Source organism: Platichthys flesus, chromosome 23, assembly GCF_949316205.1.
Source record: "Platichthys flesus chromosome 23, fPlaFle2.1, whole genome shotgun sequence".
Taxonomy (NCBI): Eukaryota; Metazoa; Chordata; class Actinopteri; order Pleuronectiformes; family Pleuronectidae; genus Platichthys; species Platichthys flesus.
The window spans coordinates 10,176,438-10,295,274 of record NC_084967.1 but is presented as its reverse complement, the minus strand read 5'-3'; the positions used below and the strand labels follow the sequence as shown (position 1 = coordinate 10,295,274).

Sequence of the window (118,837 nt, the reverse complement as noted above, 5' to 3'; positions counted from 1 at the left end):
GCCCAAGGACACTTCGGCATGCAGATGGGGAAGACTGGGGATCGAACTGCCGACCTTCAGGTTGGAGGACGACCGCTCTACCCCTCAGCCACAGCCTTTAAAGAAGTTGCAGTGCCTCTGCTCTAAACCTGCCTGTTTGGATCAGCAAGTGTTCTGATGCTCTGGAGCTTATTCAGAATAATTCCTTGTTATGAATGAGTCCTCCTCAAACACTTCTCCAATATACTGTCACCTTTTAATTGTTTGTGTGCTGGAGGTTGTGTGCAGAGCTCTCTACCAAATTTGACTCTGCACTTTCCTGGACCATTAACGATAAGATGAAAGTTTTGTGTGATATGTGTGCAAGACATTTGTTCTAACTCTGACCCAAGATTTAGATGTATATCTAAAGTGGTGATGTCTACAGGCAATGCAAAGATATGGCTTCTCACATTTCTCTAATTCCATCATCTATACAATTTTGAAGAAAAGTATTTGAAACACTGCATATCTGCATCCTTGCAAATAATTTAAAGACCCATAGTTACATTGAGTTTTGTATTCCAAGACCATGTTTTTTTTTAATGGCTGCACCAAGCCCAGGAAATATGAATATTCTGGATGTTCTTGGTCCATCATTCCAGGAACATCTTCCCCCAGAATACAGTCTGACTTAATTGGTATCTTTGGAAACATTGCGATCTCCACTAGAATTAAATATAAACATCTGTGGGATGTTTCACTGCACAACATAAGCAGGAAGGAAACAGTGAGGTTTTTGGGGTCTGAGATTTAAGAACATCTCACTCAAGTTAGAACGTTTATATTCTCGTTTCTGAGTTATATCAGTGTCCAACCTCGCTTTTTACAAACTCATTTACCGGTTCTGGTAATTTAGTTGAGAAAAAACAGGTTGTGAGATTGTGTGAGTGCGTTTAACCACATTAAAATAAAGTCAAGACTGATGTCGTCATGTCTCACAGCATTAATCAGGACAGCTGCCTGTTGTGCTGATCGTGCAGAAACAATTTCTTCAGTAAAACGTAATTTCACTGCAACTCAAATACATAATCTGCTCAAACAGAAAAAGAAAACATTTTTTGTGCTCAGCTTTTGACAAATTAATTTATATGACTCATTAATTAAATAAAATCCATTATGTGAGTCTTATATTTCTTGCCAGCTTTAATTTTGATAGCAGTCACTGGTTCCAGAGCTGTAGGTCCAGGCCCACGCGTCAGTTTACAATGCAGAAACTAATCCTCAGCATATGGTGGAGCTGTTGTAACAATCAAGCCATGAGTGATTGATGTTTTCTTTCAAGCAGTGGTGACAAGTGCTGACAGATTAAAGGATTCAAGACCCATCTTCAGACTTAATGCACACAGTACTCCCCCTGCTGCTGTCAGTGGCACGTCTGTGACACAGTAAAATCATGAGGCAGCCCCGTCACTCACAGGGATTTCTAATGATTTAATGCTTTGTATAGATAAATTATTCAAATTGGATCGTAGGGAGGAACATTTTGAGCTAAAACAGCCAATTTCCAACACCAGCGGCCAAATGGTTAAGGTGCTGACACGTGTTTTCACTTTGCCTCATTGGACTTCTTCTCGGGACAGTTGGTGTGAACACACTGTGCCTGAGGGAGATTGTTCTCACTCTCTCCAGGTTTCTTTGCACCTGTCGGACTCAACTTTAACCTTCAACATCCCTCTGCTTCTGAAAATTAAGTTGGCAAGCAGCGCGGCGGTTTAATCAGACAGCAGGCCTCCACTACCTCCCTCTAACCAGCAATTAAGATAAAGATACCCCCGGACACGAATGCAGCGATCTTACACATTCATAGTCTGAGCAGCACCGATCAGGATGTCACCGGAAAATAAACAAACAAGCCAAAATGTATATGTATTTGGATTTTTTTTTAGCCATCTCCCATCCATTAACATGGAGGAGACGGAGTTTATGATCACCAAGAGTCTCTTTGGCTTCTCTTTTGTGGAGCAGTCATTGTCGGCCATCTTTATGCACAATCAAGTGAAGAACATGTGTAGATTGTGGTATATACATATAGTTTACCAGTATTTAAAAATCCTGGACCTTCACAAATATGATGCTATGTTATGTTTTGACGGTCAAAATATCCGTCTGAATCTTACGATTGAAAGAGAGTCTAGCAGAACTCTTTATCGAGCCTTGAACATCTCCATCAAATCAATTATTTAATGCCTTTGGGGCACAGTTTGTAAAAGATTGAGGATGAGTTAGTCTCCACGTCTCTTATATTTCTCTCATTATCTCCTTGGTAAATTCTTAAAACGTGTGTGCTTGACCTCCTGCCTCCTGTTAAACCCGTGTGTCAGCACACTGTCCGCCCACAATTCAAGACGGCGACTCTTGCCCCGTCCGTTGTCAGGACCTGCAGACGTGAGCCGCTCTTTTAATCCCTTTCTCAAACTCTTCAACATGCTTTCTCCGACCAGCTCTCTCTGTACCAGACACAACACGACCTCCTTGACCCCCAGCCAGTCACGAGTCAGGCCAGCAGACACCCCAACTACTCAGAGTTTCAAAAGCACTCCACTCTCCTCATGCCGCCTCCTTACTCCTGGTCCTCATCATTCTTGACCTGTCTGCGGTGCTTGGCACAATCGGCCATTCGTTTCTGCCTGGCACTACTGCAGACCATGTGATTTGAGAATTTAACTGTATAGGGTCTCTGTCTTTCTACCTGGCTGCGTCTATAAAGGTTTCATTGCTGGAATCCCTCGAGTGTTAAATCCCTCTGTGCTCTCTATGCTCTCCTTGCTTTCCAAGTAGTGAACTGATCTTCCCTGCTCAGGTGGAACTTTGGAATCAGTTTTCTGGGTTAGAATGAAAACTTTCAGGCTGAACAGATTTTTCCTTCTTCTCCTGACCCCACAGGTTCACGTCAAATTGGGGTCCTCACCTCTGAACCAGTCTCCCTCTGAATAGAGTACTTGTAAGTTGTGTCATCCTGAGGACACACTGAAACTAAAGGACTCTTGTGTGGTCTATAACCAATGAATTAATGACCACTGAGAGATTCTCCTGTCCCTATAATACCAGCAGTGTCACTGTTTGGTTCTCAGTAGAGTGCATACCTCCACCCATGGCCCTGTATCACAATGCTGCAGAAAACATTCCTGGATCCATCCCTTTGTGCGGATCTACACGCAGATTTATTGCCGCACAGCAGCTGAAAAAAGCCTTCACCCTTGTGAGATCTAATTTACATGTAAATGCTCTGTATTTATATAGAGCTTTTCTTGTCTTGATGACCACTCAAAGCGCTTTACAGTACAGCATTTGCCCTTCACCCATTCAGACACATATGAGCAGCGCTTTCTATTTGAGAAGGGACAATTTGGGGCTTAGTTTCTGGCCCAAGGACATTTTGGCCACGTAGACTGGGAAAGACTGGGACTCAAACCTTCAGGTTAGAGGACGACCGCTGTAACCCCTGAGCCACAGCCAGTCCTGCCTCAAACACCAGTCTAAATAAATATGCCAAATTATTTTCATCAAGATCCATGAATTATCCGGATATCTGTAGGAAAATGTTTCCTTTAAATCTGTTGAGAAGATTTTGCATAATCCTGTTGACAAAAAAATTAACAGTGGTAAAACTCTGTTTAATAAAGGTAACAGCTGAAGATCTAGAAGCAGTTATCTGGGTCTTTTCCTGTCAATCACCAGATCTGAAGAGATGATAAGAGATTTCTTTTTCTTTTTCCTCAAAGCTGCCTGTAGAAGCTCTGTACTCTAAATAGCAGACCAGTGGTTCTCAGCACTTTAGGCTCATGAGTCTTTAAAATGAAAAAAATGCCCTCATGACTCTGTGCCAGCAGCGGCATGTGTCTGGACGTGACCAGTTCAACTGAGGTGATTTTCTTAAAATAACTGCACAAAATGTTCCAGCGTTTCTCAGGAGACAAAGGCTGCAGGAAATTTATGGATTAAATTAAGGTAGCGAATAGTTTTGGCTTGTTCATCTCTCCACTTTCTGGAGTCATCGTTTTCGACCAATGAAATATTGCCCAGTACTTTTGGCAAAATCAAATAAACGATAACCACATTCTGAACAGTTTGAAGTGAAATACACGCTCAAGCAGGTGTTACAACCCAATCACAATATTGGATGAGATTTCACAAATTACAATCCTATAAGAATTACGTAAAATCCTCTGGTTCAGGTTTTCTGTTCTCACCCGGGGTGTTTTAATTTCTAGCTTCGCACAGGTTGCTTGTATTTGCAAGCAAGTAGATATTAAACTTTAATAAACTCCTCTTTGTTTAATGAGGGAGAAAAACCTTTGTCCCACTTCCATAAGATCCCTGTTCTACCTCCTCTCTCTATGTGAAATCTCTCCACCGTTGCTTCCTGGCTGTCTTGTGGCCAAAGCTTAATATCACACTGCCTGTTATCTGGCAAACCTGAGTGTTTTTAATTAGCTGACCAAGAAAGGGATTAACTCAAACCTGGCTCAAACAAAGGGCGAGAAATTCACTGGGCTCAAAGGGAACAAGGGTCCTTTGAAACCAAGACCAAGGTGTGGTGCCCTGTGGGAGGCGCTCTATTTGAAATGACCCCAAAACAAATGTGTGTAAAAGCTGGAAGTCGAAAAGAGCTGGAGGCACACAAGAGAAAGTGAGCACAATCAGACTGAGCAATGTGAAGCTCTTCATCTATAATGAAACAAGTTCCTTTTATTTTATAAAAGTCAGATTTTAAAGCAACATGGCAGCGGAAAACAGGATCTTTTGTCGTTTTGATTATTTGTTTCCTCCGCAGGCTGGAATCACTAAATAAGCTCCTGCTTCTTCATGTTTCTCAGGCAGTTCTGTCAAGAAGCATCAACCAAATTTTGTTCTACGTGTAAGTCGTTTAACTGTAGTTTAAATAAGAGGTTTGTTTTTTCAATGTTTTGTCTATCGAACATTTTCCTCACATGTCTGATTTTGTGAAAATCACCGGGTGGTTCTTCATCCCAGATGTTCTCAGAAGATGAAGAGGAGTAAGGGACACACGTCATCCCTGGAAATCAATGGACCGAGTTGAAACTTCATTTTACATCTGAAATGTTCTTGAGTGATTATGTCAGTGAGAAGCAATTTGCTCAGAGTGCTGACGCCCTTCACAATGGCCTCAGTGTTAAGGAGAAAAAAGTCAAGCTGGCTTCTTTTCAGCCTGTTCTCCACTGCTCCTGCTCCTCTGTGGAAGAATCCTCTCTTTCTTCCTCTGTCTCAAACATGTTCTTTCATTACGTGACAACCTCCCCTTCACATCTACCTGCTCCACTCACAGACATTTTTGGACATATTCTTATTTCTGAGTTAGGCTATGAATCTCTTTTCTTTAGGCTTCTGAGAACTTTAACACTCTCTCCTTTGGGCTCTTTTGAGACAAAATTACAAATGGGAACATTTAATTATTCTTAGGATCTAAAAAAAAGACGATTGTCCCCTTGAGAAATAATAAATCGGACCAGTTCTCGGCCATTTGAGAGACAAAAAGGCTGCTGTTGAAAGGATTTCACTTCTTCTGCAAACCAGAGGCTTGGAAATCATGCACTTTGTCGCCAGAATAGCTCAGAAAGTGGGAGAATTAGAGATTATTAGTAGGGAAAGAGGGAAAAAGTGCAGATTTTAGTTCCTCAAATAGAAAAGCTCAGGGTTTTAATCTCAGAGTTAAACCCCTTAAAATATGTCTGTTGGATTAGGAGTTAGTGAATAAGAAAAGTAAATGTTGTTTGAGGGCAAAGAACAACTGGGGGACGATTTTACACTGAATCTGTTCTGCTCATCATCGGGGACACTCACTGAGGATGAGATGATGCTACACCACTGCCCCCTGCAGGATATATCAAGATAAACCCTCTGCTTTTCTTCGTTTATTTGCTCGGAAAAATGGTTCCTAAATTTTTCCATATATTTTGAGAATCATCCTGCATTTTCTGCCTAGGGTTAGGTTTAGGGTTAAACGTATAAAATGCACTTCACACACATAAACACAAGCCACAGCCGCTCAGAATTAAGCCAGAAAAGAGGAGGAACATCAATTTGATATCATGTCACGCTACATTATGTCCCAGGTACCTGCAGATGGAGACTAAGCTTCTTCTAAGAGCTCACGTCCACGCTCCCGTGCAGGCTGGATATGCAGATATATGAAGACAATCACCGACACAAAGCCGTAATTACTTTAGTGGGATGCTGTTAATTTGGTTGAGGGAAATTCAACCACCGCCTGGAGTCGAGCGAGGCCTTTGTAGATTTCCCAGACGGGAGCGGCTTCATTAGACCAAGTGGATCTCTGGGGGAATTTGTCTGTTTTAAACGCAAAGTGTCAGAACACGACCACCGAGGCTCTGAGGGGGAGAGGGACCGGACTCAGGACTCAAACGCAGGTACTGAAGCTTAAGCTGGTGAAGGTGAACTTCAATGAGAAGAAAATGAAACACAAACAGGCTTATGGTCGCCTGTGGCAGGCAAACAGCACAGGAACATGGGGTAAATACCTGGAAACTGAACTGAGACACGAGGGAAAGGACAGGAGTTAACAGATGGAGGGACAAAGACAAAGGGAAACACAAGGGAGGAAGGGATCAGTGAACACAGGAGAAGCACATTAGGACAGGTGCATCACAAAGACAAGTAGAGAAGCAGTTTCAAAAATCTTTGTAAAGAGAAGATACTGTAAGATAAAGTGTATTTACAACCGTTTATTCATTTGAGAAACACTCAATCAGGCAGAAAGCAGGAGAGCAGCTTGTTTTACAGGAGGAAGTCTTAAAATACATTTATATACATGACATATATACAGGTTGATCATCAATCATTTGTTTTTGGTTTAAACATTTAGTTTGTGTTTCATTGTGGTTCTATCATATAATAACCTGAAGTGCAAAAAAATAAAACACACAGCAAAACCATAAACTGACCAACAAGCTGCCACTATTAAATAAACTGGAAAAAAGTAAATGAATATTAATTCATTGCTGTTATTATTGTATGAGAGATTCAACCGTCAGTTGGTCTGAACATGAGGCACAAAGACAGCGGCTGCAAATACAAAATATTTTGTTTAAATTGACTCTATTCCCTATTTCCACATTTACAAACATTCTAAAAACCATGTTTGTTCTTTCCCTACATAAACACTGACGTCTGCTCTCTACATTCAATAACACAAAGAAGGGTTTTGACCCATTTCATGAGACATCAACCGGAAATACAGATAAAATGTTTGAGAAAAGCATCTTCTATTAACTGTGACACAAATAAAGGGAAACAGTGCAATGAGTGACTTGTGAGTACAAGCTCTGATACTGTGAACAAGTGCAGCTTGGAGTATGATGTACTGTGCACGAGCATCTCGGGTTCAGGTCCGTCCAGAGCTCACAGCCTTTGTTGTTCTCGGATTGATGAAATCAGTTTTCCTGTAGCCACACTGCAGAGGGAGAAGAAAGAGGAAATACTGGAAGTTAAATCAGCTGAACAACAGATGATTAGTTGTCTTTAAGGAGAGTCAAACTAGTATCTGTAGGATTTGTAATACACTGTACACATTTTAATATTATACACGTTTCTATAAATGTTCTTTTATTTTTAATATATTCAATTTACAGCCTTTTCACGTATTGCTCTTGTGAGTTTGGTTTCCGGTTGCTATCTTTCTCCTTGAACGACCTAATGCTTCTTCACTTGCTTTATCTTTCAGGTCATGTATTCAAATCCCCTCACAATTTCAGTTTCTGGTGCAAAATGTTTGTGCATTTGTCAAGCAAAAAGGGTACAAATCTGAGAGGCTGCGTGAATCCACACAAACGTAAAAAATAACACATATACACACAAAAAGATGCCACTGACTCTGCTGACTCTGTGCAGACAGCAGGGACACTGTGTTAGACCGAGGAAACCCACACAACATCTAACACACTCACCTTCTTGTAGGCTCCATGGAGATCAGTGTATTTCCACATGGTGTGCAGCAGGGTACACGCAGCCTGAGCGGCTCTGTTGGGTCCATAACTACGACACAGAGAGGTGAAATAATTCAATCCTGAACATATAATAACATAGGTACGTATGACTGTATATGAGTGGGTAGAGGTATTTTGCTCGTAGATTAGTTCTTTTTTAAGTATATCTATATGAAATTGAGGTAAATAAACTCCATGTTTACTAATTTCTTTACTTTTCTGCTCGTCTTATCTTTCAACTTGTGTTTTGTATTCATATTGTATTGTCCTTCATTTGTGCTGGGTGAGCGGTGACAGGGTGATCGCTGACTAACCCGCTGTCCCTGCTGCTGACGTTGATGATCTTGGGCAGCGCCCCCTGGTGGACGATGGCTCTGACGTGCTGCAGGTTGCTCTGACACAGGTTGATCAGGATGTGACACAGAGACGCCGTCACCTCAGTGGGCAGGTCGGTGCCCGTGTCGTCGTTGGGCAGCATCGCCACCACCTCCGGCAACACCTGCTTCACTTCGGGTGGGAAACGATAAAACACGTAGAAACAAAATCAAAAAGGTCGCAGTCCAAGTGAAAACAACATGGTTATTATTAAAAGTAGCCCCCTGTTGGTTGTTTTAGAGAATACAGGTTTACGTCGCCTCGGCATTGGCTTCACTTTCCAGTCCCAGTGTGGAGCTTACCGATGTCAGGATGCAGTTCATGGTGCTGAGAGAGGTTTTTAATCAGGGACACGGTCGTCCTCTTCACATCGCTCTCCTTCTCCTGCAGCATGTTCTTCACGTGATGAAGACCGTTCTCCCGCTGGACAACAGTGAACGCGATGGCTTCAGACACCTGCGATGAAGATGTGTGTGAAATATGTTTATTTTATTTCAGAAGAACAAGAAAGTACCATATGTAAATCGGTAATAATCTACATCCATGTGCACAATATTTGAAATCAGGCACATGAATTTAACCAGAATTTAATAATTTCTCTATAATCAATACATTTCTCTACAGTTACTACATTCTGTATAATCAATAAAGTTCTCTGTAATTGATACATACCTTTATATGTAATTTATTTATTTGTAATAATTACATTTCTCTATAATAAATAAATGTATCTACGACAAAAAAAATCTAAAATCAAGGAATGTCATTTAATTTCCCTATGTTTAAAACATTTCTCTATAAGACATATATTTCACTACAGCTTAAACATGTTTCTATAATCAATCAAACTCCTCCATGGCCCTACCGCTCCGCTCCCGGCCGTGATGTTCTGCAGGGCTCCCACAGCAGCCTCCTGGGTGGCCGGGCGGACGCTGCGGGCGATCAGCGACAGGTACATGCGCACAGTGATGGCGCTCCAGAGCCACTCCATGCCACGTGGGTTGGCCTTCTCCTCCAGCAGGGGGCACTGACGCTCCAGATTCTGGGGGTGGGGTGGTGGGGTGGGGGGGAGACAGGCGATGAGCCACGGACATGAGTGGGGTTCACCGGGTTCACGCGGTCGCAGCAGGGCGATGACTGATGATGACGGACGTGTGCAGATATTTTAACGTTGACTCGAGCAGAGAAGAGGGACCGGACTGTAAATTCACATCATCATGAAGACTGTGCTGCAGCGGCCGAGGAGCTGCAATGCAGATATACTGTTCAAAGGGTCTAATGGATGTGAAAGGATTCAAATGCATTTACCAAACTCTAATCCTTTTATTTGAAATGTCATGCTCTCATGATTCTCTTCACGTCAATAACAGGAGGATAAATAAAAGGCGTGTTAGGGGTGATTAAACCAGGGGCTGTGCGTAAAGAGGATTAAACCTGCAGAAATCCAGCAGAATTAACAGACTTGCTGTCAGATATTGTCGAACACGTATTCTGCATTGTCACAGTGGATTTGTGTCGGGGGGGGGGGGGGGGGGGGATTACCTCTGTGATCTTGGCGCTGCGTTGAGGGAAGCAGCTGACGCTCTTCGGCTCGGGAGCCAGGTTCCGTCGAGACCCGCTGAGGTCCGGGGGGAACTCTTTAGGAAGCTCCGCCTCCATCTGGTAAGAAAGGTTGTGCAGGATGCAGACGCAGTTCTCTGTGGACTTCAGAGCAGACATAAACGTGGGTAAATATTCAAGGATTTACATTATGCCATTTTGTATAGCTGTAATCGAGGTACTTTTTCATTTGCAATTGAGACTCAAGTGTGTTAGCGTGGCCCCTTAATGGCCCCTGATTTAGAAAAATCCTAGATCCGCCACTGCCCCACATGCACTGGCTCTATGTCCCCCAGGGTGCCCGCCCCCCAGTTTGAGAACCACTGCACCTCTGAGTAAAACATGTGAGTTTAAACACAGAATGCATCACATCTAAAACATCGGATTAAGCAGACGTAGAAACTCGAGCGCCTGTAAAACTCCTCTTCAGCTCAAACCGCCAACGGCCATTGTGTGAAGCCGACTGTGTGAAGATGAATGTTTTTCCTCTAGGTCGCTTCATCATTTCCATTTCACCTTGTCATCCGTCTTGTAGTCAGCGATGGTTCCCCGGATGTAGTAGACCAGAGAGTCGATAAGATTCTCGCAGTGCCTCATCGCCTTCCTGCCGTCCGGACCCGCAGAGCTCAGATTCCTTTAAACATACATCAAGGAAGATTGTGGGACATGTGTATTGTTTTAATTCTACTGGCAGAAATAAATCCAATTCATGATTAAGATTAAGATTAATTTATTCATCCCCAACACATGCACAGACATCCACAGGCACACTCATGCAGGTAGGGAAATTGAACCTCTGCTTTTGACCCATCTGGTGCAGGACACACAGAGCAGTGAGCGACCATGTACGGCGCCCGGGGAGCAGATGTTCGGGGCGTAAGGTGCCTTGCTCAGGGGCACTAGACAGGGTAGGGAGAATCCTCTTGGATATTTGGACAGATCAATCCAGGTTCGTCTTTTTGTTGTTTCTCCGTGGAGTCGAACCAGAGACGAACCAGAGACCTTTGCTGCCCATAGTCCAAGTTTCTGCCACTAGTACACACGTTAATGGTTTTTGGATTTCAGGCTGTTCCTAAACCAGCTCCAATTATGAAAAACATCACCAGCTAGGTAACCCAGCTTCCCTCGGAAAAAAACAAATTCCTGGTTTAACATTCTAACTGCGCCTGACAGCTCCTTCGATAAAATATAACGAAGGGCACTCGTCATTTTTCTCCTCCCGCGGGGGGGGGGGCTCCGAGGGGTTGAGAACACGATAAGGAGAACTTGATAACGCCCGGGCCGCCGAGGACTGAGTGATTTCAGTTCAGCAGAGGGGAGAGAAGAGAGAGGGCTCCATGAATTATTCAGCCTCCCGACTCTTTTCATCTGGCTGCAGTTGCCGGGGGAGCGGCCGCGTCGGATTCTCTTCTGCTTTGTAAACAGGGAGATGATCTACGACCAGAATAACCGACTGGAAACCAACACAACGCACATAATCTGAGGCCGCGGCAGATAAGCTGTCATCAACCGAGAGTTATGACGAGAGCAGGGAAAACGACAGGTGTATTAAATTCTCTGGCGTTTTGGAGTCGCTGCGATCACCAAACCGAAACAGGAGAAAGTGACATTTCTTTAATCCATCATCGAGCAGCTTTCTCACGATTTCTTTTGTTATTGTTTTTCTTCTTGTTGGCAGAAACCCAATAAAGTTTTTCATCAGGAATCAGAAAAGAGGTTTCGGCTCCTTCAACAGAAATGCAGTCAGCACTTCACGTTCCTTGTTACTCCAGAATTCAAACGGTTGAGATCAGTTTACTCATAACTCGGCTTAGCAGAGACAGTATATCACTAACGTCTCTTCACTGTATGACTACTTTCTCTGAGACCAGGCTCCTCTTTGGGTTTGAGTGCAAGAAGAAGAGCTGAAGCGCAGATACAAAATATCTGAGTGCAAGCAGTTTGAGCACAATGCAGAGCAAATGCTGAGCTGATGCCAACTACATTACATCTTTAAAGTCCACTTTGCACATTATCACACAACTTTGACAGTTAATTACTCATTACTTATTATTTATGAATGACGTATATGATACCTTAAAGTTGACCAAGGCTTATTTGAGTCCCACTGTGTGTTTAATTCATAAACTGTATAAACTGTGTGGTGTCACAAAAAAATGTGTATTATATTATCAGGTGAAAGTTGCAATGGACAACTTTTATTATTAAATAAAGAAAAATAGAGTAGGTGCTTTTTGTTTATTTCTAAATGGGCCACAAAGCTGTCTAAATGTAGTTAAATCTAATAAATCAATAGCTGATGCTTTTAGATCAGAGAAATTAGTGTATATATACATTGTTTTTCCCTTTAACAGTCACCGTTTTGATGTATATTAAGTTTTAATCTATTATGATAAGTGATTATTTAGTCAGCTGCTGCTTCAGACTGATTTTCTGTTACTTTATTACAAGTGGAGCGTCACAAGATCCTCCTGCTCTGAAACGCTCTTGAAAAAAATGAACTGCTTCTCCATATACACAGGGCATTTTTATTCCTAGTTGTATTAAAAGTTATTCTGTGTCTCGTTCCCCCTCAAAGTCTCTATTTATTTTGGTATGAGCCGTCTGTCTGACACCAGTAGTCGGTGTCTGTTTACTGCGACCTATAATCAGCGCTGCAGAGAAGAACCCGGAGCATCCGGTTTCAAGGCCCACAGAGGAAGAGGAGGAGGAGGAGGAATCGTACCGCAGGCAGCCTGTGGCCAAGTGGAAAACCTCAGAGTCGGCGAGGAGCTCGTCTTTTGGGTTCTCGCCCTCGGAGATGCCCGAGCTGGGCACGAGGACGGACTGGGTGAGGACAGATAAGGCCTGTCTGGAGAGGCGCTCCTTCAGCAGGTCGTGAGAGGAGAGGTTCCACAGGAGCCCTGAAGACAGGAATAGATTTGATCATCTCCAAGAGACACTAAAAAAAAATCTATTTACAAAGTCAAAGACCGACCTGCGAGTTGTCGTCTGGTCTCAAGGTCACGGCTGCTCTTCAGCGCGCCCAGTATGGTGGCTATGCCGTCGCTCTCCTTCACCTCCATCTTGTTCTCGCTGCTCTGGTACACCACGTTGCGCAGCGAGCCGGCGGCGACGCGCTGCACCTCCTCACTGTCGCTGTGGAGGAGCTGCAGCAGCTTTCCGATTCCGCGGAGAAAGTACACCTGGAAATATACGTTAAGATGGGGTCTTCAATGGTTCAGAGTGTAAGATTCAGGTGAAAGAATTCTATAGGCCGAAATTGAATGTAAAATAATCATATTGAGGTTTTCACAAGTGTTATATCTAAATTAAATGGGCCCCTTATATATAAATACTTTTATTTACATCTGGAGCAGGTCCTTTCTACGGATGCTGATTTGATGCTATGAGGTTTTTTACAGTAGCCCAGACTGGACAAACCAAACACCTTTTGAGTTTTTATAACAACTGAAGGATCCAAAAGGTTCTCTCTCATGTTTGGAGGGGGAGGGGGAGGTGAGGGGGATTCAGCTGCTACATGCAACTTCACCACTAGATGTCACTAAATTCTACACACTGAACCTTTAAGCCCTGAGAGATACCAGGACTATAAGATCCAAAAACTAAGGTATGAATATTTGAGAATTATAAACTAAACTCTTAACGCCATCATGTGGACACACTGCATGTGGGTAAACACACCATCTTCTTGGCCTCTGCGCTCTTGAAACATTGATTCTGAATGTGGCTGGCTGCGTAGATCAGCGTTTCCTCGTTCTCCTGCGTCAACAGGCCCACGGCCTTATCCAACGTCATCTCCGGAGGCTTGTTCTCCGACTTCCTGTGTGAAGCAGACACAGCCCTGAATTAGAAGATGCACAACCAAGAATATTTGTATGGAACCAGAAGAGGAACCAACGTGTTCTCACAGTGCCATGACATTCTGCGTCTGTATCTGCTGAACGGGGACGTCTACTTCCTGTTTCCTGCCCATGTCCACCTCCACGCTGGTGACCGTGGGCGGGTACGAGTTGAGCCTGCGGAGGGGCTGAGCGTTCCTCCCGCCCTGAGCCAACCACGACAGCCCCTCATCGCCACCTCTCTCCTGCACGTTGTGTCTCTCAGTTCGGTTTTGACTCCAGCGAGGGCCGTATCCAGCGCTCTGCTGAAACGCTGCGTTTGCAAACCCGGGCTGAGGCCCTGACATCTGCCTCTGTAAACCCTGGCGGAAGCTCCTGCTTGCAGTTGTGGACGTGTGCGGCCGCGTTCCATGAGGCGCCTCTGAGAAGGCGTAGCGCCAGGGTGAGTCGTTCCCGTACGAGCGGTGGTGGGGCGTGCCCGTCCTCTGAGGCTGACCGGGTCCGGGGAACGTGTACGTGCCGAACCGCAGGGTGCTGTAGCTGAAGGGGGCGCGAGGTAATCGTGGGGTCTGCGGAGGAGACACCTCCACCCTCCTGGTCGGTCTCCGCACGTGGTTGCTATACAGAGAGCAGCTGGTGGAGGTCAATCCATTCATCTGTGGATACAAAACACAAACTACTCGTTAATACAGTGAGGTCTGGGAGGACTTTGAATTAACACAATGCAGTTCAATATTAGATGAGTGCATGAAACACATAGTAAAAGGTATGTATAATTTAGAACCTGAACTGAGAAAATACTCTTTATCTACGTGGTGTCACAAAAATAAGTGTTATATAATAAGATTAAAGTTGCCTTGGACAACTTTTAGGAGGTTTTAAAGAAAAATAGACAGGAAGTGCTTTTGTCAATAGTTTATGAGTCATGAAGCCGACAAAACGTAGGAAGGGACGAGTACAAATGTCAATAATTAATGCTGTAAGTTAAATAATTGAAACTAGTGTCAAATTATATATTAACTTCAATCAACAAAAGAAAATTTGAAAAAAGATCATTTTACCAGTCACAATTTGATCAAGAACATTCAGTTTTAATGTATCTTATTACTTTATCGTTTTATCTAATTCCTTGCGATTTTTTATTTATTTATAGCAAATCAGTAGATTGAATGGAAAAATTTAAAGATTTAAAATTGTATTTGACCATTTGTTAATAAAGTACAAAGCTAATTTATTTTGTCACTGTCGGGGCTCCATAGAGCTGAAGTCAACACTGTAAAAATAACATATAAATCCCAATGTCGGATTTGCATGATCAGGTGCAGTCATTTGAATGCATTCAAATGACACAATATGTAAAGTGCAGCGTGATAAGCATATATGACCCGTGTGTGTGTGTGTGTGTGTGTGTGTGTGTGTGTGTGTGTGTGTGTGTGCGTGCGTGCATGAGTCAGGAGGTAAAAAGAGCCCCTCACCTTATTGTTTGGTAAATGTCCATCTGCAGCATCAAAGCTCTGTGCTGCGCTCCTCTGTAAGTGGACACCACCTTGAACAAGTGGAAGAGGTTTAGTCAGAGCGTCCAGTTTCACACTGTAATTACATAAACACATGATGGCGACACCAACACCTCCTCGGGTCGGGGGCGTGACTCCCACCTGAAACACTCGGAGCGCTGTCATCAGTTCATTGCTCTCCTGTAAATCATTTTATGCTGATGACTGACTGATGTCCGTGGCTGACTCACCCACACCGACCAAATAAAGCAATACAAGAGCACAGATCCCTTAGAAAGCCAGGAAGTGAGTTGAGGTTCAGGCTGGAGGAAACGGCAGAAACCTGTTGGACCAGGAAACTACTGCAGCAAGAATTCTCCTCACAAAATAAAAGTCTGGATTAAGTGGAAATGATTGATAAATAGTTAATCAGAAATGGACTGCACATGCTTCACACAGAGAAGATCCCCTGGATGGGAGAAGGCTCCTATCATGATAAAACAATTACAGCAAATATTATCATCAAAGGCTTGTAACTAATCTTCATCAACATGTTAAACATTAAACAATATGAATGTTTATTGTCATTCAACTTTTACCGATAGCTAAATAACAAAACTCAGATAAATATCTGTATTGCAGTAAAAGAGTAAAAGGAAATATCGCAAAAATAATTCTCATTAGTAGCAATGTTGATATTAATATATATATTAATATCAACATATTGAGATAAAACTATAACAATAATAATGCAATGTAATTGTTATCAAAACCAATCTAACCGAACTTCATGTTCCGCGTATTGTGATAAAACAATAACAACACTTCAATAATTAACAACAACAGTGATGTCACAACATTTTCATTGATCACAATGTAACAAAATGTCAACATATAGATATATTTCTATAAAGTGCGATAATATTTACCATTAAATGCAATATAATTTCACGGATAGCACTTATCAATACTTCCATATATATGATGTATTCCACCTCAGATTTGTCAAATGTTTTATGGTGTTTTATCATCATTCATCGTGTTGATTATCGATATCGACTGATATTAATTAGTTTCATCTTGGTGACATTTAGGCCAACAGGCCCATGAATAATTTAAGGTGGATGGTTATTCTAGTGGGGACAGGAGGAGGAGGAGCAGAGTGTGGCTCCTCTTCATCACCTCCACTCACCACCTGCTGTGTTCTTCATCTTCACCCTCACAAACAACACAGTGATCATAGTAATGTGGATTGTTACCGTTGCTCTGGCTCCTCCTCGCCCTCCTCGCCAGTGTGAGCTGGACCTGCTGCTGGACGCGCAGGCTCCGCTCGGCAGCGGGCCCGGCCGGCAAAGCCAGGCTGGTGTCGTCCAGCCCGGAGCGGCCCGGCCCGTGGGGAGCTGACCTCAAAAACACCTCGTCCATAGTGACCGGGTCCGGGGGAGAGGAGCGTCACGGCCGTGGATCCATTCAGACCGGTGGGTCCGGTTCCGCAGACATGTCGAGTTCCTGCTTTGTTCCTGCGATCAGCCAGGTACACACGGAGGAGGGCGGGGCATACAGCAGATACACCTGAGGGTCACACGTCACTGCTGCCAGGGACCGAGGCTAAGGCCCGCCCCTGCCCGCCTCTGATTGGTCCACACTGATGTCACACTGGTTCCGGAGCTGATAGGTGGGTTTTAAAAACAGGTCTCCACATTTTGAGTTAAAATGATAGAGATTCAGGTTATACAAAGGTTTTTGGTATAGATTAAATAAAGACATGTTTATTTGTAAAGCAAAGCTCAACAACAATTTATAGATTTTTATATATCTAATATAAAATCAGATTTAAAACATCCATCATAAAACACTACAGGGGCCATCAGTGGGTCGGTGTCTGCTATCAGAGGCAAAATGTGTCTTTTCACGGCTCCTGTCATCTGAGATCAGTCTCCACGGAGCTGAGTCAGCGCCGAGAGGAGTAAAATTGTGCAAACCCCAAAAGATCAGCTAATATAGGTGTAGCATTACAGATGCTAATCTCTGCTGAGAATGGAGGGTGGGGCTGGGAAGCTGCTCACGTTTACAATGGGGCCTTTTCATCTACTAAAACATCAAATGTATTTGTATGTGATCAAATGTAATGTCTCGTCATCTGCAGATGCACTCATTATCTTTTAACGCAGCAGTCTATTGCTGCTACTAGAAAAAAAAGGAAAAACATAATAAATATATAGAATAAATAAAGGCTCAACAGGTGCATTCGTTGTTGTTTTTTTTCCCTTTAATGCATTTTGTTTTCTCAAAAACAATCTTTCCAGTCCAGCTCCTGAAATCACTTTTCACATTAATCGTCTCTGTGCATAATATTCACAAAAACAAACAGTGACGTGTCTGTAACTCACTTTGATTCACATTGTCGTGACATCACAACGTGTTTCGGAAAACATTCAAGGAGTCTGAATCCACAACAGAACAGTCCTGTCATGAACCAGCTGTTTAACATTTTCGTTTTCAAACACATGTACACTGAGGGACTCTCCTCCATATTGTCATGTTTAACCCATCACGAGATCAACACAGCGTCACACAGCATTTCCACAGGAGGAGAAAGAAAGTGTTTCTTATTTGTAAAGCAGCAAAACATCAAGATTAAAGGGTGTGAGTTCAATTTAAGTTGATTTAAATCACATGAAAATGGTGAATGGGGTAAAGAATACTCTTAATACTTTAATTTCAATCATATCATATCAAATGATGTTGAAGATCTTATTTCACAGACGGGTTGATGTACAGGTCTGAAAAATGCAACTTTCCCCCATCTGTCCATTTATATTGTTTTCATTTGGCACATCATATTTCACATTCATCTTTCCACAATTCATACATCACACACACACAAACACACATTGAGGTTTAAGGTGTTTTTTTTTAACCGTTGATAAACCCTAACATTGATTTTAACTGAATTGGCAAATCCGAGCTGCGGATAAGATGATAGAGCGGTGAATTCTGTGGAGGGCAAAGAGCGACGAGACAAGTTTGTGCAGCTCGGAAGGTGTCGGGTCTCTGCTCCAATCAAAGAGTCTGGATAAACGTTTGTGAAAAAGTGAAAACTGTTTTTTTCATTTTCTCACCAAAACCTTCACAATATTAGAGTTATTTCCATGCTCATTAATGCTAAGATTTGTTTACTTGCTTGGCCACAACAAAGAAAAAACGTAATCATCCTGATGCTTATTTAAAAAAAACATTTCCTCACCTAAAGGGTACATTTTCACCCAAATTTACTGCTGTGTTCATTCCGAATTAACCTCTTGATTCATTACGGACGACCACATGAAAAACACCAAATCACGTTTTAACAATGCATCAATTCCAACATCTCCATTTCACAATAACACAACAAGTGACCAAATTTCCGTATATCCTAAACCTGTGGCACGTTGTTGCAGATACAAACATCCTTGTTCTGTAAATAATCAGTGAGCTTTTTCTGCACGTCTTCCCGTCATCCTTTGTACATCGTTTAAAAAATATAGAAAATGTTAAGAGAACATTTTTCATTCAGGTTAAAAACACGAGGTTTCTCTGCAAAGCTATTTACAAATCTCTGTGTGGTCAGTCGTCATTCAGCAGAATATTTCAGAGGGAGGATCTGTGACTGTGAAGAGGCAGCAGGAAACATGATGCAGTCGTTTATGCGGGACGTGGACATCATGGAACTGTTTGTTTACACAGAAACAGAAAAGATTTAAGTGAAAGCTGCGTTACCTTTTTATTTATGAACCAATAAAAACTGAGGTGATGGTTTGAGAACTGGGATGCAGATATGGTGATGAACATTCTTCACCCTTTTCCACTAATAGATAAAAAAACTATCAGATGAGTTAACTGCAGCTGTAGACTTAAATTATCATAGACAGAAACAATCATACTGTACATCGTGTTATCTGGTGGTCGCTCTGACCAAATTGCATTCCAGCACTGTGAAACAATAAAACTGATAAACATAGTTTTTTTTTTGAAAGACACAAAAGTGAATCTGCATTATTTTGCATTCAAGGTTTAAAAGAAATGCTCTTTTTGTACAAACGCAGTTGAAGGGAACTCGTTTGTCATCAAGGCAGCACAGACAGCAACAGCCGAGGCAAAGATCTTCTCCGCATTGTGAAATCCTTTCACTCTGACGACGTGGGAAACGCCGATGTAAAGGTATGCGCCCTGAGGCAGACACCGGGGTTTGTTGGATCAGTCAAGGTCAGCTGACGTGAGATTCAGAGGCCTCGGGTAAAGCTGAACTACAAACACACAACATGTGAGAACTTTCACTCTATTTTATCGCTATCACTTGGGGCTTTGAAAAGCAATGTTTGGACACGGGATAATAATTTTTCGAGGCCAGGTAACTTAACAACAAATGCATTTAATGAATGATCTAATGGAGAGAAGAAATCCCACTTGGCATAAAAGATTCAAAAGAGGAGATTCTCGAATCACATCAGTGCTCAGGGTGTTTTTTGTAAAGTTATATCTGTGTAGTAAAATCTGATATTTGGTTGTTATCATCACTGGTAGATGATGAAGACATTATTCAGTCTCCCCCCCTCCCCACATGGACATGCTCTGGGGTCATCCCCCTCCTTTTCTCATTCACTAGAGAGCAAATCTACTAAAGAAAATAAAAAACGAGCGTTAGTGAAATAAGAACAACATTCATACAAAGTTTCAGTAAGGCATTCCTTCACCAGCTCAGTCATGCCAGCAGAGTCTGCAGCTTCCTCCACAGCGACGGCTCATCAAAGGTTTCTTCCATTCGCCGTTTTACTGTCCCGGCTTCTCCGCCTGCTTCTGCTCAGTTACACGAGTCTTGAACACAAGCCTTTTAACACAGCTCTGGCGAATGGCTTTGGTCTGTCCTGCAGCTAAGACTAGAATTTATACATACAAGAGAGCCGTGACTCTGAAAAGTCATTAGATTCATGCAAGACTGTACAGACTTTCAGTAAACTGTCCAAGCTGGACAGGAAAACGGAAAATAAAAGAGGTGGAGGTGCAGTCCTATCTGCAGGAGGAGCCCAGCACGCTGCCCGTCGAGGGCGTGTTGGCGGTGGCGCTGTAATGGGGGAAGTTGTCGTTGGGCTGCGGGCTGGGAAGGATGGAGTTCCCGTTGGTCGGGGAGCAGCTGAGTTGGAGCCTCCGCAGGTAATCTGCGTGGACGGGTTTGTGGCTCTGCAGCACTTTGATGGCCTCCTCCACGGTGAACCACTCCCGCTTACGGCCTGTGGAGGGCGACAGAGATTCACGCATGAGTCAGAGGAAGCGTTTAGCTCAGATCTTCCATGTATACCCACTGATAAATTATACATTTAATGTTGTGCATTAATAACTGCACAGATTATCTATAAAACAATTTATAGAAATAAGTGAAGTTCAGAGCTTTGTGTGCTTTGTGTGGCGATGGGCTGAAATATTTTGCAGTAAAATGCCACAAGAGGCAGCTTATTGGTTGGTTTGTCAGATTCAAAAGGTTAATTAAAGAAAATTGAAAGTGGAGAAGACAAACACACACACGCACATACAAAAATGCATGTGTGTACATATATAAACCTACAAATGTTGCGTGCATGAACAAAAATAGATGGCACACGTGTTATTACATTTCAAAACAAGACACCAGCAGATACAGCAGACTACGGGTCAGATTTAAGCTGCTTCCCACTGAGCTCATGACAAACTGAGGCTGGATTTTGCCTGCCGGGCCGCCAACGGCTCCGATACACTGCAGCCCGAGAAATGTTTCAGCGAAGATCAGTGGCCTAGATGTATATGCACCTGTTGTCACTGCATACCCCAGTGCCCTTAGTTGACTGCATGGGGCAAAGCAGCTTCTCCATACTTATAAAAAGATAAGCACCTAAGCAGAGCAAGTGTACACACACACACAAAAACACACACAAAACAGTAAGAACAACTGCATCTGCAACAGTGATGAGGAGGGGAACTGCACCTATGTTGACAGAGTCCTCCCAGGCCTCCAGGGTTTCTGTCACAGTCAACACGTACACATACGTCCGATGTTTCCGATCCTGGTTTTGCTTTAGAGACGAAAAATAAAGGAAACTATATTAAGCAACGATGATACAAAACACGTGAGGTTTGACAGGAGAGTCTTCACGCCTGCGTTGTTTTTATCTTTTGTGCATTTCTCAGAGAATAACTCAAGGATCTTGATTACTTTTTAAATCCGGCAGGTTTAGTGGACAGATATTTGTGAGTGTGTGGAATTTGATGCAGATCCAAATAAAAATGGGTATCGTGAAACATATTTAAACATGGTTTCATAAGGGGGCTTCCGGGACTTATGTTCGTATTTAATGTATTGTAAGGTGCCCATGGGTGTTTAGAAAGGTATCAAAATGATCAATACTAATATCCCAATAGTGCATATAAACTTTAAATTGAAAAGGTACCCATTTTATATGCTAATTTGTGCACTTAAATACACACATGGGAAATGCTTACCTCGAATACACCGAGCAGACGTCCGAGCTTTCCTTTCACACCAGCCTGAAAAAAGAAAAGATAAAACATGAAAATAATGCAATGTTGGTTCTCTTCTGTTGAGGACACTTCACGTTGAGGACACTTCATTGTGGACTCACAACAACAACAAAACGATGAATAGAGTATGAAAACAATAGAAAAACAGCACTCAAACCACAGGCTATAATCAGAGTTCACACAATGGGCATTGTGTTGTATTGCATTTCAATGTTTTAAAGAACGCCGAGTCCACCTCCTGTGAACTGAGCTCAAGTGTAAACTCCCAGGCTTTGTTTTGATACGAAAAAATACTGGACTTGCCTGACAAACAATCACTGGAGCATGAGAATGTTCAGAAGTAAACCGTGGAATAAATCCAAGTGTTTGAGAAATTGTTAGATTTCATTTTTTGTCCGATGTGGCCTCCTCACAGCTGCTTTGGTTTCGTAGAAACTGCCGGTCAAGCTACAAATGTTGTTCCTCTTAAAGTTGTCACAGTGTCTCTACGGAGCCATATGTGTTTCAGACTTTTCATCCCATATAAAAATGGACGATGCACTTCGACTACCTCCCACTATCCAGAAATGAAGCCTAAATATCCCGGAGTCAGAGTCTGCGCAGTGCCTATTAGGAGATGTAGTGTCGGTAGCCATGCTCAACCAATCGTGAGACTGTCTCAGCTGTCAACTATGATGTTTCACCTCCTTTTTATACAAAATAACCAATTAAAACCAACGGGAAAATGAGCACTTGAACAAACCATCCATCAGGGGGCGATAGAGACCCTTTGGCTTCACTTTTGGGGAACAGTGACGTCACTCTTTATATGCATTCTATAGCTTTGTCTCAAATCAGGGGCTGCGTCTTTCAGAGGCTGTCTCATTTTGGTTCGGACTTCGCAGTCTAAGAAGGAGACAGTCCTCGTGGGCCTGGTAGACCAGAGTCCTCCGAAGGATGCAGCCCCTGAATTGAGACACAGCTTGTGTTCCAGACTGGTTTGATGAGATAACGTCGTTAAGAAGAGCTTAAGGACATCGTATAATAATAGCTGTCATTAGCAATCATCTGAATTTTTTTCCCTGGATAATAACCCTGGCATGACTCCTGAAAGAGCATCATCATGGAAATGCAATAATGTCTCTAAGATTTGTTTTATGAAGTCAGATGCACTTCACAGGATTCAAATTACTGTCACGACACATGACATCTGTCCTTTCCCCCTCTCAGCATACTTCACAAGTGTCACTCTGTGCCACCGATGTGTCCGGTGGACTTGAGTGCAGCCTGTGTGACTGCACAGGAATCCAGCGAGGAGCCAAGTTTAGATCGCTGACGTGGCTGAGAACACAAGGTCCTCCACCGGCTGGACCTCTGGAATACCAGCGAGCTGCTCATTCCCCCGGCCACTGACACCCTGACACCCTGGCCCTTCAAAAAATCTCACCCTTAGCATGCGCTCTGCTGTAACGCTACACACAGGTCTATCTCTGGTAATTTCAGCCGGTTTTATATGACTGGAAATCTGTAGCAAAGGGCAAGAGGGAGTCACGTGGGGACGGTTGATATCGGATCAAAATTAGCACAAATATCTTTCCTTGTCCAAAACGTTGCATGTTAAATGTCCTCAGCCGCCGTGTGCTGTCTCAAATGATTTGATGATAAACACATGACCCACGATAACGATATTATCAGGATAAAGTGACTCTATTCACCTCCTCGAACACCTCTCGCACAGCGGCACCACACGGCTCCTCCTCCGGCTCCATCCCTCCTCCGGGGACGATCCACTGCTCCGGGTGTCGACTGCTGCTGACCAACAGAACCTGTTGAAGAAAGAAAACAAACAACATCAGCAGCCATAGAGCCTGGTTTTAATCGTTCTCTTAGCCGAGAATGTGCGCCTCACATGAAATCCCAACCTTTAGAAAAGAGGAATCTGTTCTCACACCCAAGTGTTGATTCCGATTTGCTTCAGTGACTTCACTGCCTTGACGTTTTGTATCATATTGAAACTGATCACTTTGAAATGGGACTGAACCCTTTGACTATCCGGAGTCAGGTCTCATGGAGAGATGATTGATGACTGCTGCTGCCTCTGCTGTCTATTCTGTGCTGTCTCTTAACTCTACCACAGCATCCACATCGTCCCATTGAACATTTGATTCTGACGACTATCGCACACCAACAGTGATCACAGTAACAGATGTTCAATTCCAAATGTTCTGAGGCCACAGCGTATGTTCACTATACTTATTTGGGTCTGTTGATGCAGCTCAATCAAAGCCAGTAGCGAAGCAGCTCCAACTTTACCCCCCCCCCTCCCGTAAACCCGATACGCGTGGATCAGATGTGCCTGTGTCGGCAGGTTCCGGCCGTATCCGTACAGCGAAGCAATCACAACAGACACAAGTGCACCAGCTGTAAACATTATCACATTGGCACAGAGCGAATCAATCATCATTAAGGCTCAGCCCGTGACAGCACGCAGGTCATAACGACATCAACACCGACACGGGGAGAAACAATGGAGCGGTTCGTTTGCATTGAGTTGCACTCTCTCAACCCTGCAGCATTTAATTTGCCACATTTGGTGCTTTTTTTGCTTTTCAATCTGACACAGACACACAAAGAATGGGCCACCACATAGGGCAAAGAATAGAGACATTGTAAGCACCGCAGGAGCAGCCGCGTCTCGCTCGAGGACACGTGTTTCTCTCGTCTTTCTCTCATGATCACATCAATGTCTCTCGTGAATCTTAGTCATCCCAGAAATCCTCCTCCACGACAGGCAGAAAATGTAAATATACGTCATTAAAAAGGAGAAAGGTGCGTTAAGCAGATTGCGCGACAGATGGTGACATCATCTTCTGCCAACCCTCCGATCACAATATCTAGTAATCTGCCAGAGGAGTTAACCTGTCACTTGATCCTGACTCTGTTTTGCCTTCTTCAGGTTCTCTAATGGGATTGTGGGACCAGAGGCCTTCTGGGGCTTCTCTCTAAAGGGCTGTGTGCCAAACCGGTTGGCATGCTTGGAGGGGGGCCCCTTGAGAGCGGGCGCTGTCGACTGCTGCCTTTCTCCCGTGCCCGACTCAGCCCTCTGCGTGTTCCCAGATGATATAGGTGAGGAAGAAGGGCGGGAGGGGGACAGGCTGGAAGTCCAAGTATGACGATGTGGATTAAGTGTGAGCACCTGCAAACATTTTAACACACACAAACAAAATCGGTGTCAATCCTACACAACAGGTGCAGGTCATAAAAGGGGCCCTCTGGTTTAAAGGAGTGTAATTTACGGTAACTGTAAAAGCGGTTCTAGTGCGGTATAGGACGTCTTCTCAGCAGAGTGTTAACTGGGAGTAAGGTGCAAAGTTAAACCTGCTGGAGAATCAGCCCTTTGAGAAGAGCTAACTGAACTTCACTCCTTTAATCACAATCTGAGAATTTAATATAAAAGTACAGAAAAATGTGACTCTTATCCAGGAATTTGTGTGCCACATCTGACAAGGGTTTATTTGTCCCCCCGTCCCCTGCCAAACGTCTGTTTTCATATTGGGCTATTTATTGTGTGAAGTACTTCCACGCAGGATGAGCTATTTCAGTGCCATTGCATAATGAAAGATTCATTCATTCTTTGTGCTCGGGTCTTGTTGGGGCAGATTTCACAGCACACACACACACAGCGGCCCCGGCTGTCTGATTGTGTGTTGTCTGTTTGCTGAGCAGCGGCCAACGAGGCTTAAAGGAGGGATCGCTGGTGTCGACGTGGTCAGAGCCGACAGAGAGGGTTGTGTACAATACAAAAGCTGAAGAGCTTCCAGGGCAGGGGGGACAAAGTGGATTTCTGCTCTGCTTGTTCCATTTTTATCTATTGGTTGTCGTCTGTCCTCAGAACACAGTGCAGGCCACATTAAGATTTTGTTTTATTGCATTTAGGAATGTAGACCAGTGAATCAACATACTACAAACTGTATATAATTAAGATTTTGTTGCCTCATGTGCTACTTGGCTGGGAGGGAGAAGCCGGAGTTTGGTGCTGCCCTTGAGCACTGAGTCATATAAAACAATTCCCTGATATTTAAAAAGAAAGTAATAACAATAACTCAGTTGTATTAAATTCTGTTAAATTTGGTAATCTACCTTAAAATCCTTCCAAGCCCGACCTGGCAACTGTCAAACTACCCTGGGGGAAGGACCCCTTGTTGGCGATCACTGGCGCATAATGATCAACACCCCGGATTTAACTCTGGTTTGAAAGCGTGATGAAAAACCAAAACAAAATAACTCACACAGTCATGACAGCTTGGTCAACAGTCAGCTGACAGATGACCTTTGAGTGCAGGTAAAAAAATAAAAAAGCTATATTTAGGCAGAGGACCCCCAGAGGGAATGCTGCAGAGTTTCCTGGCTAGTTTGCAACTCACACCACTTCCGAGGGGCCCCCATTGTAAATAGAGGAGGGCCAATTCTGGGGCAACCTGCAGTAAATCTGTGCAGTGACAAACGCTATAGAGACACACAGGACACATCAAGCACTGGCTGGGCTCTCTGGGATCTGAAACTTAAACACAAAGCCACACACGAACTGATTTAAAATGAGAAAAATCAGTCACTTTAACCCAGTTTCTTAGTTTGAGACATCAGACCTGCCACTGGTAGTAAATCACCACCAGCAGTTATGACAGCAGGTCCTCTGGCAAGGCCTCAATCATAGACAGCAGGCAGAAATATTCTGGAGGACATTAACACCTCCCTTCCCCGCAGAGGAACGCTTGTAGCTGTCAAATAAGGAAGGCTCCAAATGCCAAGCCAGGGCCCGCTGCTGGGAGGAGGGAGCGAGGGACACAATCTACAGTCGTTCACTCGCTGCTGCGCTATCAACAGATAAGACGAGTGCTAAAGAGTGAGAGAGACCGAATGCCTCAATTTCTGATGTTACAGTGAAGCATCCACTCAATCTGATAACCCCCCCCCCCCCGTTTCCAGTTTGACATTATTAACAATCTGCTGCAGCGACCTTCAAAACTGAGCCCCCCTCATAAACATGGAGGTCGTTGCTAGAAATGCCGTCTCCGTCAGAGGTATCCGTTCATCGCTCTCATTTGATGCACAAGCTCAATTCATTTGAAAACAAAAAAGATATGTAACTTCAGCCACGAGGGGTTTCTTCAATCGAAACAACAAAGCAACCTGTAGTTGAATGAAGCAGCGTGGGATCATGGGAGTTGCTGTCTTCACCACCAGTGCCAGTGAAAATATACATGATGTAAATGATGTTCAGGGATGAGGATATGTAATTAAGTTGTATTAAAGTTATATGAAAAACAACTGTGTGATTGTCCTTCTTAATGCGCATATGGGAAAAATGTCAAACCAATATGTAAAATAGGTCTAGTTGTCTTTAGACACATTTTACAAAAAAAAAAAAAAAAAAACTAACCTTACTTTTTCAAATTGTTGCTATAAAAATATTGACTCTAAATTCATACAGGCAACTTTGGGTTGTAATCTGAGTTTGTGATGAAATCATTGACACGCCCACCAGTTTGTGGCACAACGTATTTAATTACCGACTACTACAACCTATCACAACCTCTATCCTGATGGAAAATAATTAAAGAAGCACTCTTGGCCCACAGGCCCCACATGCTGTTTAACTCAGGTGGCCCCTGCTCAGTTACCACTGTTGTCCCTGTGCACTGTCAGGTTGCTGTCTTCCCTTGTTAGGAGTTTAATTGCTGTCAGGGCAGCTCGCCCCCAGGGCTCAGCTTTCACCTTTCCTCTCCAAAACAAAACACTCCGGCAGCACGTCCGACTCTCCTTCACCGCAGATGTGTCTCCGGTGTCTGTGGAACTGATTGTATGTACGGTATGTGTTTAACGTATGAATTAAATCACACAAAGCTGAACATCTCAGGCTTTTGTAAGTTTAAGCTGATCCCGTATCACTGACGATCACAATCAGAGCAGCAGATTGCTTCTTCGAACAGTCATCTCTGGGAATGCGTGAGCAAACATGCTCGTCAGAGCCGGAAAATCCTGAGGTTGATGGTCACACCTACACACGTCTGTTGTCACAATACTCTCTGACTGTCCTTTCCTTTAATTATAATTTTTGGAATTGTACCAACAAGTTCTGAGTTAAGGGTGCAGAGACGCATGTGCACAGTTTTTATAACAACGGAAATGAAATCAAGAGACAAATCTCTACTGTTATAGCATTTCATGGCCAGACATAACGATGACATAACATGCTGTGCACATGTAGGCAAGCACTGAACAGACATGCTTGTGTGTCTATATCTTCATATCAGTGTGTTGTCCAGGAAAACACAGAAGGGCAGAGACGGAGCTCGTTGTGCCTTTCTAGTGACACTCAGACTGCCTCTACAATATATTGTGTAACAGTTTGTATACTCCACACTCAAACATGAGGCTAAATTTAGACTGGCAAGTGTTTGCCACAATAAAAGAGATATGCTAGGGACTTGTTTTGACATAAACATGACACTTACTGCAGAAAGGTAACCAAAGTCATAGTTCAAAGTCGTTAACAGGCTCTAGATAGACCATCTTATGTGTGGCTCGCTTCACCTTTTGCATTTTCAGCAAAAGCATGTTAATATTTTCAGATTTTATCATTTGAGTTTATGGATTCTGTCATTTAAGAAAGTTCTTTTCCGAGTGCTATTTTTTCCAGTAAGCTCTGTTTCTATTTGATGCTATAAGAAAACGGAAGGAAAGCGTCATGATTGACAGCTGGGACTGGATCATGATTGGTCCAACACATCGGCCGGACCTCACAACCATAACACCAATGCACAAGATGTTGGCGTTCACATCCAGGATACTTTGGCTTCATTTCTGGACTGTGGGAGGAAGTGGAGACGCTTATACAGGTATACAGTCTATGCAGTGAATGTTGATTATTACGTTATGTGACATGTAACAATATCTCATATCACATCTGATGTATTCCTTATTATGTCCTGGGCTGGAAAACCAGACTGAAGGCAAAGGAGATTATTTTTCATTTGTACAAATTCTGATACCAGACATTTATTGACATGGTGCTGGTCCCTTTAAATCCGCCAACATGATTCAGCGCCACTGCCGCATCCCGGCGGTGGAGCTGAATGGACGAAGCTTGTTTCTGGACGTAAACAAAGTCGTGATGATCAAATGCATTAATGTGACTCGACCTCTGACATTTATCTTTCATATCTGTCGATGATGCAGCAGCTGTTAGAAGGAAACGTACATCACAGCGCCTCGCCCCCCTCCCTGCTCTCCACCTCAAGCTCGCCTCATGCTAACAGGAAGTGCAGCGAGCACACATCTTCAAAATAAGAGCGTTAGACCGAAGTTGAGTGAGATAATTACACAACTTGCTGGAATGACATCACGCACTCATAACACACTATTTGTCCGCAAACAGACAGCGTGGCTTGGCAGAAACCTAAGAAAAGACCCTGAAGAAGTCAGGAAATGGAGAAGACACAGACACAAGCAGTAGAACACACTGTGCTGCTTAAGTAGTGTATGTAAACACCTTGTTAAAATATAAACACCTTGTTCAAATATAAAAACACATTTGGAAGGAATTAAAAAATAAATAGGACACTGCCCCATATTCCAAAGGATGACACAGAAGGACCCTTCATTCAGTTTGAAGTGTGTGGTTTTAGTTGCCAAACAGACACACAAATCTGTAAATACATATTGCGTCATCATTATCTTGGTGCCACCGTCTGAATTTTTTTTTCTGGCTGGACAATAAAATGATATCAGCAATGATCACAGTCTTGTATTCATTAATTGCAATATAGAAAAAAGTTAAATAAGTATTGACATAATGCTTGTGCACAATGAGGAGGTGCAACTCATAATTGATCTACTTCAGATTTGTTGTAACGTGTTCTTCATACTCTGCTAAAAAAGAAGAGTTTAAAACCACAACCTTGTCTTGGAAGAAACAACTCTTTAATTCCATTATGTATCTTCATAGTTGTTTCGTTTAGGTTTTTTTTACATTATTACTGTTAAACAGATTGCTTTTGATTTGGCAAGACGTGTAAATGCCACACGAATAAAGCTTATCGTATTGATCAGGTCGAGAAAAGGGTTGGACAATGTTGCCGAGAAACACATCCTAACAAAAACAATTATGTCAGGCAATGTCACCTTGTTATTTCTTTGTATTTCAAAGAGTACTTTTAACTCTTGGGGGAGGGTTGTGGGTTTTAAACTCTTCTTTATGGTCAAACACTGGACAAAATGTTCGAATACAAGGACTGGAACACTTTGAATCTTTACTATACTGCAAATGATGCATATTATATTGTGATGATTACTGATAATGCTTATTTCCTCAGTTTCAGAGAGGGGGCCCTCAGTCAGAGAGAGAGAGGGGGGGGGGGGGGGCTTTCATTTTGAAAGTCAGGACCTCCACTCCTGCGTTGCTAAGCGAAGCTGCCTTGACAACGGTCGTTTTCCTCTTTTTTTCTCGACGTGCTCCTGAAACTAGCCTGAACTGGATGGCCCGAGGCGCATCACCGACACGACCAGCGGCAGCACGGACACACAACACACACACACACACTCAAATACACAGAGCAGCACAATGACCCACACAAATCACAACTCCCATGTTTCATTAAAGAATGTGGTCTTTTGGGATTTATCCACACCCTCCTGCTGTGTGAATGACTGGAGTTGGAGGGGGGGTTCTACAGGCCACACTCACACGCACACACACACGGGGGGGGGGGGGGGGTCTCTCCTACCTCCTCCTCACGATCATTCTTGAAGCACAGACACGCCGCCCGCCTCTTGAAGCCCTCGCCGTCGTACGTCCTGGTCTGGTTCGGCTTGAGCTTCATCCTGGGCCCGCTGCACCCGGCGGCCTCCTCCGACTGGAACCGGCGACAACAAGCGAGGAAGAGGAGGCAGAAGGACGCGAGGAAGAAGCGAGGAAGAAGAAGACGAAGGGAGGAGGAGGAGGAAGGTTCCGACGACTTAACAGCGGAGCCGCCGCATCGCCGCCGCCGCTTCTTCTTCTTCTTCTCCTCCTCTCTGCATCCGCGGTCCGGGTTGCTCGGTCCTAAGAGGAGGGGGAATGGTGGATGTGTCTCAGCCGGAGAGGTTAATCCAAGGTGCGGGTCTGGGGGTCCTGGGTGTGCGGGAGTCTGAGCAGGGGGGTGTGAGCGCGCAGGTCCCGCACACAGGCGTCTTATGTCGGCTCCGGGCTCCGCCGCGGCTTCGGTACAATGAAGCGGCTCCACACACGCAGCACTCCTCTCAACCAGGAGCCCGCTCATTGGCTGCGGCCAACTCGGGGGGGCGGGCCCACGGCTGCTGGCCAAAACACCGAGAATAAACAAACGCGTAATTTAGCGCAGGGACAGAAAAAGAAGTTCTACAACGATCTTTACTGAACTAACTGAACTCATGTACTTATACAAGTGTAGCCCTGCTCTTATACGTTTAATCATGGGTTTGTTTTATTTCATTACACACATACCTGTACTTCTAAGCATTAACACACAAACACTCTGTTTTGTGTTTTTATATATGTTCGTGTACCAATCTTTATATGTGCTGTCAACATTATCTCTTTTTCATTTCACATCTTCTACATTACTAGTCTTGTATTTTAAGTTAGACTCTTTCACTGTTTTTCAAATAATCTGTACCATAGTTTTACAAGCTATGTTAGTCTTTAATGCACAACTTTGCATAGCTTCAGTTATTATTTATATTTGTCTTCAATACTGTGCTCGGGTACTTGTGTCTTTCAATCACCTTATACTTAAAATATCGTATTGTCAATATCTCCATAAGCACATGCTTCTTTACAGTGACAGCTTTCTAGTAGTTCTGGTAGCTATATATGTTCATCTCACTACAGCTAACTTATTCTTGACTCATTTTATTATTCTGATGCTCGTGTGTTTGATGGTTTTATTTGCTACTGGACGCCTACATTTCCCCCGGGATCAATAAAGTATCTACCTGGGTTTTATTGATTAAAAAAAGTAATTTGTGTTGGTTTCCAGCAGCAGACGGACATGACACCTATACCTGTTTTATTGCAACATCATTAGATGATTAAGAGCGAAGGGTCAGTGTGTACTCAGTGTCAGCAGCATGAGGATCTATAGGTAGAGCCACACTTAGATAAATCGGGTTGTGAGATGAGTAATGAGACAAGAGGGAAGAAAAAAGCTAAGTTCTTCACAATTACAGAATTTATTTTGTAGTTTTTTGGCTGGAAAATATTAGATGACGCTATTGAGTTTGAATATGTTTAATCTGACTATAATTCAAATTTTCAAAGTGAGTAAGTGGGACACATCAAGGAAGATACAGAAAGTAACATAAGTACATTTTTCAGATATAACATCCTTTATGCAATTTTAGGTTGTTTAAGTTGAGATTCAATACTTTTTCCACAGCTGACATTTGGACACATCACAGTGAGAAAAGCACAGGTGTGAATGATAAAATAAAACATGGCTGGAGTCTCCTTAGATGCGTTACAGTAAAGCGTCCTGGTATTGTTAGTGCTGCTCTTCTGCGCTTACAGTCAAAACATAAATAGAACAGAGCTATTGTTCATGTCATTGGCAACACCAGGGCTTTTCCTACTCTAACGGCTCAAAATATCTGCTTTGAAAAAGATCTGCATGGAAACGGACGATCGTGGGTTCGATTCCTTCACATGTAGCCCCCACCTTGATCTGCCTTGATGTCTCAGTGATGTAGGAATCCCCCAATTCTGAAATGAAACCTCTAAAAACCATCAAAAATCTTTAAAATGCCCTCTTATATCATAATCCACCAGACTGAAAAGTTAAGTCTGGGGCTCAGCTCGACAAACAAAACAAACCCTGCCGTAATCTCATGTATTCAGTCAGTTGTGGCATTTTTATTGCACTTTTACAGCAGTTTTTTAATAAGAGAGATTAATGATTCAAGTTCCACCTTAAATATAAACACATGTAACACACGTCTGTGTCATGGTGTTTGCTAAAGGTATGTGGTGTGTCATGTTTTTAGGAGCCAAGCATGTTGAAAGAGTCCAGCGGTTCTTTCAATCGAGCACCTTGAAAATTCGATTTTATTGCGTTTTGAGGGGAGTTCAACTGGGAGGACTTTGGCAAAAAATGATAAACATCACGTACTACATGTCCAGCAGTCAATGGGCCAATTACATTGATTCCAGTGTGTTGAGAAATCAACCCGCAACTCCCATCTTCCAGTGAATACGCATCACATTTGAGATTATTTTTGAAAAGTGGGTTACATCCAGTCAATGTGGAAACAAAAGGGAACCAGTTTTTTACACAAAAACATATTCTGACTGAAATAATTAAGGTTTATGAAAGTCCAGGTCAAAGGTCACTGTGTTGTAATACAGTGGGGAGGTGTCTCTGTGAATAAGCACCACTCCTGTCTGAACACATAATGCAAAATCTGTCTCATGTCACATCTGAAGGCGGTTCCCACTCATGTTAAACCCTATATGATGTAAGGTGAATGGATAATGCCATCCCTTCCCTTTGTAACTATACTCGGAAGTGGGGTTATTTTCGGGGCAGTTGGTGTAATTCATTAACAGATTCAGTTGTTTCAATGATCTAATTCCTAAAAGGCATGGGATAGATGATTCAATTAGTTTTATGGCGACATAGTAAAGATGTACTTTGTCTAAGGGGGGGGGGGGGGGGGACGACACTCAGTTCACCTGTGACCTGCAGGTTAAACGGATGATCCACATGCTGATAACATCACAAACAAAGTGTCCTCAAGCAGACAAGGACGTGTCAAAGAGTATGTTTGATCAAAGTGTTTTCAAGTGTTGTTGCCACTGATTCCTGACTGAGGCCATAGTGGATAATATAGGCAAAATGTGGAATATAATATTTTTGGAAAAGTTATTTTAGTTATGTTTGCAGCATGGATGGTAATGTCAGTTGTTTTTGCTGAAATAATCATGAAAATTTGTCCAGACATTCATTCATTCAGTAAATAACCCGACTGACTTTGATGATCCCGGACTTTCTCCTTAGCGCCACCTGCAGGTTGACATTAGTGATTTTGAGTGATGGGTTTTAAGAATTTCTAAAACGTCAGAAACCATGTTTGAGAAAAATGTATTTCACCTTTACATTGACTCTGCTCTCTGTCCCATCCACTAACATGGAGGAGACAGGATTTTTACTCATACTGCAGCAGGCCACCAGGGGGCACTCGAATCGCATTGGCTTCACTTTCTTTCATTCATTTAAAACAAAACAAGCTCTAGGAAATTGAGGCTTTGACGTGGCTGAACTGATGAGGTCATTTTCCCTCATTGCTCCCTGGTCTCACACATACAGCATCCGACACAAGTCATGCTATCATTTTAGATCCAGTGGTCATCACTCACATCTGTCAGGAGACAAAATGATCTCTCATTCAGGTCATCATGTTATTAAAGGTCATGAACTCCAGCATCATCATCTCGTTCTGATGATGATCTGATTACTAGACAGATATTCGCGGCACATTACAAATGTAGAATCTTTGCAATTGTGTATGTACAAATAGATAACACATGTATTGAGTTCATTATGAAGATGTACATTCAAACAGACTCATAATAAATATTCAAAATGATAAGAAACAATGAACAACATGAATTCCTATTTATAGCTCAGGTCACTGTACGGTTAAGGGAGTGAGAGGTAATTAAGTCCCAAATATGATTGATTGTATAAATGAGTCAGCAATTTTAAAGGATTGCAGTTTACTTTCAGTGTTGGGGAGGAATCTTGTGAAATCTACATTTTAATGGTATTCACATCTGATATATAACAGGTGATTAATAAAGTTGTATTGCTGCCAAGCAGGACAACAGATGCTCGGTCATGTTGTCACCTTAGTGGCATCAGTCACCTCACAGGAAAATGTATCTTTATGTCATCAATGTACTTGAAGTGGTTTATCATCATCTTCTCGCATAGCAGAGGAAGGAAATTAAAAGGGTCCCCCTTTTAGCCAAGGTGTGTGGGGAATAGAGGATCCAGTTTCTCCTGGCTCACATCGAGACAGATGGAGGGGACAGACAACGTAGACATGAACGTCTGCCTGTCACTGGCTTTATCAGGAGAGGCAGAGAACACCTGCTCTCTCACGGACATTTTGAACATATGGAAACTATCACACAAATACATATTTTCCAACCAGTTGACAGAGGGTTCCCCACACTCATCCACGGAGCCTTACCTGCCTCTTCATTTGCCTGTGAGTGGATCAGGGTGCAAACTCTTTATGCGTATAAAATCCTGAGCTGAGTCTCTTCTTTGACCTCGGCGCCGAGCTTTCAGACATGAGGCATGTGAGGGAAAGGCTACCTGCCAGAAAGGCAAAATTAGAGCCACAAAAAACTGAATTGCCTTTGGACACAAAAGATATGAATGTTCGAGAGAGCGACAATAAGGCTTTGTATCCTCCTAAATTTAGTCCATGAGTGTCATGCTGTAGCCATCAGGGTAATTTTAGACAGGGCCATCTGTTATTCTCGAAAGTCTCCATTATTAGACACTTGGGTTTAAAATTAAGCCTCAGAAAACTCCTGTGTATATTCACTGTGACACAGGACAATTGTTAGCAGGTATTAAGGGGTGAGTTGAGTGTCTTCACGGGATGGAGCTCGTCCATGACAGCCGGCGAAGGCTGCTAAGATGGATGTGAGCTGCTGTCACTGTTCCTCATGGAGCCAGTGACGTCTCTGCAAATGGTTGTATGCCCTCTGTCAAGTTTTTTTTATCCACTCAAGGCAGCAACAGAGGATTTAGAGAATCTGTGCCTCTCTGCCTTGTCCTGAGGATCTCGCTACTTTGATCAAAACCTTATATTTCAATATATCATCTGCTAAAATATAAATACTAACGTGTACAGCTTTAATTTATACACACAGTGAAGTTCAACAGTAGCACAGCAGCTATAAAGTCCTTCCTCAGCAGTGTAAGAGGCCTCTTTCCAGGCTGGGCCCTGTGAGATCACAGTGGAAAACAAGTCCCATCAACATCTCTCTTAACAGTTTATACAACAGAATAAATACAGGTCTCAAGGCTGCAGATGCAAGAATGACAATCACTTGGTTGTGAGAGCTGAAGGACACAGTGAGGGCTTGTTGGTGCATATATCAAAAACCTGTCATTACGATGGTCGAACATGAAATAGAGTCAGCAGGCGTAAACATCACTTAGGCATGAATTGTCTGGTGCAATCAGCGAGACAGGGTGAGGTAGGGTGGTGCCAATATTAGGTTTTGTTGTCTGCAGATTCATATAAAAAGAGAATAAAACACATACAACAAGAATATGTGTGTGGCTTTTATGCTTTTTATGCTATGAAAAATTCAAATTGAGCATGCAAGGCTCATGATGAATGAACAACTTTTTCTATGTGATGCCACCTTTAACTACTGCTGGTGAGACTGCTGAGGCTACCTGCGGGCAAAGGGTTCCTCTCACAATGATGCATCTGTCTCCTTGAGGTACAACAAAAAACACAGACACTCTATAATCATGTGAAGATTAGCTTAAAAGGGGCATAAACACAGCCAGACAGTGAGAGTGGGATTGCCAGAATGTGGGAAAGTAGTCTGAAAGAAAAAAGGCCTCACAGTGATGATGAGACACACACGAGGTCTGAAAAAGGTGTTGCTCACGCGCTTATTTCTAAGGTTTAGAAATGTGTTGACCGAAGAGCTGCCCTAGGGAACAAAGTGAAAAGATTACTCTTGTATGCAAAAAGACTGGAATAAACAGAGACATTTGAGAGCTCAAATATTTGCAGAATATTTGCATTCCTTTTCAATTTCATGATCCGCTATCAAACGTACAATATGTATCTTTCGCCACTAGGGGTCTCTCAATCAAAACCTAAACCGAATTACCTGGTTTGAAAAAAAATGCCCCCTTGCTAACAGGCTAGCACTGTGCTTCTCTTTCATCTTACGTTGTTTTTCCGAGACACTTTAGCAGAGGAATAAAAAAGCGACCAAAATGTAAAACGTCCAAGTACCATCACAAATTTGGTTCGAACATTGTTGGAAACATTTTGAATAATGTAAGTACACAATTCAACACAATATATAACATGTGTCCTCTTTTTCAGACCTTTTCTTCTTTTAAGTCCAAAGACATAGCTCGGGTGCACATGATTCAAAAAACCATAACAGGAAAAATCCTGTATGCTACAGAGCTTCACAAAGAGGCCGATTGTACCAAAACATTGTTTCAAGTAGGTGTCAAAAAAAAGGAAAACGGGCATGAACAGAAAATGCTCAGTTTGAGAGACCGTCATCAGTTGTTGGCACGAAAGCAAAGCCTGGAATAACCTGGGCCCAGGAAACAATCTGCCATTATGGTGTTCAGCGATATGTGATCTGACTTGCAGGAAATTATGTTGGATTAATTATATGAAAATCAATCTTTGAGTAAGTGTGGTTATTTTCCACTGATCAGCTTAGTGTGATCAGAAGGCCTATTTCCTTGCTGTAGTCATTTGCCCAAAGTAACTCAGAGGCCCTGCATAGATACTCAAGCAGAAATCATCCTAAAGGCCCTTTAAAGTATTGAGCACCGAGTCACTGACGTCATGAAGCATTTTTTCTTGAACACGATTTCTTAAGAATACTTAAAGGGAATTTCTTGAAATTTGGTGTTAAAATTGAATTGAAGGTAAGGATGACCTGATCCGACTTTGGTGGTCTGCGGTCAAAGGTTTTGACATTGTCACAAATCACCTTTACTTGTCTTCAACAGACGTCTGTTTAGAAGAGCAGTAAAAGAGCTCCACTGGCCCACCTCTACACATTCTACAACAGGACACTTGCTAAACTGAGCAGGTTCAGGTTTTCCATCGGACGGCTCCAGCGTGTACACTGCACCACGACTTGATGTGACCTAACGCAACCACAGTATTCACACTGCAGTAAAAAAATCCTCCCTGCGAAGACGTTTTCTGTACATCTCAGCAGCTGTCTACAGTCCCCCCCCCCCCCCCCCCATCCCTCCCCCGAGGTGTGGTGCTGGTTTATGAATGAGCTGTTATGCAAGGAAAAGTGACCTGAATACAGACACACACATGGGGGGGGGGGGGGGGGGGCAATTCAAAATGTAGTTGAGCAGTCCCAGATCGGACGGCGGTGAATGCATCGGGTCACATCAGGTCGTGTTATTATTATCACATTGCCGGTGTGATCGCGTCAAAGCCGGGGTTTTATCAAGATATTCGAGCTGTGGTCACCGTAAGCACCTGATAATAACCGGCACGGATTCCGTGGTCACACGTCTCGTCCCAGCCACACAGCACGGGACAGTAGATCCACTTCAGCTCACATCCCACAGAACAAATCTGTCCTCGCCGAGGGTGACTCGAGCGAGAGAGGGGAAATAAAACATGACACATTTTGTTCTGTTATGTATCTGTAGAGGTTCAAATCCGGGCTCGGCTGGGGCCTGTGCGTGTGGAGTTCTCTCTGGTTTCTTCCCCCAGTCCAAAGACGTGCAGAGGGACCCACCTGCACCACCTCAGCTCTGGATACCTGGTCATCTCCCTTCAACTGCCCAATCAGAAGCCTTCATGAGACGTCCCAACTTCTCGCTGCTTCCATGGCGTTCTACTTCCTGCTGGGGTCTAGGCACCAAAGCTTATTCCTCTGTTCATAAAAACTTCATTCCAATTCATATTTACTCATTTTCATTTGTTTCTCCTGAATCAGGTCATGGGTTTGCACCTCAGCAACACCTCATCATGACAAATGTCTGATTTAATCTTCAATCCTCTGTTTCAGAGTGGCTTATAAGGCTCCAAGAAATAATCCGATTTGGTTAATACAGATCCTGAAAAAGTGTAAATGTGTTAGAAACATTGGAGGTTTCGACCTGGTGAGCCAATGAGCTGTCACTCTAGTAGGTGTCAATGTTATCTCCACGCGCAAACCCACTCGAGCGTGACTCAGTTAAACAGAGAAGACATGTCAGACACTGAGTGGTACAACCTTGCTATCAGCTCACTGTGTGACAGGTTATTGATCAGCACTGTCTGCAGCAGCATGACTTACGTCGGTGTGACTCCCTCGGACGCCGTGATTTGTCAGCGGGGAGTCGAGTTTGTTTTGACGCTTGTACCTCCTCAGGCCCAACGCAGAAATCCAATGAATGCAGGTGAGGAGTTAATTATTTACTTTTTAACAGTGCTGGGAGAGACGACACAGTCAGTGTGTGTGTGTGTGTGTTCAACATCTGACGAGATCACTGCTCAGACGTACTTATTTCCAGTATCTGATCAAGGATCTAAACTAAACAACATGGGGATGTCAGGCTTTGTTTGCCTCATCGACCTCAACAACATCCACGGGGAATCCTCCATGTTTAATTTGTTGCGTGTTGATCAATCTCAGGCAATCCCAACAATCACCGGCAAGTGAATGGAAGGAGGAGATGAAAAGATGAACCACTTAAATGAGTACATGTGGAAGTGTTTGTGTCGGCATGAAGTTTAGTACAGAAAAATTGCCAGGAATTTTTTTTGGGACACTTGGGAAACCACCTTTCCCTTACATTCAGGGGCCTCCGCAAACATATAAAGCGCGCGCGCGCGCACGCGCACACACACACACACACACACACACACACACACACACACACACACACACACACACACACACACACACACACACACACACACACACACACACACACACACACACACACACACACACACACACACACACACACACACACACACACACACACACACACACACACACACACACACACACAAAGATGCCCTGCCATCCATCTAGTTGATGTTACTGTTAGGGGCCTCGACTGCTTTAAAGATGTTCTCTTATGACAGTTACATATATAAATAGAGAGAGCAGGGACGTAGACGGATGGTCCAGGACAGCATGTTCCCACATAGATGAAAAAACTCTCAGGAGGAATTCCTCCAACACACACACACACACCTCCATGTCATCAGAGGACATTACATTGATTTTCTGGCCTTATCCAGTAACACTCACCTTAAACGAAATCTTCGGTGATGATTTCAATGAATTTAGAGTAATACCTGGATCACGCATCCGCACAAACAAGGAAACAAAGAAACAAACCACAATCACACACACACACACACACACACACACACACACACACACAAACAAAAACAAAATGTACGTGTAGTAACAGGGCTGAGCTATATGTGAGGGGAGTGCAGCACAGCTGCCTGAAGAAGTTAAACACAAACAAACTATGAGCTGCCACCACACAGGAATAGCACAGATATGTAGTATATTATTTGCTTGGAAATAAAACTACATCAGTGTTCCACTGCAGATGTCCTGTGATGCTTCAGACAGAAGGCAAGGATTCCTTCTTTTTTTTGGGCTGCCTGACTTGACTTGTTCTCATGCATGAGAGATTAGTAAGGAGGGTTATGTAACATCTGGAGGGTGCAGAGGAGAGGGTATGACCGCAGTACTCCCCCCCCCCCACAAACTTCCTCTGCAGTGGGTCAGAGAGGAGAAGAGGAGAGAAAAGAGAAAAGGTGAGCAGATAAGAGAAGAGAAGAGAAGAAACGAGAATAGAAGGAGAGAAAAGAGAAGAGGTGCGCAGATTAGAGAAGAGAAGAGAAGAGAAGAGAAGAGAAGAGAAGAGAAGAGAAGAGAAGAGGTTGAAGGACAAGGGAGGAAAGGAGATAAGAAGGAATGGATAGACTTCGGAAAAATAATTAAAAACAAGAGGAGGGTTGGGGAAACAATGAAGATGGAAACATAAACAGAATAAAACACAAACAAAGGGACACCCACAGACACACAACCTGCTCCCATGGCAACTGTTAGCCATCGATCCACAGATCCGCCCCACACTCCATCGCTGCTGGTCAACACAGGTGTCAGGTTTCAGGTGAACGCTGACACCGATGACACACACGGCCTATAAAGAGGAAGTCAAGTCGTCACCTGTCACCTCGACACCGGCGGCATGTGACGAGACCGTTTTCACCTGCGAGTCGGCAGAGAAAGAGAAGATCTGACCCGTCAGAGGAGCTATGTTTAGAATGCTGGAGCCCTGGATTGTTATTATGTGCACGTTATTATGTATAAATGACCCTGTGTTCAAATGACATGTGTGAAGTTAGAGATGTTTGTCCCCCATCCAGGCCACAAACCACTGAATGATGGCACTTGGGCTGCTGGTTGCCAGATTTGTTTTTTGCTATTTGGTCCATAATCACCATTTACCACATGGGCCACTTTTATTACACCTTGCTGAGAGCACCGCGTGTTTACCAGAAAAGGTCACACATTTGTTTTGGGACATTTGGGCCACGAGACGACCAGAAGGGCTGCATCATTGCCCGAAGTGGCCCACACCTGTGTTATCTGGGCTAAACAGAGTGAGGAAGCTATCCTTTTAGGACTTTGCCTTGACCTCTATTCATTGTGTACAGCCTAACCTTAACCCTTACCAAAATCATGTTACCGCTAACATTAACCAGGAGCTTTTGCCTCACTGGGACCGAGCTTTGGTCCAGAGGAGGTCAACTGTTTTTGTGGACACATACCCTAACCGGCACCTTGACGACTAAATGCCTAACTTAAATACTTAGCCCAACCTAAACCTATTTCGAACCCTAACCCTAAATGCAAGTCTCTCACACACACACACAGACACACACACACACACACACACTCTAGCAAATTATTTATTCTTAGACAATGAGACTGTGTTGTTGCCTTCAGCTCTGAGTTGGCTGCTAATAAAGATGATTTCAAGTTAAACACAAATTTATTAGCTTATTTTTTTAGTAACTTCCCAGGGAATAATGACTGGACTTTGATTGAACAAAAATCTGGCATATTTGGGGGACTGTCTAAATGTGTTTGGGATCTGATGCAGCTTATTAAAATGTAAAGGGAGTGCCGGGACTTGGCGGAGGTATGCGCTCTACTCTGCATCATTCTGAGTTTGACATGGAAACTGTTGTTCACCAGCACCTCAGGAGCTATTATACAAGACACGTTATGCCTTGTTTGTTTAATCTGTGCATCAAGTGTTCAGCGTGAAACGTGCTGATGCATGTTTGTCTGGTTTAAATGTGCACAGAGCCAGCGGGGATGACAGCTCAATTCACGTGCTCTGTGTTTCGGCTTCGAATCCTGACTCCTCAGCAAACTGGAGGTAGAGTTTTATTGAGACTGGCCGGCTTAATGCATAACACCTGATTCTATCCTGAATGCATCTCAGTGCAAGCATACAGTACAGAATAAGAGTTAATGTAAAGTCTCCAATTAAACTTAGCCCGATCTGCACGTGTTTGGACTGTGGGAGGAAGCTGCAGAAAACCCAGCAGACACTGGGAGAACATGCGAGCTTCATACAGCAAAGGATTCATCCAGGAACCTCCTTGCTGTAAGGAAACAGTGCCAACCATTTTCCACCGTGTCAACCATTTGGATACAGTACTCTTTGTCTGTTTGTAGTGTTAAAATAAGAAAATTTAGATTTTGGAGTTGACTGAACAGATAAAACATGGAGGCAATTATTTAAAATCATCTTATGGAGGTTGTCAGGACCTCTCTACTTCTCTGTGCGGAAATGCAACGTATTAATGGGCTTTTATTTTGAAAAAGAACATATGTTCCATAATGTCTTGTAATCACACTGTAATCACCCACAAATAAATCTTACTTTAAAGTAACTGTCTCGAGCTTCTGCCTCATATATTCTACTCTCCCACGTTACACAATAAAGTCTGGGTGGAGGCAGAGCCCATGTTTCTCTGTGTGAACAACCATAATAACAGAGAATGTGCAGATGCTTGCGAGTTCCCAGAAAAACAATTATTACAATAACCAACCTCAGCTACCAACTTCCACTCAGGAGCAGTGTGTCACGCGTGAGCTCACATTTCTACATAAAAAAGGCCCAGAAGGAAGCGTGTGAGGTTATATTCTCCCCGACCCGAGGCTATAAATACCACCTGCACCACAGATCGTCTGAGGATGGACGGAGCAATAACAAAACCCATTCCAGAGATAACCGCCCACCCCCCCTGGGGACAGGTTAATATTTGTCAGATATCTCAGATAGCGAGTGGGGAATCGTTTCCTGCAATTCCACTCGCAGAATGACCAGCATACCAGCCCGAGTGACTCACTGTTGCCATATAAACTCCAGTTGGGATCGTAAAACATTGTGAAAGCTTTTTGGTTTCTGGTGAAGGGGACAGAGTGAAAACACGGACAGGTGGCTGCTGAGCTGCTGAGCAAGGATACAACTGGGAAGAGCCGTTTGTAGAGATGGAACAGGAGCCGATCCAGAGGTGGAAGATTAAACGACAGGAATTAAAACGCTGTCAGAGAAGCACCATTAGGTTTTATGAGGTGAGATATGAAGGCTGAAGTATGAAGATGTGTGGTCCAGCTACATTGAGTGTAGCGCCATCTTGTGACAGTATGTGGACTAGCAGGTGAAAGGAGAACAGGGACTTAGCACAAGTGGAATCAAACATAAAACATTAATAACAGCTCTGTTTCTGTAGCTGAATACTAATTCATATAGTTGCATATTTTTATTTTGATTGATGTAACCAGTTATGGCCATAGGACTTTTTCATGGCATCTGAATTTCAGCGATGTAAAATAGGCAACATTATTTCTGGATATGAAAACAATAAAAAATCTATATAGGCCAGGACTGAAAGCTGCAAAGTGAAATTTGTAACATGAATTTGATATCTAACACATTAAGTTTTCGAAATTGCTCTTCTTGAAAATGGCAGCTCGGAATTTATAGATGGATCTCAAATTAAAACGTGTCTATATTACCGGCGACCTCTATTCATGGTGATTGACTTTCAGACTCAAATCCTGCAGCTTATCTTTGCTTCTGTACTTTCACAAGTGAAAATGTTTACCGTGAAATCAGGATCTTTAATATAACAATTCACTTTGACGTCAGTAGCTGTCAGCCCGGAGCCATCGAGCGTCAGAGACGCAGGTTTCCATTCCAGTGAATCTCTGCAGCAGCTCATTTCACTCATGAAATCACTTTCTCTCTGGCTGAAAGCATGAATCAGTGCAGGGAATCACTTTAAAACCAGGATTCTATGTTTTTCCATTCTTTCCATTTTTTGGAGAGGCGGTGGTCTAGTGGCAGAAACTTGGACTATGGGCAGAGAAGGTCTCTGGTTCAACAACAAAAAGACGAACCTGGATTGATCTGTCCAAAAATCCAAGAGTCTCCCTACCCTGTCAAGTGCCCCTGAGCAAGGCACCTTACTCCCCCATCTGCTCCCCGAGCACCCTACATGGTCGCTCACTGCTCTGTTTGTCCTGCACCAGATGGGTCAAAAGCAGAAATTAAATTTCCCTACCTGCATGAGTGTGCCTTTGCTTGTCTGTGCATGTGTTTGGGACTAATAAATGCATCTTAAATTTAATATGATGAAAACATGAATTACATAAAATGAACAGCAGCCTTCAATATCCTGTGCATGACTCACTGCTGTGGAAGTGTTGATGCTTCCCTCAGCCGGAGAAGAATGATCCAACTTCCTGCTAAAAACATGTGATGCAGGTTTTTCCCAGTGTCTCGAGGACATTTCACAACTTCCTTCCACCTGTGGTGAGTTTTAACGATCATGCTTTTTACTGAACTCTTTCTTAAACAGATGATATGGGCTGTAATGTTAAACGTACTGAATGACTGTGCATTTAAAAAGCGGTCAAAGCAAACTCCATTCCTCAGAGACACATGTATGAAATGTGTGAGCTGCACAAATCAAACCTTAGCTGCACATTGTTTCACCTTTATGGGAACACACACTGAACACAACACAAACACGACGAGTCTCTTATGTACTTACTCAACTCAGTTTATTTACAGAGTATTTGAAGAGCCATGTATGCAAATGTACTGAAATTACCGACAGAACTCTTCTTCTTCTTCTTTACACATGGGGAGCTGATTCACAAGAGTTGGATCTCTCGATACCTTTGATCTAGATGCTTCAAAAATCCAGTGAGTGACTTGTTTTCTTTTTCTTTCTTTCAGATTGCTGTCAAGTTCCTCAGTGAAAAACAATAAGTTAACTCGGTTGTGGTCGTTTTTTCTTTTAAGCCGTGCTCCATCTTACAGACGTGAGTAAATGCAGCGGTTAGAAACAGTTATTTAATACTTCGGGGTCGGGACAGGACACAAACAAATCTAAGCCACACCAAAGCCTGCGATATAGTCCGAGAAAGAGCGAGAAAAAGAAAAAAACGAAATTAAGTTTTACTACAAAGTAACGTTACGGTCCTCCCTCAGATGAGCCATACAGAAGCAAGATGAGCGTGAAGGGTCTTAAGTTACTGGACGACGAGTCACACCGATCCCTCTAACGCACTAGCACAGTGACCTTTAAAAAGGAAAGCTCCAGCGTTTTTCGGAAAGCTGTTAAGTTCGACAATAAATCAACGCAGAATTTGATGCAGGATTTTTACATTTTCAGGGACTGCGGATTTCTAGCCAATAGGAGTTCTGTAACAGAGGACATTTAATGAGGAATATTTGAATATTGTATTTGTGTTATCACTTGTTCTACCACAAAAGTGCCTCCGGAATCGATGGAACTCACTTGCATAATCATCACAGATCGATATAGAAAGAGAAGAAGCCGGTTGAGAGCCGGTCCGGAAAGTCACGGTGAGAAGAAACGATAAAAAGCTTCAACTATCCCTTTAAAGAAAAGCACCTCAACTCTCGACAAAAAAAAAATGCCTGATGTGACTCTGATTCTGGTACATGCTTTCTGTTTCATTAACTCTGGAAAGGAAATAGAGAACAGGCAACATAGATAGCATGGACAGACAATTCAAAAAAAAGAAAAGAAAATCAGCTCTGATTCCTCCACTCTTAAAAACAAAAGAAAATTCGTTCTCAACACATCAGGTCTGCTACCTTTCTGGATGGGTCGGGAAAGGCTTCTGTTTAATTTTAAGGTGTGTGGAAGCGATTCGCTCACCCTCCCCAAACCGTCTGACCGGGGCTGTAAAGACTGATCATTGAAAGATGCAAAACAATACTTTGAATGAAGGAAATATCCACACGTTGATATTTCATTCAGGCGGCTGAACGTGACCGAAATAACAAAATCTCACATTTGAAACAGGTCGGTTTGGGATTCTTTTGGGCACAATCCTCATCTCATTGGGCTCATGCATCGAATCTCACAATAATCTGTCTTTACTTTCACTTTACGAACTGTGTTTAGATGTGAAAAGTGAAGAATCACATCTGTCCGGGCCATAAATTGACACGAGCCATCGCATAAATGGTTTTAAATGTTTTTCGCCCTCAGTTGATTAAGTCTTTAATTACAAATCTTACATTTCAGATGAAGTGACGGATTAAATAGGACTGTATTTTTTAAGTGGAACCCCTTTAAATTGACTGATTTCACATTTACTGTGTGTATGTGTAGTTAGTTTCACGTGTGTTAAGTGCCCCCATGAGATGACCTACAGTAGCTGCACCACCCATTTAATACGCAAGTGTTGTTATTGTCCGTATGCACAGACATAAAGGTGTGGAAGCTCAACTAACCTTTTTAGAGTTGAACGTTCTACCTAAAAAACTCATTGTGTTCCCTAATAAAAAAATTAAATAAAAGAGTACAGGGAAACGTCATTGTTCTTATTTGACTCACAAGTGGTGGCGTGTGTTGCAGCCGTGCTCCTGTGCGTTTGTCGTCATCTCTCGCAAAAAGACGGACAGATGTGTCGACAAATCAGGTGTGTTAAAAGAAGGGCAGCTTTAATTTATATTTTGCAAACGTACCAGTATGTACCCTACTTCAGGACGACATGTTGCATGGTGATTTTAAGACTGTAGTGGGGAGGGTGCCATCCTCTGCCCATGCATTTTAAATAGCAACACAGAAATAAAATAAAATAATAGTAGACGTCCACACATTAAACGCGTCTTCGAGGGGAGAATGAGTCACCCATTCTTTTGAGATAGATTTGGACTTATGATCTTGTTTTTTTTTTCTTCTTTTCTCGTTTTTTTTTTTTGTTGTTGTGTGTGTGTGTGTGTCTGTTCTATTCAAATGATGACATATTAGGAGTACATTTTGTGGATCACATTCAGTCGCCTCGTCTCTCTTCTTCTATACTTCGCTGGGGCCCGCGTAGAGCCTGGTCCATGTTCGGGCTGCGGGGAGGAGACACAGAGATAAAAATGCTTGTAGTGGGTGTGAGGGGGGGGGGGGGGGGGGGTGATGACGCAGGACTGGAGGAAAAGTGAGTGTTGCAGAGTGATCACAGACGTGCACAATCAAACAGCATCCTGACTGAAATGACCCTGGACTGTTAGCCTATCACAGATACACCTGTATATTGTCCAACACATGCTGACATGTAACCGATAAATATTTACAGAACATATTGCAGAAAACAGTGTCAACACACTACTATGCTGGTGTTTACAATACTCTCTGTAGCACGTATAGCCCGGCACATGTCGCAGCTGAGCAGCCAGTGGTTGTGTGGAATTAAGATAAGCAAACTACCGCAGTTTAAATGCAAGTGCGTAAAATAACAGAGAAAGAAAACAACCTCAAGCTTCATGAACAATTAACCTAGAAGAAGTTACATCACGTTTGTTATCTCAGACGGGAAAGTGGTTTCAATCTGTGTATGTCTGTCTATTAGAAGGATTACTCAAAAACTACTGAACCAATTTCCATGAAATGTTGTGGCAGGGTGATGCATGACCATGAGAACGACTTAATAAACTGTCCATAAAATCCTGATGGATCCAGGAATGTTTTTCCGCTTTCTTTGACATGGTCGAAGATATGGCATTAGCCTCGCAGGATGGATTTCTAATGTAAAATAATAACCAATGTCTAAGAGTCGTCTACATAACTGAAGTCTATTTTACGGTTACCACTATATCGCTATCCTGTTAACTGGACAAACTCTGAATCCTTCAAACCCCTTTCCTCTCGTTTTAAAATGCATCTTTCAATTGAAGACATTGTTGTGAAGAACTGTGCTGCTCAAGAATATGAGCCATTGTTTCCTGACTTATTATGACAGGCAGATGGAGAAATGCATCCAGTTACTCAAGCTTCCTGCCACATTTGTCAGATTAGATCACCAACACGGACACTGACAGGGTGTTGTTCTCCGCTCAAATCAGAAGAACTGTTATTCAACAAAGGAACACCTAAACTTAAACTGATCTCATGGTTGCATCCATCTGTCAACGTTTTTCTCAAACTGAAAATCTGCATTGGAGACAATTGCGGCGGATCCTGGGTGATTTAAGGGAGTGCTCCTCACCTGTCTCAATGGCATGGCTTTCGTTTTTCTTCCACTGCTCTGCGACGTCGTTTGCCAGGGGATCATCTGGATTGGGAGCACTTAATAACGCCTGGATAGATAGCAACACTGTACGGATCTGCAGGGCTGGAGACCACTTGTCTGTAGGGAGGAGGAAAGAAATACAAGAGAGACATAAATAACGGGTTATGGGTCAAATTTGGATAAACGAGGGAAACTTCAGGGGGACACAGCACTGGTAACAGTGGGGAAGGACGCTTATGCAACCACACGATGCCAGTCACGCACAGACAGAACCCACCAGGACTGCAATTGCTCAGAGATCCTCGTTTTCTAAAAGCTTAATAATAATGGAAACCAACTCAGGCTCCGTTAAATCTAATGAATCAAAATCGAGACAGTAAGAAACCTTAAGTGCAGATTAGTCTGCACCAATGGTCAGTATCTTAAAGAGAGTCTGGCAACCTCTCCGTGGTTGTTTGCTGCTGCTGCTGCTGCTCTCACCAAACAAATATATTATCTTGAGTTTGTAATTTAATGGTTGTAATCACATCTGCTCCCAGTTTGCTTTTCAATCATCCCCCAGTATGACATGGATCTGATTCCATACGCTGGCTGCCACATTTACAATCTGCTTTTCTACAATTCGAACCGCTGGTGTGTACTAGTGGGCTAATTTGGAGTTTACTATTAACAAGCTTTGAAGAGTGGTGTTCAACGCCCAAAAGAAAAAGACATAATAACAAACATACGAGAGGACAACCAGGATGATCTGGGTTGGTAGTTGTTTGCTAACCCATTGGGAATAAAAGCTTGACAGCCTTTGCATGTTGTACAGCGTTTTGCTTACCTTTCAAAATGTCTAAACATATTCTTCCCAGTTTGTCGACGTTGGGGTGGTAGATTTTGGTCATGAATCGCACTTTGGGAGCCGCCATGGGATACTCTTCTGGAAGAAATAGTTCAAGTTTAAATGTGCCCCCTTCAAACGGAGAGTCTTGAGGCCCCGCGATGACCACGTGGAAGTAGCGGGCGTTCCCTTCGTCGGGCGTGGCCGTGATCCCTGGAACGGGCTCCGCCATCAACCGCTGCGTCTCCTGGGGTCAGAGCGGGAAACACACAATGTTCAACATGTTTGGTCGCTCACACACCAAGGAAGGGAATATGTATGTTACTTGTAGGGAAGTGTACTATTTGTAGAAAAGTGACACAGGTTGATTGCTTAACGATGAATACTATATTTGTACATTAGTATAAGGAGATATTGACAAAAGAAGATACAAAATAACTTCCCACTACATTGAACCGATCATTTCTTAAATAAGATATATAATTAAGTTGTGTTTATCACAACTCGTGTGTATATTTACCTGCCAACTATACCTACAACACACAACTAGACATGAAACGAGTGATTTAAGTTGTATTGATTAAAGTTACTAAATTTATTATTAAATCATCATAACAGTTGTCCAAAAATGTACAACTATTGTCTGATCGATTGATCAATGAACAGTTTTAGCTGCAAATCAGCATTTAATCCATTTTTAATACAATATTTGGGTTTAAAGAGGATTAGAGTCGAGGTATTTCCTCATAAAACCCTGAGTGAGGCAAGCAGGGGACGAGAGAAGTGAAAATAAGGAAGTGAGACATCTTTTCATATGTTGTTTAGCAATTTCATAAAGCAGGTGCATCTGCAGTAAACATAAAGGGAACTGGTTGGAACTCGTTGTTAATACGATTGCCCTCTGTCTTGTGGCCGGGACACAAACCGCGGGTTTCCACAGTGTCAGCGTTAATTCTCAAGCTGTTTATCGGAGGAAGGAAATAACCTGAGGGGAAATTGCTGCTGGATGTGGCGGAAAAAAAGGATCGTGCCCACCGCCGGGGCCTGGTCCTGCGAGGGGGAGGCTCGGGGATGTGGAGGGAGGAGACCGCACCTCCACCGGCCCCAGCTTCACACCCCCCTAAGTCCGGTTAAACACAGTGAACGCTAGCAGGAGCTTGTTAGCTCGGTCCCGGGGCGGTTGGATGACCGGAACCTGCGAAGGGCAGCGCTCCACCTCAGCGCCGGACATGTGTACAAGTCAGCTCGGCTACAGCTGCTAGCCTAGCTTACCGAGCCAGTCCATTCATATGGCAATTTGACATCATGTGTTGATTCCCGCTGCAGATTAGCAGCCCGGTGCTAATGCTGCCACGACACAAACACCGAGCTACCGGAGCCATTAAACCCCCGCGACGAGCAGAAGGGAGCGAACGGAAGTGACAAACAAAACAATTGCAGCCGCGGATCACCAATGCTAGCTCGACACCTAGCAAGAGACGAGCTAACGGTGCTAGCCGCGTTAACGTCAGGCTGGAGACGCGGGGACACAGCGTCCGCGATCGGGACTAAAATGATCTTCACGACACAAACACGCAGGCTCGTTAACCTGTGAACACAACGTCGGGGGGAACATGTACCTTTATAATCCTACGAGGCAAACCGGCCATCTTGTGTTAGCTATTGTATTTTTAGCCGTGGACTCTCCTTCTCTTCGGGTCGTACTGACTGAGCTGCCGGGGCGGGGACAGATCACTCGCTCTTCCGGTGCTGCTCATAGCGAGAGGATGCTGCTGCTTGTGTATTAAATATGAACTGTATGTGTCAAAGCCATGTGTTGTGCACGTTCACACCTCTCATGAACTAGTTCAAAGTTCAGTTCATACAAATAAACATGAATAGTTCACGTTCATAGTTCACCATTTAATATCTGAACAAGTTCATAGTTCATTTCATTTCATAGTTTTAAGGTGGAGAGTTAAATATAAAATTATATGTAAAAAAATTGAATTAAATTAAATTAAATTAAATTTAAAAAAATGCGCAAGCACATCCTGCGCAGAAGCCTACTGCACACATCCTGCGCAGAAGCCCACTGCGCAGGAATTGCACGCATAGTTTTTTTTTCTTCCTGTTTTTATATTTAATTATTTAAATTGACATAGTGTAGGAAAATTTGCATTTAATAGAAGACATTCTGACAATTTTAAGGGTTCAGCTTGAAAATGGCAAAGAGTGGGAATTGAACCTGGGACCTTCTCACTGAAGGACAGCTACTCTACCAACTAGGCCAAACCACCTGATGATTATAATAGGAACTAAGCACTATAAAACGATTGACAAATTATCGTGTGTGTGTCCCTTTGTGCAGCGCGGCACATCGCAACAGATGTGCACCATTCAAAGGTTTATAGGAGGAACTTGTTTCTGCGGCACGGCGCCTGGCTTCGGCGTCCACTGTAAACCCGCCGTTAGACAGCGTCCCTCCTCAGGAGAAGGAAAGGTTCAGATAATATGAACTTGTTCACCGTTCAAATTCATTATTTGTCATTGAGGTGCGATCAGTTCATTGTTCTCATAAAAACGAACGTGTTCATGCACAACACTGTACCAGTACTACTTCTATATATAAGGTATAAAAACCATATATATAAATAGATGTATTATATATATATTAAAATATATATATATATATATAAGAACATTGATTACATTTTTTTTTTTTTATTAAATGAAATTAAATCCCCAAACAATGTTTTCAATAGAAGTAGCTAAAATAAAATTAACAAACTTTGACCAAATCTGTTGAGGCCTAAAACTGAAACAAGCAATGGACTAAATGTTGTAGCTGTGGTTTTAAAAAAGTCTTGTGTATTCTCCACAGGCTAATTTGGTGAATATCAACCTTCAGGACTTTGGTGGAAAGACCTTGTTTTAGTAATTTTTTAATTCTTAAATCTATCTATACCCGTCTGCATCATGTTATGTACATGACTTTGAAAACACACATCAACCGTTCTCCATTTGTTCCTGCCGTAGCTGGAAGTATCTTGGTTGTTGTTGCATTGCAGAAATGCAGTAGCATCAGAGGCTATTTTCCTCTCAGTCTATCTCTTAAGAGTAAATCAACAAGTAGGATGCATTTACTTTAAATGCATGATCAATTATTAATGGTGCATTTAATTCAAGTCCACTGCTGGTGTTTAATAGTTTAACTGCTCTGCCATTCCTGTTGCAGGTTTAATTTCTGCTGCAGGGACAGTAAAGATAAAAAAAATAAAAAATAGCAGCAATGTAATGGGGTCAGAGCAGATGGTTGGAATACAATTATTATGGTCCCACTCCATTAGATTTAGAATTAAAATTACAGGAGACAATATAGAGGACTCTAAAATCTAGAGCAGCAAAGTGATCAAACCAAACTAAAGAGAATAAAGTATAACTTTAAACTCATATACAGTAACTGTTTCATTTACAGCAGCACTGACTCACAGACCTGTGACACCCAAGTCAATATTTAACAGTTTATTATACATCAACGTGACAACAACTCAAACAAACATTTGTTCTATCTGTCCTTTGGAGGATTCTTCTTCATGCGTCTCGTGTGGTACCTGCAAACAAGGAAACAGAGGGAAATGAGTTTGGACCCGTATCCACAGAGGGAACTCTGACAGGGTGACACTTTTCTGCCAGCTCTCCCACTCTGACTCATAACTACAATAAAAAGGACAAAGGTCATTGCACACGTAAATAATGGAGCTGATAAGCAAACTGCGCAAGTCAATAAGTAGAAATGAGGATGAGTGACTCACTCCTATTTAAGTTTAGATTTGAGAAAATGTATCCTGACCTCTCATTTACTGGTCATGTGTCAGTTATTCCAACATTTAAAGCCAGGTAGGTTCATTTTCTTCCTCATTCTTTTATCGGTCATGCTGATTGGATCATATAAGAAACCCATGGATCTGAAAATGTAAGCGTCTCAGATCCTAATTTAGGTGGTCTGACCAAGTGGGAACTTTTTTGGGGGGGCTCTGTGACTTAGCCTGATCATAGCTCCCTTCATATTCAGTAGGTCACCTTTCCAGCTCCATATTCGTCTATGTATGCCAGCTATTTATATTCAATTTCTACTAATAGATCCATCTTAAGTAAAACTTACACACGTTTCCCACTGTAAATGCAAGATACATAAATGAATATGAAAAAGGGTCCAGAAGAATCCCTGTACTAGAGAGGACCCATACAACAACAGCGGTGTCACAGGGCCCTGAGTAATTTGTGTACTTACTGTCCTACTGGATACCACCGGTGTTTAGTGGTGAAGAACATCTTGCTCAGCTCCTCGATAGTCGGCCCCTTCTTGTTATTCAGCACCTCCTTGCTGAGTCGAGCCTTCAGGACCTGGTCGTGGGTCTCAACCGGGTTGGTTATAGGGTCGGGTCGTTCCACAGGCTGCAAAGATTTAGCATCGTCAGCTAGTTTTCCTTTTAAATATCTTAAATCTATGTTCCTTTCCAACAATCGTGTAACATTTTCCATCAAATTCTCTTGTACTGGCTATTTACATTGATCAATTTCTACTTGAGATACATCTGTGACAGCGGAGCGCAGACACGTGGACAGTGTTTCAGATACGTGTTGCTGTTGTGGTGTTTTTTTTATATTTAACTGCATTTTGAGAAGTGAGTCAATGTTTCGTGGAAGCTCCGGTGTGAGTGTGGGTAGCTGACGTCATTGTGGTCTCACGGTTCCACCTTGTGGACAATTTAGACAACCCAGGCCTCCTGCTGGTCATTTAACCTTTATAATTAGTAGGTTTATCTCCCTCTTTTTAGAGACCTAACAAAAACTCATGCACAAATGTAATCTTGATATTCAGATATTTGCCTGCACACCCTGTAACTTGAATTTCTGGATGATTTGAACGAGAACTTTGGAAGCAAAGTAGAAAAGAGAAACCAACGTGAGCTGACCTCTAGCTTTTTCAGAGGAAGAGTTTTAGGAATCTCAAAAAAAGATTCATTAGTTATCAGACAGAACATTGAAATATTAGATAGAAAACACGCTTACTAGTGTAAATTCATAAGGAATGTCGACGGTGGGGTGGTAGCACACAAAGGTTTTCCCATCTGAAGTCACGCCGATGTCCACATTACTAAAGCCAAGAGATTGGAGAGTTATTACTCAGATCACAGTTATACCTTTATCAATTAGTAACACATTGCACACTTGGATTTTAAAACAACAGCAATATAAAAAATCGTCTTAATAATATGTAGCCTCGAAAGAGCTCTGAAAAAATTATAAAATAAATTCTTGATTTCTGTTTGTTTAGCAGGTTAACAAGTGTTAAATAATGTTCTTCATTACAACTGTCCCATTTAACTTATATTTAAATTAGAAAGATTCAAGTACCAGTTTGGGCCTTGAGCTGAAGGATCACTGGTACTGGAATTGTGTCGAACTGGGACCAAACATCCTGCAACACAGATTTAACAAATAAATCGGAATACATTAGGGAAATTGACAAATTTCAACAACTTCGAAAGAAATTCAGCAGAATTTTTGAAAGAACAATTCACGTAGCCACTTTTATGTTTATGTTTATTTATGTTATTATAGATAAGGAACTGACACGTAAAGCCAAAAGGTTCTGACGCCTGCTAACAAGGCAACAACGTTAAAATACTATCTAATACGACATACTGTACTACAATACTTTATATATCAAATATACTGAACATGTTTTTAAACGTGTTGTCCTACTGATGATAATCTCAAGGTTAGCTCCTGTTAGCTTGTGCTGCCTTCACGGTCACAAACATTAAACTCAGTCAAAACAACAGGACGTGCTATTTAATTAACTTCTCAAATCCACATTGATAAAACTCACTCTGCACATGTCGCAGTGTTGTTCCTGAAGTGAACCGCGTTAAGAGGTTCAGTTTACACATAGGAGCCGCCATGCTCAAATCATAACGTGTCCGTCCCTGAAATGGGTCCGTGTTTGTGATACGATTCAATCACAATAGTTCCACTTTACGCGAGACCATCACGGAGAAAATTTGAAAGACACCATTAATTCGACTTTTCCATAAAATAAACGAATGTACTGCTTTAGATTTATACATATAATACACCAATATACCTATAATCTACTATTATACTGATGGTATAATGGGAAAGTACTATTATACTGATAATATAATGAGATCCAGATGCGGTATATTCTATAGGGAAACTTATGTGCTTGGTTTTACGATTTTCATTAAGCTAAAATATGTCTGTAAATCTAGTTCTATGCTGCTCAAAAACACAAAAAACATTGTGAGCTTCAAACACCAAACTGGATGAAATCAGATTAAAGACACTGTACTGTTCAGATTAAGTTGCAGGTTATGAACTGTATATTGTTAAAATCTTTATAAATCAAGACTCCAAGACAACAAACTAAAACAAATATGCACCAGCTGCAAATCAGGTTAATCCATGTGACCCCATGACAGGATTATGTTCCTGTTACTCCGCAAGTAGGTGGATAATACCTGGTGAAGACAGTACTGGAGTACCATGAGGTTTATACATTTAAAACTGTATTTATTGATGACACAGTTTTTTGAACAGTCCTTGTTTGTGCACAGATTTTTGTACACTAGCTTCTATTCATATTTCATTTTCATATGTATTATGATGAACATACATGTGAGATAATAAAAGTTATAACCCAGTTTCTTGTATACTTTGTGAAAACTTATAATATTATTTGTACATCCGTACAAGTCAAGGCAAACTGTCGGGAAATCAAATAAACAATTCAAAGAGAAATAAAAATATCTGAATCCTTGCTCGCACATTTTGCTGGAAACATTCACCTGTATGAATACAAGAACATTTCAACTGAACAAATTTCCAAGTCTTTTGACAGTTTTGGCCCCAGTTTCACTCTGGCCACGTGTTTCAGCTTCAGTTGATCCTTTTCCTGCAGCACTACGAGGAACACAGCGACAAGCGGAGCAGCTTCGTGACTTTCATGTTTATTCCTGTTTGCAGGCAGCAGCCTAGGAGACGTCCATCTCTGCTGCGGCTGCGCTAGTGGAGGCCTGACTTCCTGTGTTCAGCACCAAGCGCTCTCGACTACCAAACACCTCAGCCACTAGAGGAAAAAGTGAAAAAGTATAAATTGAGCAACAAAGTTTTTATCATAGTTCAATGCACAGAATAAATTAAAAAAAAAGAAATGTTAAGAGACAACAGTACCTGCTGCAACATCACTGATATTCCAAACCCTCAAGCCATCCCTCTGTCCTCCAAATGCATAAACGAAAGGCTCATCAGGGCAACACGATGCACAGAACAGCACTCCCTGTTCACAGGTTAGGAAGATCAGCATTAGGACACCTTTAACTAACATTATCATACCTCCAAACAGAGAGATAGAGAGACAGATCTTCACGCTGTATAAGGTTTTACCATTTTCATGTCCCGTGTATGCACCAGATTGGGTTTGTTTCCCAAAATGTCCCAAACTTTAACGTGTTTGTCAGCCGACGATGTGACCAGACATCCTTTAATCTGGCTGCTGAGGTCCAACCCTGCAGAAATGTTGAGATGCTTTGATCATATTTTCATTGTACAGTCAATGTAGGTTCACCATCAATAAACCTGTTAGACTGTCCAATCAGCACTGCTGAACTTAAACTTAAGCCACTGTGGTGACTCAGCACTGTGCAAAAGCATTTGTGATATTACATTTACGAAACACTGCATTGATGCAAGAACGGGAAATTCAGAAACAAGGTTTTGATAATAAACACATTTGGCACTTTGATCACCTACCTGACACCTCTTCATCATGAGCCTTCAGTGTGAACACAGGTTTATCTGAGCGTGCGTCCAGACAGTAGACGAAGCCGTCTTCTGTGCTCGCCTGAAACACAAACACAAGCAAAGTTAACATTTGACCTCTGAGCTTCTCAGAGACCAAACAGAGAGAAGTAGAAACAGGTTGTGTGGACAAAGGACCAGTGATGCACCAGCTTGATTTATAAATGCAATTTGTGGCATAACTACTATTTACAACCAATAGTTGGGTCCAACCTGAAGCGTGTTGTTACTGTGGTTTTGCTTTTGAATGATTATTACTATTAATCAGACCTGCTTTCAAAATGTATGAATGAATATAAGGTTTCAACAATTGATTTATTATATTCAAGTGGGAGAGGAAACTTGAGAATCCTCAATGTCTTAAAAGGTTTTCTTTCTTTCTTATCCAGCAGGAGGATTTGAGCCCCTACCAGGAAGTTGCAGGGTGAGAAGTGGTTCCAGACCACACGCTCCACTTGACCACTGAACCTCCAGGATCGATAGCTGGTGTCTGGACTGCGGCAGTCGTACAGGACCACAGTCCTGGAAAGGGGAAATATTTTAGTCTTGATCTTGAAACAACCGTGGATGTAAAACTTTGTGTACAATATTTATTCCATTCAATAAACTACCGATGAAACAAGATGACACTTACTTGTCATATGATCCTGCTATCAGAGTCTGGGGCTCGAACGGGTGGAACGATATCGTTTGAACCTGGAGGACGAAACATTTTGTTTTGTAGAAGCTGCAGATTCTGAGGCTGCAGGACCCAATAACCACAGTGCATCACATTATCAGTGTTCCTTTTGAAAATGAAATACCTTATCCGTCTGTTTGCGCAGAGTTGTGGCTGGTTTGCCCTGAGACAGATCCCACAGGATTACAGTGTTGTCTGCTGATCCACTGGCCAACACAGTCCTGAGTAAGAGAAGGTGTTTTTGTTTGAAGGATGACAATGAATTTGAGTGTGCAGAGGACTTTACATTTTCCAGGATGGAAAGAAAACACATCAGTGAATGTTCCCAGGCCTCGGAGAACTGACCTGGTCAGCTTGTTCCAGGATAAATCCAGCACTGCGTCTGTGTGTCCCTCCGTGGGCTCTGCTGCGCCCTGTTTTCACCAAGAACAGCAGCACATAGAAACATTTAGAACAACAATCAACTCTTTTGGTTTGGAAGACATATCCTGAAAACAAGTTCATTTTGAGAATCACTTTTAACTTAAAGAAAATATATTAAAAGTCCTAAAAAAAAAATCAAAATCAAGAGATATCCTTGGATTGTTTCTTGACAATTTTGAATATTCAGACTACACCCAGGTCCCTCTATCGTGATGGAGATGCTGATGTATCATTCAGAGACACTGAACAGGTTCGTACCTTCTTGCTCTTCTTTTTCTTCTTTGAAGCTTTCTTGCTCCCCAGAGAGAAAACTGGCTCCAAACAATCCACAACATCCAGGTCCCACACGTCTATCTGAGAGGTCATGTTGCCCACAGCGGCGTAGTTTCCTACAGGGAGGACACACAGCACAGAGTTCTTCTTAAATGTTGATTTAATCAGGAAATCTCTTGAGGTACATTCAATCTTTTGAGAGAGAAATCCATCCATAAGATTAAAAACTGTCTAGGCTGTGCTTACCTGTTCCTTCTCCAGGGGTTGGGTCAAAGTTGAGCCACTCCACACACAGTGGATAAGCTGGCAGCAGGATATCATGATGCACATACAGAGATTCCTCCTCCGAGTTATAAACTGTAAAATAAGACACCAACTGTTAAACGCATGTGTCGATAAATTCGATATTTTCTTGCGACACTCTGTCATATCCCAGATGAAGATATTTACTGTGGATCTCCAGGTTGCAGCAGTCCTTCTCCGCTCTGCCCGACAGGATGAGATTGTCGTTGGGCTTGATTTGGAAATCTTCTCGCTCGTACTGGTCCTAGAGGGAAGAAGGAGAAACACCAATAAGCAAGATAAATCCAAACCACTCCTACAGTGTAACAACTGGTTTTCTTTAAGACCCCTTTTCACAAGTTTACTGAATCGTTATGGATGGAAGCACTGCGGGAACTCACTGTATCTTTAATGGTGATGTAAGGATCCTCGTCATTACAGCTGAACACCGTGAGTCCAGCCAGACTGTCGCCAAGATTAGCCGTCGCTAAATAAAAGAGGGACAAACAGGAGATGCCAGGTCAGACACAAATTAAGTGGTGAAAGACAATAAGAAGAAATTAGTTAGGGCAGCAAAAAGCAGTAATACATATACATGTGGTCCACAAACACCCGACTCACCTGAATCTTCTTCATCGTATCTATCCAGGCCGTACTCCGCCAGATCATCATCTTCCTCTCTTCCATCTTCCTTCTCGTGCTTTGGAACTTCAGCAGCTTCGGCCGCGATCTCATCAGCACTCGGCTCTAGAGGCAAGCCTTCATCATCATCATCCTCCTCTTCCTCCGCTGCTAGATCCCTGATTAGCAGGAGTAGAACAAAAACAACTACACATCAGTTTCTGTTGTACGGACTCATTTAATGTCATTGTTTAAACTCTACTTTCATTGCCAGCGTTTCAGCTCCTGACATTTAGATCCATATTCACAAACTGAGGTGATGAGTGTTTTCCAACGTACCCCAAGTCCTGTTTGGCTTCATTGATGATGCGCTCCAGCTCCTCTTTACTCAACTCAACCTGAGGAGGAGTCAAATGAAAGTTGCTCAAACATGAAGAAGTTTTCATTGCATTATTTATTTTTTTAGATAAATCGTGTTGTACACATTTATAACTGAGTATTAGACAAGGGAGCAGAGGAAAGGTTTAATTTTGACTTCATTGGAAAGACCTCAGTCTACTATGGAACCTGTTGCTGGAACATTATCTGTATCATTAACTTGTGACCTTTCTTCACTAACTGAAACCAATAGTATTAATATAAATGGTATTTAAATGTCCAGTTTGATTTAAAATAATTCAGTTTAACAGGTCTGAATACAGTCATTTAAAACATGTCACCCCCAAAACCAACGGAAGTTACTTATAAGGAATTAAATATAACCACTGTCAGAAAAATACACGTTGCACTTATTGTTAATAACTTTATAGAATGACTCCAGTATCTTAACTACAAGACGTTTATAATTCGTCTGAACAACATGTCTCTTGTCATTTGTGTCACATTCACAGTTTTACCTCTCTTTCTGTGTATCTGACATTAAAACTACACTTGATCTAGAGTTCAAAACGAAGCGGAAGTCATTTAAGTTTGGGGTTTTGTTTTTTCAAATGACTAAAACAACACTGAGGCTGCCATGTTGACACATTAGCCTGTAGCTACCGTTAGCTCGTCGCTAGCTACTCACTTTGTCCGGGGTTTCCTTGGACACGCCTCTCTTCACCCAGCCGACACACGTGATCTGAGAACTCATCGTGAACAAACTCCGATTTATTATCACACAAACACAAGAAAGTGTCCGAAGCGGATCCTTCGAACTGCTAAAGCTCAGACACGCACACAGTGGGCGGACATGTGAGTGTGAACGGACCCCGTGTCGTGTTTCTATGACGTACTGAGGGCATCCAAACATCTGCCTGATCGAAAGTAAACAAGCAACATACAGAAAAATGTACGTTGTATGAAAAACACAGCTTTTTATAATATGTAACTTTTTAATTTAAACAGCTTTAGCAAGAGACTAACATATTAAACCATTTAAGAATTATTAAGAAGTATTCTTAAAATATTGATTAGGAACATCCATTATAAAAGTGTGAGGTTACAGTACAATGCTTAAAAAAATAAATAATAAATCAAAAAACTTTACATAAACATGCATCTATTGGTGAATGAAGAAACTCAAGGTATGACATTAATTAACTATAAAATAAAACAGGAAGTGTTGTCAGGCTTGTCCAGGTGAGATATAGGATCAGGAGCATGAAGATGAAGAAGTCCTCCTCACCAACATGTGACAAGTTGGCAAACTGAACATCTGGGCTCACACACAGGACAGAATGAACCTGGTAAAGTAAACTATAATGTTATAAAAGATGCAGAACTTGTTTCCTTTTTTTGAATTTTCAAATACATATTGTGCCAAAGACCGGATTTTCTATTTATATCCATGTTTACAATTATATTAACAAATTCCATCATTAGATAACATCAGGTTGACCTCACTGTAATGTCACCAGCATGTAGAACAACTATTTCTCTGAGCATAGTTTAAATCTGATTACTTCTCTTAATCTCCTTTATCTTGAAATCAGGAGTTCATGACCTGCGAACAAGATACTTATACAGTTGCCTTGACAAACACCAGGGTATGTAAAGATGAAGATATATCGGGTATTTTAGTAAGAAAACACATTTTGTGGTCTTCCTGAAAAGTATGTCTTTAATTAAGAAAAGAAACATTAATATGCTCTTGTTGTTGTTCTCATATGAGGTGAGACTTGAAGTAAAAGAAAAACTTGGCCGGCAATTAGAAACGTTGTTTTTGCTGCCCTCCAGTGGAGACTGATGTCACCGTTTGGCTGTAACGAGCACTTTAGAAACACAAGGGAAAGTTTTTATAAAACAATTTATTGGCACAGTATAAAACACAAACAACAGTTATATGGATCGTCAGATACTGTATATCAGGTATATGATAATGTTCACATACATGGTATTTATAGTGGCATTGTTCAAATCTAAAGGCCAGAATGTAGCACAGCAGTGGTAACGGTCTGAAGAAATCAGCAATGACACAGGAGAAGGTTTAATTACTGCAGTGGCGTACTTTCAGATTTAAAGCAGAGTTCAACCAGTGAAAGATACAAATAGACCGTCCAGCAGATTGTCAAGGTTTAGATTGATACAGGTGCGAAATCTCGACATGCTTCTCAGAACGTTTTGTCCAATAAAGGATACAAAACGAACCGTTTCCATAATCTTGTAATGTACCGCCCCTTTGTGGCCGCAGCAGGTATTGTCTCTGTATGCTAGCTTGACTTATTGCCGTATATCACTTCTCACATTTGAATGTTTTTTCAAAGGCTGGGACTTTTTCATCATGGCTATGGGTTAGTGTGGCTCGGGATGCAATTTTCTCCCAGAGCCCAACTCGGATTTTGATTCTGAACCCAACCCGGGCCTCGTGTTTCCCAAGTTTGAATGCGTGTGCAGGTAAAAAGATTAAGACGCCCAAGTGCTAAACAGACCAGTACAAGTGAGCCTGTGGCTAAAGAGTCCAACTTCACTCACAGCACTTTAACCCACTTGATAGTGAGCCCTTAAAATTACAGAGAAAAACTGCACCACTGACTTCAGACCAGGTTTTAATGGAAAGCGTAATCATTTTCCACTGCTTCAATGCACCAACGCTGCTCCTGAAACCACTCAGATGGGTGGAAATGGACTTTCCATGAAGCAGCATGAGCACTGGATGGGAAAGTGACAACTGCATTGGACAAACAAAAAAAAATGGGGATGGCAGTTTGGGCCCTTGGACTTTTCCGGACAGATCACTACAATAATTTTGATCTATCTACAGGGATGCCAGTGAGAAACGAGGTCATTTTCAACATGGTTTTTAAAGGTTTAACATGTTTTGTGTACATTAATACTGATATTTTAGAAGAGCGTTGCAGTGGGTCGACCGACAAGCTTTCAACCACATCGTTTAAAACTTGAACACGTTTCAGAAGAAGGTGCCCGTGGATGAAACTGGAGTCCGAAATGTGAGACAGTGGTTTAGAGATGAGCAGACAATCCCAGTGGTTTCACCTCTTTGTCCAACAGCCCCTTTAAAAAAAAACAACATCCTCTGTCCTACTGGCTGCGGCAGATCTTTCGTGACAAAAGTACGTTCCTTATTTAAAGGTCCTGCCGAGCAGTCACATCAAAAATCCAGTTCGATCCCCTCCTTCTCCCCTTTGGTGCCCGTTGGCTGGATGCCGTCGCCGCTGTGCGGCTTCAGACGCTTGGTCACCAGCTTCAGGTTGGTCTCGTGCAGGATGACCTGGGTCAGGTACTTCTCTCGCTTCATCTGCTCCTTGACAGCGTACGGGATGTCCGGGATCACGTAGGACAGGACGAACTTGGTGAGGTAAACGATGTGCTGCGAGGGACAAAAGAAGACATCTCCATTGAGATTACACTACTACTAATAATTAAACTTTTAATTCTATGGACCTCATCTAAAGAAGGTTACAATGATCTTTAATTAAATACACAGTATGACTGATTCTTTGATGAACCACATGAACGCTGCTTTTGATATCAAATTTATAAAAATAAATAAAGACAAATATAAACATTTAGGGGTTGAAATTGTTTTGATTTCCTGTTGTGTTTAAACTCACCTCTAGAACAATTATAAAAGCCATTTTGGCTGCGATCACATGCCAGTACTGGATGTTGTACTCGTACTGTCTGTTGTGACCCGGAGGATAACGGAAATCACGATACCTAAAAAAGAAAAACACAAAGCATGACTCATCTATTGGAATGAGCGTCTTATTTTTATGCTGCATTTTGTCCATATATTTCACTCTATTTACATCAATATAAGTGTGTTATGTTATATATGTACTAAGGAAATAATTCATGATATCAACAATATTAATAATATCTTTGAAATTAAGTGGAATATTGGACAGAATTAGAAAATGTAAGACTTTTATAACTAGATCTCAATGTAAAAAAATTGTAATAGTTCAAGTCATAATTTTCGACATTTATTTAAATAGATGATATTTCAAGTTAAACCGCAGACATGTAGGTTTCTCTTAATAATTTGAGGATTGAGTGGACAGTCTTGGTACCTGCAGGTGGTGATGGTGGAGTTGTTCTCTGCGAGGGGTCTGCTGGAGTCGGAGAAATCGCTGGTGTTGAATATGGACAGCGAGCTGTTGATGTAGCCCTCCATGGTGTGGTTATAGTGATCTCCGTACGGGTACACAGAGAAGGACCAGTAGTAGACCAGGCGAGGAATCATGTCGGACGTGAAGGCGATGATCATGGCCTGCAGAGACACCAGGACGCAGAGCACAAGAGGTGAGAGGAGTAATTATTTAGATCCTACTTTTTTCCTTTTAGAACTGCATCTAATAAACAAATAACTTGGTATACACGGTGACTCACGTTCGTTGCGACAGCCAAGATGGCGATACCCTGAAGAATGGGCTGCCAGGCGCCTATATCCTGGGCCTTCTCCGGCATGATGCGGCGAAACTGCGTGGTGATTTTCCAGGCGTCGACCCGGATCTCAAACACGTTGTTGGCCAGAGCCAGGACCGGAGCCAGAGGGAAGGAGGCCACGAACAAGGTCACGAAGCCAAACTGGATGACTGTGAGAGAAAAAGTATATACTTTTGAATACACAGGATTTGTGTATTGATTAAATACTCTCAATGAATCAATAGTGTATATAAATTCCCTTGTATGTTCTTTCGAACTAAATTACTACGTAGGGTGTAATCCATTTATGTGCATGAGCAAGTACATGTTGCAGAAACAACAGCATCATATAATAACTAGCTGTGTGTGTTTACACGCACACTTGAATCCTGGTTATCGTTTGTGCAACAGCTAATCCCAGTTTGAGGATCCTGGGTAGGATCCAGGTTTTGTGAATACTGGATCAACTACACCCAGATCACTGTGGCATTACAAACACCTTCTGCTGGTTTCTCAACCATCTCACAGTGGCGGATATGCTGGGAGATTAAGGCACAGACATACTGGTACGGTCATGTAAACAGAGATATAAATAACTAGGTTCTAATGCTCAAGTTGTTTTCAATGAGACGGTGAGGTGAAGTTTGAGTTTGAGAGTGTTAATGGTTCAAATGAAGGATGTGAAGGAGTCTGCTCACCCATTTCAAGATATTCATGGAAGAGTCCGAGCTTCGAGACTGCCTGGAGCTGGTAGTCCTGCTCCCAGCGAGGAACCACCTTCTCCGAGGCCACACGGGTGCAGTACCGGGAAATCAAATTCTTCACCCACCTGTTGGTTGGACGAGATCATAGAACAGTGACTGAGACAGAAGAAGGAGCGGCGATGTACCATTAGCCCTGTTAACCAGTGACCTTAATGTTACACAAATAAAGTCCTAAAATCAAAATCAAATCTAAATATTAATATCTTATTCTCAAAATCTCCAAATTTATTTTCTTCACTACAGGTTTAATACTCTGCCATAGCAATCAGGAAATTAACTTATGCTTTCCTGCATAGCTACGTGCTTCATCTGTAAGCTGTCCCTGTGTTTTGTATTTTTTATATTCAAGTAGAAAGATTGTGGCGACGTACGGCATCAGCACTTCCTGGATGTTGTTCCAGATGGCTTTCCCGGTCATGATGATGGAGAGCTGAGTCGTCAGCTCGATCAAACACCCGCCCGGGTCACACTGCAGGGACCAGGGCTCAGGTTAAGAGTCAGAAACAACAAGCGTCTGAGTCAAACGTGAAAACACCCAGACGGACAAACAGCACCTCCTCGTTCCTGTACTTTCCCAGAAGATAAACCGGCTCCCCGGGATAGCTGACGGCTTTCCCTTTGGCGAAGGCGATGTAGAAACACGAGGAGTAGTAGTTGACAAACTGAAAGAGGAACATCTTCAGGGTCAGGCTGTTCTCGTAATCCGTCTTGGTCCGGGGGAGTTCTGTTTGTCGGGTGGGAGACGCAGAGATTAGGATCGAACCGCAGACGAGTACAAACGGAGCAGAGGCACATGTCAGACTGACCGAAGTTGGTGATCCAGATGGCGACGCGCTCGTAGAGAATGTTGAGGATCATGATGACTACAAAGCTGATGAGGGAGGCTGTGACCGACGTGGCCATCTGAGGCGTCACGTACTCCTTCAGCGGCTCCAGCGTCTTCATGTCCTCGTTTCGGAATTGGCTGGAGAAGGAGAAGAAGACGGCCAGGCGGTACACGATGATGGCCGCAATGGACGCCAGGATCAACATAATCTAAAGGACAAGGACACAATTACACAGATTAGGGTCTGAATTGAAATATATTGCGATATGGATCAATGTTTGAATAGTTTCCAGAATTACTTTCAATACATTTCCAGGAAAGAGCAATGGCATTGGTTCTAATCATAGGTCAAATATTTAACAAATGAAATTGAATAAGAATATAAAAAGTCTTTTTTGTCTTAAACATAAGCATTTAATTCAATATATTAAAATTGTCTTGAATCTTAACCTAAATCATCTAAAAGCACTTTACATACAAAAGGGAGAGACATTATATTGACCATATGTACTAGAATTTATATGGAGAGTTATGTTTCAAGTAACAAATTAGTAACATTTATATTCAAGCTGATTTAAAGTGGACCTATAATTTCAAAGGAATTACAATTTTTCCTATGATTACAAACAAATTATATTTCTAATCAATGAAACGTCATGGTGAATGTTGGTAAATGACATTACCCAGAATAGAACTGTCCCGATTCCTATCGACACCCGAAAACATCGGCCACACGTCGTAAAGGGAACTTTTTCTTTCACCTAAATCACAAACAAACATTATGAAATAATGAGTTTTAACAAGAACACAACACAACACAACTTTAGCTCATAATAGTAAAATAGTTTCTGAAAAAAGCAGTTTGAATCCATATTTTCACACAAAACAATATCTGACAATGAGATTATTGTGTGTGTGTGTGTGTGTGTGTGTGTGTGTGTGTTTGTGTCTGTGTGTGTGTGTTTTACCCCTGTCACAGGATTTTTCCTCTCATAGATGCACTTGGCCTCGTACTCGGGGCGAGCCGGCTCCTCCTGCTCCAGGAACTCCACAGTGTCCCACTGGTATTCCAGCTCCGCCTGGTAACGCTTCCAGAACTCCAGGAATAACGTCACTGCGCCCGGAACAAGTAGAGGAGCAGAGGAAAGAAAAAAACAGCAGGGAAACAAAGACACACATGATGAAAGTATATTCACAGTATTTTCTCGACCTTCGACCTTTAGTTCAAATTAAAAGCCATAGTAACAGTTTGGGTTTAAACCAGGAATCTGATCCGCAGGATTTTTTTAAAAGATTAAAATAAATATCTTGTAATTACTAAATAAAACTCACCCCAGATCGACATGAAAACTGCAAACACCATGGTCCCAAAGTTATCAAATATACACAGTTTCTGAAAAGATAGAAAATAAACAGTTCCATCAGGCTGACATGCAAATCAGCTCTGAACCAGGCTGTTGTCTCTGGAGGATGAACAGCAGCCGCACACATTTGAATATGTAAAGAACCATGTAACTGTATCGTGCAGGAACAGGTGAGGAGTTTGAATTGAAAACTGATCCTCACAAGCAAACAACATCCACGTTTTTGTGTTTTTGTTTTATAGACTTTTCTCCACATGAACTCCAATGAAATAGACTCCCGCTCACTTTCGAAGCTTCACATGTGGAGTTCAACCTCCAGTAGTTGCAGAACTTGTCGCACTGGGGACACATCACTATGTTTCCTCCGATCTCAGGGTCGCACACCTCTTTACTGCAGAGCAACAGAAAGACGACAACACATAGCGTTTCTACAGAAATAACATGATTGTGCGGCACATAGAGAAACAGGTTGAATACGTGGGGAGTTGTATTTTACTAAAAAAATTAATCGTCCTTACATAAACAATAGGAAATAAAAAAATTAAGGGCCAATCTCTGAGTCACATGACTTTGAGACGCTAGTCACATGATCACAGATGAGCCATCTCTATGATAACCGAGAAATCTCGGACAAAGTGCTGAAAGGATGTTGACCCTTTCTACTGACTGTGATAATAATGTATGATGAGGTTAAAATATATGATGAGTGCTGGCAAATAATCTTTAATACGTTAATGAAGCAGAGGAAACAAACCTCCAGGTGCTGGATTCTTGAGTCTTGTATCCAAAGATGAAACAGCCCAGTCCCACCACAGCAGCCAGGGCGAGCATGACCGTGTAGAAACCCAACCAGGCAAAGTAGATACCAATCTTCTCTCCGTAGTACTTCCTGTGGGGAAATATAAAAAAAACAGTTTTTAAATGACACCTACTGGAATTCAAACACTGTCATGAAAGTGTTTCTCTGGGAGGGGAAGACAAAAGAACCTGGCGTCCACCTGATCAGGTCGAGCGGCTGCATCTTGTAGAAGCTCTTGGGATGAGCCCACTCTTCGTAGAGCAGGTATCTCTCGTTGGGGCAGCCCTGCTCCGTGGACTTGACGTTGAACCTGCACTGTAACAACCCACAAGAAGAAATAACTCAACTGCATTTTAAAATATATAAACTATTGAATTGAATTAAGCTACGGAAGAAGAAGAAGAAGAAAAAAATGGTGCCACTTGCGTCGTGGAGGGGATACGCAGCTTTGTACACGCCGCCATCCAACAGTTTGCTGATGCCGAACTTCTTTATACTTCCTCGTATTTCATAGGGAGCTCGACTCAGGATGTAATACGCCTGAAAAAAGAAATACAATTTAAATATAATAACTGCATAGATACAAATACTGGATGGACGCACCAGAGAACCAAAGACCAATGACATTCCCAAATATAAAAAAACTAATGAAAAGCATTATTGGTTCATCTAATTAATCTGTAGATCGAGATTGTGTCTCTCGTCCGATTGGTTGCAGACGTTATAACTTCATTAAGACAGCAGCAACACGGGACAACTTGCCACTCGGCTCCTCATGGACGGAGTGAAGAAGACGTCTTGGTCCTTTATGAAGAAATACTCCAGGCGGTCTTTCTCGAAGGGGGCCGTGAAGTACTCCGTCTCCGCCCTGATCAGCTTCTCGTTGGGGTAGAAGTGCTTGGTGATGAAGGAGAAGAAGCGCCACGGCGAGGTGTGGGAGGACAGGTCGTTGGGCTGGATGGGCAGCTTGATGTGCAGCACCTCGGCGTAGGTGCACAGCACGTCCCACGGCATGTGGACCTTGATGAACGTCAGTTTCTCGTCTATGACCTGCGGGACAAAGGGTTTAGTCCAAAGGAGGGAAAGAGGGAAGGTGAAACGAGGGCTCGGACATCGACTCACGGAAAGTGTGGCCTCCAGCTCCACCCCCATCTTCATCAAGCTGGCCTCGAAGTACTCCCGTCGCCTCTGCAGAGGAAAACACAGAGAAAGGTTTTTCAATGAGCTGCTTGTTTTAATGCATCTCCACTTTGTCCATTACGGCTCAATCTGCAGTTACATGCGTGACACTACTGTTTCTGCAGATCCAATACAATATTTTAGGGGGGGTTGTGTGACCTTTATTGAGTTACTAAACAAATACTCCTCTCATCGTTATCAGATGGTGGATATTTTGCCTGTGTATAATGTAACACACCACAGAACATTTCTGTGCACATGTTATATGTATCTGATACGGGTACATACAATATTACATTGGCTTTAAGCAGAGTAAAGAACTCTTATTTGGACTTTTTTCCGTTCCCATTGTCACACAGCACACAGTATTTACACTGTACATAAGCCCCATGCCTGAAAATACAGCCAACATGTCTGAGCAGGATTTAGTTGGTGGTTTATTATGACTGAACCCAGGATCCACTTTGAAACTGTTACGCAGCCTGAAAGCAGGCTACACAGAGCTGAACGTTTGTCTTATATTTATATGTTTTGTTCATATGAAAATATTCAGGAAAAAAAGGCTCCATACAATTCACCAAAATCATTCTTATTCCATTTTCACATAGCATTATCAATTCAGCCCATTTTATTAATCTTCCTTCCTGGAAACTTTGATCTAGAATACAAATACAAATACAAGTCTCAGTTTAAACCTGTTTTCATGACGTGCAGCAAACACGAGGAAATTGAGACAAACATAACAGAATATAAACCAATAAGTAAACTCAGCATCATTTTACACAAACGACTGAACCACGGTGCAGTCAGGAAAGAATTCCAGGGCAGAGTGTGATGGAGTGGAGGGTGTGCCAGGCAGAGAGGACCCCCTCCTCATCCCCCTCTGGATTTAGTCTGGCTCATGATGATTGTGAACCAGGGATCGCCTCAGTCACAGAGAACCTGAGGGCAAAGACACTCTGACTCTCTCCTGTGCTCGTTCTTTTCCCGTTTGTACATCATCTCTCTTCACCCACTTCTTCATCTTTCCTTTCTCTACTTTTATACTAAAGAATCGAGGAGTTGTGTTTTTCAGCCTCCAGGCGACGCCGTCTGCATTTCAGTTGCGACACTGCAGGTAGCTGAGGTCTGGGGATCAACTGTGTTTCCAAAGCGTCGTGTTGCACATCACCGTGCGCCTATTGTGAAAGACGCAGGTAGCAACAAACAAACACACCCGTGGAGGTCAGCTCACGTCTCATTGTTCTTTGTCTGTGCACGTTAATCCCTGTATGGATTTCTGACATTCAAATTTGTCATAAAAAAACTAAATTGCCTGGAATGTTATATAGATAGATTTAGATAGATAAAAGGATTTTGGGATATACGATTTGAGCTCTAAACAGTAGCTGTACTTATCATGTCCTAGTTGATATGTGTGTCGAGCACAGGTTAAATATCCTGGATAATAAAAGGTCTTTGAGCGTCGCCCTGAATCGTGGTTAGTTAATTTTATAGTCATAGACTCACTGTCATCCTGGTGCAAATTAAAACACCCTGAACAAATAGTCTAGAGTCAATACAGCTGGTACGTAGACAAAGGAAATCATGTTTAACCATTTATTCAAGTCATAATTAATTTTAACGGTGACAGAATTACATGGAAATATTGAAAAAAGTATTATTTCCTTTATTAAATTCTTAAAAATATATAAAACTATTTGCTGCTAAATCTGTATCTTAAAACTCAACATTTAAGATTCAATTATTACTTGTAATTTTTTTTATATTTTGGTTTTCAGGGTTCCAGGGATTTGAAGCTTTGACAACATTATCTCCCACTGCCACTCTCTCCCCACAAGTCCCATCATCTCCCTACTGTACATCAGCTAGTAAATCAAAAAAATATGAAGAGTGAGCAAGTTATTCTGGATCAAATTTGTATTTAATTCTAAATAAAGTCAAAAAGAAAACATGATTTCTGTTTGATTCTGGTAGGAGCACCGACTTGTAACATTCAAAACACCTGCAGGTCTAACGTGACCCACAGCATGGAGCCTGACCCACCTTGCGTCTCTGGAACGTGTGCCTCTTATCGAACTCCTTCTTGTCCTCGTCCTCGTACACCAGGATGAAATCGATGCGCCGCGCGCCATCGTTGAAGAACAGGGAGTCGGGTTTGTCGTTGAACTCCGCCTGGGGACAGAAACAGGGCTCGTCAGGCAGCTCTGCATCCTGGAACTCGTACACCTCCTCCTCCATGATGTCGTACATGTTGAGCGGAGGGAGGAGTGAGGGGCCAGTGTGCAGGGGAAAGACCGTGCACAGGGATTTATATACCGACCTCGACCAGCCCCTTCCACCTGTGATGTGATGTGGGCCATGCAGGAGAAATGGGAAGTCAACAAACAGAGCAACGCCCGCCCTTTGTCTCTCTCTCGCTTTCTCTCTCTCTGTCTCTCTCTCTCTCTCTCTCTCTCCTCTGAGCTTTAATAAAAGTCCTTTACAGGCTCATACATGACTCTATTTGCATATCATATTGCGCTGTGTTTTGTGCAGCACCTCATGGAGCGGTAACCTCACTATAACTGACATTTACAGTATAAAATTAAAGGTTAATGATTTTTGTAAGACAGAAGCGAACCCTGGTTTCTATGAAAACTTCAAGTACAGCGATAATAAACTCACCAGGCGTGTTTTGGTGATTCTGGATCCTTCTTTAATCGAATGATACGTCGGTAGAAACTCCTCGGGATAAACTGAAAAAGGGAAACACAGAAGTGAGAAAACAGACATGATGAAAATAAAATGAACCCAAAACCGTAGCCTGATAATTAATAATGACAGGTTATTAATGTCAACTTGTTCTCACAGATAAATCAATAAATATCTTCATGCACTGATAAATAAAATATAGATGTATATCTGTGTATTTGTGTGTGTGTGTATAAGAAAAGTGTGATTTTATTCATATGAATGATAAAACACAGCAGTTGTAATTCTCACTTCTATACTAGCTGCTGAAACAAATGACTGTTTTCTGAAAAGCACATTATTATTATGTGGCTCTTCTTGGAACCATCTGTGTGGAACACACCTTATGAGGTTACATCATCAGACACTGAGTTTAAGTGCCACTTAACTGCAGTTCAGCTGAAGCTGTGTATCTCTCTGACCTGAAACTGACCACTGCCATATTAGCCCTTTAGTGGGATTCAGTGGAATCTAATGGAGAAGTTGCAGATTGAAACCAGCTACAGTGGCCTTCAGATAATAACACATGTGAAAAGACTTTCTCGGAAGTGAAGCCAGTGTTTGTAGAAATCACCGATTATAAATATGGATGACTTGTTTCCCCTTCGTCCTGTTGCACAAATATTAAGCTAATATACCTCCGATAAGGGTGCCACCATCTTTCCATGGCACAGTATTGATAGGGGTGTGGAGCTGCCCTTCAGAGGTCACACGGATACACACTCTCAACCAATCATCAGTCATTTAACCTGTGCTTTGCCTTTAATGTGGCTCATGTCCCATCCACTAATATGCGGGCGGTGGAGTTTATGACCTATACTGCAGTCAGCCACCAGGGGGATCAACAGGATTTGGCTTCACTTTTGAGGAGCTGTCCTGTCGTCCATGTTTCCACACAGTCTGTGATGAATAAGAACTTCAGTATGATTAATATTTTACATTTCTGCTGACCCCTGTAAATCCTACACTCTGGACCTTCAGTGTTCTCCCTGCTCACTGAGGCAGAGCCGCCTGTTACTCATTTTCAAGAAAGGATTGAACCAGTGACTCTGCTGTTCCAGGCCTGTTTCCCTCCGCATCTTGTTGTTCTGGCTGCTTTTTAAGTGCTTGCAGACAGTGGCCCCCTCACCACAGTGCTACACTCCTCCCTGGGAACAAAACAAAGAGACATCTCCCCACCTCCTGCCGTCCGAACCCTGACCACTGCAGTGTTGAGGATTCCCCCGACCGACCACATCCACACTAAAACAACCATCCTCATAGCATTACACTGTGGGAGCAGCAAGACAGAGTGCTACATCATCCAATATGGAAAGTGCTGTAATATTTCCATTTGAAGAGGAACACGATGAGGAAACTAACCGAAGACAGATGCTGTTTTCAAAACAGCAGCCATGGCAACGCCACCGGGGAAACTGAATTTATTTGACTTCCCCTTCAAAAAGTGTCCAACCGAGCTGAACTGTTCTGTCTCTGTCAGGGGCCTCAGGAGTCTTTCTTCACCTTATTGCATACGTATTAGATAAATAAAACAGCATCTGTGTTTGTGAATTAAAGAGAGAGCCCACCTGAGAAGATCTTTAGACAAAAACGCCCCGTCTGTGTGGTGTGATCGGGTTTGAGACGATGGAGGTCAATTGTGTTGTTGTGTGACATATTAATTTGTCAGCTTTGTGTTGGCACCTCCCTTTAGGAATGTTCAAACAGAAGGTAAAAGGAGTTTGAGCAACAGGTTAACTTGTTTGCAGTACTAAGGAATAAAAAGGGTTTAAGGTTTACCTTTTCTAATTTCATAACGTTGATATATAATGTGATTCAAATCTGCAGCTACTGAGTCACTGAAGCCATCCCAACACCGTTTCACAACCTCTGGCTGTGATCTAAATCGGGCCAATAGGTTTGATGCTCTTGAAAAAAAACCACGTGCTGTCACTGATACAAATCGGCTCTCTTGCCACAACCCACTCGCCCTCACTTCCTGAGTTGCAGAGAAACATCCTCTGCAACAACACAACACAAACACAAACAACTAGATTCTGTACATTCGTCTTTTTCGCAGTGTTGCGATTTATCAAACACGTCTTATCTGAACTCAGGGTGTCACATTCAAACATGTCAAGTTTAAGGTCCCTCCCAGCCGGGTGTCCTTCATGCCCTCTGACAGGAAATTCTTTTCTGAAACTAACATGGGGGCATTTTATGACAGTTGGTAAACCTCCATTGTGGTGTCTTCCTCTGGCTCAGAAACAACCACTGAGGTCTCTGCATCAGTCATAACAGACGCCGCCTGGAATTGTATGTTTTGCATTTTATTGAAAACTGTATCACAGGTCACACATTTCCGCTGAACAAGGCTTCCAGCAGAGGTTGTGGTAAAGCAGTTAATGAGTGAAAGGGGGAGGGGGGGGGGCATTGGGTGTGGCTTGGCCCTGGTTGTACCAGCAGTTTGTGTGTGATAGAAAAGAGTGCCATGTATGAATGTCTGTGTGAATGGGTGAATGCATGTGGTTTGTTGTGTTAAGCGCTTTGAGTGGTCGATAGAAAAGTGAGATATAATATGAGATACACAACTGTCAGATCTGTGTTAAGACAGAGGATAGGTTCACCGTCTTGGAAGGATTGTCTATGTCGAGGAATTTTCCTGCTTTGCGAAAAAAAAGGTTCCATCTGGAATTTCCATTGAACATGTCATTAAATATAAGCATCGTTTGAGCCACTTTTCTTTGTTATTGTTGCCGCAAAGTGTGAACATCTATAATTTATCGGGCCCCATTAGGCCGGGTGCATTTTAGCAGTGCCCTCTGTGGTCAGGGTTGAAAAGCAGCGGGGATTTCCACCTGATCAGGAGCTTTTTCATTTCAATGTGAACCCAAAGGAGCATTAGTGTGTGAGTGAGTAAGAGACGAGTTGCAACATCAGAGTGGAGGTCGCTCTGAGGAGACAGACACGAAGGGGCGAACACGACGAGACGTGTTTGCTTTAAAATACACAGGCAACGACTGACACACTAATGTAAGGGGCGGCCTCCGACACATGCTCTGTGTCAGAGGCCGCCTTTACACATGCTTCACATGCTTCAACACACACACACACACACAGTGAAGATGTGGCTTCAGTTGTGAGGAATGCAAGAAACAAAAGAACGCAGGAGGAATGCGACGGGTTCCACGTTAACGCCTCCTCTGTAAAAACAAAGAGGAAGTTAACGTGTGTTGTGGAGTTTGATATAACTGATGATTAAGAGCTGAGTTCGATGCTGTGGAAACTGTGGCGCAAGCTTGTGCCATGTGAAAAATGTGAGCACCACACCCCCACAGTTGTTGAGCACAGTCGAGGGCCAGGACTCAGACTCCAGCACTCGCAGCTCAGTTTATTTAATCACCTACTTCTGATTTATTTAACCTACGAAAGATAAACAACACAGATGTGTTTCCTGGTGGTGGGAACGGTGTTTGTTGTTGTGAAAGAAAAAACAATGACGTTAGTAAAATAACCAAAGGCACATAATGTACCAGAAAGCCAAAGATAAAGCAGAGGCAGAAAAGTGGATTATGTCAGTGTTATAGTCAAATGATGAATTACCACATGGACAGAGTGGACATGTGACCGGAAGCCAATTACAGAGGGTTGTGTTCGGTTCAATGTTTATTAACGTGCACTGTATCTGATTCTTTGTGGGCTGAGAGCTGAGGATCAAACATGAACTGATATAACCTATATAACTCCAAAGCTATATGTGCTAAGTTTCTGTAGGTTAAACTGTGTGGGTAAGAGTCTGCTGTAGGTTATAGATTATTATATCCAGTGTATGAGCATTTTCTTACGTTACACATGTTATTTAATTAAACCGCAACACACTACATATAATGATCATACAGTAGGATATGTATTTTATGCAAATGTTTAATCCTGACAGGAATATAAACCGCACATTTTTAAACTAAAATCAAACTCAGTAGAGAACATGTCTCCAAGGACCAACAGTCTCCTTCCATTCAATCAAGCTGCACTAAATTACACACACTCGTAAATATCTGTTCCCCAAATATGTCAGATTCTTTTCTTATCAAGATCCATGATTTACTCTCTGGGAAAAAATGTCAAAAATGTGGAAAGGAGTTGAAAGAAATTCCTGGATCGGCATCAAAATCTGATGTGATTTTCCCAAACCCACACCACACCCTTCAGACAAGCAACCAGGGGTGAAAACATAACCTTATTAGCAAGAGCTAGTAAATCCACTGGAGTGAAAACACTACTAACTCTCTCTGAAACGTAGGAATAGAAAATTAAATACTCAACCCCTGAAGATACCATAGTTCTGCAAGGACATAAATGATAGATTATAAACTATGAACACATGCACAACCTTTAGAGATACCATGAGGACATTTACTCAAGTTATATTAAGTAGCTTGAACTTTAATTTAGTTTATTTCATATAGGAAAGTATTGCACTCCTTACTTTGAAATCTACAGTATCTATCATATACTGTAACACTACTATACCACAGTATGTACTGTGTAGTATAGATGCCTGTGTATTTATGTTTACTTAAAACCAAGTCTAGTTGTCCATGTACACATGTGTAACTCCAGAAGATACACAGGATGTCACACTGTCAACATGCTACATACTGCACACACATATGCAAACCCACACACGCCCACGCACACACTCTTGCGCTATACAAAGTAGTTCTCTCACCGATTTCCTCTTCTATCATGCCAAACTCCGGGTCCCCGTCCGGCTCCTCCATGTCAGACAGCGAGTCCATCTCCATGATATCGTTATCACCCATCGTCCTGGTTCCAGTCACATCACAGGGAATCGAACATGTAGAAGAATGTCCCCAGCAGATTCGTGTGAGTGTGTGTGTGTGTGTGTGTGTATGTTTGTTTGTGTGTGTGTTAATCCAGCGGGTTGGACGCGCAGCCCCGTCCCCCGCTCATTGTCACTTTATTCGGAAACGACGATTCATAAAGTTTCTTCAGGTTCTGACTTGAGAAAACAAACAGGGTTGGGCTGAGCCGGAGGAGGAGGAGAGAGGGGAGGAGGAGAGAGGGGAGGAGGAAGAAGAGAAGGAGGAGGAGGAAGAAGAGAAGTAGGAGGAGGAAGAGGAGATGAAGAGAAGTAGGAGGATGAAGTGGAGGAGGAGGGAGAGGAGTAAGATGCGAATATAAAATGGAGGAGGAAGAGGAGTAAGATGCGGATATAAAGAGGAGGAGGAAGAGGAGAAGGAAGAGAAGGAGGAGAGGAGGAATATGCGAAGTAGAGGAGGAGGAGGAAGAGGAGAAGGAAGAGAAGGAGGAGCAGAGGAGGAAGAAGAAGAGAAGGAGAAAGAGGAGGAGGAGGAAGAGCAGAAGAAGAGGAGAAGAAGAAGAGGAGGATGAGGAGGAAGAGGAGGAAGAGGAGAAGAGAATTAGGAGGATGAAAGGAGTAAGAGGCAATGAAGACGAGTAGGAGGAAGAGGAGGAAGATAAGGAGGAAGAGGAGGAAGAGGAGAAGAAGAGGAGGAACAGAACATATGGAGGAAGAGGAGGAGGAGGAGAAGAAGAGTGTGTTGATGTTGTTTTTTGATTAATACAAATTATATCTGGAACATCTGCACTCACTGAGCAGTTTATTAGGAACCCCTAAACAGCTGTTTATCCAGGTTAACTACATATTGAACTTATAACTGAATTCATGTTTAGAGATGCGACTTGGCAAGTGTCTACATGCACCTATTTATTAAGGCCCGAGCACTGACAGGCACTGACAGACATGAGGCCCTATTGAAATTGTAACGATTATTATTGTTATTATATATTATAAATCATTCTAAGCAACACTTAAGGGAACATGTTCACATTGACCGATCTTCACGTAAATCGATACACTTATGTATCATGACCAGACAAACAAGAAAGTCTATTAGTGCAATTTGAAAAAAAACGCAACAGGAATACTTCTATTTTTGCCATATTCCATATTTTTACTTTGGGGTACAGGTACAAGGGCTTACATCAGATCAACTTCAGATTGAGATGAGTGTCATCACAACAAGATGGAGATACAAACTAACTCAAGGATCATCATTAAAATGAGTCGCGGTGTGACTGTGGTGTGACCGTCAAAGTTTGATTACACGCCATTAAAACACAATGTTCGCGGACATAATGAAATATAATGGTTTTGATGGCTTCATGTCATGTGACCCAGTGTTTTGATATTGATCAACATGACCCATAGAGTGAATTAGAGATGGTGGTTATGGGTGAGGACCCAGAGGAGTTTGAACCTTCAGCTGTAAACACGGGATCAAACTCAGGCTTGGTTTGAGTTTATTTAGTAAAGAGTTAATCTGCCGAGCAAGAAGCTTGAAGCAGGGTAGGAACCTCCAAACAGTGGGGCGCCGCGACAGGGGAAGGAAAAGGGCGGCGGACCACCCTCGCTCACATTTCCGTTAACAACAAACCTGCTACGATCACCAGTGTATTGTTAGTGAGTTATTCCGAGTACGTCAACATAATTAGTTAGTTGTTATCTACAAGTGGATTGAGTAGCAAACACTCAGCTTAGCGTCAGCCCGACGACACGATGGGTGAATGTTCCGTGTCGCCGGCGATGAACGTGAATCAGCAGACAAATGATTCCGCCCTGTGCTAGCTAACAGGCTAAAGCTGTTCGCTGACATGCTCCTATAGCGTCTGGAGGAAGCGGCGGAAAACATGCGCCTCGTTTGTTTACCAGACTTTTAGTTTATTCATTAAAACCGAAGATAAACAGGGAAAAACTCTGGTTCGAGTGAATTCAGCTCGTTTCCTGGTCGAGAGGCGTTCGAGGTTTTTCCCTCTGGTGAGTTGACTTCATCTGATCGACGGGACATTGATGTAGATGTGCAGCAAAGTTCGATGTGCAATGACAATATAAACATTATATTCTATTCAATATTGCTGATCGTCCTCTTTGCTGCTGCAACAAAGCAAATGTCCTCGTTTACTCTGGGCTAATAGAGGATTATCTAATGTGACATTTCATTATTTATAGTCATTGTACCAGTAAGTTAAGTTAACTTTTTAAATACTGCAAGACAATTACAAAAAACAACAACAACATTGGTCTGTATTTTTGGTCACTGTGCTTACAGGTCGGCTCACGCTGCAGATTGTCAAGATGAAGATGTTCTCAGTGGCCCACAAGACGGTCTTCGTGGTGGACCACTGTCCCTACATGGCCGAGTCCAGTCGTCAGCAGGTGGAGTGCGACGTGCTGACAAAGAGTCGGGCCCAGGGGGTGATTCCTCTGGCCCCCGTGTCCAAGTCCCTGTGGACCTGTGCCGTGGAGTGCTCCATGGAGTACGCCCGCATCCTCTATGATGTTTATCCAACGGACAAACTGGTTAGAGTCACTTTTTCAATTTGTTATCTTAAATGTCAATCGTACCAAAGCCGTTAACAGTTTGTGCCACCTCTTCACTCCACAGATCAACTACATTGTGAGTGATTCAGAGTTTCACATATTGAACACTTGGAGGCAGGAGAATCAGAGCACTCATGAGGTAACCACCCGTCTGTTAAAACTCAATAAACCATCATACTCTAGTTGTACTTGCTGTGTCTTCCCCAGCTCTAGATTTTAGAGAATTGCAACATTCTTTAAAAAAAAAAACCCCACCAGTGACTAAATCTTTTCTTCAGCATTTGCTTGATTACGTAATGTCTCTCCCTCTGGCAGCTCATGTCAGCTCTGGCAGCTGTTGGGCCACCGAACCCACGCGAGGATCCGGAGTGTTGCAGCATCCTGCACGGGCTGGTGTCTGCGGTGGAGTCGTTGTGCAAGATCACGGAGTTGCAGCACGAGCGGCGCACCTCTCTCATGGACACGGCTGAGAGAGTGGCCAACAGGGGCCGGATTATCTGCTTAACCAACGCTAAAAGGTAAACACTGTGGTTAACATGCCCAAAATCAACAAATGGAACCAGGGGATGTTGTATTGTCACTTTTTTGTATTTGTGTGTATATTTGGCCTTATCTACAGTACAGGATTTATCACATTACTTGGTTTTTATTAAGCAAGCCCATATAATACATTATATTCTTGAGAGCTGTTCCAATATATTGCTCCGTTTGCGTTTGATCATACAGCGATACTCACGTGCGCATGCTGGAAGACTGCATCCAGGAGACGATCTTAGAACAAAACAAGCTGGCCGCAGGTTCAGACAGGTCGGTATCAGATAAGGTTAAATAAAAATAGTCAGTCATAGCTTTGTTTCTCTATTTCTAACTCAAACTTGTGTGTTTCAGACTCATGGCCATTCAGAAGTGTGACCTGGTTTTAATTCACATCCACCCACAGGGTGAAGAACCGCTGGTGTCTGACCGAATAAAGAAAGAGGTGGGTGCTAACGAGAGGCTCCGATTTTTGAAGAATCACCGTTAGAATAACCCAGATAATAAAATCCCACCAGACCCGATGGAATCCAAGTCACAGCTCTTATTTGTCTCCCGTCCCAGATATCCCCCCTGCTCACCAGTGAGGTTCACAGTGTTCGTGCTGGGCGGCACCTCGCCACCAAACTCAACATTCTGGTCCAGCAGCACTATGACTTGGCCTCGACCACCATAACAAACATCCCCATGAAGGTAAGGGCCGCCCTGCCCTGTCGTCGGGCTTTGCACATGCCTCATCCTCAAAATAAACTCACACACATTTCAACTTATTATTTTTCTCCGATTCTCTAGTATAACCGTGTCATGTCCAGAATGCATTTCACCATTCCAACCATTTACTTGACAATTGCTTTGTTTTTGTTAATTTGCCTCTTCTCTCACCGCCCTCACATGTTTTCTTTGTGCTTGCTTAACCTCTTATGTTTTTTAAAGCTTTTCATCCCCTCTAATGACTCATGAAACTTTACGGTCTTATCTTTTAGTTTTATCTCATCTGCACGTTGATATGACTGTGAACCTGCTGCTGGTTTCATGCTGTATTTTCTGTTTTGCTAGCCCACATTAAATGTTTGCGAACAGGTTAGTACTCTTACCACACACACATGCAAGTGAGGAAGGGGCCGAGTTGACACCATGTAGTGTACAGTGTGTATTTTGAGCTCTACCGTGGCAAACGGGTTCAGTTTATTGTGATGTCTGCAGTTGAGCTGGTGAGGCTCCAGTGAAGGACAGGCAACTCTGGTCTCATGTGGACAATCAGGGTTTCAAATGGGGGGTTGCTGGAAAAATACAAAGTCTTCTCACATTTCCTTTTTAAATTTAGATGTTTTAAAATAATTCAAATGTTTCTGAGAAATCCATTATTTTGGGTTGTTGAGGTTACACTTTCCACAAAATAATGATTTAAAAACAAAAGCCGATTATTATTATTATTTAAGTCACCTTCAAGTCGAGACATCTGAGACCAGCATTGCCTCTTCTGAGTTAAAATACTGTTAGTGTCTGTCAGGTGTTTTCACCTTTTTAAAACTTATCCCAACTTTACCCAGGTCGTCGTTCCCCTCATCAGTTCCCACTCACTCTCCCTTTAGTGTCTTTGTGTGCTCCATTGTGCTGTCTTGACAACTAGTTTTTGAACCCTGACCATTATCTAAATGTAAAAACATGATTCCACCTGTTGCAGTCTTACAACTTCAAGTTATTTCAGAAGCGTAGCAAAATTAATATTAAAAGCCAAATTTGTATTTTTTTTAGATTTGTAGTTTCCAGGCCCTGTTTGGGCCAAAATGTACAATCTGTCTTTTTGTAAATTGCAAGTATTGGCTCAGTAGAAGCTTTGTGTTGTGGGACTTTAAGTGTGTTTACATTTAAAAACAACTTTAGGCAGATCATAGAAAGCCTACTTGAGTTATCCAGCAAGTGAACATTTTCCTTTTAATTTGCCCATCATCATTTACCCCTTGGAACATGAAATCAGCAGTGTGTGTGTTTGTGCATTTGTTTGTTTGTGTGTGTGTGTGTGTCTGTGGGTGTGTGGGAGTTTTCACATCCATGCTGACCTGTATGTCGTTTTCTCTGTGGATGGACAGGAAGAGCAGCACGCCAACACATCAGCCAATTACGACGTCGAGCTCCTGCATCACAAAGACGCTCACCTGGAGTTTTTTAAAAGTGGTGGGTATTGTTGAAATAGGAAATATGAGCAAAGCAGGTATCGACATTTTCATTGGCAAAGGACGTTGCTCTATAAATTGAGAAACAAGTCTGCTGCATCTTTGCAACATCCTGTGTTTGTATATATACGTTTGAAACTCGCTTGTATATAAATCAGGATTAACAGTTCACATTTTGTCTTTTCACCGTGCAGGGGACTTGCACATGGCTGGAAGCAGCACTCGGGAGAATGGACTCAAAGAGACTGTGACTCTGAAATGGTGCACTCCAAGAACCAACAGCATTGGTGGGCACAGCCAGCTTACATGCCTTTTGTTAGTAATTATTGCGGTTGATGAAAATTTTAAATAGGTTTGTTATATAAGATTTCACAAGTTGAATATTTAGCGTGTATTACACTGGAAAGGCAGTTATCTGTTGACCTAACTGTAATGAACGATGCCTGATTTAGTTGAACTTTTTCCACCTCAGAACTACATTACTGCACTGGAGCATATCGCATCTCCCCCACAGACGTGAACAGTCGACCGTCGTCTTGTTTGACAAATTTCCTCCTGAACGGTAAGATGGATGAACGCATTTATCTGTATTTGTCTGTGAAGTCAGTGATTAAGATTTACCCATTGTTGTATCATCTTCCCTGTAACCATCAGCATTTCTTCTATCTCAACTGATCTTCTCACTAATTGTTCTGCGACAACTTCAGGTCGCTCGGTGCTTCTGGAGCAGCCCAGGAAGTCGGGGTCAAAGGTCATCAGCCACATGCTCAGCAGCCACGGCGGCGAGATCTTTCTGCACGTGCTCAACAGCAACCGCTCCACCCTGGAGGACCCGCCCTCCATCAGCGAGGGCTGTGGAGGCAGAGTGACGGACTACAGGATCACAGTGAGTTCAGCTCTAATTACACCATGAAGATACAAGTACCCAAATGGTTCTGATTGTTTTCTTGTCTCACTCAGGACTTTGGAGAATTCATGAGGGAGAACAGACTGACTCCAGTGTCTGAGGCTTCCCACAATCCTTCGGGCAAGCTGCCAAACGAGAGGGCCAAGGCACAGCTGGAGCGTTACACTCGATACTGGCCAATGATCATCTCCCAGACCACCATCTTTAACATGCAGGCCGTAAGTAGCATGTGAAAATATTTTGTGGCTTGTCATAAATATAATCTGCCCGGTTTCCCTCTGAGAATTTACCATTTTGGTCCACCAGCTCAGTCTTTGTGTCTTTCTGCATTTCTCCACTAGGTGGTGCCTCTGGCCAACCTGATAGTGAAGGAGACCCTGACTGAGGAGGACGTTCTGACCTGTCAGAAGACAGTTTACAACCTGGTCGACATGGAGAGGAAGAACGACCCACTTCCTATTTCCACTGTGGGATCCAGAGGCAAAGGCCCCAAGAGGTATTTATTTATATAAAACATAACCCTCCATGATTTGGTTACAAGCAGAAATGAGCAGCAACGTCCCAGTTTAAGAAAGTAAACCATCAGCAGGGTCAACTGATTTTCTATTATCTTTTCCAGAGATGAACAGTACCGTATAATGTGGAACGAGCTGGAAACTCTGGTGAAGACTCACGCTGGAGCCACCGACAAACACCAGCGGGTTCTGGACTGCATCATCGCCTGCCGCAGCAAACCGCCCGAGGAGGAGGAGAGGAAGAAGAGGGGGAGGAAGAGGGAGGACAGGGAGGACAGGGCGGAGAAAAATGGCAGCAAGGAACCGGAGGACAAAAGCTGGCAGGACTCAGAGAGGTAATAAACAATCGATTACATGGAAATGTTAATCAAAGATAAGAAGAAGAAGAACAATCTATTTGTGGCGTTCTAATATTTTTTGTTTTTGTATTTTTAAGGCTAAAGGGTTTGGTGGAAAAAGAGGAGCCGGAGTCTGAGGTGATCAAGGATTCCCCCGACTCGCCAGAGCCGCTGAACAAGAAACCACGGCTGATGACAGAAGAGGTTCAACCTCCGGAGCGAGCCAAAGGTATGAAAGCTCATCAGACTCTCACGCTTCAGCACAGTCAACACCCCTATAGTATCCTGCACATTAGATCAGTCCAGATCTTCTTAGAGACAGTGAAAAATCCATAACAATAAATATCCAATAGCTTCTGAAATTATAGGTTTTAGTGACAATAGTAACATGTTGTAATTGCCCATTGCGCCGCCACTGAGTCCCCCAGTTTATGATTTGTTCTTGTGTCCCTGCAGGTCCAGTCTCGCTCCTCACCATGTGGACCAATCGCATCACCACAGCCAATTCCAGGAAGCACCAGGAGTTTAACGGACGAGTGAGCTCCGTCAACAACAAGTTCGAGCTGTACCAGCAACTGAAAGATGAGAACGGGTGTGTTACTGGGAGATCTCAATCATTCGTCACTTTGTGTGTAGCATTCAGGGTCTGAATGTGTAACAAGTACAATATGTCCAATGATTTTTTACACCTTAAACCTGATTTAACCATATATGTCTGAGTCTTGACATTTTCCTTCTTCACAGGATGGATGTTCATGAAAACGGCAAAGCCACCAGATGATGTCGCCGTGGTAAACCCACGCTTCAAACCTTACCTGGGATCAGATTGTGGACAAGTGTTCTTCAGACTTTAAACCCCCCCCCCCCCCCCCGATCGAGATAAAACAGAAGGTGGACTCTAACAAGGAATTTCTAATTTTTTTACCCATGGTTTTGTAGATATGATGTTCACATATTGTGTAACAATAAAAGCTGTCAGTAGAAAACTTTGCTGTTGGTGTTTGCATGAATTATGTTGAATGTGGACATGATTCACTGGAACCAGGGTAAAAACTTTACATGGTAACTCAGGGTTGACTGATCTGTCTTTATGCATGTTTTTTCCCCCCACAAATAATTTTTTTAAATATAAAACACATTCTTAGCATATCCATTCCTCTTATCTTTGGTACAGGTGCAATGGGATTTAAATGCCTGGCTCAATGGCAACAACGACTGAGAATAAAAATAATAATAAACTTAATTTATTTTCAAAACACAGTTACAAGGCGCTTTGCAATTTAAACAGGAAGCATTTAAAACAAATAATAGGAAATAATTCAAATCTATTTGAATATGAACTTACTTGAGACAATAGATGAAGAACTCACTGGCTGGACTGAGCTTTGTGTTCTCAATGGGGAGTAATAACTCACAAACCAATGAGGAGTTGTGCATTGACGTCTGAGTTGAAAAGAAACTTGAATCAATCTTTAAAGTCGTCTGTTCCGTCTCACTAGTTGACCAACTTATCACAAACATCCTCCTGAGTTCTCCTGGTGGATTTTGCTAATTGTTGGGTTGCATCCCCTGACAGGCCCATGAAGCTTTACCACAGATGGACACATAACGGGAATGAAGGCTCCAGACTTGGTGTCAGATAAGTGTGTGGGGGGGGGGGGGTGTGTAGTGTATGGCTCCAGAGCAGCAGAGGGAGCAGTTGGAACAAATTGGCCCTCAGACACCTGCCAGTCGCTACTGGGTCTTAGAGGGTTGAACTGGAAATGTCCATTTGGGTCCTGATGTAATTGTTGTGAGGACTGTTGTAGTTGAATACAAGGTTGGTGTCACCCCAGCGGTTGAGAATATGTGGGACGCAGTATAAATATGAAGGAGTTCGTGTCATCGATTGGATGAAGAGCAACTTGTGTTGTTCTTCAACCAACTGGTCTTCTGATACACTTACTGGGAGATTATTTGGGAAAACCTCGCGGCTGGCGGCTCGAACACACGGACGTCCCAAGAGAGAAGACACCACTTCAGTTTGTCCAGACCATGTCAGCTGACCTGTACATGTGGTTGATGACTCCCCCCCCCCCACCCCCCCTTGAGTTGTTACACTCTGCTGAGACACTGGTGTCCTGACTCATGCCAGATGAAACAGGGGACAGATGTTGAATTGTCTCACCCTGCTGAGGTATTGATCGTTGCTGTGCTGTTAAGGGCGAGGGCCGGTGACACATCTGGAAACAGCAGAGTGGTCTGTGTGTTGTCCGATGGTGGCGCTGACTGTGTCGGCGCCCGATCTGGAGGTGTGCAGCAGGACATCGGTTTGTTTCTCTGTTCTGAGGTGGATGAGAAACAGACGGGAGGGGTTAGGAGCGGTGGTTCCGCTGTGTTGACAGTTAAAATATCATTTTTCTTTTATGTGCTTATATTAAATAGACTCATTATCATTGGTTCTGTATGCGTGGCCTTCAACTAGAACATGCACTTGTGGTAATTTGAGTTCCACGTCAGCCATGCTTCTCATGTTTCCAGCTGTACATTAGCCCATAGGCTCCCTTCAGCCGTGGGCTCCCTTTCAGACAAGTCATTCCAACATATGACCCCCCAGTGACTCAGCACCCAGAACAATCCCACACAGTCATATGGAAGTGAACAGCAGCAGACTTGCCCTGTGAGCTCACTGTGGGCCGCCTCTCTGAGTCAGTGCGTTGGGCTCTGTGTTATTCACTCTGGGGGGGAGGCTTCCTTCAGATGAGGTCGCGGGGTCAGACGAGTGGCTCGCGGTACCCCGTCGGAGGCCTCATGCGTCAGAGCGGGGGTGACACTGGAAGAGGCTGGGGTCAGCGGCAGTGAAGGGTAAACACTGTGCAGCGGGGATGATGGCACCAGCGCTGAGAGACTGGTGTCAGCGGAAAGCTCCCCAACAAAATGTTCAGACTGTCGATGCACGATGAGGCGGTCTGCAAATACTCAGAGATACTTAATGACGGATCTAATGTGAGTTCTGTCTGCTCACTGTAGCCGGTCGCTTCTACGAGAGGTGTGTGTTAACCCCCAGAATTGTGTGTGTGTGTGTGTGAAATTGTCAGAATGTTGAATAATCATTGACATCTGGTCTAGACTCTAGATACCAGGTTGTGTTCACACGGGTTCTTTACACTTTCGACTGGAAGCCAGCAACATCGTGTCCGCTTCATTTCTTTCTTTTCCCCTTTTATAGGTAAGGACCGTATTCGTAATGTGGGGTTTTGCCAAGTACGTTTAACAAGTGTGAACATGAGAGACAGATGTGCTGGCAACGCCCGTGCCGGTGTGTGTATTGTATGGTGGAAGTGGTCCTGTTGATGTGTTACAAGTTGAGAAATGTAGAATTATTAGATGTGTGGGACAGAGTGAAAGGGTTATGGATATAAAGGTTAAGTGAATTTATTTAAATGTGTGAATTATGCTGTGTATTGAAGGATGCCACACATGCATTTTTCTATCTTGTGTATTTCATATTCTGATTCTCCTTAAGCCTTTTTTTTCTGTCCGCTTCATTCCTTTATTTTCCCCTGTAGTGGAAAAAAAAACTAATTCTAGCGGAAAATAACTGAGTGTGGTTGAAACCTATTTTATAGTTAAAGAGTAACCTTTTGCAAACCTGGAACCTGCATGACCTTTCTATTACTTATTGCCTGTCCAAGAACCCATTGGAAATGTTTTCAAATCAGTTTCCCGTGTATTAATTCCTGTCTCAAAATGCACCTATACAAAACCAGTCTGAACTGGCTCTGACAAACAGCCAGTGCTTAAATGGCACTTACTGAGAGCACTTTGTTGTTTGGCTTTCTTGATGAAATTGTACTTTCTTGGTTCTTTATGTTCCCGGTTTGTACCCTCATGGTTGAATGGACTTAGTGTAAGTCGCTTGTGATAAAAGCGTCGGCTAAATGAAATGTGAGTGCCATCTGAGTGTGTTATGAAAGTCGCCACGTGTAGAGTGTGTTTTATTGTCTGGAGCCCATTCCGACAGTAACCGGAGATGGCAGGACACTGGCTGGGGCTGCTGTCGATAGGCCTGTTTTACATGTTTATACTGGGCATCGGCATCTGGGCATCCAGGAAGTCCAAACGCGAGGAGAGGAAATGCACGGGCAACCGCAGCGAGGTGGCGATGGTTGGAGGGCGGAACCTCAACATCTGGGTCAGCATCTTCACCATGTCAGGTAAAATAACAAGCGTGGTCATATTCACATCATAGCCAAACAGGACATTTAGAGCTGGTGTAATAGCAGATTTTCTTTCTCTTAGGCTGTACGTATTCTTCTGTTCTGCAGCTACCTGGGTGGGGGGAGGCTATATTCTGGGTAATGCTGAAGTGGTCTACGATCCAACCAAGGGGCTGGTGTGGGCATTGGGGCCCCTTGCTTTCGCTGTAAACATGACTATAGGTGAGTGAGGTCTGAATGACAGAAATGAAATTGTGTGAAAAATGAAAAAAGGCGCTCGAGGACGGACCAAGACAAACAAACAGTTTAAAGTTCAAATATGTCTTTGCGTGACTTCAGGTGGACTGTTCTTTGTCAAACCTATTCGCTCAAAGAATTATGTCACCCTCATGGACCCATTTCAAGAGCAATATGGCAACACGGTGGCGGCTGTTCTCTTCATCCCCGCCCTCCTGGCAGATCTTTTCTGGATTGCATGTATTCTCGGTGCACTGGGTAAGCCGGACACAGCAGCTTCATGGATGCATGTCTAACAAATTCATTACGTGGAAAACAAAGGATGAAGTGAAAAGTAATGTGGTGCTACTACTCTTTGGAGCTTTGATACTGTCCTCATGCTTTTAAACAGTTAAAATCGCCTGAAAAACGTTTTTTTCTGTTGAATTAAGTATTATTCTCAATCTGTGCCTCACTCTGAGTGTGTTTGCGTTTACAGGAGGAACAGTGAGCGTGGTGCTGGATATCTCCTCGTCTCTGGCTATAAGCATCTCGGCTAGCGTTGCCATCATATACACGTTGATGGGAGGACTGTACTCTGTGGCCTATACTGATGTCGTCCAGCTTGGCTTGATGTTCTTTGGTTTGGTATGAATCATTTTTGCATCAAATATGGTTTCGTTATATTAGGTTGGTCTATTAACACTGATGGAGGTTCAAGTGAAATGGAACCTCCTTCCAGAAAACCTCCATTACGCTCACCTCAAAGTACAGCTGTGCCAAAGTATAGCCAACAAAACCCAATCAATCCGAGTAGTATTTTTATCCCGAGTATCCATCCGTTTTTTTATGGTTATTTCAGTGGCTCTGTGTCCCTTTCGTCCTGACGAGCGCCTCCTCAGCCAACTTCACCGTTGCTGCCGTCACCAAACTCCACCAGGAGCCGTGGGTCGGGCAACTGCAGCTGGAAGAGTCGGGTCGCTGGGTCGATGACTTCCTGCTGATGGTAAAGGACACGAAATGGCGTCGTTAGGCATTTCTTTGTTTCACCGACATTGACTCTGTTGCAGTCACCCTAACTGAGTAAATGTCCTCATCCCAAGGCCATTGGAGGGATCTGCTACCAGGCTTTCTACCAAAGAGTCCTGTCCATGGCCACTGATGCCCAAGCCAAGATCACCTGCTATGCAGCAGCAGTAATATGCCCACTTCTTGGCGTCCCATCAATCCTCATTGGGGCAGCAGCAGCATCTACCAGTACTTAGTCTTAACCATCTTATCATTGCTTTTACTTTCTTCAGTAAAAGAAACCTCCCTTTGGGTATTCCTTAATTGGCAGTTGTACTATTCCACACAAATCAAACATACAATACATTTATTCACATGTTTGTTTTTTATGACATCTGCTTAATATGTGTCAGATTGGAAGCAGACCAGTTATGGTTCACCCAGCCCATATGAAGAGGGCCAAGCTGGGATGATCTTGCCGATTGCCCTTCAGCATCTTTGCCCTTTCTACGTCTCACTGGTCGGTATCGGAGCGCTCGCTGCATCTGTGATGTCATCCGTCGACTCCGCCCTTCTGTCTGCCGCCTCCCTCATTGGTCGGAATATCTTCAAGAACATCCTCTACAAAGGGGTAAGGCTATTCGACAGATGCTAGTTCTTTCCACAGACTCTGAGGACTCTCTCTCTGAGGAGTCTATCTGCGCACGTTCGACCTCAGATCTTCTGTCGACAGATCAATGTCAAAACAATGTAATTAATGAAAGTATCTTGATGGCTCATTTGTAGTTCTCTCCATTGTTTCAGGCATCAGAGCAAATGATTATTGTGGTGGTGAAGGTGTCCGTCCTCCTGTGTGGAGTAATTGCAGCAGCCCTCGCCATGACATCAAGGTCCATTCACCTGTTCTGGATCCTCAGTGCTGACATCATGTATTCAGTGATGACGCCGCAGGTGACGTGCACCTTCTTCTTATCCCAGTGGGTGAACCAGTACGGGGCCTGCAGTGGCTTTGTGTTGGCGACACTGGTGAGAGCTCTGGTGGGGGAACCCCTGATGGGCCTCCCCGACGTGCTGCCCCTGCCGTGGGACAAGATCCAGGAGGACGGTCACCGGTACCGGTTGTTCCCTTTTCGTACCGTCATCGTGCTCCTCACCATCGCGACCATTTTGCTGGTTTCAAGACTGGCTGCGTGTCTGTCTAAAACGGAGCTGAGAGCAAGTGATGCTGAACCGGACACCAACCTCGATTCCATGGCACCGATCCGGACAGACGTGGTAGAAGACGGGAGGTTGGAAAAAGAACAGTCTTTATTCTCCGAAGAAAACAGTGAAGCATAAACACTCTCATGGTGTTTAATCCAGGATTGATTTACAAGGGTCAAACAAGCTAAGGGATCACTGCATGTGTTTAACAATCATTTACTGAAACTTAAAGCGAATGTCGGGGCCTCGGTGGACGTCTCAGCTCTACTGGGTGCCCTCTATTGCAAGTTTCATTAAAGTCAGCTCATTTTCGCCACTGTACATTAAAGAAATGTCTTTTAAATATGTATGCTTTCAATTGTAGGTGTCAAAAGAGGCAGGGAAGACAAATTAGAAAGTTGCATGTCTCATGTGAGTCAATAAAAAGCTGAAAACGGAATAAATAAACCAAAAGAAATGCATCTCATCAGTGAGACTAACAGAATGAAGCCGTGTCTGGAGCAGATAAACTGAAATAATGATAAAGTGTTTAATTGGAACATTTAATAACACCTCTGCGGAAATTGCACTGAGGATTATCTGGAGAAATCTGCCTGGACTCAAATCCGAGGGTCACATAAGGAGGCAGAAAAGAATAAAGAAAAATATCAAAGCGCTGCTGTCAAGTGCTCATGAAGAAGAAACAACGTGGGGCCCGCCCAGAGTGAGAGAGGGGAGGAGGTGGTGGCCCCCGGGCCAAGTGAGGTGGAGACGTACAGAGGACGTCCTCAGTGCTCTCAGAGGGTTACAAGAGGAATGCTGCCTAATTTGGACTTTGAAGATTTTACCTTTGAACTCAGGACCTTCTGTCTCTTAAGGGGATCAACGGAGGAGCTTGTCCCACAACGTAAGGACAACGGGGCACCAGCTCAGCGTCTGCCCCACGCACATGAAACCGTGCAGAGTGACGAATGTGGACAAAAAGAAAGAGAAAAGGTCTTGAATCAGTGACCGTTCAAGTTTATTAAGGTCATTCCGGCCATTTGTAAAAGTTACAGGTTAAGTGAATTGTATTTCTCCAGCCCTGTGTGCACAAACAACTCAAAGACGTAACAAGATGCAGACTTACCTGTAGATCCCAGGTGGAGCCGAGTGAGACATCCTAAGGCAGCTCCAGGTGAAGCTGGATGTTCAGCCTTGCTCTCACAAGCTGAAACTGGCAATTAAGCCGTTTCTTTGTATCAATTTTAACAGGTTCGGATCTAAAATAACAAGACTTCTGCTTATGAGTAAAATGCACCTTACATAAATATAATAACAAGGGAGAAATGGAAGCAATGTAATCAAACCCTCTTTCACTTGCTGAGTCTCAGGAGCTCACCAAGCTGCTCCACCTTTAAGTAATGATCAACGTTACAGGTGCGGAGCAGGCACACACACACACACACACAAAAAGTGGCAGCCTGCAGAAAAAAGCAAATGTACCGAACATGTAAATGTATTTTGGCAAATTGTCAAAATACATTTGCCAACCCAGGGGGGCCACTCCCCCTCAAATTTGTAAAAACAATAATTCAACCTTTTCTCAAATAATTCCTTCGTTGCGATGTGTGAGGGTTGTTCTGTTGTGGCAGATTTTATTTGCAAGGTTCTGATTTTGTTTGAGGAACAATCAATCAATCAAACTTTCTCGTGTGATTTGCTTAATTTATCTTCATTCCTATTATTACTTACAATTATACACTGGTTCTAAAATACTCTGTGTTACACTTTATATTTTTAATTCATTAACAATACACTTTATATTTCACATATATTTTTAGACCTACTAAACTTTTGAATGGAGCAAATGAACATAAGCCCATGTTATTCCCAGTCCAGGGCTTGTGATGGACGCTTTGGTCCAGAGTTTCCCAATTTAACAAACCAGTAAGACGATGCCTTTTTACAAAGACTATTTATTTTTCTGTAAAACATCAAAAACAAAATATGCTGATACAAGAAAGGCTGCTCACAATAGCTCAAGTAAAGGAAAGATGAAGCTTCACGGCACACTTTACACAACGTCAAATGATTCTCGTGCTCAACTCTTGTCTTAATTCAACACAACTGCTTATATACCGCTGGATAAAAAGATGCTCACAAACACAAATCAGCCTATTTTCAGTCTAACACAAAAGCAGAAGCAGTTGTAACGATTACATTTCATGGTTAAATATAAAAGTACGTGGCTTTGAGGCGCAAGGATACTGTAACAAAGTTGAATGTTTCCCAGTGACCACATTTCCTTACACAGCAGACAAATGATCGACAGTGACATGCATTGAATTCCTTGAATTCCCAATTTTTTTTTTTTAAATGACTCTAGAAAAGTTTGACGCTTGAAGAAAAACTAAGCATTTCTTTCTCTGTCATCATAATAAACAACAATTCTCTAAAATAGATCCTAAAGTGATCAAAATACTCTATTTCTACCTTATTGTTCTGTAAATGTGACAATTTGAGGATCTCATTATATGAAGATTTGCTCTGTTATACATTAAAACACTGGAGATGATTAGTAGAGACTCGGAGGGTTTAGTTTAAATTCCATGATAAAAAAAAGATATCACCACATCGGTCAAAATGTGTTTCATGGTCTCGACTCGGATCACCACCACAATGACAATCACGTGGTTTAAAGATGAACTTGCTCAGTAGCCGTCTGGGCGTTTTAGCCTCGCCACTGATCGGAGCCGTGGTTTAATAATCATCGCTGGCCTCGTCCTCCTCGTCGTACTTCCTCTTCAGGGAGTGCTTCTTGTGCTTGGCCCGGTGCCTCCGCTTGCCGGCGAAGTCGGGGTTCGCCTCCCTCGTGTGCAGCTGCTCGTGCTTCTTCAGGAGGCCGGGGACGGAGAATCCCTTCCCGCACGTGTCACACGTCCAGGGCTTCTTGCACGTGTGAGTCCTTTTGTGGACGTTCAGGTGGGACGCCAGCTTGTAGGTCTTCCCGCACACGTCGCAGCTGAAGGGCCGCTCGTTGCTGTGCAGGCGGATGTGAACCTTCAGGTTCCCCACCTGGGTGAAGCTCTTGTCGCATATGGAGCACCGGTAGGGCCTCTCTCTAGTGTGGATCCTCATGTGCACCCTCAGGCAGTACTTGCTGGAGAACTTCTTTTGGCAGATGGGGCACGGGATCTTGGCCTTGGGCACGTGGTCCTGCTGGTGCCTCTTCAGGTCGGACAAATAGACAAAGGTCTTGCCGCACTGGGAGCAGAGGTACTGGCGGTCGCCGATGTGGTAGCCCATGTGCCTCTTCAGCAAGCTGGGAACCAGGAATCTCTTGCCGCAGCGCTCGCACATGTGCGGGCGATCTCTGGTGTGCCAGCGCTCGTGGTTCGTCAGCTTGAAGGACGTCGGGAAGCTCTTGTTGCAGTGCTTGCAGGGGAACGTCACCTGGCTGGTGTGGCACTCCATGTGCCTTTTGAAGTAGGTGGACTGCGTGAAGCCCTTGTTGCAGATGTTGCAGTAGAAGGGCTTTTGGCCGTTGTGGGCGAGGATGTGCTTCGTCAGGCTCTGCAGCTTCGTGTAACACTTGCCGCACTGGCCGCAGGCGTAGGGACGCGCCGTGCTGTGGGTCTTCAGGTGGTTGTTGAGGAACGCCTGGGTTCGGAAGCTCTTGTGGCACGCCGTGCACAGGAAGGGCTTCTCTCCAGTGTGAATGCGCTCGTGGTCCATTAGCTTGGACTGATAAGGGAAGCTCTTGTCGCACACGGCGCAGGTAAATCTGTCAGACGACGGCCTGATTTGCTTTTTCCGCGGCCGTATGCCGTATCCTCCACCCAGACTGGCGGGAGGAAGTGGTGGCAATGCTGGAAGCGAGAGCGAATTGGTGGCGATCTGCGACACCCACTGATGCAGCGTGACTCTCTGAGTCTGGGGCTTCTGACCATCTCTCGCTGCTGCACTGCCTGTGTTCTGTACGGCGAAGGGGGTTTTAATGGGAACTACCTTGAAAGGGATGGTTTTCAACGGCAGCTGTTGTGGCTCTTGTCTCTCTGATGCTGCTGCTGCTCCGTCTTCTGCCGGGCTCTGTTCGGCCGTGAGAGTCTCTTCCTGCGTGGTAATCTTCTCCTGCGCCAGATTCTCCCTCTGAGCTGATTTTGTGACACTTTCCTTCGCAGCGCTGCCCCTGGTGGTGATCTCACTGCGTCGCCCTCTTAGCTGTGGTCTAGCAGCGGGGGTTCCTGGGCTCTCCGGGTCCTCTGACATCACCCCCAGGTCTTCGGTGTCACTGAGGGAGGCTGGGCTGGTGTCCATGAGGATGACCTGTAATGGTTTCGGTGATTCTGCTGGTGGAGGCGGAGGAGGTGGTGGCGGCGGCGGTGGCTCCACTGGTTTGGGCCGAAAGGCGAGTGAAGAGAGCACGCAGTCGCCCACTGATGAAGAGATGGTAGCTGCGCAAAAATAAAAACATCGTTGTGAATTTCTTTTTAAATGTTTTACAGTTGAAATACACATCTCATCTACCTTGGGGTAAGACTCTTGGTGTAAGATCAGAAATATGTTGTTTCCTGTACTTCATCACATCTTTATACAAACCGCCTTAAGTTTACCTTTAACACTGAGGAGTCCTTTTGCCTGCTGGTGTAGGAGGAGCGTCTTCAGGTCCTTGGTGTCGGGGATGATGCCTCCACACGCCTCCAGGACGCTGGGATCCGATGAGATCATGGTACCGAGCTGAAGTCGAGAGGCAAGAACAGACTCTTAGGTTCGATCACACGATTCTGTTTCCGCTGTCTGACATCAAGTATCTTTGTTTACAATGAATGGACATGGTGTCTTTGCAGTTATTGTATGCTAACTTATGTCCAATATATAAGAATGGAACCCTGAATCCAGTTTCTGAGAAGATGTAAAATGTCTGCAAGTAAATTCATAGCATATCAAATATATTTAGCCTGCATCAACATGGTGAAGTGTAGAAATAATGATTGTTCGTAGACCTTTGATCCAGATTCTGTAAAGCTTGTTGAACAAGAGGGATTCAAGTGAGACTGTTCCTGTCTGTGGAGGGTAACTTTAACAGCATCAGAGTAAATGTTTTTAAAACTCGGTGACAGTATCTGTGCATACCTGGGTCAGATTGGGAACAGGAAGGAGCTGCTCCAGCTTGCACACCAGGCCTGCGGTCAGAGCCTGCAGCGCCGTGTCAAACTTTGTGCCGTACTGAACAGGAAACACTTCCTGCAGGGAGGGAACAAAGTGTCAGACACGATTGTGAGGTTGAAATCATGAACAGTGAACACGCAGTTAAAAAGGAGAAATAAAACCATGTAACATGTCATTATCCACATGCAAAGTGTTTCAATGCAGCTGAACTCTTGGTGCGTCTGTTATTTATTTGCATGTTTTTCTACTTCCCTTCACAGACAATGGATAGAGTGTGATATCTGAGCAGATGCGGGCTGTGCAGTGATGCTGGTTGTTTAAGTTCAGCCACACAGCTTCTGTCACCACATCTAAAAGGAACAGATGACTGGATGTTGGTACCTGAAAGAAGCGCTTCCTTTCAGCCGGGCTTTTCAGCAGACACTGGACCAGCACCAAGAAGTTGGTTTGACATTTCTCCACTTCTGTCTCCTTCTGCAACACAGATCAGATTCGATTCTAGTTTCAATCCGTCATAAAGCTGGTACAACCGTTCATGCATCTCTACAATACATGGGTTTTGAAGTCTTACCCCCGAAGAAGAGACCTTCAACTTGTTGATAAGAATTTGAATGGCTCGGGTGTCCGGTAAACCCTCTTGGTGAAGCAAGTCCAAAATGATCTGCAGCCCAAGAAAATAAACAGATTTTTGCCAAACACAAAGATCACACAGCGTTGTTTTAAGGTTTTTCAAATTAATAAATTCCTCCTAATCTCCCCAAAAAACAATCGATTTGAGAGAGATGGGGTAAGAGACCATTTCAAAGCCTCTCTTAGCGCACGACACAAGTTGTTTATAATACCAAACACATGGAGTTCATAAACATCAGTGAGGTGTCAATAGCATTAAGAAACAAATCAGGAATGTTTTAAAAGCCTGGAGGGCGCGGACCATCAAAGGCTGAGAGTGATGGGGGGGGGGGGGAAATAGCGCTTAAGTAAACTGTCTGGGGAACGGAGCACCAGGACCAGGCGGCAGCCAGACTATACGACTCTTCCTGCACAAATTACTGATCCTAGGTTTTGATCTCCACCCATCTGGGCGCACTGTGTCGTTTACGTGCACATAAAACACATCGTATTGTCGCGTGCCGGGCGCTCACCCTCGCTCTCAACCCCAGGATGAGCTGGGCGGTCTGCTTGAAGCCCATCAGCTCGGGAACCGTCTGCGTCACCATGGTCACAAACTCCTCCACCTTGCCGTACTGCTTCACGTTCCGCTGGCGGATCACCTGCCACAGGTACGAGTAGGTCAGCTGCAGGGGGGAGGCCATCAGGCGGAGGGAGGTGAGGGGCAGGGCACCTCCAGCCCCTGTCAAGGTAAAAACATTCATTCATTTAGAAGTTGGCAAATCCCTTTCCCCAAATCCCTTCTCCTAACCAACCGATACAGTCCTTACGAATTACCTGTTTAAACTGGGTCATGTTCGTATTTAAAGCATTGAGGCCTTTTATACTGTGATTCCCTCTATTGTATATCTCGTCTTATAATATCTCAGACTTTGAGTGTGTGCTCCTGGTCTTCCTAGTCTACTTGCATGAACTAATGCATATTCAATGATTTCCTGTCATTTTTTCTGCCACTTTTCAAGCCCCTGGAGGATTTGTAGACAATTCTCCTTCAAGATCCCTTGGAAAGTAGGTAAGAAATTACATGTGAAATGATAGATATCAAACAAAAGTAAAAACAAACTGAGTCTTTTTAATCTAGGACCCCTCAACTGACACATGTTAAACAGGGAAAGATTTTTGGTTCTATATGTTTCATTACAGGACATGTGTGAAAATCAGGACCTGAACAGCTATAATACATTTAGTTATTGTCCCACACTCATACTACAACTGGAACTATAAGGTTCCATTGGTGTGTTACTTTAAATTATAGCGAATGGGATTTAATAGGATTCAATCCCCTTTTTGCCGGGGCCCCCCCTGGACACCTCCAAGGGCACTTTACTGGGTAAAATAGCGCTGTATAAAAACAAAGCAGGACGTCTTCTTAAAATATATAATAGATATTTTATAGATTTACTGTTTTTTTATTAAATCAGCAACACTTGTATTGTTTTTCACACTGCACTTTATATTGACTGTATATGTGTTGACAGTCCAGGCTCATCCACACAGACAGTACGTATTCCCTCTATCAGCGGTGTGATGATGGTGTTGATGTGTTCAACGCAAACTCCCATCAGCAGCTTTTGTTGTGTAGGTGGAACAACGTGCTGCTGTAGGGGGCGCTGCTGCGCTACACGTCGCTGTTCGATCCCCTGCAAAGGGGTTTGAACGTGTGCACGTTGAGTGTGCGCGTGCAGTCGTGTAGAGAATGAGCGCCAATCTGCAGCAGGGCTCGAGTCAAACTCTCAAACACCCGCAGAAGCACAGTGCTCGGCTGCATGTGGAGTCCGAGAAGCTCTCGATACACGATGCAGCCGCGGGTCGGTGCATCCGGAAGCACCAGGATTTCAGTCGAAATCAAAGCTAAAGCTAGCTCGCTATCTACCACACGCACTTAGCCCGGATACATCCGCACAGACGCGGTTGTATTCTCTCAGATCAGCGGCTCAGAGCCAGCGGAGGTGTCTCATCCACCGATGATCTCACATGTTGCATCTTATTTTCTCCTCCGCTCTCCCGGCGGCGGCTGCCATTAGCCTGCTAGCATTAGCTTAGCAACCTACCTGCTGTATCGGAGCGTTTCTCCATCGCGTGAGCAGGAAGTGGCGCTAACACATGTCAACCAGCCGGCGGCACCGGGGACGTTCACCGTGAAGTCGCTCACACCGAATTATAACGTTAAAAAGGATTTAACCGTCTTTCTTCGCTACGTCAAGCCAGGAAGAATAATGGCGGCCGCTGGACAGCGGCTTTCCAAAACAAAAGTCCAAAAACTTCCGGCGGATGTAGCTGTATAAAATAAAAGCACCGTATTTTTTAAGTTTGAGTTGAGGTAACATACGTTGTAATGCATGTAATATAATCACATAGTATAACATGTGATATCTAAGTATTTACCATTTAGTCAAATGTTTAATAATTATATGTTGCCTTGTTGAATGGTTGTTTTTATTTACTCACGTCTACATCCTTCCTATTTTTAATAAGACTAATAGTGTGTAGTAAAGTCAAATGTCCAATCACATCAATAGAGTTCAACATTCAAACCATCAACACAGCTTTATTACTACACATTTTATTGATGTCAGTATAGGCATTAATGGCATATGTTCAATCTATTTCACTGTATATATTCTGTTTGCATTGGATACATACTTTTTTATATTTCCCTTGCTTTTGTATTGCATGTTTACTCATTAATTACTTTACTAAGTCCCATCTGCTGCAACACAGTACACTTTCCTGTTGTGGGGCCAATAAAGGAATCTTATCTTGAGTTATGTTGTCATATTAGTGGTTTTCATGCCGGGGGTGAAAAAAAAGTAACACCAAGTTGCATTAATATGTTAGAAAAATAAAAAAAAAGGTTTGCGTGATGCTGTTGACCTTTACCCTTTAATAATTTTTTAAAAATGAATTGCTTGCACAATAATTATGAATGAGTGATAGGAAACTGTGGGGTCTGGTGGTTTGAGAGCAACTGGTTTGATCCATAAATCAAAGATCTGTATTTGCGAAAACATGTTTCTCTTTTTTTATCCCGTCCAAGGACAAAACCTCACAATACTCTGCATGAACATGCAAGTTTTGGTTTGTCCTATGATCTCAATAACAAAACCCAGATATTTCACTCCACACGTCTTTCAGAATTTGAACTTTTTGCTGCTGCTCTATTCAATAACATACTCATAATTAGAAATATATATAAAAACAGTTTCAGACTTTTTGTAATGCAAAATGTCTCAAAATAACATGACATTTCTACATATATATATATATATATATTTATATTATTGACAAATACATATATAACACTGACAGAGTGGTTTTGCTCATAGGCCATCAGCAGGGAGTAGACAAAATAATGTCAACATTTCATTAAAAAAAGGAATTTGACCGAAGCGATAATTACTTATAAGCTGTTACCAATCTAAATGCTAATTAGCCATAGGACAAACAACGCTGAACACTTTTTCTTGGTAGTTTTCGCAATAATAAGAAATATTAAAAGTCAAAGAAATGAGGATAAAGTGAAGAGAAAGGAGTCCGAAGTTGAAATATGTGACAGATATAAAGACGGGGGGGCGATGAATGCGTCTATTGGCATTTACGGCATAACCCACAATTGTAGAAATATTCGCCCTGATATATTTTACTTCACAGTAATACTGCATTTTCCCTGAGTGTTCACAGTATTCTGTCTACCTCCTGTGTATTATTACTGAAGATGTTAATCACAATCCTTTAGTATCGTGTAACAAAAATAAGTTAAACATTTCACAAATGCACATTTTCACAAAATTTACAATAATGAAAATCACACAGGTTGGTCACTGAGCAGATGAGAAACAACAGTAGAACTCGTAGAACTTTGTCCGCAGCAGGAAAACAGTGGAATGAAGGGAAATCTCTCCGCGTTTCATTGATTGTGATCTGGAAGTAAATCACTCAAACACAGAAAATTGTTATTGAAATACTAACCATCCTCTGCAGATGAGGCCACATAGCCTGCGGTCTGGGGGGGATTCTTCGCCTGTTGATTCATAGGGGATCTGCCGACATCAGTCGTGTTTGTAACTGGCATTTCCTCCTGCCTACGGCCAGTTCTTTTGTGGCGAGAACAAGCGCTCCTTATGCTCGTCGCTGAGCTCATCCCATCCACCCATCTATCTATCCCTATCTCCCTCACTCTCTCTCTCATCCCGCCCGGCCCGTCTCCCGCTCCCCACTCCCTCTGTCGTGTGCAGTACGAGCGTGATCACACTCATGCTCCCGTGACTGAACGGGGATTGACTCAGTGAATGAGACATTAAAAACTCCAACACACCCCGCTGAGGCCGAGCAGCAGCTATAGATCACTGGGCAACAGCTTCGAGATACAATGACGGGATTGAAAAGGGCCCCTGGCGATGGCTATCTGCCATCTGGTCAGATCTTTGACACACAAAGTGGGACGCTTGTTGAGCAGCTCTAGCGCTTGTGACAGATCACAGATCACAGAAGTACAAGACGAGCTGCAGCTGCAATTCAGTTGTTTTACTAAAGACTGGTTTGGTAGGAACGTGCCTCTTTGCCTGTTCCCCTGATGCAGTTCTGCAGGAACCAGGAAACAGGAGCAGGATGCGGCCGACAAGTTGATACAGGTGTATTATCTCGGAATGAAATGTCCTCAAAAATAGTGTCATATCATTTTGATCTCTGACGTTTGATTGCAGCTTTAAGCTGGAACCCGGTGGTTCCTCTGAATGGCCCCAGGGCAGAGAGACAGGGAAAGTAAAATAAATCAACGTGATCTGCTATAGTGAAGCCAGATAAAGGCCGGCCAAGGCGAGACGATGCACTTCACCAGGCATGTTGGCAGATAACCTGTCGTGTGCATCTCTTTGCTCGGTTGGGTGTTAGAAATGCCAGAGGGAGGTTTGCCCTCCCTCCTTCGCAGCAGGTGAGTTTCTATCATGGCCGCTCTCTCAAATGAGTGAAAGCAGGAGGAGGAGTGTCAGACCACACTCGTTCCCATCCTGCAGGCTCCTGCCAAAGAACAGGACGACCTGCAGAGAGTTTTTTCCTTCTCTTCTTAACTCCCGTGCTTCATCCACTCTCATGCTCGGGCATCGCCTCCCCCGCTGGCTGGGTGTCGGCCGCGTGGGTGAGTGGTTGAAGGGGGATGGAGACAGACACACTGGGGACCGTGGCAGAAGATGGCGTCGGGTTATTTTCGGTGTTGCACATCGGTAAGCGCCTTCGAGACTTGACCTAAACAAATAAATAATGGAAAAATGGAAAAATAGAAAATGACTGTTCTATCCTGCTTTGTATGACGGACGCATGACATTATAAATCTCCAAAGCGAACATCATCACGTTAGGTAATAACTGCGCCTCAAAGTACTGCTGAATATTTGATGAGCGGTTATTAACTTTACAGATTTGACTTCCTGGAAGGGCCGACTGAAACAAAGGCGCATTATCATGCAGGTTTTATAAGACTGACCCACAGAGACCGCGAGAGGCACAAGAGTCAACGTGGTCGATGCTGCAACAAGAACAAGCTTTCGGTGGAGGCTTCTCATAATGTATAACGTGAGAAAAAGAGAGCAAGCCACTATAGTTTAGGGTGTATACAGTTTATGGGATATACCCAGAGGGGCAGCTTCTCTGAATAGATAATAATGAAATGGACCCCGAGATAATCTTTCAACCTATAGAAGCGGAGGAATCATAAAACACTTGCTGACAAGTGTTGATAATAAAAATAAAAGTAAATGCTTATCGTTCTTTAGACACTATTATTTCCTCTGGGTTTGACATCACTGACCTTTCATACATACATTCAGTTGTTGGTTTGAATAATACGATGATTGTGTCACAGTTACAGTGATCGCAGTAAAACTGTAACTGTAATCTTGTTATGGTAATAATGTTCTAACACTGTTAGCTTCCTCTCTGAGTATGACGACTCTTTTGTGTCCCGGGATGTCTTTCAGTTTTATGTCCGTCAGTTGTTATAAACGTCACTGACACGCCCACTCTCACTGCTGTTTTCTCACAGGGGCTAACTGACATCTTACTAGCAGAAAAAGTTGATCAAATATATCAGGATCTTGGACATTAGCGTTCTCACATGCAGACCTTCCGGAAAAGTTCTGGAAAATGTTTGGACGTGTATGAAATCAGCTTTAGCCCATTAAAATAAAATATATGAAAAACACTGGGTTAAAATTATCCTGATGATGGTGATTCTCATCGAACATTATCCTCAAAACGATCTCTCCATATTTCTTTATTTCTTGTGAAGTGGTAACACAGCGTTAAAGGTGAAAATGTGACGGTTCATGTATTTACCTGCCAGACTATGAGAACCACGCAGGCTAGGAAGGGGATGAGAGCCAGGAGCATGGGCGTTCTCTTGGACCAGCTGTATTTACGTGCGTCTTCCTTCCCCCCTGGGAAAGAAAATATTTTTTTTAAATTTAACTGAATACATAGTTACACCTCAGAAATCTGATGGTAGGAAGTCAGAAAACACTTGATGTTTATCTGAACCAGTGAGGAGGATTCCGGTTGGACCAGTTTAGAAGTTTTCTTTATTCACATTACTTCCCTCTTGAGATGTTGATTGGCATAACAAGGCTTCATGAAACTTCTGTTTTTAGATCATATCGTATTTCTATTTATCAAAAGTATATGATTTTGATTCCATGACCCCTAAATAGGTATCTTCTCTCAGCTACAAAGCAGCTTTAATTGTTGAGGCTTCAATTGAAAATCAGAAATCACCAATGCAAATGAATGGTGTACCTGGTGGGTGCTGTGGATTGAGACACGGTGGCGGCGGCTTGCACGAGAAGCCGGACGTCCCCTGAGCCGCGGCTTGTAAAATGTCTTTGATGTAGTCAAAGTAAAGCCCAGACATCAAGCTCCCTTCCCTGTAGTGACACTGGAAGACCTGCATGGTGGTTTCCTGGTGGGAATCAGACCACAAGAGATCTCAGACGTAACTCATTTATAGAATTAAATGTGCAAAAATATGACAAACTCGTGTCTGAACCGAGCTGCAGACGACTCACCAGCTCCTCGTGGTCGAAGGTGAAGCGGAAACTCTTCAGCATCGCGATGAAGACGATGATGTTTTCCTTGTTGGAGGAGAGGGCCCCGAACATGTCGGCCAGCTTCCGAAGACTTTGCTCTAGAGGATAGATGTTTAACACCACCCAGCACGTGCCAGCCTGGACACAGAGGAATGAACAGAGTCAGATATTAAAGTGTCTTCTCCATTTAACAGGTTCAAGCCGATTCTGCTGTCAGAGCTTCACACCTACCACTTCTTTGGGAATGTAACTAACAGGAATTTCATAATCGGACGGGATATTCTGCTTCTACAGTGGAAAACATGACAGAGAGAGACATTTTACAATAAGGGTTAGGGTTAGATGTTTACAATCTAACATACTGCGGTGTCTATAACTCTGTTAGCTCACCAGTAACGCCAGCTTGCTCACATCATCGGTTATCGGCGTCCCGAATTTTCCAGAGCAGAGATTCAAACTGGTGAACAGACTCAAGAGGAGACAAGGTGCTTTCAAGATCTGCAGGAGGTGAAGCATTGAGAACATCACACAGTGTTTTTGTTTATGAGATAAAGTCCACTGTAGTTATTATACAGTAACAATGACCATAGGCAATGTTTTTTTTTTCAGAGGACTCTCACTGACACCCACAGTGCCTTGCTCATGTGAACAACTGTAGGGTTAGTCACCCTGATGAAGACCAGTGTGCTGCAATGGGTTGGTGCATTGAAAAAATAAATCCTTTTCATGCGTTAGCTACAGTAATAAAGGCTTTTACGTTTTTACACATCAAGAGTAACTTGGTTTATTATTATTTTTGGCATCAAACTTCACCACCTCTCAGCATATACAATTATATGGACATTTTTTTAAACCAATATTATTTTTTCAAACAGACGTTGGACAGCTGAATTACTTTCCACGCCCAGGTAGGATGAGGCTTCCGGTGCTTTTCCTAAACACATTGGCCGCTAATATAATGAGTTTCATAAAGAACTATGTCTTTTGATGATCTTAGTGTATTTATTGTGTTGATCAGGAAAAGGATAAAACTCCTGGTGGGGGGGACATCGCAAAATTAAACCCTAGGAGTAGATGTACGTGTGCATCATAAGAATCAGTTAAATCGTGATATTTAACCAATTATCACTAAGAAGCAGTTGATACCAAACTGCAGAAACACTCGCACAGAGTATGAAGTAATGTATAATACATTTCTCTTCTTCATAATACAGCATTGAATTCACAGTATTGTGAAAAGAAATCTTTCTTCACATTGGTTTGATGTTACGTTTCCCAAGGGCTCAGCATCAGATTTCCTCCATTAGTATCTCAGCAAATCTCAAACAGAGCTGCATTGATTAGTCAATTAATCAATAAGTCAAACAAGACTAAATTTATCTGCTCCTATTCTGATAATAAATTAATCATTCTGGTCATTTTCTGAGCTAAAATATAAAATATCTGCTGGTTCCTGCTTCTCACGTGGGAATATTTGTTGTTTTTTGCCAAATTTGACGACAGTTAACTGAAAATCTCTAAGTACTGAACCATTAATTAGACAAAACGGGCAATTTTAAGACATAACCCTAGGCAGTGACACATTGTTAGTTTAATTGTTTTTAATAGGAGCCTTAATCCAAAATATAAACTATTTCCAGATCATACTGTATAATATTTAGTAAGTAAGAACGTTTTAGTGACAAGTGAAGAGACTCTTCAAAGATAATAAATCAACAACTACACAATGAGCAAGTTTCCCTTAAGCATCCATTTCCTTCTCATGTGATATCATCTCCCGGCAGAATGAAGTGAACTTGCAGTTGGATTCCTGGGAGGGAAACACATGCTGGTCTTCCTTATTCAATATAAACGAGCAGCAGGATGTGAAGCAGTTACCACAGACCTCTGATTCCATTGAATACCAGCAGCAATGTTACTCAATAAGGGTGTGTTCTTCATTTCGATACCTTTAATAGATAATGAACTCCACTATAAATACTACAGGAATGTTGTTTTAAGGTAAGAATTTATAAATATCTGTGTAATTTTTCAGTTAATAGTAAGAATACGACATTATATCAAACAGCACATGAGAAGAAATTTGTAAATTAGAAAAGTAAACCAATTCTATAAACAATAAACAACAACAATAAATTCTGCTACTTACTTTCTTCCTCATATGGAGCAAAAAAAGTGTGGTTGCTCATATCCAGTGGATGAAAGTCAGTGTTTCTCTTTCAAAGACAGAGCTCATCTCTCCCTCTGTGTGTGTGTGTGTGTGTGTGTGTGTGTGAGAGAGAGAGAGAGAGAGAGAGAGAGAGAGAGTGAGTGTGTGTATAGTGTCCCAGCGTGTAGTGAAAGTTGCGGATGGGCTGGCAGTGTGCTTTCACTCCAGACACATCGCTGCAGCTCTTCTGACGCGGCGGAGAGAGAGGCCGCCTACAGGCTGAGTCACTGTGTCACAGGCTGACGCTGTCTGAGAGCTTTTTTTCCCCTTTTCCATAACTCCCACGTATCAGTTCGCTCGTCAGGAGAAAGTGGGCATTCGGTCTCTCCAGGGAAATATTTCGCAATATGCCGAGGTTATTCTGCAAGCTGGTGTTCGGAAAGTGGCAAATAACACAATCTCTTGTGGAGGATTTGAGCTCAAACTTCATTGTCGCTATTTATATTTCATCATTTCCTAATGTTGCAGCCCAGAGAAGACATCTCTGACATTGTGGCTCCAGTGTGAGTGTGTGTGTGTGTGTGTGCAGATGTGAAGAATTCCTGTTGCATAATCTCCTCATGACTTACATTGATGTAGTGAATCCAAGTAAAAGCTATTATCCATAATTGATTCCCATTATCAAATCAATGGCAGTCACAGAGGATGCATTCGGGGAAACACAAAATGGGGCAGATGAGTTACACAATGGTGTCTCGCACGGGAAACATGAGAATATCTTGGACAAACGTGTAGCGATGGTTTTGTTTGCGTGTGATGAAACAAAGTGGAGCTAACAGCAAGAGGGGGGGGGGGGGGTGCTTGGTTTGCTGGAGCTGAGCGTGTGACACTCTGAGCTGAGTCAGGTCGTCCACACTCCGCAAGCAGGTCACGACTAAATATAACCCGGAGGGCTCAGGAGCCTGCAAAAACAAAAACCACGCAGTGCAGTCTGCGAGGTGGAGCGCTCGGCAGAACACTGTCACGTGAACAGGTGAGAGGAAAGCGACCGGACTAATATCTAAAACATCACTGCATTCGTGGGATCCAATCAGATTCGAGCGCACATACTGATTCACTCACATGTGACGGCATTTCAAACGTGAACTCTGCCAGGAGTTAAGCAGGTTGCACGTCTGCAGGGCCGACAAGGCCCCAGCAATGCAGACATGTTGAATTTAACAAGTTCAATCTGTCCGCACATGTAGCAAAACTCTAGTTAATGATTAGAACTCATTCGGGAAGCTCAGTGTTGGCGTCCAAAGAAGAACAGCCAGAGTTTGTGGCAGCTTTTCCCAGCAGGCCATAAAACTGCTTGATTTACACAGTCAACACAAGCTACTTCTACTGTTGTACCCTAGCATCTATTGTGCCTTTAATCATGTGTTTTTTGTGTTGTCTTTTAACCCAAGTTCGTTCGACATATTTAGAAATGGATGACTTGGAGCGAGAGGGTATAAATGAGGAGCTGATTCAGTTTGCCATTCGAGAGAGCGTTCAAGACGCAGTCAGGCTGCCATGTTCAGCACAAACACACAGGTAGGAGTCCAATAGAGTCCTCTATGTCATCGTCTAGCCATGAAAAGTACTTTGTCTCTAATCTTCATGAGTGTCACTGATTTATTAATAGTAAACACTTTCTGCTTGACTGCTTGAAAACAGCCCCAACACTGTTTGACTCTGTTTCATTGTGTTTCTGCAGTAAAATATTTAATTTGATCCACTTTCCTCCTCTTCACCAGGAAAGACCCAAACAGTGAAGACTTTGTGAAGATAATGGCGGCCATTTATAAAGGCAAGCTTCCTATTTCAATTATTCCGCTTCCATTCCTTGTTGCATTAAAAAAATATATCTGCATCTGCTGTTAGGGTAAACAAAATAACAGGTGACACTATGTTAAGTTGAATAAGGTAGAGATTAATACAAGTAAATTCAATTCCTGTTTTTGTGAGTGTGTGTGCATGAAATCACTGTTGAGCACACATATCACAGATGTATGTGCGTGTTCTGTACGTGTCTTGGTTTGTTCTCCACAGGTGATGTGTGTGCACTGCAGGAGCTCTCAGGCTGCGTGTCGGCCTTCAGAGTGAGCGACAGCAGGGCCCGGCTGCCTCTGCACGTAGCAGCTGTGCAGCCGCAGCCGGAGATCCTGCAAGCGGTGCTGCAGGGTGAGGGGCGGGGGGTGTAAAGTGTAGAGGGAAGAGCCCGGAGATTGTGGAGTGTAACTTTAACATATGATGGCGTGTTCACAGTGCTGGTGACGTCCACGGAGCTGACCCTGGAGCAGCAGACGCAGGACGGGGACACGGCTCTGACTCTGGCGGTGGAGGCCGGCCTGGTGGACAACGTCAGGATGCTGCTGCAGCACGGGGCCTCACCACACAGCACCAACAGCAGGAACGAGTCCCCTCTGCTCATTGGTGGAGACACACACACACACACACACACGTACACACACACTCAGCTTATTTAGTTGTTACCATATTATCAACTATTAGCATACCAACACGACTACATACAATAAAACTAAGATAATCATAATGATGGAGGATATGACAGTGCTCCATACTGAAGCCAAAGAATATCAATCGCCACCTGGTGGTGGGCTGCTGTACAGGTCATAAACCACGCCTCCTCAATGCTAATGAATTGGATATGAGCCAAACTAAAAGCTACAATTTCAGACAGTTCTAATCATGCTGACGTATGTTCAAGTGTAAACAATTTTGGGGATACATTTTAATTAGTTATTTGACGTGATAAAAATGTGGTGAAACATAATGATTGACAGTAAGAACTAACTCGTGATTGGTCGAGCACAAAAGCATGTTTTCTCTGTATTCTGTTCATTTTGCAGCCGTAAGAGAAAGGTCATATGACATGGCTCTATCCCTCATCATGGGAGGGGCCTATGTGGAGCAGGTGTGTCTCACCAGGTGCACGGCCATCCATGAAGCTGCAAAGGTGATTATGAGGCATTAATGGCGGCTACAGATGAAACACTTTCTCTTGTCCTCATCTCCTCTCTCCTTCCTTGTTTCCTCCCCTCCTCCAGGTGGGTTGTCCAGCCATCGTGGCGCTGCTGCTTCGACACGGAGCCAAAGTGACAGGCCGAGACGGACACGGGGTGACACCTCTGGGGGTTGCGGCTGAATACGGCAACACCGAAGCATTGGACCTGCTCATACAGAACGGTACACGTGCTCAAACGCTGTCAAGAAACCCACTGTGTGCACAGTACCTCAAGACCCCGATGTATTGTCCCTGTCCTCCACTAGGTGGCGACGTGAACGCCCAGGCCAGCAACGGAGACACGGTCCTGTACGACGCGTCGGGATCTGGAAACCTGGACTGCATCAAGCTGCTCCTGCAGCACGGAGCCAACCCCAACGTGGCCAGCTATGCCTGCCAGCTGCCCATCCACAGAGCCGCATACGAAGGACACACACTGCGAGTTAACCTTTATTTCTTCTGAAGCTGTGTGACTGTGCACGCACCAGAAGAACAGTCAGTCACCCTGACACAATCAAATCTGGACAGATTCTCGTGCCAAAAGCTCAATGCAATCGTGAAGGCCCCGAAAGAAAGAAATTGTCCAAGACAAATTAACATGAATTTCGAGGACATGTCCGTCTCCACCTCACAGCTCGGCAGTGTTTTCACTCCACTCATTTCCACAAAGAGCCTTCTGTTGATCGCTGTTTTTCGCTCCCATCAAACCACAGTCTAATGAACATTTTTCTCTCTGTCCTGTTTTCGTCCTCTCGCATTTTCACTGTTTTCTACCCGCCCCCTCCCCTCTCTCTCTCTCTCTCTCTCTCCCTCTCGCTGCAGAGCCCTGAGGACTCTCATCCCCATCACCACAAAGCGAGCGATCCGTCTCTCAGGCCAGAGCCCCGTCCACTCAGCAGCTGACGGGGGACAGGTTGAGTGTCTGGAGCTGCTCATACAGAGAGGATATGATGTCAGCGCCCTGCTGCACACGCACATCTCTGGTATGGGTCGGGAAGTTTATTGATGAAACATGCAGGGCCAGGGCTGTGGACACATACATGTACTAATGCAGGCAAGACATTTCTCATACGCACAATAGTCATTTTTTGTCTGTTTTTTTGTGAGCAACATATCGTTGAAAATACTTGGGTATATCTTGCGTGGATCTGGACAAAAGGGTGGATACAGGTTTTTTGAGTTTGGCACATTTTTACCAAATTCCCCTACGAAAAGTTCATGGATCTTGATGAAATAAATGCAGCATAAACAGAGGAATGATATCTATGAGTGTGTAAATTCGGATGCAGCTTGAATCATTCGAGGGGTCTATTGGACCTTGGTGGAGGTGTGTGCTCTATTGAGTTACATATGATAGTAAGTGTAAACCAGGGGGTCCAGATAAGGTTATTGCAGATAATAAGCTTAAGCTACATTCAAACCACCAGGCAAGTCCTTCGAGTGTGAAAAATGTAACAACACAATAATAACACAATTGTTCCTGTTAAATGAATGAAAAAAATGAAATCATTTGAATTCCTAATCTTTTGCATAAGTTCTAAGCAAAGTATCTTGTGTAAATCTGGTTTCAGAGAACTACGGGGACCTCAGGAAGACGCCTCTGTACTTCGCCGTGTCCAACGGGGACATGACCTGTGCCGAGATGTTGCTGGCGGCTGGAGCGAGAACCGACCTGGACCCGTTGCAATGCATCCTGGTTGCTGTACGAGCCGAGAGGTGCTTGATGTGCATGTGTTTTATGAGTGTGTTTATTCATTGATAATAAGTGGTAGTAGCAAGTTTGTTGTTGTTGTTTTTGCTGTAACCTTTTCTGTGCAGGTACGAGCTGGTGCGGCTGCTGCTGTCCTACGGGGCCGAGGTGAACTGTTACTTCAGGGTGATCAGTAACACAGTGTTCCCCACAGCCCTGCAGTACTGCCTCAGGGACCGGGTCATGCTGCGGCTGCTGCTCAACAGCGGATACCACGCTGACAAGTACGTAGAGCTTCTGTCAAATGAAAAGTCAACTCAAATTGAATTGATTTAATTTAAAGGGGACACATTAGGAAAATTTCACTTTTGTAGTGCTTCTACACGTTCATTTGGGTATCTGGCATGTCTACCGGGGGAGGTGAGAGGGGGACTGGGCACTCAAAACAGGTCAATCCGAGGAGGGCTGTTTTAGACAGTGTAAAAAAGTGCTGTTTTAAATTACCCTTGTGGTATTTTTACCAAAATATGTTACAGACATTTCATTAAGACCCCACGGAACCATATCTACTGTGATAAAATGGGCATACGATGGGTCCTTTAAGTTTTAACTTGAATTCAATGCAGAAAGCGGTCATATACGAAACACTCTGCGATTACAACAATACGTCTCTGCTACACCGCCCCTAGATGTTTCCAGTGTTGCCATGCCCAGGGTGAGGAAATGGACAGTACCTGGATTGACCTCCATAACCAAGTCTACCAAATTTACAGTCAACCTGTTGTGGTCCCAGTAAGAGCAAGACAAAGAAAGAACCCTTTTTTCATCAAGTCATTCAGCCCGTCAGATAATAAATGAGCCGTTGAAAATAATCTAGTATATTTATTTTTGTTTTTTTCAGTTCTGTGAGTTTGTGTCGGTGTCGTGGCTCACCCACCTGGCGGGCAGCGTGGTGAGGATGCTCCTGGACTACGTCGACTACGTCAGGATCTGTCCCGACCTCAGACGCATCCTGGAGAGGAGGCCGGAGTGGGAGGAGATCTCTGACATACTGAGTAAAAAAAACAAAAACATTCATGTTGTAAATCTGTCTCTACATACAACTGGAGGTTATATGTTAATGTGTGTGTGCGTCCCAAGGCAAACCTCGGTCCCTGCAGCACTTGTGTCGATTGGTGATCAGACGTCACATGAGCCTCAGGGCGCTGAACGACCCCAAAGCCATGGCTGCTGCTCCTTTTCCCCCGAGACTGAAGAGCTACCTGACCTACAGAGAGTACGACCTGTACGCTGACCTCTCCTCGACGTGAAAAACTCATGTTAACAAAGCACTCATTAATAATTTCAACTGGAATATCTTTTATATGTCACGTGTTTATGAGAATAATTCCTCAAAGGTTCAAAATGTATTTCTACCCATCTAGTAAATATGCCATATATCATATCACATGTCGTAAGCTATAAAATGCATTATTTATTCCTGTATAGATGAGATGTAAAAGGTTTCTGAAATATATAAGCTACAAATCCAGTGTATGTTCCTTCTATTTTGTAATAAAAATGGCTGAATTCACCAAAGCAGCAACATTTTCCATTTTTCATTCTGTATGTGTATTAAAACAACTATTCTGTAAAAGTTCTATCACCATTATTCATCCCTCAACAGCAGATCAGGACAAACACAGTCATAAATGCCTGGAACAATACCTCTATGATTCTTTCATTATGTTCTCTGGATGCGATCTGGAGCGATGACCCAGATGATGAGCTATGTATGTGTGCAGCTCATGTGTCCGCGTTTGGAAAGCATGTACTTGTGTTGCGTCTGTGTGTACATGAGTAATACAGTGTCAACCACACGGCAGGTCTGCGTGTGAATAACTTCCAGATGAGTAGATATCTGTTCTCAGATCTACAGCAAAGGCAGAGGAAAGAGATAACTTCTGGAAGTCCGGTCATAAACAAAGGAATTGAAAAGCTATGGGATGTTCAATTCTATCCGGCTGAGGGGGTCACTTAAAAACACAGATGTTAACTTCACTGTGGCTTTAGAGGTAAATCAGTAAGATTCAGCCTTTGTGGAAAATATAACTTTATGGCAATCCCAAAATATTTCTAGTTTGGACCAAAGTGGAGGAGCAACCAGGTGACACACAGACTGTATATAAGTATTGACCACATGACAGTTCCCGAAAAGTGAAGCCAACGCATCTCAATCGCCCCCTGGTGGCTGGCTGCAGTGTAGATTGATTTATATCACCATCCAGATTAGTTGATTTTAAGAATGGAAGATGAGCCAACACCTCTGGACTATTGGACGAGCGGAGGACGAGCCTGTGTCGATATATGGGGCGACACATTATCTCTGTTTATCTTTCCTGTTCCGTGGGTCTGTCGGGTCCAGTTGGTCTTTTTTGGCCTCGAACAAAGCCGCCCAGGCCGCGGTGACAGACTGCCCCGTTGACAGGCCTCGCAGTGTCTGAGCTCACATGCTTTTTGCGGCTCTGCCTCTCAGAGCACTGCCTCCCAAAAAAGACGCTGCATCATGGGGCCCGCACTTTCGCTATGCTCCCCTCTGATCCCTCTCTTAAGGCCTGAGCAGCAGCTGGGGAGATTAGAGAGGAGAGGACACTGACATACACACACAAAGGTTCTTCCTCCCAGCGAAACAGGCAGTCCGGCCAGATCGGGTTGAGACAGGAGTGGATGCTCATCATCACAAGCACCCAGCTAGAACACGAATATCCAAACACCTTCCCTTGCAGAGAGCTTCTTGACTGGACTTATTGGACTTTTGTCCTCGGCTCACCAGCCGCCTCACAACGGACCTCGTCTCTTGTTGGAATCTCTATCCCGATATTCCTCCTTAATTTTGGGGTCAACTCTGGGTCACATGCGACTCCCAAACGGGTCTATCTGTGTTATCTCAAAGTGATTCTTACTGGTCTTTGCGGCTCTCGCCTTGGCCATGAGTTGTTTCGGATACAGACGAGAGCTGAGTAAATACGAAGATGTTGACGAGGACGAGCTTCTGGCTTCCCTCAGCCCCGAGGAGATTGCCGAGCTGGAAAAGGAGCTGGCGGACATCGATCCCGACGCCAACGTGCCCATCGGACTCAGACAGAGAGACCAGACGGACAAGACCTCGACGGGCACCTTCAGCAGAGAGTCCCTCATGAAGTACTGGGAATCCGAGACACAAAGACTGCTGGAGGACGAAATTGGTGGAGGAAGCCCCAAACTGGTCAGTGATGGTGTTTAATTCGATTTGCTTGGCATTTGTAGAATGTGCCAGAGGCGGGGTCAGCTCGTTTGAAGTTGTATCAGATGGAACTCAGGACAGATTACCAAAAAAAACTAAAAATAAGAAGTTTTTTTTAAGTACTAATAGGAAGTCAAAATATACCAAATACCCACAGCTGCCTTAAAACCATCTGTTATGTATTTATACAATATGTGTATGTTGTTCCATATGTTTAAAGAAAAAAAGGTACTCATAATAACAATATTGCATTTCCAAACACTTTTAAAATACAGGATGAAGATCAGGAGGACGAAGAGGAGTGTGTGACAGAAGAAAACAGTGAAGCAGAGGATGAAAAAGATGATGAAAATGAGAAAGAACAGACAAAATATGAAAGGAAGGAAGAAGAGGAGGAAGAACAGAATGATGAGGATGAAGAAGAAGAAGAAGAAGAGGAAGAAGAAGAAGAAGACAGTGAGGAAGAGGAGGAAGCTGCAACAGAGGAGGAGGAGGAGGAAGAGGAGGAGGAAGAGGAGGAACAAGAAAATAAATCAAAACTTGAACCCTCAAAAGATTCTGGGACTCCATGGGCCGAAACCCCAAAACTACTAAAACCTCAGAGGGTGGAGCCTGTTAGACTGACTCCTCCCCCTCCACCCGCTGACCCCAACGCGACCGGGAACCCGACGGTTGTTGACGAAGCTCTGCAGCGAGTCCTGAGCAACGATCCTGAACTCACAGAGGTCAATCTGAACAACATAGAGGACATCTCAAAGGTACAAACAAGCACTAGACAAAATGTTAAACCAGTAATGGAAAAAAAGCATTTGCAAATTCACCCAAGTTATGTTAGCAGCTAAATTAGACAAGGCTGACAACTTATGGGAGCCTATCATATCGATAGGAGGAAAATAAACCTCTAATGACGAAAAGCATCGTATTTCTAGACTGTTCCACATCTCAAAAGTACAAAGAAGTTTAGAAAATTCTTAAGTAAATCAAACCATCAAATCTACTGCATTTTTGAAGAAATTCCACGCATTTTAAAAACTACTACAAATTGTGTTATCACATATATCACATGATTAGTTTGAACATATTAACAGTTTTCTAATAATGTTATGACTAGTGAATATCCTTCTTTCTTACATACAAGGTACGAGTTCTACATTTTTCTGTAACAGCTATCAGTTTCCAACATGGTGGAGTTCACTCCCCAAGGTAAACAGCTTCCTGTCAGCTAGCATCCGGCTCCTCACTGTTGAGTTACTTTTGACCGTATGCCAACTTTCATTTTAGAACAAAGAATCTCGCTGTGGTTGAGTAATGCACGCCGCACTTACAGTACACATATGATACAAACACTTCCTGTGACTGGAAAATAAACAAAAACACGGTGTCCTCTGAGGCTACTGTTGAAATGGAGCAAGTGGTAATAGTTTGTAAACAGCAGCTAATTGCTTAATGTGCTCAATTTAGCATTGTGGGTAACGATTGAAATGCAAAAGAGCAAGAACTCTTGTGTTGACTTGATAAACACTGGTCCTACTGGAGTATTTTAAGTGGTGGTGGTGGAGAGTCACTGGTCCTTTATCCATCATCCCATTTAATGAACTATTACACTTCCTATATGTATATTTGTTGTAAACAGTTCAAACGGCATTCAATATGCTTTCATGCTACTTAAAGCGTAAACACTCATTTCCTTCTTAGGACACCCTCATCCGATTCGCTGAAGCCCTGCGGTCCAACACACACGTGCAGATCTTTAGCCTCGCGAACACTCACGCCGACGACCCCGTGGCCCTGGCCACCGCTAAGATGCTGAGGGAGAACTCGTCCATCATCAGCCTGAATATAGAGTCCAACTATGTGACTGGAAAGGGCGTAATGGCGCTGGTTCAAGCACTTCCAGGAAACACCACCCTGACTGAGCTTCGGTTCCACAACCAGAGACACATGTGTGGAGGACAGGTTGGTTGTCTTCCCTGATCTCCTACTTTGGTTTCTTCACCTAATCGACCCATCTGTAACCCCGTCTTCCTTCCTGAAACTTTGTCCCACAGGTGGAGATGGAGATGGTGAAGATTCTGAGGGAGAACTGCACCTTGATCAAGCTGGGATACCAGTTCAACCTCCCTGGTCCCAGGATGAGCATGACTGGGATCCTCACCAGGAACCAGGACCGCAAGAGACAGAAACGGCTTCAGGAGCAGAGGGAGCAGCAGCAGCAGCAGGGACAACAAGGGGGGGCAGAGGGAGCCGTCTACCCCCGGACCACTGCACTAGTACGTACCTTTGCCCCAAAACGAGATTTATCACTGGTCATACTGGAAAATGTGGATGATTGAATTGATCTATTTCCCTTGTCTCTGTCTCTAGAGGGGAACACCTAGTTCATCACCCTACAGCTCACCGTGGTCCTCGCCCAAACTCCCCCGGCGTGACCTGCCGAAGAAGCAGACCCCACCCGCTCCTCCACCTCCTCCTCCGCCACCACCTCCTCCTCCCCCACCTCCCCCGCCGCCGCTCCCGCAAAAGGAGAAGTCGAAGCCCACCAGGATGATCGCGGAGGTCATCAGGGCGCACGAGGCGGGCGGCAAGAAGTCGACGAGGGCCAAGGGGAAGAAAGGCAAGAAGGGCAAGCAGAAAGAGGAGACCAGCAGCATCCTGAAGGAGCTGAAGAACGCGCTGAGGCCCGCGCTGCTGGAGCGGAGGGGGGCGGAGGAGGGCAGCCGGCCTTCCACGCCACTGAGGTCAGCCCACGACCAGCTGATGGAGTCCATCCGCACCAGCGCCATGTGCAACCTGAAACGGGTGAGTGGAGCAAGTGGGACGCTCGGATTACGTTTCTATTAAGCCCCCAATTTAGCTGTTTCCCTTTTCATCAGCGGTTTTGTTCCCTAAATACTAGATCAGATTGACGCTGGGTAATTCAGAAACATCTGCCAGAGCCCTTTCTCCTCCACAAGCAGTTCAGCCAAGTGCTAAAGGGGAAAAAAGCGGTCCCTCTAGAGGCAAAGTGGCGAGTAGGAAGTTGAATTTAGATGAGGATGACACAGAGTCATTGGCGTCTGAGTCATCGTGTCTCTACGCAGCCTTTTGTCTGCCTACCACCAGCTTTCACAGCCCGAGAGACACAGGACATAGAGACAAACGGCCAATGAAAATGTCAAGTATTCTCACACTGAACTTGAGAACACGGACAATTAGACGAAGAATAAACGAGAAGGACTCGGGTTGAAACCTGAGCACGTCTCTATTGTCGCATCGAGGGTTTGCTATTTTTCACCCGCCGCAGAGAGACGAACATTACCGCCGCTGAAGCGCTAGCGAGGCTTGTTACGTGGCTGGAGTGGAAAAATCAGCTCTGCCCTCAGATGGCTGGGGTGTCCTAGCTGTGAAATTCCTGCCACTTAGTGCAGGTATTTATAGAAGCTGTTCACCAGAACTCCGATAAAGCCATCTGCGATAACGTTACCACAACAGCGCACAACAAACAACACACGGGCCGATAAAACCTTTATCTGTTGACATCAGGATGCAATGTGGAAGGGTGTATCAGTCCAAAGCCGTAAACTCAAAAGTTGACAATTGATTCATCGCTTTTCTCATTTCTAAATCTGCTCTCACCATGATGTTGTTTAAAAAAAACAAACATATTTTTTGAAATCTAAAACTGATGAACTATTGACGTTTTCTAGGTGGAGGTCCCAGCTCATCTACGATAGTACCACCAGGGATAACAGAGGCCCATTTGTTACTGAGGAAATCTGATGATGATGATGTTGATGTTGATGGAGCGACTACCAGTGATGAAGGTGAAAACCCGCTGAGATGTCTGACGAGGCACAAGCTGATTTCTTGCTGGATATTTTGCACTGCAGTTATCGCTTTACATTTGAATGATGTTGACTTCATTTTTGAAAATGTACTCGTGCATCTATAGGACGGCATTTTGAAATGAGCTGAACTGTTTACTGCTAATTTGTCTGATTCACTGTAAAATTGTAAATACGATGTGTTGTTGGTTGAACTGTACGTTGAAATATAACCATTTGGTGTTTTCAGTACGACTGTTTTCTTTTTCTCCGGTTGCTGCCGGGGTTGAATTCATCATTCATCTATATTCAGCGTATCAATTATGTAAACATATTCAATAAAAGCATTAATTAGTGGTGTGTGTGGAATATGGAGTAAGATAAATATACTTCATTTAAAACAGAAGTGAGTTTGGCTCACGTACAGGCTACACTCCACACTGCACGCCGCTGTGAATGCACAATGTATTCCTTCCGCTAAGTGTCTGCGAACGAAACTTCCTCTACTCAAGCACCGCACTCTGTCACATCCGCCCAACTGTCAATAGAGGGGCCGTAAAACGCACCGACTTCCTGCGTGTAAGTGGGGTCTGTGCACTCAGGGTGGTCACTGCGTCATCAGCTCAGGACATTATCGTCAGGATGGACAGAGGTGTTGGTGCTCCGCAGGGAGATGTAACATGAGTCCCTGGGCTGCAGCAGGATCACACTATATGGATGTGTTACCTAAACACTAATATGATCCATTCATAAAAAGAAAGCCAGCAGCAAGTGCATTCAGGACATTTTATGAAATATTCTTCTTGTCACATTTTAGCTTAACAATTAGCCAATTGGACATCTGACTGTGTTGTATTAGCAAACACACACCATTGATTTGTGTGTATATATATATATATATATATATATTATACTTGTGATACTCTGCTTTGGGCATCTCACTGCATTGTATTGTCATACGCTAATTTTATACATTTTATACACACACAGATATAAATGTGTAATATATAACATATCTCTATATATACACACACACGTGTATTATAGATATAAATATGTAACATTTTATTTGTGAAAATCTGACTTTAATGATTTAGCTTGTCTTTATTATATATATACACATTTATATAAATATATCTATACAAAATTATACCCTAATACCCTAACCCTAACTCTACCAATATGGTTGTGTATTTATAGGTATACACTGTACATCAAGTCAAACTGCATGCATGCCCTGGCTTCTCTAAATGATTTATGTCTATCTGCATGATTCTGTGTGTTGGTCGGGGGTCTCTATGGAATCAGTGTCCATATCATCTGGTGGAAAGTACCACACCTGCTCTAATCCCCCTCATGAGCTCCGCAGCAGGGAACTGATACCAGGTCAGTGTGGCGGACATGATCTAAAAATAAGTGGTAAAGGGAACCGAGTGGTTGTTGTCGTGATTGTTTTTAGTCCCTGGCTTGTTTTCCTGGAAGGTCACTATGTTGTGTTCTTTTCTCAAAGTTGGGTGTATTTTTAGCTCACATGCACCCTGACACGTGGATTCATTGTTTAATTCTGCTGTGTGCATGTGTACCTGTCAAATACATGTGACAGACGTCTGGTATCTGTACACAAGACAAACGGACTCACAAAAATGTTCAACTATGTCAGTCCCTCACACACAATGTATCACTTTTACAGCCCAGCTGCATATAGCTATTGATAGGTAGATGAAGAGGGAGAGTGTCTCCAGTATTCCAAG

At 43.2% G+C, this 118,837-nt stretch overlaps 12 protein-coding genes across 17 annotated transcripts; 4 read left to right on the top strand and 8 right to left on the bottom strand.

The window, feature by feature from the left end:
• Positions 1-6,710: 6,710 nt before the first annotated feature.
• Positions 6,711-16,870, bottom strand: pkp2 (plakophilin 2). 2 transcript variants are annotated; one of them, XM_062383187.1, is made up of 13 exons: positions 16,554-16,854; positions 15,277-15,347; positions 13,871-14,457; positions 13,644-13,782; positions 12,937-13,144; positions 12,685-12,862; positions 10,476-10,593; positions 9,903-10,064; positions 9,226-9,402; positions 8,663-8,816; positions 8,300-8,492; positions 7,947-8,034; positions 6,711-7,453 (listed from the first exon to the last, which is right to left on the bottom strand). In XM_062383187.1, exons 1-13 carry the CDS (start codon positions 16,717-16,719, stop codon positions 7,385-7,387), a joined length of 2,310 nt encoding a protein of 769 aa, XP_062239171.1. In that variant the 5' UTR covers positions 16,720-16,854; the 3' UTR covers positions 6,711-7,384. The 2 variants fall into 2 exon arrangements, 1 of the variants encoding a protein (XP_062239171.1); XR_009920119.1 differs by lacking the exon at positions 6,711-7,453 and having other exon boundaries at positions 8,300-8,487; positions 16,554-16,870.
• Positions 16,871-17,545: 675 nt separating this feature from the next.
• Positions 17,546-31,127, bottom strand: nudt4b (nudix (nucleoside diphosphate linked moiety X)-type motif 4b). The gene is made up of 5 exons (XM_062383077.1): positions 30,609-31,127; positions 23,538-23,648; positions 21,805-21,849; positions 21,290-21,377; positions 17,546-20,561 (listed from the first exon to the last, which is right to left on the bottom strand). Exons 1-5 carry the CDS (start codon positions 30,702-30,704, stop codon positions 20,341-20,343), a joined length of 561 nt encoding a protein of 186 aa, XP_062239061.1. The 5' UTR covers positions 30,705-31,127; the 3' UTR covers positions 17,546-20,340.
• Positions 31,128-44,748: 13,621 nt separating this feature from the next.
• On the bottom strand, positions 44,749-50,823 carry ube2nb (ubiquitin-conjugating enzyme E2Nb). The gene is made up of 4 exons (XM_062382464.1): positions 50,696-50,823; positions 49,077-49,323; positions 48,227-48,367; positions 44,749-47,090 (listed from the first exon to the last, which is right to left on the bottom strand). Exons 1-4 carry the CDS (start codon positions 50,723-50,725, stop codon positions 47,047-47,049), a joined length of 462 nt encoding a protein of 153 aa, XP_062238448.1. The 5' UTR covers positions 50,726-50,823; the 3' UTR covers positions 44,749-47,046.
• A 1,742-nt stretch (positions 50,824-52,565) lies between these two features.
• mrpl42 (mitochondrial ribosomal protein L42) lies at positions 52,566-55,097 on the bottom strand. Its single transcript, XM_062382312.1, has 5 exons — positions 54,955-55,097; positions 54,477-54,540; positions 54,132-54,216; positions 53,350-53,513; positions 52,566-52,669 (listed from the first exon to the last, which is right to left on the bottom strand). Exons 1-5 carry the CDS (start codon positions 55,025-55,027, stop codon positions 52,624-52,626), a joined length of 432 nt encoding a protein of 143 aa, XP_062238296.1. The 5' UTR covers positions 55,028-55,097; the 3' UTR covers positions 52,566-52,623.
• A 540-nt stretch (positions 55,098-55,637) lies between these two features.
• Positions 55,638-60,478, bottom strand: pwp1 (PWP1 homolog, endonuclein). The gene is made up of 15 exons (XM_062382463.1): positions 60,290-60,478; positions 59,563-59,621; positions 59,224-59,402; positions 59,004-59,089; positions 58,771-58,867; positions 58,567-58,677; positions 58,306-58,436; positions 57,970-58,037; positions 57,749-57,845; positions 57,580-57,641; positions 57,356-57,467; positions 56,898-56,988; positions 56,532-56,653; positions 56,319-56,424; positions 55,638-56,214 (listed from the first exon to the last, which is right to left on the bottom strand). The coding sequence occupies exons 1-15, from the start codon at positions 60,353-60,355 to the stop codon at positions 56,120-56,122; spliced, it is 1,482 nt and encodes a 493-aa protein (XP_062238447.1). The 5' UTR covers positions 60,356-60,478; the 3' UTR covers positions 55,638-56,119.
• Positions 60,479-61,495: 1,017 nt separating this feature from the next.
• Positions 61,496-76,769, bottom strand: ano6 (anoctamin 6). The gene is made up of 20 exons (XM_062383071.1): positions 76,466-76,769; positions 71,692-71,762; positions 71,071-71,199; positions 68,968-69,033; positions 68,608-68,895; positions 68,272-68,385; positions 68,045-68,160; positions 67,801-67,935; positions 67,332-67,437; positions 67,015-67,075; positions 66,651-66,796; positions 66,366-66,443; positions 65,663-65,891; positions 65,411-65,580; positions 65,228-65,325; positions 64,791-64,921; positions 64,057-64,262; positions 63,738-63,937; positions 63,276-63,381; positions 61,496-63,031 (listed from the first exon to the last, which is right to left on the bottom strand). Exons 1-20 carry the CDS (start codon positions 76,557-76,559, stop codon positions 62,813-62,815), a joined length of 2,763 nt encoding a protein of 920 aa, XP_062239055.1. The 5' UTR covers positions 76,560-76,769; the 3' UTR covers positions 61,496-62,812.
• Positions 76,770-78,133: 1,364 nt separating this feature from the next.
• Positions 78,134-84,620, top strand: ints13 (integrator complex subunit 13). The gene is made up of 17 exons (XM_062383074.1): positions 78,134-78,598; positions 78,891-79,141; positions 79,227-79,301; positions 79,478-79,680; positions 79,889-79,969; positions 80,051-80,141; positions 80,261-80,389; positions 81,787-81,871; positions 82,065-82,157; positions 82,343-82,432; positions 82,578-82,756; positions 82,831-82,995; positions 83,119-83,273; positions 83,397-83,627; positions 83,729-83,859; positions 84,087-84,222; positions 84,375-84,620. Exons 2-17 carry the CDS (start codon positions 78,917-78,919, stop codon positions 84,409-84,411), a joined length of 2,106 nt encoding a protein of 701 aa, XP_062239058.1. The 5' UTR covers positions 78,134-78,598; positions 78,891-78,916; the 3' UTR covers positions 84,412-84,620.
• Positions 84,621-87,228: 2,608 nt separating this feature from the next.
• LOC133948545 (high-affinity choline transporter 1-like) lies at positions 87,229-90,704 on the top strand. Of its 2 annotated transcripts, none has more exons than XM_062382356.1 (8): positions 87,229-87,826; positions 87,938-88,051; positions 88,169-88,324; positions 88,545-88,693; positions 88,908-89,051; positions 89,149-89,302; positions 89,467-89,684; positions 89,858-90,704. In XM_062382356.1, exons 1-8 carry the CDS (start codon positions 87,643-87,645, stop codon positions 90,389-90,391), a joined length of 1,653 nt encoding a protein of 550 aa, XP_062238340.1. In that variant the 5' UTR covers positions 87,229-87,642; the 3' UTR covers positions 90,392-90,704. The 2 variants fall into 2 exon arrangements, with proteins under 2 accessions (XP_062238340.1, XP_062238341.1); XM_062382357.1 differs by having other exon boundaries at positions 87,634-87,826; positions 87,912-88,051.
• Positions 90,705-92,175: 1,471 nt separating this feature from the next.
• Positions 92,176-98,290, bottom strand: LOC133949055 (zinc finger protein 135-like). The gene is made up of 7 exons (XM_062383194.1): positions 98,107-98,290; positions 96,529-96,737; positions 95,958-96,047; positions 95,768-95,860; positions 95,351-95,461; positions 94,831-94,954; positions 92,176-94,671 (listed from the first exon to the last, which is right to left on the bottom strand). The coding sequence occupies exons 1-7, from the start codon at positions 98,129-98,131 to the stop codon at positions 92,978-92,980; spliced, it is 2,346 nt and encodes a 781-aa protein (XP_062239178.1). The 5' UTR covers positions 98,132-98,290; the 3' UTR covers positions 92,176-92,977.
• A 630-nt stretch (positions 98,291-98,920) lies between these two features.
• On the bottom strand, positions 98,921-105,757 carry LOC133948538 (uncharacterized). Of its 2 annotated transcripts, XM_062382348.1 has the most exons (7): positions 105,280-105,757; positions 103,521-103,628; positions 103,362-103,418; positions 103,110-103,268; positions 102,841-103,003; positions 102,385-102,485; positions 98,921-101,296 (listed from the first exon to the last, which is right to left on the bottom strand). In XM_062382348.1, the coding sequence occupies exons 1-7, from the start codon at positions 105,289-105,291 to the stop codon at positions 101,132-101,134; spliced, it is 765 nt and encodes a 254-aa protein (XP_062238332.1). In that variant the 5' UTR covers positions 105,292-105,757; the 3' UTR covers positions 98,921-101,131. The 2 variants fall into 2 exon arrangements, with proteins under 2 accessions (XP_062238332.1, XP_062238331.1); XM_062382347.1 differs by lacking the exon at positions 105,280-105,757 and having other exon boundaries at positions 103,521-104,112.
• A 422-nt stretch (positions 105,758-106,179) lies between these two features.
• On the top strand, positions 106,180-111,587 carry asb15b (ankyrin repeat and SOCS box containing 15b). Of its 3 annotated transcripts, XM_062382277.1 has the most exons (14): positions 106,180-106,312; positions 106,731-106,857; positions 107,061-107,113; positions 107,356-107,487; positions 107,572-107,739; positions 108,177-108,283; positions 108,375-108,513; positions 108,598-108,769; positions 109,154-109,314; positions 109,903-110,047; positions 110,150-110,305; positions 110,711-110,813; positions 110,923-111,076; positions 111,162-111,585. In XM_062382277.1, the coding sequence occupies exons 2-14, from the start codon at positions 106,751-106,753 to the stop codon at positions 111,329-111,331; spliced, it is 1,767 nt and encodes a 588-aa protein (XP_062238261.1). In that variant the 5' UTR covers positions 106,180-106,312; positions 106,731-106,750; the 3' UTR covers positions 111,332-111,585. The 3 variants fall into 3 exon arrangements, 2 of the variants coding, with proteins under 2 accessions (XP_062238261.1, XP_062238260.1); XM_062382276.1 differs by having other exon boundaries at positions 108,375-108,769; positions 111,162-111,587; XR_009920056.1 differs by lacking the exon at positions 110,711-110,813 and having other exon boundaries at positions 108,375-108,769; positions 111,162-111,303.
• Positions 111,588-112,525: 938 nt separating this feature from the next.
• lmod2b (leiomodin 2 (cardiac) b) lies at positions 112,526-117,335 on the top strand. The gene is made up of 6 exons (XM_062383406.1): positions 112,526-113,265; positions 113,559-114,041; positions 114,979-115,239; positions 115,332-115,553; positions 115,648-116,082; positions 116,970-117,335. The coding sequence occupies exons 1-6, from the start codon at positions 112,990-112,992 to the stop codon at positions 116,994-116,996; spliced, it is 1,704 nt and encodes a 567-aa protein (XP_062239390.1). The 5' UTR covers positions 112,526-112,989; the 3' UTR covers positions 116,997-117,335.
• Positions 117,336-118,837: the final 1,502 nt, after the last annotated feature.

What these genes read in the sequence shown, in the direction of transcription:
- LOC133949055 (XM_062383194.1), bottom strand. Translation starts at nt 98,131, where the DNA reads ATGGAGAAACGCTCCGATACAGCAG. An exon ending in TGAAGGTCTCTTCTTCGGGG is followed by an intron (nt 95,861 to 95,957) that starts GTAAGACTTCAA and finishes TCTGTGTTGCAG; the next exon opens with AAGGAGACAGAAGTGGAGAA. An exon ending in AGGACTCCTCAGTGTTAAAG is followed by an intron (nt 94,672 to 94,830) that starts GTAAACTTAAGG and finishes ATTTTTGCGCAG; the next exon opens with CTACCATCTCTTCATCAGTG.
- pwp1 (XM_062382463.1), bottom strand. Translation starts at nt 60,355, where the DNA reads ATGAGTTCTCAGATCACGTGTGTCGGCTGGGTGAAGAGAGGCGTGTCC. An exon ending in TCTCACCCTGCAACTTCCTG is followed by an intron (nt 56,989 to 57,355) that starts GTAGGGGCTCAA and finishes TTTGTGTTTCAG; the next exon opens with GCGAGCACAGAAGACGGCTT. An exon ending in ATACACGGGACATGAAAATG is followed by an intron (nt 56,425 to 56,531) that starts GTAAAACCTTAT and finishes ACCTGTGAACAG; the next exon opens with GGAGTGCTGTTCTGTGCATC.
- ints13 (XM_062383074.1), top strand. Translation starts at nt 78,917, where the DNA reads ATGAAGATGTTCTCAGTGGCCCACAAGACGGTCTTCGTGGTGGACCAC. An exon ending in CCATCTTTAACATGCAGGCC is followed by an intron (nt 82,996 to 83,118) that starts GTAAGTAGCATG and finishes TTTCTCCACTAG; the next exon opens with GTGGTGCCTCTGGCCAACCT. An exon ending in AGCTGGCAGGACTCAGAGAG is followed by an intron (nt 83,628 to 83,728) that starts GTAATAAACAAT and finishes TGTATTTTTAAG; the next exon opens with GCTAAAGGGTTTGGTGGAAA.
- LOC133948538 (XM_062382347.1), bottom strand. Translation starts at nt 103,655, where the DNA reads ATGTTCTCAATGCTTCACCTCCTGCAGATCTTGAAAGCACCTTGTCTC. An exon ending in CAATCCACAGCACCCACCAG is followed by an intron (nt 102,486 to 102,840) that starts GTACACCATTCA and finishes TTTCTTTCCCAG; the next exon opens with GGGGGAAGGAAGACGCACGT. An exon ending in TGGTTCTCATAGTCTGGCAG is followed by an intron (nt 101,297 to 102,384) that starts GTAAATACATGA and finishes TTATTTGTTTAG; the next exon opens with GTCAAGTCTCGAAGGCGCTT.
- pkp2 (XM_062383187.1), bottom strand. Translation starts at nt 16,719, where the DNA reads ATGGACGAGGTGTTTTTGAGGTCAGCTCCCCACGGGCCGGGCCGCTCC. An exon ending in GCGCAGAGGCCAAGAAGATG is followed by an intron (nt 13,145 to 13,643) that starts GTGTGTTTACCC and finishes GTATATTTCCAG; the next exon opens with GTGTACTTTCTCCGCGGAAT. An exon ending in GCAGCGCCAAGATCACAGAG is followed by an intron (nt 9,403 to 9,902) that starts GTAATCCCCCCC and finishes CCCCACCCCCAG; the next exon opens with AATCTGGAGCGTCAGTGCCC.
- ano6 (XM_062383071.1), bottom strand. Translation starts at nt 76,559, where the DNA reads ATGGGTGATAACGATATCATGGAGATGGACTCGCTGTCTGACATGGAG. An exon ending in CAAGAATCCAGCACCTGGAG is followed by an intron (nt 67,438 to 67,800) that starts GTTTGTTTCCTC and finishes GTTGCTCTGCAG; the next exon opens with TAAAGAGGTGTGCGACCCTG. An exon ending in CCACATGTGAAGCTTCGAAA is followed by an intron (nt 67,076 to 67,331) that starts GTGAGCGGGAGT and finishes CTATCTTTTCAG; the next exon opens with AAACTGTGTATATTTGATAA.
- LOC133948545 (XM_062382356.1), top strand. Translation starts at nt 87,643, where the DNA reads ATGGCAGGACACTGGCTGGGGCTGCTGTCGATAGGCCTGTTTTACATG. An exon ending in CGCTGTAAACATGACTATAG is followed by an intron (nt 88,052 to 88,168) that starts GTGAGTGAGGTC and finishes GCGTGACTTCAG; the next exon opens with GTGGACTGTTCTTTGTCAAA. An exon ending in ATGTATTCTCGGTGCACTGG is followed by an intron (nt 88,325 to 88,544) that starts GTAAGCCGGACA and finishes TTGCGTTTACAG; the next exon opens with GAGGAACAGTGAGCGTGGTG.
- mrpl42 (XM_062382312.1), bottom strand. Translation starts at nt 55,027, where the DNA reads ATGGCGGCTCCTATGTGTAAACTGAACCTCTTAACGCGGTTCACTTCA. An exon ending in AACACTGCGACATGTGCAGA is followed by an intron (nt 54,541 to 54,954) that starts GTGAGTTTTATC and finishes TCTGTGTTGCAG; the next exon opens with GATGTTTGGTCCCAGTTCGA. An exon ending in TCAGCTCAAGGCCCAAACTG is followed by an intron (nt 54,217 to 54,476) that starts GTACTTGAATCT and finishes TCTTGGCTTTAG; the next exon opens with TAATGTGGACATCGGCGTGA.
- ube2nb (XM_062382464.1), bottom strand. Translation starts at nt 50,725, where the DNA reads ATGGCCGGTTTGCCTCGTAGGATTATAAAG. An exon ending in TGCCTCGTAGGATTATAAAG is followed by an intron (nt 49,324 to 50,695) that starts GTACATGTTCCC and finishes CTCTGACCCCAG; the next exon opens with GAGACGCAGCGGTTGATGGC. An exon ending in AAGCCATGCCATTGAGACAG is followed by an intron (nt 47,091 to 48,226) that starts GTGAGGAGCACT and finishes TCCTCCCCGCAG; the next exon opens with CCCGAACATGGACCAGGCTC.
- asb15b (XM_062382276.1), top strand. Translation starts at nt 106,751, where the DNA reads ATGGATGACTTGGAGCGAGAGGGTATAAATGAGGAGCTGATTCAGTTT. An exon ending in TGTTCAGCACAAACACACAG is followed by an intron (nt 106,858 to 107,060) that starts GTAGGAGTCCAA and finishes CCTCTTCACCAG; the next exon opens with GAAAGACCCAAACAGTGAAG. An exon ending in CCTGCAAGCGGTGCTGCAGG is followed by an intron (nt 107,488 to 107,571) that starts GTGAGGGGCGGG and finishes GCGTGTTCACAG; the next exon opens with TGCTGGTGACGTCCACGGAG.
- nudt4b (XM_062383077.1), bottom strand. Translation starts at nt 30,704, where the DNA reads ATGAAGCTCAAGCCGAACCAGACCAGGACGTACGACGGCGAGGGCTTC. An exon ending in GTCTGCTCGGTGTATTCGAG is followed by an intron (nt 21,378 to 21,804) that starts GTAAGCATTTCC and finishes TCGTCTCTAAAG; the next exon opens with CAAAACCAGGATCGGAAACA. An exon ending in GGAGGACTCTGTCAACATAG is followed by an intron (nt 20,562 to 21,289) that starts GTGCAGTTCCCC and finishes CGCCCTCCACAG; the next exon opens with GCCGTAAGCGGGAGTGGTTC.
- lmod2b (XM_062383406.1), top strand. Translation starts at nt 112,990, where the DNA reads ATGAGTTGTTTCGGATACAGACGAGAGCTGAGTAAATACGAAGATGTT. An exon ending in GTGGAGGAAGCCCCAAACTG is followed by an intron (nt 113,266 to 113,558) that starts GTCAGTGATGGT and finishes TTTAAAATACAG; the next exon opens with GATGAAGATCAGGAGGACGA. An exon ending in ACATAGAGGACATCTCAAAG is followed by an intron (nt 114,042 to 114,978) that starts GTACAAACAAGC and finishes TTTCCTTCTTAG; the next exon opens with GACACCCTCATCCGATTCGC.